Source organism: Chlorocebus sabaeus, chromosome 20 (assembly GCF_047675955.1).
Source record: "Chlorocebus sabaeus isolate Y175 chromosome 20, mChlSab1.0.hap1, whole genome shotgun sequence".
NCBI lineage: Eukaryota > Metazoa > Chordata > Mammalia > Primates > Cercopithecidae > Chlorocebus > Chlorocebus sabaeus.
In genome coordinates this window covers 134,270,430-134,392,325 of record NC_132923.1, presented here as the reverse complement: position 1 = coordinate 134,392,325, position 121,896 = coordinate 134,270,430, and the positions used below count along the sequence as shown (strand labels likewise).

General features: G+C 59.0%; 3 protein-coding genes across 11 annotated transcripts; 1 reads left to right on the top strand and 2 right to left on the bottom strand.

Annotated features, from left to right (window-relative positions):
* Positions 1-403: 403 nt before the first annotated feature.
* Positions 404-49,018, bottom strand: MORN1 (MORN repeat containing 1). 3 transcript variants are annotated; one of them, XM_073007924.1, is made up of 12 exons: positions 47,346-48,264; positions 47,157-47,228; positions 44,190-44,288; positions 43,067-43,177; positions 41,457-41,547; positions 40,636-40,723; positions 29,697-29,793; positions 27,719-27,829; positions 22,835-22,958; positions 21,617-21,783; positions 1,424-1,557; positions 404-1,256 (listed from the first exon to the last, which is right to left on the bottom strand). In XM_073007924.1, exons 1-12 carry the CDS (start codon positions 47,377-47,379, stop codon positions 1,173-1,175), a joined length of 1,212 nt encoding a protein of 403 aa, XP_072864025.1. In that variant the 5' UTR covers positions 47,380-48,264; the 3' UTR covers positions 404-1,172. The 3 variants fall into 3 exon arrangements, with proteins under 3 accessions (XP_072864025.1, XP_072864026.1, XP_072864024.1); XM_073007925.1 differs by lacking the exon at positions 47,346-48,264 and adding an exon at positions 48,796-49,018 and having other exon boundaries at positions 405-1,256; XM_073007923.1 differs by having other exon boundaries at positions 407-1,256; positions 47,157-48,264.
* A 111-nt stretch (positions 49,019-49,129) lies between these two features.
* On the top strand, positions 49,130-61,371 carry RER1 (retention in endoplasmic reticulum sorting receptor 1). Of its 6 annotated transcripts, none has more exons than XM_007980923.3 (7): positions 49,130-49,294; positions 53,142-53,229; positions 54,766-54,870; positions 57,196-57,295; positions 58,629-58,707; positions 59,826-59,961; positions 60,650-61,371. In XM_007980923.3, the coding sequence occupies exons 2-7, from the start codon at positions 53,149-53,151 to the stop codon at positions 60,737-60,739; spliced, it is 591 nt and encodes a 196-aa protein (XP_007979114.1). In that variant the 5' UTR covers positions 49,130-49,294; positions 53,142-53,148; the 3' UTR covers positions 60,740-61,371. The 6 variants fall into 6 exon arrangements, with proteins under 6 accessions (XP_007979114.1, XP_037841101.1, XP_037841097.1 ...); XM_037985169.2 differs by having other exon boundaries at positions 49,171-49,462; XM_037985168.2 differs by lacking the exon at positions 49,130-49,294 and adding an exon at positions 49,613-50,745.
* Positions 61,372-61,582: 211 nt separating this feature from the next.
* On the bottom strand, positions 61,583-70,411 carry PEX10 (peroxisomal biogenesis factor 10). 2 transcript variants are annotated; one of them, XM_007980924.3, is made up of 6 exons: positions 70,220-70,407; positions 68,207-68,287; positions 66,240-66,646; positions 64,554-64,729; positions 64,318-64,453; positions 61,583-63,371 (listed from the first exon to the last, which is right to left on the bottom strand). In XM_007980924.3, the coding sequence occupies exons 1-6, from the start codon at positions 70,329-70,331 to the stop codon at positions 63,303-63,305; spliced, it is 981 nt and encodes a 326-aa protein (XP_007979115.2). In that variant the 5' UTR covers positions 70,332-70,407; the 3' UTR covers positions 61,583-63,302. The 2 variants fall into 2 exon arrangements, with proteins under 2 accessions (XP_007979115.2, XP_007979116.2); XM_007980925.3 differs by lacking the exon at positions 64,554-64,729 and having other exon boundaries at positions 70,220-70,411.
* Between the last annotated feature and the right edge of the window lie 51,485 nt (positions 70,412-121,896).

Below are 121,896 nucleotides of genomic sequence, written 5' to 3'. Positions count from 1 at the left end.
GAATCCCAAACATCACAGCTTCCACCCAAGAAAACAAGAGCGAGTGCCTGGGCCGGGCGCGGTGGCTCACGCCTGTAATCCCAGCTCTTTGGGAGGCCGAGGCGGGTGGATCACGAGGTCAGGAGATTGAGACCATCCTGGCTAACACGGTGAAACCCCATCTCTACTAAAATTACAAAAAAAAAAAAAAAAAATTATCCGAGTGTGGTTGCAGGAGCCTGTAGTCCCCGCTACTTGAGAGGCTGAGGCAGGAGAATGGCGTGAACCGGGAGGAGGAGCTTGCAGTGAGCCAAGATCGCGCCACTGTACTCCAGCCTGGGCAGGTAACAGAGCAAGACTCCATCTCAAAAAAAAAAAAAAAAAAAAAAAAGAAACAGCGAGTGCCTGGCAGGCGGGTGGGAGCGGGATGGGTGCTGGTCACTCTGTGAGCAACCCAGCAGCTCCTCCACAGCCTGCGGGGCCAGGTGAGGGTTGGTGGGACAAGCCATTGTGTCCTCGGGCTCAGGCCAGGAGGGACGGGTCCCCAGGGCACATCAGCGGGGGCCTCCCCAGCCCAGCCCAGCCCAGTGCACAGCTGCCTCCAGTTTGTAGACAGAGTCCTGACCTGAGGAGGAAGCTGTTGCTGGGCCCCAAGCCCCAGTTTCCTCCCAGTAGAACCAGCCGGTTATGACCCTGCATGTGCTGTGCCCGTAGCACTGCCAGGCCCAGGATGGTGAGATGTGACAACTACAAACCCCCATGGTGTTCCCACTTGCACGTGCCACCATGTGCACCTGGTCCTGCTCCTGTCCTCCAGCTCACAGAATCCCCTTAGACCACTGGCCTGAACCCTGGCCACCAGCCGCCTTCCTCTGGGAGCCCCCAGGCTCCTCCTGCCTCTCTGCCTCTGCGTGCCCATAGTCTGGTCCACCCGGCTGTCTGGGGGTTGTAGTGATCGAAGCAGATGGACCGGCTCCAGCTCCGCCCACTTTGTACCAGCCCAGGCAAGTCACAGGGCAGCTGTCAGCCCCTCGAGACCCTGGTGGGGGGGTCCCTGAAGCGAGGCCCGTGTAGGCTCACTGCCTTCTCAGACCAGGTCCTTGGCTCCCCTGGGCCTTCCCCGTCCTCCTGGCCCAGCTGATGAGGAGGCCAGAGCTGACCCTCCAAATGCCTGCCAGTGGGGTGGGACACTCCTACCTGCTGCCTCCAGGCGGCTCCTGTGCAGTGGGTGGTGTCCCCCTGGGGTGCAAGCCGCCTCTGGATCTGCTGCTTGCCTTCTAGAAGGATTGGGCAGGAGGAGGGGAGAGGGAGAGGCTCAGAAGGGGGGCCCAGGAGCTCTGCTCGAAACCCCCCTGGCACACGTGGCCTGGGTGTTGAGGTGGTGGGTGGGCAGGGACCGTCTGAGTGATGTGGGGTGGCCTCTCCGCCCCCCATGGGCACCCACCTTGTGGAGGCTGTCCAGGAACAGGAAGGGGTGGTACCCGGGTGGGGGCGGCCCCAGTAGGACATCGGTGAACTCGGCACAGCCCTGATCCACTTGCTGACAGGCCCCGGGACAATGGGGCGTGTGTCCCCCAGCTGAGGAGACAGAATGAAGAAGGGCCCTGTGAGGGGTTCGGGACGGAGACAGAGGGAGCCCTGCATGGCTGTGCTGAAGTGTGGCTCTGGCCAGGGCAGCGGGCACAGACGTCAGCAGCGACGCCGTCTTGGTGGGGGCAGGTCAGGGGGCAGGGACTGTCCCTCCTGGGTGCTCCCTCTGGCCACCGACAGTGGAGGTGGGGGTCCTTCGTGTCCACGGCCCCGTGACGCCCCCATTCCCTTCTGAGTCCACCCCAGCACCTGGGAGCCCAGTGCTCTGTGACAGGAAGGCTCTCCCATCTGCAGCCCCCTGCCAGCCGAGGCACTCGCTTCCAGGGTAGGGCCGGGCCTCGGACCCTGGCCAGAGAGGCCGGTGCTCAGCAGCATAGCCACGTGCCCTCCTCTGAGTGTAGCATGAGGAAGACGGTTCTGCTCCAGCGATGCGTCGAGATGGGCCTGGCATTGGGCCCTGTTCTCCACCAGCATGGAGGGGAGAAACCGGGGGTGGCTGCCAGTCCCTCCAAGTGGCAGCAGACCCTAAGCCCTCAGGCACTGGAGGAGGCTGTGGGCGGGCTCAGCCTGTGCATCCCTCAGTGGGACCCCTGCAGCCCCTTGCCCATCCTAGCTTTCTTCAGCCCCTCTCCCAGGATCCCAGGGTGTGAGGTATGGGGGCTTCCCTTTGGCTCCGCCCACCAACAGATGGAGCTACAGCCCCCGGGGACTACCCTGCTGTGTCTTTTACAAGGACGGTCAGTGGCTGAGCCTGAAGCAGATAACTTCAGTGCAGCCCCTCCACACACACACACACATCGGAACCCACTCTCCCACCGGCAGCCGGGGCTCTCCTGACGTCCCTGCCCCGAGGGCCCTCCCCTTGCACACACCACTGGTAGGAGGTGCTAGCAGGAGGCCATGGGATGTGCTGAGGGCTGAAGGTCGGCTCCAGAGTCGGCTGGATGGGGGAGTTCTGAGAGGGAGGCAGGGGCTGGTGTGGTGGCTTTAGGGCCACAAACAAGTGTCCCCACCAGGCAGTGACACCGTCAAAAAACAGAAGAGACCCAGCTCCAGGGTGGATAGAAGGGTGGAGCCAGGACAGTGCCCTGGAGGGAAGGAGGAGTCGGGGGCTGCTGAGGGGTGCACAGGAGCCCAGGTCTGTTTGGGCTCAGTTTCATTTGTGGCCGGATCCCAGGAGGCAGAACCCTCACGTGGGGCCCTGGGGCAGCCGCCTCCGTGGGGCTCTGAGTGAGTGGAGGGCGCTGGATAGGACCTTGGGGATGGAGGCATTAACACCCCTTTCCCGGAGCCCAACTTCTGTAAGGAGCGACAGAGACACTGAGGAGAACCAGCCTCAGAAGTATCTCCAAATTACGGGTGGGAGAATTATCTCTCTCGGAGGCGTCTTAATTTAATCATTATGGTGCATTATAGAGAGAGAGTCCCCCCTCTGCAAGGACACTCTAACCGACATCCTTCTCCCGGCAGCTTTTGCTGGCCCGGCACTATTTACGTCCGGGGCGATGGCCGGGAGCTGCACTGCTGATGGCATGATTTCCATTTCTTAACGCACCGATGGTTTCCACATGGACTGCACTGGAGCTAACTTGGACTGCGTCTTTTATCGACACCCCCTGGGCAATAAAGACGCCAGCTCTGTATCCTGATCATGCCGACGCCCTCACCCTCGGCAAGGTGACTGCTCCAGAACGGGCCCGGATCCTGAGCCCCGAGTATGCGTGGTTCACATGGCGGCGGGGCTTCAGACCTCCACCTGCCACGTGCCATTTCCGAGGGCAAGGTGGGAGATTGGAAAATGTATTTTTAGAAGCCCAGCAGGCATTCCTGGTGTGTAAATAAACATCCATCCACTGGAGCCTGGAGGGTGTCTGCATCGCTGAGGCTGGGGGTTCCGGCCAAGCTGTTTGAAGAGCCTCCTTTGCCTGGTGATCACAATGGCTAGTGCCAGGCGCCTTCAGGCAGGTTCTCACAACATCCCCGCTCTCCTCAGAGTAAAGGCTCTGTCGTGACTGCCCCTGGCTGATAAGCAGCCAAGGCTCAGCCCGGTAAAGGGAGGCCTCCCTGCGCAGCACAAACAGAAACTAACGGCTTTCAGTTCAGCAGGAAGAAGACAGAGGACACCAGGGCCTGTAAAGCCGGGTTCCTTGAGCCCATGTGGGTTTGACATGGGGGGTTCCCTGGAGGTGCAGGCAGACCCCTGTGTGTGGTCCCTGTCTGAGAGTGAAGAGGAGGCCCTCTGGGTTGGCCAAGACGCTTTTGTTGCAAGCAAGAGAAACGAGAAATAGTGAAAAGCGGAAGGGGAGTGTTGTCCACAGCCTGGAGCTCGGAGGAACCTTCTAGATCCCAGCACATCTGGATCCAGGAGCCCACACTGTGTCTCTTTCTTCTGGGTGTCACCTCCCCCTCCCTCAGGCTCTGACCGCCACATGGCACAGGCCCATGGAGGGGGCCTTTCTGCTGTCACACTGGGGGGCTGCCTGGCCATGAGAGACAGAGGTCCACCTCTGCCATGAACTCCCCGAGTCGGGGCTGCAGGCTGCCCGCGGCGGCCCCCGGGTCCTGGCTGTGACCGCCTTCCCCGAGGTTGGCACCACACCCCCCAGGTGCTCAAGCTGAAAGTCTGGGGTCAGCCTCCAGTTGCCCCTGCCCCATATCCTATGCACCCACAATTACTGCAGCTGCAACAACAAGGCTGACATCAAGGCTGCCTTCAAAACGTATCTGTGCCCGGACCCCCAAGGCTGCCCACTGCCCTGCCACACCCCCGGCAGGCCCCAGCGTCTCCCACCAAGTCACTGGCACTGCCCTCAGCTGGAGCCCAACTCCTGGGTCCCCCTCGCTCTTCAGTCCATTGTTTACACGGGACCCTCACACGGAAGCCAGGTCAGTCCCTCCCCTGCCAAGGGTCCGGAGCTCAGCCCGGCCTGGCCCCTGCCTGATGCTGGGCCAGAAACGCCACACGAGCTTGCACATCCCCTAAAGAAAACGAGGGCACAGGAAGGCCCAGCCAAAGTGTCCTGCGGGGCTGCTCTCTGTGGAGCAAAGTTTGAAATCCACTCAGCTGCTCCTGTTCAGGGCACCCTCTGTGCAGAAGCAGGCACCCCTGCCGCACGGCTTCTCTGCGTTTGCTGAAGAGGCAGATTTTCCAAGGCTGCGCCTGGGCTCTGCTGCTGACGTCAGGGTGGCCCTGGCCTGAGCCCCTACTTGTCCCCCAGTGTCATTGGCTACAGATGGCCGCTGTCCCCACAGGCCCTGTTTCCTCCTGCCCCTGGGCCCCAGGGGACCTTGGAGGCTGCTGTCCCTGGGGCAGGCTGGCCTCTCTTCTGTTCAGACCCCTTTGGACGGTCACCTCGCTTGCCATGGACACAAGTACCACGTTCAGCCAGATGACCCCTCACCTGCCTCCTCAGGGGCCACACACCCAGCCCTGGCAGCCAGCAGCCCCTCATGCTGTGTACTGCGCCTCCCACACCCTGCAGACACCAGAGCAGAGCTGAGTCCCTCCTCCAGCTCAGCCTCCCCTTGGTGAGGGGCCTGCCCTCCCCCTGGTCACTGACTCCTCCCCTCACTCCATGACACCCCTCCGCCCACACAAGTCTCCCCAAACTTCTCAGATCCTCCTCGTGGGCACCTCCATGGCTGCAGTTCTGGGGTTTGGGCCATCATCTGTGGCTCAGAGGACTGCAGTGGGTCCCTAGGCCTCCAGCACCCCTGGTCCTGTCACCCACTGTTTGTCTCCAGCACATGGAGGACTCAAGGTAGCAGGTGGACCTTGTCACTCACCAGCTCCACATGGCCAGAGGCTTTTCCTGTAATGTGAGCACAGGCCATGATGTGAGCCACCACACAGGCCACGATGAGGGCCGCCACACAGGCCACCACACAGGCCATGATGTTGGGCTGCCACACAGGCCACCACACAGGCCACGATGAGGGCTGCCACACAGGACGCCACACAGGCTGCCATACAAGCCACCACATGATGCAGGTTGCCACATAGGCCATGGTGAGGGTGGCCACACAGGCTGCCACACAGGCCATGACGTGGGGCCACACAAGCTACCATACAAAGACCACGACCTGTGGCCACCACACAGGCCACCACATAGGCCATGGTGAGGGCTGCCACAGAGGCCCCATAGTGTAGACCATGATACCAGCCACGAGGCCATGACGCAGGCTGTCCTCCAGTCCTCTCTCTCCTCCTTGCCCGTCTCCACCTGGTCCCTCTGGCCCTGGCATTGCTGCTTGTCTGGTGCAGGCTGGCCTCGCCCTTCCGTCCCGGTCCCCACACTGCCTTGGTCTGGTGGCCCCTCCCGACGGAGCCTCTCCTAGCCCTGCTGTGTCCCGCCTGTTGCCTGCTGCCCAGCTTCCCCTTTGTGGATCTGTCCCCAGCAGAGCCCACTTCCCTGTCTTGTCCCCAGCGCTCCCCAACTGGTCCTGGGCACGCTGCTGACTGTGCAATGGCCAGGTGCCCGGCTGAGCCAACTTGCTAGTCACAGTGTAGCTGCCCCCCAACATCACCCCCTTCCTGGGCATCATCCTGCTTGTGCCCCCGTCTGCAAATTTGCTCCCATTAGGCCAAACCACTGAAAAGAAAAGGCTAAAAGGGACCGGGCGCGGTGGCTCACACCTGTAATCCCAGCATTTTGGGAGGCCAAAGTGGGCAGATCAGGAGGTCAGGAGATGGAGACCATCTGGCCAACATAGTGAAACCCCATCTCTACTAAAAATACAAAAATTAGCTGGGTGTGGTGGTGCATGCTTGTAGTTCCAGCTACTCGGGAGGCTGAGGCACGAGAATCGCTTGAACCCAAGAGGCAGAGGTTGCGGTGAGCTGAGATCGCGCCACTGCACTCCAGCCCGGCCACAGGGTGAGACTCCGTCTCAAAAAAAAAAAAAAGAAAAAAAGAAAGAAAGAAAAGGCTAAAAGTCTGATGGCGAGTGCCCCCCAAAGGCATTAAACTCAGAAAAGCTGAGGTGCAGAGACGCCTTCAGACAGCACAGTGCCCACTGTCAGTGGAGACCCTCTCTTCCCTGTCTGAGTGGCGCCCGCCAGCCTGAGTGGGCCTCACTCCAAGGCTCAGGGAGACAAATTCTGTGACAGACACATCAGCTCATCAAACTCTGGGCTCCACGGGCCCCAGAGGAACCACTCATGGAGGAGAGTGAGGGTCCCTGGCAGTGTCTGGGGTACTCCCTGACTCAAGGCCATGCTCATCACCTCCCGGCCAGGCCGACCCACTGAGGCAGGGCTCCCAGCAGGCGTGCCCATGCCCAGCTCTCAGGAGTGGCTTCCAAAGCCTTTATGCCAGTTTTAATTACATCAATTACGGCTTTATAAGCAAGATAAAGGTCACCGTACGACCTCGATGGGGCCTCAGGAACTGAGAGGCTGAGAGCCAGCCCGGGACGGGATCGGGCAGCTCGACCGCTCTGGAGGGGATGCCAATTCATTATCTTTTTACGGCGGACTCAATTAGACTCCCTAGTCACCTGTGTAGGGCACCAGGCAGCAAGCAGGGACACTGCCAGAATCAACAAGGCTGCTCGGGCCAGGCCAGCCCCAAGAACGACCGCAGCAGGCCCAGGACCTGGCCAGGGGGAGGGAAGGCCGAAGCAGAAATGTTGATTTCATTTAAGTGGATTCAAAAAATAAAACGTTATTGGCCCTAAGGGGACGAGAACAGTCTCATTCGGAGGTGACCAGACACAGGGCATTAGTCTTTAGGAGTCGGTCAGTCAGCTGAGAAGTGTGGCTCATTAGAGACGCAGGGCAGGGCCTGGAGAAGTCAGCAGGAATACGCGGGGGGACACGAGTCACACGGGGGCCTTTCAGACTCCCCTGCCATCCCCAGGCCTGGGCTTCGTCCTCACCTCCCTCACCCTCCTCACCTCCCACACCTCAGAATGGCTCCGCTGACCTGAGCCACCCAAGAGCCACGGGGAGGTGTAGGCTGGGCCACCACCATGCCTGGCCTCCCTCAGCAGAGCCAGCGTGGGCCCTGGCACTGTCACCGAGAAGGAACCCATGCTGGTCTTTCCTTTGCCCTTTTAAATATTTTTATTTTATCATAGAGATGGCCTCCCTATGCGGCCCAGGCTGGCCTTGAACTCCTGAGTTCAAGTGATCCTCCCGCCTCAGCCTCCCTAAGTGCTGGGATCACAGGTGTGGCTCTGCGCCAGCTCCTTGCCTTTCCTGAGGCATAGAAAATGTGCTTGATCCTAAGCCTCTGTCTCCAGTAGCCTCCATCCTTCCTGAATGTTCAGAAAATAAAGGATGCTCCGGAGCTCCCAGGGCCTGATCGGTCACGGCTGCTCCTGCGCATTTCGCCAGCCCGATGCTGATGTTGCTCCACTGCTGCCTTCAGACCCGCTTCTGGGACGTGCGGGCGCGTCTGCTGGCAAAGCTGCCAACACAGGACTGCTCGGGGCTCTCTCTGTGCCTGCCCATTCCTCGCCTCCAGGAGCCCCCCACAGAGCTGTCTGTGCAGCTGGCAGAGCCGCCGGGCCCTGGGGACGATGCTGCGGGGCACCAGCCCTGCTGGGGCCAAGTGGGTGCCGTTCCAGTCAGGCGGGAACGGGATCAGGCCCCTCATCTTGCTCCTGATCCTCTGGGGGTGCTGTGCTGAGCAGAAGTGGCCCCCTGAGGACTGAGACTCGGGCCTGGGGGCCTGGACAAGGTCCGGGGCTCCCGCGGCTGCTGTCCTCAGGGCTCTCTTCATCCCCATTGTGTTCTCAGGAGCTGTTCTGAAGCTTTCCTGGGGAGGACAGGCCAGGAGCCACCCTGCCACGGCTGTCCTGGGCCCTCAGATAGACAGAGGCCTCGCGGAGCCGTGGAAGCAGCTTCATAGGGTGGCAGGACGAGGCGCAACCGCAGAGGCCAGCTCTCCCGGGGACTGGCTGCCTCCCGAGGCTTCTAAACACTGTGGCGTCCACCTCTGGCTTGGGGTTTGGACTTCTTTTAGCAAAACGGTGTAGAATCCATGGCCCCCTATTCTTCTGGAAGAGAACGGAGGAAACCGTGGTCCCGTGTCTGGTGGGCGGGATTCCCGCAGGCCTCCCCTGCTACCAGCAGGCCCAGCTGTGTGGGTGACTGAGGTGGGGCTGGGGCCAGGGGCGGGGTGGGTGGGGATGGGCCAGCTTCCCTAGGACCCCCTTCCCAGCCATTGGCCTTCTTTCTTCTGGAGCAGGAGAGAAAGGAGTGTGGGAGGGCCTGGTCCAGACCCACCAGAATCAGGCCAGCAGAGAACGTGCGTCCCAGCAGTCACGGCTGAGGAGGACGTTCAGGGGCACTGCCCTCAGGAGGCCTTAGGGGCTCTTCTTGCCAGAGCAGCATCACCTGAGGGCTGGGCGGGGCCGGGCACGAGGGGCTGGTGGGCCTGGGAGGGATCTGCAGGGCAGGTTGAGACGTGGTTCTGAAGCCGGGCAGCTGCTCCCCAGAAGCTCCAGTGAGCACACTCGACAAGGCGGTGTGGCGAGCGGGCCCCGAGCGTCCCCCACAGGGCCACACTCTCACTGTGGGGGAGCAGGAAGGCCCAGTGAACAGCAGCATGTTGTGAGGCTGGGAAAGGCCTGGGGGGCAGGGTGTGGGGTGCAGGAGCCCTAAGGCCGACGCTGGTGAGGACGCCAGGGGTGGGGACTGCACAGACAGCAGTTCCTCTGGACAGGGATCCCGCATGGGCCGGGCTGTGCAGAGGACACGCTGGTCCCTGCTGGCCTCTCGGGGCAAGTGTGATGACCCTGGCCTGCTCCGGTCTCCGTCGCTGGGAGCCTTGTCCCTGCGCTGCACAGATGGGGCCCAGCCACCCCAGTGGGAAGGGAAAGGGGGAGCGCTGTGCCAACTTGCGGGCTGTACGAGCCACAACGGCCACCTGCAGAGCCTGGGGCAGGGCTGAAGCTGGCCACGGAGGTCCTGGGGGGCCACCTCCACCTTCCAGCAGCAAATGCCAAGTCCCCGAATGCAGAATTCTGCCAGAGGGAGCATCACCATCTCTCTGTTGGCACCAAATGAGAGGGACGAAGACAGTGTCAGCTGCCGGGAGGGATCTACGTGTCCTCACGCTCTGTACTCATGGGTGGCCACATGCACCCGCACCCTCGCACAGGCACAGGCGGTCCTCAGGCTGCCACACTCAGGGTCTGTCTCTGCCCCTGGCACCTCCAACCCATTCCTTCCACCAGGCCAGGGCCAGGCCTGCACACCCACCCCCTGCCACCTGCTGGGGTAGCAGCCACGCACTCCGCCGCTGCTCCCTGTTGGCAGCCGAGCATGGGCCAGCCTTGTTGGGGGACACAGGACAATTCGGGGCACTTGCCTTGCCTCTGTCCTCCTTGGAGAGCCTCAGGCTCACCCTACGTGACTCTGAACAACAAGGGCCAGGCTCTGCACCGGGAGACCCTTTGCCCTGCCAGCTGGACCCTCAGGCCGCTCAGAGGGCCAACCCCAGCACCTGCCCCTTGCCAGTGGACACAGGCTGCCAGCAGCATTGCGGTTGACCAGAGATGGAGATGAAGGCACCCTAGCCGGCAACACAGACCCTGTCCCAGGGTCTCCTCGAGGAACAGAAACTGTGCCGAGGGCCTAGGGCCAGGCTGCAGTGAGCAGCTCTGACCCCAGGTGCCCGGGTGCCCATGCCAGCCAAGCTCACACCAGCAAGCGCTCACAGGCCCCGCCAGGGGAGAGCAGGAGCACACACACAGCCGCGTGTATGAGGCCACACACACACGCACACACGGATGTTTCCTCTTATCTCTATGACACACACCCCGAGCTCACACGCCCCAAGCCCATGGGTTCTATCTTGTCTCCCCTTTTCCGTGTCTGCCAGAGATGCAGCCTCCATCTGTGATGAGACCTCAAAGCCACACGGGGAACCTTCCCTGAAAGGCCTGGCCTGGAAGCTTCAAAGATGCCAGGGCCCCGGCAGTCTGGGAAAGGCCCAGGAATGTTCTGAAGTTCGGGGAGGCTGAGGCGGGAGGATCAGCACCCCAAGCCAGCTAGCCCCACGGTCTCAGTGCGGGGGATGGGGCCACACAGGTGTCTTCCCCGCCGTGGCTGCCCGTGCGATGCTCCCGATGGCCTCAGGGTTAGATTCTGACTGCGGGGCAGGGGGTGGACTGCACGGCTGCTGCAGCCTCGAGGCTCCTGCTCGGCCCCCGCCGCCTCCGTCACTCCCTTGCTGCCCTGTGTTCCGAGTGCACTGGTATTTTCCATTTTGGGGTAAATATTTAATCAAACATTTACAGAAAAGTCACAGGTAGAGTACAAAGAATGTTTTCCCTGCCTGGGCCGTCTGAAAGTCCGTTTTTTTTTTTTTTTTTTTTTTCTGACGGAGTCACGCTCTGTGGCCCAGGCTGGAGTGCAGTGGCGTGATCTCGGCTCACTGCAAGCTCCGCCTCCCGGGTTCACGCCATTCTCCTGCCTCAGCCTCCTGAGTACCTGGGACTACAGGCACCCGCCACCACGCCCGGTTAAGTTTTGTGTTTTTAGTAGAGACGGCGTCTCACTGTGTTAGCCAGGATGGTCTCGATCTCCTGACCTCGTGATCTGCCCGCCTCGGCCTCCCAAAGTGCTGGGATTACATGTGTGAGCCACCGTGCCCGGCCTCGTTGCTGAATTTGTTCCTCACTCCACGTCCTTGAGTGCATTTTACAAACCAGGAAGTTTTTCACCTCACATAACCCAGCACAGTCGTTCTGGGGCAGGGCGCGCCTCAGGGTCAGACCCCAGCCCGGGCTTTCCCATGGCCCAGTGATGTCCCTCACAGGAAGAAGATCAGCCTGGGACCACACATTGCAGAGAGCTGTCATTGTGTCTTCAGTCTCCGTCGGTCCAGAACATTCCTGGGCCTTTCCCTGACTGCCATGGTCCTGGCGTCTTTGAAGCTTCCAGGCCAGGCCTTTCAGGGAAGGTTCCCCCGTGTGGCCTTGTCTGAGGTCTCATCACAGAGAGACCCGGGTTACGCATCGGTGGCAGGAGAGGCACGGACGCAACGCTGTGGTCTGCTCAGCCCACGCTGCCGGGTGGGGCAGGATTTTCACTGATCCAGTTCCAGTGGAGTCCACTGTGATGGCTCCGTGAGGGTGGTGGGGTGTCTGCATGGGAGCTGACTCCCCCTCCCTCTGCCCTCCGTGGGGGAAATTCCTCCATCCTGCCCCAGCCCGGATCTGCTGCTTCTCCAGGGAACCCCGGTTCTTTTCAGATGCGAACCTGGGTGCTGTGTCTGCTCCTGCCTGCTGGGGAGCCGCTGCCCATGGGCCCTGGCAGAGCCAGACAGTGAGTGCACACGCACGCACACCTCCCTCCACACACGCACCTGCGTAGGTATACACACGCACCCGCACGCACACACGCACCTGCGCAGACACGCACACACACACGTGCAGGCATGCACACACACGCACACATGCACCTGTGCAGGCACACACATGCTCATGGACACACAAACCTGTGCAGGCACACACACATGCACACACGCACCTGCGCAGACACACACGCTCACCTGTGCAGGCATACACACAGATACACACGCACGTGCACACACACACACGTGCAGGCACACACACACTTGCACACACACACGCGCACATGTACCTGTGCAGACACACACACATGCACCTGCACAGGCATACACACACCTGCGCAAGCACACATGCACACATGTAGGCACGCACACACATGCACATGCGCACCTGCGCAGACACGCACATGCACACACACACACTGGCGCAGGCATGCACACGCACGCACACACGCACCTGTGCAGACACGCACATGCACACACACACACTTGCGCAGGCATGCACACGCACGCACACACGCACCTGTGCAGACACGCACATGCACACACACACACTTGCGCAGGCATGCACACGCATGCACACACGCACCTGTGTAGGCACGCACACACATGCACACGCGCACCTGTGCAGGCACATACACATACGTGCACACACACACAGCCATGTGTACACAGACATGCACACGAATGCACAGGTTCACTTTCCTCTCTATGATGCAAACCCCCAGTTCACACCCCTGAATGCAAGCTGACGGGTTCCTTCTTGTCCCCACTTCTTTGTGTCTTGTAGGCCCTGCTGCACCCCTCAGCGCAGGGATACCCCATGGACGCTGCCTCCATCACCCCCTCAGGCCCCGTGCTTGGGGGCTTCCCTGCTCCATTGGGCCCAACACCCAGACACAGCTCTGAGACCCCAGTGGCCGCCTCACTTGGCAGGACTTGATGACTTTAGGACTGAATCGTTCCAGGCGGGAAGGGGAGGGAAGAACAGGAAGGAACCTGGGAGAAGAGAAAAGGACCTGTGGTGGAGGAGGGAACCTGAAAGCTTAAGCTTTTACCCAAAAGAGCAGCCACCTCCAAAGAGGCTGCTTAACCCCAAGGGAGGGGTGCTCCACCCGCCTGCCAGCCAAAGAGCCCCTCGGCTCCCACACGCCTGCCTGAAGGCAGAGAATTAACCTTGGCCCTCCAACATCCCCACTTAGTGTTAGGCAGACGCACACCCCGAAGTCTGAGTTCATTTCCATTTTCACCCACTGTTCTGGCATTGGAAGCAACACATCTTTTTATACTGTGTTTTTCTGGGGCAGTCCCTCTATATGATGTGATTCCTAGAAAAAGAATTTATAGCACAAACATTCCTTTAAAAATATGGCTCTTTCATGCCACTCTGCCATAATTAACCATAGACAATTAATATTTAAAGCTGTTATCACCCCACGAGGCAATGAAATTTCCTGAAATTCTCTGCTGCACATTCAGACACTTTTACTGGCAAGATTGAATTAGTGGCAGAGGGCACCTTGATTTTTAAAATCATCTTACAATAATGATTGATTCTTCATAGATCCCATCTGATGAATACTCAAAACCATTTGTCCAACACATGAAAAAGAGAAACCACTCAGATCTGTTGAAAATATTCACTGGGAGGGTTTTGTGCATTAAACCAAAAAAAAAAAAAAAAAAAAAAAAAAAAGAAGAAGAAAAGAAAAGCAACCTGACGTCCTCTCACTCCTGCAGCCTCTCTACGTTCCCAAATCCAATTCCCAGGGGATTGTTTGAGGCCCTGGGGCCCAGCCGGCCTGACCGTGTCCACCCGCCATGGGCAGCACCTGCACTCCAACTCAATGGCCCAAATTACGGGGCCCAGGCAGACACCCCACTGACAACAAGGGACACAAAAGGGTTCTGCGCTGCAAGCTGTGGGTGGGAATTACAAAAGGTTAAGAGACTAAATATAAAAATCCTTTGAATATAAAATCAATGTGCTTTGTTACTAAAATCTGGGTGCTGTAATTTAACCAAAATAGGGTTTAGAGTATCTGGCAATAATCCACGCCTTGGAAATCATCTTTTCTTCTCAACGAAATGCAAATCCTTATTTGAAAGTTAAAAACAACTAAACAACTGAAACATTTCATATCAACAAAATAATAAAATATTGTGATGTGCAATTATGTATCACTGACATTAGGCCTCCAGAAAGAGAAAGGATTTGCCCTCTTTGTCGACTTATTTCTATGCGTGAAAGGCAGGTTTCTGGAGGGTTTGTTCCCGGCTGCTGTCAGGTCTGGGAGGAAAGATGCCTGGGACCCCAAGTCCACGTCAGTCTGCTGGGGGCGAGTGTGAGCTCCCGGGAAGCCTGTCCCTGGGGTGGGCACGGCTGGGCTGAATTTCCAGCCTCCTCCACAGACAGTGGAGCAAGGCCTGTGCTCCCCACAACATGGGCATGAGGGGCGGGGCTGGAGGTGCTCCTGGGAGACCCCAGTGGCCTTGACCCAGCAGGAGGTGCCTTCCGGGGCCTTCTGTTTCCTTCAGTCCGGAGACCTCAGGGGTGGCACGGGGGTGACACAGGTGTGCTGGGCATCTGTGGCAGGTGTTTATCGGCTCCTTTCTGTTGCCCTGAGCTTCAGAACATGCTGAGACATTGGCAATTGCTTTAAAACGTGAGGCGGCTTGGCTTGGCTTGATTTCAGGTCTGACTCATGTCCGTGCTCTCTCAAAGCCCTCCTTCTCTCCCTCCTCTCCCCAGGGCAGCCCGACCTCTGTGCCCCAAAGCCCAAAGGCTGTGAAGTCTGGAGGTGGCTGAGAACATTCCAGTTTGTGTTTGTGGCAGGTGGAGCAGTGCAGGGAGGCAGCACATCCCACTGGTCAGGCTGGCCCAGCTCCCCATGCACGACCCCCGGGGCAGAGGCCACAGTGAGGCCTGTCGGGTGTCCTGCCAGGCAAAGTCCAGCTGGGACTGGCGGGGGTGCTGCTTGAGCACAGCTGCCCAGGGTGGCCGGGTCAGCGCCCGTCTCCCACGCTCCCCACACACTCACCCCTGGCACTGGGCTTTCACTGCAAAAGCGGCAGGCGTAGAGTCTGTGGAGATGGAGGGTGAGACTAAAGGCTGTTTCAGGGTCACGGCAGGGTACCCCACCCAATTCCTTACCAGAGAAGCTAGTGAGGGTCCCTGGGCTCCTCCTGCAGGGGTGACTAGAGACTCAGGTCCTTGCCTGCCAGCCCTCTCCAGGACTTTCAAGTCGGTTGATAAACCTGTAGGGACCCAGCAGGGGGCGTTCGTGACGAGCCATTTGGCAAAGGGCCATTCTCCCCTTCTCCTCCGGTAACAGAGTCTTTGCCAGCATGCTGCGCTTCTTGTCTCTGTGTGGCCTCGTCTGGCTGTGTGGCCTGGTGTGGCCAGGCCGTGTAACCAAGTTCTAAGCAATGGCAGTGAGGGTGGCGCCTCCAGGAAGCTTCTTTAGAAGGGGAGGGCCCTAACCCCGCTTTTCTTCACGTTCTGGTTGCTTCGCATTCGTTGGTATCATCTTTCTGAACTCTCACAATCACAGCGGTCAAATTCACACGCTTATCAAAAGCCGTAAAGGCGCCAGTGAAGACTCCGCCATCTTGTAGGATACATCTCATTCTGCGGTCCATGTGCGGCAGCATCTTGCTCCTCTGGCCCACGGTCATGATTGCCGTTCCACCACATCTGATGTCCACAGTTAAAACGTGGTGCTTCTGAACCTGGTATGAGGCCACTCACAGGCCTACCAATTGGGCTACCCCCTGCTTGAGGGATGCCAGAAGGCATGCCCCCTCCAGGAATGAGGCCCCCTCCACCAGGAATTAGAGGTCCACCTCCCCCATGAATGCATCCATCAAGACCCTAGCATATTGTTGATCCATCTCAGTCACTTTTTCCCCTGCAATGTGTCTTATGAAATTGTGTAGCGTGTTTGTGAGCTTTTTGTCCCCTCGTTCTGCAATAATAATAGCTAATAATAAATGCATAGAGCAATTAAAGAAAAAAGAAGGGGAGGGCCCTTCTCCTTGCCACTTATGCTCCCCCCTTTCGCTAGCTGGAATAGGGGTATAATGGCTAGAGCCTGTGCAGCCATCCAGGACCATAAGGTGGTGCAGAAAGATGACAGTGGCAGAACAGGTAACAGGAACTGGGGTCCCCAGTGGCTGGAGAGGGAGCTCACCTCTCCCTCTTGAGCTCTGATGTGAGTGAGAAGTCATCTTGGCTGGACTGAAGTCACCCTAGTGTTGTTTGCTAAAAGCAGCCATGTCTCATGCTAAGCACATGGCCTGCCGGGAGGAAGCCAAAGTGGCAGGGCCTTGGGGAAGCCTGTGCCACGCAGCAGGGGGTCAGCGGTGGGGAGCAACCCAAGGGGCCTGGCGAGAGCCATCCTGCTCTCTGGCTGTGGCCGGGCTTTGTTGCAGGTAGGTGTTTCTAGTGTGCGTAGTCTGTGACTGCGGGCAGAGGGCTGCCCAGACCTGGAGCTTCCGCCATGGATGCACGTGTCTCAGCCACTGGCTCAGGAGAGTCCTCGGAAGGGACTTCGGCAGGCAGGTACCCTGGAGATTTTCTGACCCAAGTTTCTTTCAGGCCTCATGTTGGATTATCTTCTGGCCTGAAGCTCTCTGGCCTGACGTCTCTGCTCTGCACATGAGTGGCCGTCCGCGTGGGAGATCCTGCTTGGTGGCTGGAGGGCGTGTCACGGTTGGTGCGGGGCGGGCACGTTTCCACAGGTGCCGTCTCTACAGCCACGGGGCAGGGGTCTCACTGGGCATCCTGCATCCCGTGGTCCCCAGCCCTCTCCCAGGTAAGCACAGAGACGGAAACTTGAGGCTGGGACCAGCACAGCTGCACGCGGCCCCTAGACGCACTGCAGGCCAGGCCAGAGGCTTCCACGGGGCCCACCCCTTGGCAAGGGTCTGGCCAGAGGGAAGGACGCCCGTCTGGGAGCCAAGCAAGCAGCGCTGTGACCGGGCCAGGGAAGAGTGTGAGCAAGGGACTTTGGTTTGTTTTTTTTTGAGAATGTGAAGTTCACGCTTACAAGGAAATGATTCCTGGTGTATTTTCCCTGGACACGCGGGACAGCCTCAGAACGGCACCTTTTGTTTTCTTTCAGGACAACGGCTAAAGCCGGCCCCTGGTCCCCATTGGCTGGTTGTGAGGGCTTCCTTGATTCTAGGGCCTCCCTGCGGCTGGGCCTGGGCCTGTCTGGAATTGGCCCCTCCTTCCAGGCCTGAGCAGGGGTTGCTGACTGAGGGAGGGGGCTCCGGGAGCTGCCCCAGACCTCGGGGTGACGCTGGTGGGCCCAGGTAGACAGAGCTGGGTTCCTGACACAGTGGGGCTGATACCTCCAGCCTCCCAGCCAGGACTACTCTCGTCTAAGCCATCATTATTTTAGTTTTCTCCTACTTGGGGATGAATGCTGTCCTGGCTGGAACTGAAACTTCGAAATGACTCCGTTTCCTCTGTAGGGCTCCTGGCCAGCGTCCCCAATCCCCTAGGGCCTGAGGGCTGTGGTGGGGGCCTGGTTGGGCTCCAGGTACTGAGTGGGGCCCTCTGCCCAGCACCCTGCTGTCCTGGGGCAGGGAGAACCCAGCATGTCCTAGGCTGCTGTGAAGGCCACATGTTGGGGGCAGACTTTCAACGGGAGATGGGAATTGGAAAGAAAAGTTTGTGTCAACTGCTGCATGGAATGAAGGGGTCTGGAAGCAGCAAGCCCGATCAATCAGTCCTAAATGGGATTATGGATTACATAAAGAAGGGAAGATAAAGACTAAAGAGGCTGGGATGGTGGCTCATGCCTGTGATCCCAGCACTTTGAGGGGCCAAGGCGAGCAGGTCACGTGAGGTCAGGAGTTCGAGACCATCCTGGCCAACATGGCAAAACCCCATCTCTACTAAAAGTACAAAAATTAGTTGGGTGTGGTGCTAGGGTGAGTCCTGCTGGGTCCTTGGCCCAGTCGCTGAGACAGGAGACAGACAAAGCAAGGACCCTGCCGACCGTGCCCCTGGGACACATGCCCAACCCGCCCCTTCCCGCGAGGGAGTTATCCAGTTTTAAGAAAGGAAAGTGAAAGCAGCCTGTGATCCCAGCACTTCGGGAGGCTGAGGCGGGAGGATCGCTTGGACTCAGGAGTTTGAGACCAGCCTGGGCAACATGGCGAGGCCCTGTCTCTACAAAAAAATACAAAATATTAGCCAGGCATGGCGGCTCATGCCTGTGGTCCCAGCTACTCTGGAGGCTGAGCTGGGAGGATCGCCTGAGCCTGGGAGGTGGAGGCTGCAGTGAGCTGAGATCACGCCATTGCACTCCAGCCTGGGTGACGGAAAGGAAGTAGGAGCCTACTGGAGTGCCCCTCCCTGACTCTGGCCTCCCCCTCCTCTTCTCAGCATGGACTTGACTGCACCAGACCCCAGGCCAGGCTCCTCCCCTCCAGGGTGCCCCTGCACAGGTCGGGGTGGAGGCCAGCATGTGTACTCAGTCATCCGTCCTCGGGGTGGACACTGCTGTTACCCTCCCTTTATAGATGAGGAAACTGAGGCACAGAGAGGTTTAGTTTCACATCGGTGTTAAAGGAGCAGCCCAGCCTCCCAGGGTTGGTCTTGGATGCACCCATGAGGCCTAGGCAGAGCTTAGCACCAAACTCCAAATGTCTGGGGTTCAAGCCCCAGCAGGTCTTACAAAAACAAAAGCATGTACCTCTAGGTTTCCCAAGGGACATTTCTTTTGGGCTGGATAATTTTTGGCTAGACACTCACATCATCGTCAAGCCAGAAATAGCCTGGGCCGGGCTGAGAGTTGGGGGAGGCCCCCAGGTAGGATCTCCCCAGTTGGGGGAGGCCCCCAGACCCAGGCAGTGGGGCTAGTGCAGGGGCCCGCACGGGGTAGGGTGCGATTCAGGCACAAGGCTGGTTTTAATCGAGACCTTGGCTCCAAAAATCTCTCCAAGTAGAAGGCGTGGTGCCCAGTAAGTATTTTTATACAGAAATATGAGAGCTATTCCACCTATGCGGCATAAAACTGCTTCTATAAACTGAGGTGAAGGCAGACAAGGGGGCGCGGGCTGGACCCCCCATGGCCCTGCTGGCCCGAGGCTTGGCCGCCTTGGCCTCCCGTGGAGGCGCCGGGCCCTGTTGTCCCACCTGGGATGCCCACATGCTCTTTTATATGAAGAATGATGCCGGGCTTGCTGCTCCGCTCACAGCCATTGTTTGATGGAGCCTCATCTGATCCTAGAAGAATGAGCTCCCTACAAGCAGACCCCCGAGGCTCTGAGGCTCTGGGGTTCTGGACACCAGCTGGGTGAGGTTTCCGGGGACAGGGGCACAGGCATGGAAGGTGGCCCTGGTGGTGGAGGCTCTTTCCAGGATGGCGAGGGCCATTTTGCTGCTGCTTCCTCCCACTTCAGCTGTGTGAGTCACGGATCCTCAGGGAGAACCTGGGGCCAAGTGACTGGCCAGGAGTGCTGGCTGCTGAGAGGGGCTGCTGCAGACAGTGACCAGGAGGGTCACAGGCCACACAGTGCCCGGGAGAGAGGGCGCAGGCACAGCCTGCCAACCACACCCCTCAGCCCTGTCTCGCTGCAGGAGAGCCTGGAGCTGAGCTGAGCTCACGAGGCAGTGTGGCTGGCTGCGCTGAGGTCTGGGGCACCCTTGGGACAGGCACACCTGGGCAGGAAGATGTGAGGGAGGCTTTGGGGCCTGCTAGGCTGGCTTAAGGGACAGGAAAGGGGGGTCCAGACCAAGGCTCACTGGACTCCGGCTTGGGAGGGGCTGGCCCTGCCTGCCCGCCCCAGGGGCCTGGATGGTCGGAGTTGGGGCTCCCCCGAGTGGGACAGCCGGGTCAGGGGACTGTGAGGACTCAGGGGCGGCAGGTGGGGCTCAGGTCTAGAGTGGAGAGGCCTCGGAATTTGGGGAGGCGGTGGTGGTGCCATCTGCGCAAATCCTGGAGACAGCCTCCAGGGGACTTGGGGCTTCGTGTGGTGGGCAGGGTCGGGTAGGGACATGGCAGAGACTGAGCTCGTGTCGGCCAAGGCAGGTGACAAGGGCTGGCATATGAGGCGCATTTGGGGATGATTCGGGGCATCTCATCAAACCTGGGACATTTACCTGCATGCGGAAGGTGATGGCGCACAGCCCACCCCCACTAAGTGGTGGATCTGGGCTCACCACAGCCTCTCAGATCTGCCCTGTGCTCCTCGACCCAGGAACCTGCGGCCTGTGTCCTCCCCAAGCAGCACCCCAGGCTCAGATTCCAGCTCTAGGGGCCGGGGACCTCAGCTGTCAGCTGGGCCCTCTTCAAAGGCCCCCAAACTCAAAGTGCCAGGCATTTGTACAGTGGGGACCCCCACGCCCGACCCCCGTTTACCGAGCCTTGGGGTGCGGGGCTGTGGCAAGAAGGACACGGTGGCTGGCAGCACCCCAGGGCCTCCCAACGCTGTCAAGACTGTTCCCTCACTCTGGCACTGAGACGCACACCGTGCTGCATGGGAGGGTTTGATGCGCACACGGTTCACTAAACGGGAGGGTCTGATGCGCACACTGCGCTGCACGGGAGGGTCTGACGTGCACACCGCGCTGCACGGGAGGGTCTGACGTGCACACCGCGCTGCACGGGAGGGTCTGACGCGCACACGGTTCACTGCACGGGAGGGTCTGACGCGCACATGGTTCACTGCACGGGAGGGTCTGACGCGCACACGGTTCACTGCACGGGAGGGTTTGACGTGCACACCGCGCTGCACGGGAGGGTTTGACGCACGCACCACGCTGCACGGGAGGGTGACGCGCACACCGCACTGCACGGGAGGGTGACAGGCACACCGCACTGCACGGGAGGGTGACGCGCACACCGCACTGCACGGGAGGGTGACGCGCACGCCGCACTGCACGGGAGGGTGACGCGCACGCCGCACTGCACGGGAGGGTGACGCGCACGCCGCACTGCACGGGAGGGTGACGCGCACGCCGCACTGCACGGGAGGGTGACGCGCACGCCGCACTGCACGGGAGGGTGACGCGCACGCTGCGCTGCACGGGAGGGTTTGGTGGGCACATCACGCTGCACAGGAGGGTGACAGGCACACTGCACTGCATGGGAGGGATTAAGCTTTGACTCAACTCCATGAGTAACTCTGGAATGATCCGTGTGAAGTCTAGGCCACACATTCTATGGAAGTGCCGTTCTCACTGGCCCCAGCCTGGGGGGCAGAGTTGGGGGCAGGGGGTTCTGTTGGAGCACCTAGGCCTCATCTCCATGAGGAAACATGAGGCCACCCGTGCAGAAGTGGAGCAGCAGGAAACCCAGAAATTGAGAGAGCAGTGGGCGCCGCGGCCCCTCAGAGCCATGGCCAGCGGCCACTGTGGGCGCTACCAGGTGGCAGGAGTGGCTGGGGCTGTGTCCAGGCTGGCCACTGGCCTCGAGGCCTGGGTGAGTCTGCTGCCCTCAGCCAGGGAGACCCAGAAACTCTGCCCTGAGGACCCTACGAGGCTGAGCCCCTGCCAGGCTCAGGGGAGACGAACAATCGGCTTGAGCCTCCGCAGCCCCCTGGGACTGCTTGTCTGGGGATGCGGCTGCCTGGCCCTTCCTCCTTTCACCTACGCGTGACGACTGACCCTGGGTGCAGCTTGCTCCTGCTCTGGCCTGGTTCTGGGTCCCCATGACCGCACATTCCCTTGACTGCTGGGCCTGGGCCCACCCACCCCCACCTGGTTTGTGAGCTCCACTTACCAAGCAGGCCACTGGGGGTGTCCTCCTGGCCACGGAGGGCACCCAAATCCAGCTCCAGGTCTCTCCTGGGCAGGGGTACGTCGGCTTCTGCACCTCTCTTGGCAGCTCTGGGCCCCGGCACCCCAGCTGTGGGGCTGGACACAGGATAAGGGATGCATTCGAACCCACTGCAAAGGAATGGGGGCAGCTTGGCTCTGCTCACCCCACACCAAGCTAGGGTGCAGGCAGACAGCGTGGTCCATGCCCTGGACCCTGGGACTTGCCTATACTGAGTCCAGGGAGTGCTAATCAGCCTCTCTGGGAGGTCTCCTGCTGGGATGGGATCAACAGCGGCCCAGAGAGAAAAATGGCCTAGCCAGATAGCAGGTCTCAGCTTGAAGGAAGAGCTGCCTGCCGCCCCCATTATTCTTTATGACAACTCCAGCAGCATCACCTCTTGGGCGCATTCTGACTTTCACAGTGGGTCCAAGTTTACCACAAATGTCAGACTGTCCTTAACTCTGGAGAAGGGCTGGTGGGAAAAGGGAGTGTCAGAGCTGCGGCAGTACACTCAGGTCTGGTCGCCTGGGGCACGGCTAAGTTCTGACTGTGAATGGGAAAATGCATGGACTGTCATGTGGCGCGGCTTGGAGTGAGGCCTCTTCCTGGAGTCCTGCAGCTCAGGCCTCTGTTTGCATGTGGGTTCGTGTGCACACTGGCCTGGTCCAGCGTGTTCCTGGGAGGCCTGGTGATGTGTGCATGTGGGTTCGTGTGCACACTGGCCTGGGCCAGCGTGTTCCTGGGAGGCCTGGTGATGTGTGCATGGGGAGTGGCACCCAACTAGGCCTGGCTGGTAAGGGCCGTTCCCCTCCTGGCTGCATCAAGAGAGGCCTGAGCATCTCTGCAGCCGACCCTCCTCCCAGGAGCACCCGAGGGCCGGAGTCCTGACGTCTCCCCTCCAGATATGTACCCAGGCCCAGAGGCTTCGGGGCCGATTGCTGGGGGAGACTGGGGGCTCTGACCAGGGGCTTGCGGTCTCAGAAGGCAAGAGGGACCACAGCAAAGGGTCAGATACTGAAATCAAAGGGAGCTGCTTCCTTAGAACAGACATCGAATATTTCATTTGTCATAACCAGGACTTAGCCCAGGTCTCCAGGGAAAAAAGGACAAGGAATTAATGTGATCTAAATGAACTCAAAACAAACTCAAAACTAACTCGTTGGTGTCACACGTACTCACAATGGGGTCTGGATGAGTGTCTCTTGGTTGTCTCTGTCCACTTTGAAAAAGCTGACCTCAGAATAGGCCGACAGCTGCACGTATCTGACGCCCGCTGAGATCTGCAGGACCCGGCCACTCTCGCCTTCCAGGAGAGAGGAGCAGGCAGTGAACACTCACAGGCAGCCAGGAGCAGGGTGCGCAGGCACAGGACTCACCAAGACGTGCCTGTGGGCAGGGGCCCAGGGCAGGCCTCTGGGACACTGTGTTTATAACTCGGTGGGGCCACATTTGCTGGCGGCCGTGGCCCTGGGGGGCTGAGTACCCTGGCTTGCCCTCCGTGGCCTCTTTGCTCCTCTCCCATGCCCTGCAGAAGGTTCCCGGCCCTGGGATCTCTGGTGCTGGCCACACTCACGCCAACACCCCTGTGCCCCTTGCCTCAGGTCCTGGATCCTGAATCTCCAGCTCTGGGCCTCGGGGACCCCTGGCTCCACCTCTGCCCGAGCCTGGGGGTGGCACACTATCAGAAGGCGTCTCCTTACCAACCAGCCTCAGGGGTTCACCTCAGGTACATCCAGGCCCTGGGCTGGTCAGGGGCATGGGGTGGCACTGGCACTCACAAGCTCCCGGGGCCTCCAACGTGGTTCTCATCCCCCTGGCGGATAGCAGGCCCTCCATGCCCATCTCCCACCCTGACCCAGGGGGATGGTCCCTCCACCAAGGTACCCAGCACAGGGCCTGGCACACAGCCGGTGCCCACCAAGTGTCTGCTGAGTCAGCTGCTTCATCCTGCACCCCATTGCTCCTGGGAACCTCAGGCTGCAGGTGGCCCCAGAGGACTGTGCCCAAGGAGTGGACACCATTGTCCCTCTGAGTTGCTGAGTGCAGATGCTCTGGGCCCTGCTGGGCAGGTGGAGGTGGCGGAGTTGGGTGTTCAGCCACACTCAGAAGACCCCACATGGGAGCTGGATAGCAGGGAGGAGTGGCTTGGGCACCGTGGGTGGAGGCAAGATGGCTGTGCCGGGGAGCAAAGAGGAAGAGGAAGGAGGCCAGGTGCGGTGGCTCACACCCGTAATTCCATCACTTTGGGAAGATCACCTGAGGTCAGGAGTTTGAGACCAGCCTGGCCAACATGGCGAAACCTGTCTCTACTAAAAATACAAAAATTAGTCAAGGGTGGTGGCAGACACCTGTAACCATCTCAGCTCCTTGGGAGGCTGAGGCAGGAGAATCACTTGAACCCAGGAGGCGGAGGCTGCAGTGAGCCGGGATCATGCCACTGCACTCCAGCCAGCGCGACAGAGAGAGACTTTGTCTCAAAAAAAAAAAAAAAAAAAAAAAAGAAAAGAAAAGAAAGAAAGAAAGAAAAAAAGAAACAAAAGAAGAGGAAGGAGACCAGTTCAGGGCCCCAGAGTGGATGCCAAGCTTTGGGATGGGTTCCCAGGTGGGAAGTGACTGGACTTCAGCGAACATGGGCTATTCGGACAAAGCAGGGTCCAGGCGGGCTCCCACTTGGGGTGGCGGTGGAGGGTCGCCTCAGAGCCTAGGGCTGTCCCCGATCATCACCAATGAAGTATCACAAAAAAAAAAAGCCGGGCGCGGTGGCTCATCCCTGTAATCCCAGCACTTTGGAAGGCCGAGGCGGGTGGATCACGAGGTCAGGAGGTTGAGACTATCCTGGCTAGCACGGTGAAACCCCGTCTCTACTAAAAAAAAATACAAAACAAAATTAACTGGGCGTGGTGGTGGGTGCCTGTTTTCCCAGCTAATGGGGAGGCTGAGGGAGAAGAATGGTGTGAACCCAGGCGGTGGAGCCTGCAGTGAGCCAAGATCGTGCCACTGCACTGCAGCCTAGACGACAGAGCAAGACTCAGTCTCAAAAAAACGCAGACAGACATTAGAAAGTACCGAGGAGGGTGTGGAGCCATTGGAACCCTTGTTCATTGCTGGAGGTAATGTAAAAACCTTACAGCTTTTCATGCTCAGACTGAAAAGGAAGAAGTAAAATTATATTTATTTATAGACAATATGATCATATATAGACAAAATCTTAAGGAATCCTCCAAAAAACTAGTACAACTAATAAATGAGTAAAGCAAGTCAAAGGAAATGAGGTCAATATGTAAAAATCAATTGTAGTCTAGCAACCTCTGAAATGAAGTTAAGAAAATTCTACTCATGACGGCATAAAAAGAATACAACAAATTTATCAGTGTTTAGAAATAATTAACAAAATACTTATAATTCAATATCTAATAAATAAAATATCATTATGTATTAATAGATTTCACAAAGAAGTGCAAGATGTGTGCTGAAAGTAACAAGACACTGGTGATAAAGTAGGAACTCTAACTAAATGGAGAGATGCTTCTGGGTTCATGAGCTGGAGGCCTCAGTGTTGGTAAGATTTCATCTGGCCATTCTCTCCAGAGGGGTTCAACGCACCCCCTCGACATTCCAGCAGCCTTCTTTTGTTGTTGTTGCAGAAGTTGGCAAGCTGATCTTAAAATTTTATATGGAAATGTAAAAGTCCCAGCAGAGTCAAGATCATTTTGAAAAGAAAAAACAAAACTGGAGGACTCTCCAACTGGAAAACGTGCTAAAAGCGACAAGAATCCAGAGAGTGTGGCTCTGGCACAGACTGAGGATAAATCAGGATAGACAGATCAATGGAGCAGACTGGGAGTCCAGGCATAAACCCTGACTCTTAGAGCTGACGGATTTTCAACCAAGGTGCCAAGGCAACTCGACGGCGAAAGCATAGTGTTTTCAACAAATTGTGCTGGGATGACGGAACAACCCCAGGAAGAAAAGATGAATTTAGAACTTTATCTTTTCCATAAAAATAACTCAAACTGGATCACAGGCCTAAATGTAAGAGCTAGAACTATAAGACTTCCAGAGGGATATGAGACAATCTTTGTGAAACTTGGGTTAGGCAAAGAATTCTTAAATACGGTACCACAACTATGATCCATAAAAGAAAAAATGGACAAATTGGACTTCACCAAAATTAAAGACTTGTGCTGTTCCAAAGATAGCATTAAGCAAATGAAAAGACAAGCCTTAGGTGGACAGAAAACATTTGCAAAGATGTGTCTGATAAAGGGCTTGTATGCAGAATCGGTAAAGAACTCTACGGCTCAAAAATAAGAAGACGACTTTTCAAAAATTTCTTCTTCTTTTTTCTCTCTCCCCGCTTTTTTTTCTGAGACAGGGTCTCCCTCCATCGCCCAGGCTGGAGTGTAGTGGTGCAGTCATGGGGCTCACTGTAGCCTCAACCTGCTGGGTTCAAGGGACCCTCCCAATTTAGGCCTTCCAAGTAGCTGGGACCACAGGCATACACTACTATGACCAGCTAATTAAACACAATTTTGGGGCCGGGCGCAGTGGCTCTTGCCTGTAATCCCAGCACTTTGGGAGGCCAAGGCGGGCGGATCACGAGGTCAGGAGATAGAGACCATCCTGGCTAACATGGTGAAACCTTGTCTCTATGAAAAATACAAAAAATTAGCTGGGCGAGGTGGCGGGCACCTGTAGTCCCAGCTACTCGGGAGGCTGAAGCAGGAGAATGGCGTGAACCCGGGAGGCGGAGCTTGCAGTGAGCCGAGATCGCGCCACTGCACTCCAGCCTGGGCGACAGGGCGAGACTCTGTCTCAAAAAAAAAAAAAAAAAGAAAGAAAGATCTCCTGGGCTCTAGTGATCCTTGCACCTCAGCCTCCCAAAGTGCTGGGATTTTAGGTGTGAGCCACTGTACTGTCTGACAGTCCAATTTTTAAAAAATGGGTACAATATTTGAATAGACATTTCTCCAAAGAAGATAAACAAATAGCCAATAAGCACAGTGAGAGCCACTCATAATCAACGGTTGTTAGGGAAATGCGAATCAAAATCACGAGGAGCTACCAATTCACACCGACAGGGCAGCTATTACACAAAGACACAATTCCAAGTGCTGGGAAGATGCGGAGAAATCTGAACCTTCATGCATTGCTGGCAGGACTGTAAAATGCTGCAGCCATTTTGGAAAAACAGTTTAGGAGTTTCTTCAAAAGTTCAGGCCAGGTGCGGGGGCTCACGCCTGTGATCCCAGCACTTTGGGAGGCTGAGGCGGGCTGATCACCTGAGGTCGGGAGTTCGAGACCAGCCTGACCAACATGGTGAAACCCCATCTCTACTCAAAATACAAAATTAGCGGGGCGTGGTGGCGCGCGCCTGCAATCTCAGCTACTCGGGAGGCAGAGGCAGGAGAATCGCTTGAACGCGGGAGGCGGAGGTTGTGGTGAGCTGAGATTGCACCATTGCACTCCAGCCTGGGCAAGAAGAGGGAAACTCCATCTCAAAAAAGAAAAAAAAGTTCAAACATAAATCTACCACATGATCCAGCAATTCCATCTGTAGGTACATACCCATGAGAAATGAAAACACATTCACACAGAAACTTGTATACAAATGTTCACAGCGGCACCATTCACTACAGCCCAAGGTGCAAACAACTGCGACACCCACCGGCAGACGAGTGGGGAAGCAGAAAGCAGAAAGAACGGAGACTGTTCCTCCTGAAAAGGAAGGACACACTGACATGCACGCACGCGTGCCCCCACCACACGCATACACAGTCAGACCTGTGCACACCTGTGCAAGGCATACACACACATGCACACACATACACGAGCACGCACATCACACAGTATGTGCACGCATGCTTGCACACACACCAATGGCTGCCCTGACTGGCAGGGGAGCTGGCACGCCTGCAACCTCTCTGCCAGGCTCTGGGCACGAAGTCACCTCTGTGCCTCAGGAGCCACATGCAACATCTTGTCCGCATCTTCACGGCTTAAGAACCTGCTGCCTGTTTCTCTTTCGGAAACATTAGGTCATCTCCCCCTGGAGATGCTTACTCTTGGCAATTTCCCCGTGGTCCTGCAGCAGCTGAACGTTCACCGAGAAGGGAGACCCTTGGGCCACTTCCATCACCTCCGGACCCAAGATCGCGATCCTCGTGGCTTGTTCTGGGAGAGGACAGAGTGTGACTTTAGTGGTGACTGGCATGGCCCCCCACCCACCCCATGGCTGAGTCAGCAGTGGGTGCCCCAGGAACCGACCCGAGCTTGGTGTGGCAGCTGGAACACAAGCACATGCTGGGGCCGACCCCCCACAAGCCACCTTGCAGAGCAGCGACCTGGGCAGTCGTCCGCACTCAGACCGTGCGGCTCGGCTCTGTTGCCCGGAGCACTGTGCAATCGAATCAAGTGGACCACAGGGACCACAGAGTACGCAAGAGACACAAGTGGGCGGTGTGGGGCTGTAGGATTTTCCTGCCCATGGAATGTTCCGGCATGTCTTCCCACTGGTTGGGATTCAGGCCCTGCACTTCCTGTGTCTGAGTCAGCACCCTGAGGTGCTGGACCCGGGGCTGGGGCGAGGCCTGGCAAGGGTGGGTCCACTGGCTGGCCAGTGCCTCCTGGCAGCCAGGGCCGCCCCTGCTCTACTGGGGCCTGTGGGGCATCGCTGTGGGCAGTGTTGCCACATCGTGTCCTGCTGCCCACCACCCCTGCCCCCACCCGCCATCCCTGACTCTCCCCTATGGACTGGCCTCCAGGAAAGCACAATGGAGGGGCTTTAAAAGCAGATGCTGGGAGAACGCCTGGAAGCTGAGGCTGCCTTGAAAGGCAGCACAGGTGACGCCTGGTACCCAGGGTGGCGGGTGCCCTGGACTTCATGGCAACGGTGGGGCTGGGGAAGGGCCTGAAGCTCTGGCCCCCGTGGGAGCTCTTGCTGTGTTCTGGGGGCAAAGCCAGAGCCCACCTTGGCTTGGAGGGAGACCCTCCTCAGGGTGAACCCAGGCTACGTCCTGCACCTCTTGCCCCGTTTTTCCCACTTAGGAATTTCAACAAGGACCAAGAGACTTTTGGGAGGAGGGGCTGGGATCTGGATTATTTCCCTTGAGGTGAGGTCACCAAGATGCTCCTGGAGGGCTCTGCTGAGGATCCAGGGGCCCCTCAGGGAGACTCCACCTGAGGCAGAAGCATCTGGGCTGGGACGCAGGCTCGGCCTCTGCTCCAGGATCCCCTGTAGGGTGCACTGTGTGTGTGCGGGTGCTGGGACCTGCCTCTCAGTGCTCTCCGGGCACCTGGCCACTTCTGCCTTCCCCAAGACCTCAGCCTCCACGAGGAGCCCAGGGCCAGCAGGTCTGTGCTGAGGGCAGCAGTTACTGTTACCTGTCAACCCTGTGACCTCTCCCAGGTAACAGGTCTTGGTCCTTCAAGGTCCTCCAAGCCGAAGAGGTATATGTGGGGCTGCCTGGGCTGAGACCTTGCAGGTATCCCCAGTGCAGAGCCCGAGTCGGTGCTAGCGGCACCTGCACCTGTCACGAACTTGGCCCCAAGGTTTGGATGAGTGTCATGTCCCTGGCCAGACTGACCCCTGGGGTGGTACCCTCATCCTGGAATCTATTGAGAGGCCACTCAGAGGCCACCAGGAACACCATGGTGAGAGGGAAGGTGGCTCAGGGAGGCACCCCCAGAGGAGGCCCAACTGGCTGGTCCTTCTGTGAGCCCGAGGCCACCCTGTGGTGACATCACAGTGCAGAGGGCTCAGGGAAATTGGACAGAAGCCACTTGGGGGACAGCGCAGCTGTGAGCAGGTCACCCCCAAACACTCAGGCCCCAAATCTGGGAGGCCCCACTTGCAGCAGGAGCACTTTTGACATCAGATTTAAACATGTTTTTCCTAAAAAGGGATGGGATTTTAGATTCCACTGCGCCCCACTCCTCCCCAGTGTGCTCTGGGTCAGTATCTCCCACGTGACTGCCCAGGGGCCAGGGACACACCCCACAGTGGACCTCACAGTGCCCACGGGAAGGCAGAGACACCTACCTGCTGGGTGGCCGTTGATCCACAACCCATAATAGGTGACCCCTGAGCAGTGGGCCATGCTGCCCAGTCCACTGAAGACGTCGCTGTGCCACTGTCCCTGCAGACAGAAGGGTGAGGCTCAGGCTGGTGGCTCCCAAGGGTCTTGTGTGGGTCCCCGCATGGCACTGCAGCTCCCTGGGGCTACAGCGGGACCCGAGGACCAAAGGTTGCTAGAAAACCACATCGTCTCGAGGGTCCTTGCAGCCTGTCCCTTGGTGGTGAGAAACTATATTTCATTAGAATGCGATCCAATTTGCTTTGCAAAATATACTCCCCTTTGAATTTTAACGATGCCAGGAGGTATGGGAACAATGGCACATTATATAAAATGCAAACAAAACCTCTAACGGGCACATTTCAGCACAAAAATCCTTTTAATACAAAGACACTGCGTCTGTGGCATGTATCATAAAGGAGGCCTGAACCTGCAAACTGGCCGACTGTGGCGCTGGGATTAAGGTGCCCTGCTTGTCCGTTACACTGCTCATTTGTATATGAAGAGGCCAATTAAAAAACACAGTTTGAAAAAACGTGCCCGTGCGCTTGGGAGAAACGCCTGTTCGCTGCACACCCCAACTCTGCCTCCTTCATAACAAGCCTGGTTTCCAAGTCATACAACAAAGCCTGGGAAAATCATGTGAAATAGCAGGGTGATTATTTTCATGGAAAATTTCAACGGTATTTCATTTGACTCTCAATTACTTCTATTAGAAGAAAAATTAACCAAAGGCACGTTTTGCTTCTGTTCACTCTTCGGCACGAGCCAAGCGGGCTCCTGCTTCCCTGCCTGGCCCTCCCTGGGTGCCTTTCCCAGGGGAACCCCGAGGCAGCCGCGGCAGGTCTGCAGGGCGCAGTGTGTGCCTTCCCAGGGCCTCTCCACGGATCCTGGGCCCTGGGATGCGTGGGAAGAGACAAGGAGGGCTGAGGGCCAGGGCTGAGGAGTGCAGCAGATCAGGGAGAAATGGATGGTGCCAGAGTTCTCTCCGGCCGCAGGGAGACAAGGCCTCTGCAGACAGCCCTGAAGGCCACTGGATTGCCCCAAAGGCCAGGGAGAGCCACGGTGCAGGAGGGGCTGGCAGGGGGCGGGGGGTGGTGTGGATCGCATTTGCAGAGTGGCTGAAGAGGAGCCTCTGGGTCCAGGCCATCAGCTGCGGGCAGGGCAGGGTAGGGGCCACTCACAGCGGCGGGCCAGGAGCACGGCTCACGCCTCCAGGCAGGGGGCTCCGATCCGATCCGAGACAACTAGCAGCCCACGTGGGTGCCCAGAGGCAGCAAAAAGGCAGCTCTCAGCTTCAGGAGAGGCTTAGCAGCCAGCTGGGGGTGCCAGGTGGGCAGAGGCCCGGCTGCTGTCTGGACAGGGCCCTTGCTCCTGAAGCTCGTGTCCCTCCAGCACCCAGACCCCAAGATCCCAGCCAGCACCCACCCAGCTGCATTCCTGCAATGTTCCAAGCTGAGCGCACCACTGACATCACCCCATTGGCCAGACAGTTGCCCTGAAGATCAGAGTCCGGTTCACTGTGCCACCTGGGCCCTGGGCAAGCACCACCCACACTGGCAACTACAGTGGATGGGAGTCCCAGAGCTGATCGCATGTGGGGTCAGGTGAGAGTGCTTCTGGGGCTCAGATACCAAGCACTGGCGCAGAGTCCACGGGCTGTCCTGACTCTGCTGCTGCACGGCGTGCCTGGAGGCCAAGGCCTGTCGGATGCCGTGGGCGCCCTGGCATGCACACAGCACCTCCCCTCAGCCTTGCCCCCTCAGCTCTCTGTCCTGTGACTTCAGGCGTTCCCAACAAACTGGGCGAGAGTCCACTGCATTTGATTGGCATTTCTTGAGGGTCCCTTCCTGGGACCATTGTCCTCTTTCTCTCATCTCATTCACGCTGGATGGGGAGAGGCGCAAGGTCAGCGCACAGCTGAGGGCTCTTCAGGGCGTCCAGGGCCCGTCACTGTCAGTAATGAGAATAGTGATGTCTGGTCTCTGCCCCGTTCCACCTGCTTGGCCTCTGGAAGGTGCCCTGGGCTTTCAGGAGGAGGAAGGTGGAGCTGCGGGGCAGGGCCAGCACCAGCTGCCATATAGTGTCCAGGGTGAGTACCCAGTGAGGCCATGGCTGGGCAGGGGAAGCCAGACACACTCAGGTCACGAGAAACGCAGAGGTGCAGAGCCCACCTTTGGGGTGAGTGACTTCAGCCATGGCTGGTCTGGGGCTGCAGCTCACATATGTGGCATGAGCCTGCCTGGCATCCCCCTCCCTGGGTGCTCAGCAATCAGGTCCGGGCTCAGCATCCTCAGTGTCCACCACTGGTGTCCGGGTGGGAGGGCTGAGCCAGGCAAGCTTTCATGTAGCACTTGGTCAGTCCAAGCACATCTGAGTGATCAGTGCAATGGATCCAATAGCACGGTCTTGTCTAATTCATGTTATCAATCACACCTTTGACAATTCGGTTTCTGTTGCATGCACCCCAAGCAGGAATGAGCAGGCGCTTATTAAATAGGGTGCAGGGGAGGCTCCTGATCCCCTTGCTGACGGCACACACTGGGGCATTGAAAGTTCTGGAGCAGCCACCTCCCGCCTGGGCCTCAGGGAGCACCCAGGCACAGCCCAGGGCAATGCCCAGCGTGAAGAGCTATGTGCAGGGCCTCAGTCACAGAGAGGCCAGAACAGAGGAATGGGCACACCGCCGCCTACTCTCCCTCCTCCTCCCTGCCAGGCCACTGCCTGGCACCCAGGTGAGCACAGGTGGATGGTGCAGGACACAGGAAGGTGGTGATGGTCACATGACCTTTGGGGAAGGGCTTCTTGGGGTCCAGGTCCACACCCAAAATAAAGAGGCAAACAGGCCGGGCGCGGTGGCTCAAGCCTGTAATCTCAGCACTTTGGGAGGCCGAGACGGGCGGATCACGAGGTCAGGAGATTGAGACCATCCTGGCTAACACGGTGAAACCCCATCTCTACTAAAAAAAAAAAAAAAATACAAAAAACTAGCCGGGCAAGGTGGCGGGCGCCTGTAGTCCCAGCTACTCGGGAAGCTGAGGCAGGAGAATGGCGTAAACCCGGGAGGCGGAGCTTGCAGTGAGCTGAGATCCAGCCACTGCACTCCAGCCTGGGCGACAGAACGAGGCTCCAACTCAAAAAAAAAAAAAAAAAAAAAAAAAAAAAAGAGGCAAACAGTGGTTCCAAAGTCAGGAAGCGGTCATGCAGGATGATGGTGACACACATACGTTCCCCCTCGGTCACAAAGGTGACCCCAGGACCATAAGGGTGTTTTCTGTGAGGGGCCCTCCTTTCCCTGCCCTGCTCTGCCAGGTGGCAGAGCACTCAGGAGGCCCCGGGCAGTGCTCAGCTCTCCCCAGCTCCCAGCACCACTTGGCCAAAGGCTCACACCTTCCTTGACAGTCGATGAGCTCTGATGGCTCGGCTGGAGCGGGGACTGATTTGGCGCTGACCCACTCCAAGCAGCCTGGGGTGGAAGAGGTTGTGAGCACTCTCCTTTCTCACTCTGGGAAGCACTTCTGGTCCATTCGTGCTGTTTTCTTACCGTGCTTTATTGGAAGCAACTCCCTCTGTTTTCAGTTCATAGTCAGGCGTCTACCCTCCCCTGGCACCACGAGGCACTTCCTGCCTCCGGTCCTCCTGGGGGATCCTGGGTCTGGTGCTCCTTGGGGTTCAACAGCCCCAGGAGGTGGGGCTGAAGAGCGGGGGCTCCAGCCTTCCCCAGTGTCGGCTTTCAGGGTGTTGTGGTCTGGAGAAAGTAACCCCCAACAATTGCCAAATCTTGGGCATGAAGCAGGCGGGGCCTTTGCTGAGGTTCACGGCCTGGTGCACCAGGTGGGGGCTCCCAGGACCAGCTGCCCAGCCCCCTCAGGCCATGTTATGAGTGAGGAGCCTGCCAGACCCTCCTGCCTGGGCCCCACGACTGCCCAGGGGCTGCTGTGCCTTGGTGGGATGGGTGGGGCTAGCTCCAGTTTCTGAGGACTGGTCATCTGTGTCACTTCCTGGTAACAGTGAGGACCGGGGTCCTGCGTTTGACCTCGCTGGTCCCATCGCAAGTGCCTGGGCTTCAAGGTATGAACTATGAGGAGTTCCAGAGGGGACAGGGGCTCTGCCCTAGTGTAACCCTGGTGTCCTGATAGCCGGCCCCCTCCTCTGCCCCAGGGTGGTGGGGGGTCCACATGAGGCAAGCCGGCCAGACTCCCCAAAGGCCATGTGTGCTCAAATGCCCCAAATTATTTACATGGTTCTCAGTGTTACATGCACGCCAGGATACCCCCACTGGCCCAGGCTTCCTGGACTGTGACCCCTGGGTCTGAGGGCAGTAGGCCCGAATGTGGAGGCTGCAGGCCCCATGGAGGCCCCGGGTGGGCATTCCCACACATGCCCAGCTGAGGAGAGGAGGCTGGGGGACTATGGCGGGCAAAGCTGCCCAGAAGGAGCCACGTGCTCCGTGCAGTGAGCAGGTGCTCGGCACCCAGCGGCGACTCTGGGAAAGCCGGCGTGTAAGACAGCCAACACTCACGGTGCAGCCGACGCAGCCAGGGACGCCTGGCGGCCCACGCTGCTGCCAACATGGGTAGGAGACGCTCTGATGTGCACACACAGGTGTGGCCTCCGATCTGTCTGCTCCGAGTTCTGGTCCGGCTCCCACCGAGGGTGTTCGGAGGATGTGTGGGGCCTGTCCAAGCCCTCGGGTCCTGGGAGGTTGAGGCAGTAAGCCGTAAACCAGGAGTGCAGGGGAAGGAGATGGCCGAGGCGTCGCAGGCTGGTGGGGGTGCTCGCGGCCCAGGACCTCTGTGGCTTGGGCCCGGCCTGAGCTGCGTGGCTCCTGTCCCTGTGGAAGAGAAGCCTCCTCTGCTTTGGGATCCGCTGTTCTTATTTTCCGTCAGAAGAAGCTGTAACACGTGTATTTTCAGGAATGTATTTTTTCTAGAATGCATTTTTTTAAAAAGGTTCTTCATAGAGCTGTGCATTAAGGAATACTGGCTGCAAGGCAAGAGACATGGTTTGCAGGAGACACACCTGCCATTGAGAGGGGAACAGGTCTCCTGGAGGGCTTCGCCAGCCTCAAGCTCATGGTGCCCTGGGTAGCAGCCGATGTCTCCTGGAGTTTCTCCTACTATAGATGGATCAGAGCTGACATAGGAGGTGCCAAGGGCATGCTCCGACGTGGGCAGAGGCGAAGGCCAGGAGAGAGAGAAGGACTCACCACTTTCTTGTCTTTTCAGAACATAAAATGATCTCTAAAACAAATAGCCGGCGCTGGTTGGGGTGTGGCTGGAGGGGCAGGGCAGTTCTCACAGGCAACTCCGTGTCCCAGAAGGGCCTGGTGTCTGCCTCGTGGCCTCGATTGATGGCTTATAAGCTCCCAGGGAAGAAACCGAAGGGCCCAAACTCCTGTGCACAAAGGCACTCCACAAAGCCTTGCAGCACCAACATGGTGAGGGGCAGGTGCTCCCGGATGGGGGCGGCTGGTGGCCAGGACTGGGGGAGAACACAGTCACCAAGAAGCGTCAAAGAGGGGGAGACCAGGTGCCCACTGCTGGCCACAGCTGACAGTGGGTGGGCTTGCGTCTCAATTGTGCTCATCGTTAAGAGGGCTAATACTCATTAGGGTAACCTTGACAATAAAACAACAGAAAATAACCAGTGTTGGTGAGGCTGTGGAGGAACTGGAACTGTGTGCACTGTGGGCGGGAAGGTAAAAGGGTGAGGCCGCTGTGGAGAACAGCATGGCGGTTCCTTAAAAATTAAAAACAGAATCACCATCCAATGCAGCAGTCTCACTTCTGGGGCTGCGGCCCACAGGGCCTCGAAGAGTTCTCTGTGCAGCCGTATTCACAGCAGCATCACCCACAGGACCCAGGAGGGGAAGCCTCCCTAGAGTCCACCCACAGAGGGGCAGAGAACCATGTCTGTCCACATCGGGGGAGCCCAGCTCAGCCTTAGGAAGGAAGGAGGGGCTGGCACAGGCTCCAGCATGGAGGCATCTGAGGACACCATGCTGGGTGAAACAAGCCTGGCATGAAAGGACACCACTCACAGGAGGCCCCGAGATCAGCGGGGTCTACAGACACAGTGGAACAGTGGCCGCCAGGGGTGGGAGCGTGGGGAGTTCGTGTTGGAAGGGGACGGAGGTTCGGGTGGGAAGGTGACAAAGTTCTGGAGGCGGATGTGGTTGTGGCTGCACAAAACGTACACGTGCCTCCTGCCACTCCACTGCATGCTTAAAAATGGCTATGGCCCAGTGCAGTGGCTCGTGCCTGAAATCCCAGCCCTCTGGGGGCCAAGGCAGAAGTGTTAGAGCCCAGGAGTTGGAGATGAGCCTGGGCGACACAGTGAGACCTCGCCTCCACAGAACAAAAAGTAGTTAAGATGCTACGTTTTATACTATATGGATTTTACCATGACAGAATGGTTGGTGTTTTGGTTTTTTATTTTTTTGAGACAGGGTCTTGCTCCATCGCCCAGGCTTGAGTGCAGTGGGCATGATCTCAGCTCACTACAACCTCTGCCTCCCAGGTTCAAGCCATCCTCCCTCCTCAGCCTCCTGAGTAGCGGGGGCCACAGGTGTGTGCCATCGTGCCCAGCCTAATTTCGTATTTTTAAAAACTTCTTTTGTAGAGACAGGGTCTCCCTGTGTTGCCCAGGCTGGTCTTGAACTCCTGGGCTCAAGCAATCCTCCCACCTTGGCCTCCCAAAGTGCTGAAAGTACAGGTGTGAGCCACCATGCCTAGCTGACAAAACGTTTTTTAAAGCAGGCTAAATATTTGACTAATGACACCACAAGGAACAGCTGTCCCCTCCCTCTGGACAGCCCTCAGGATATGCGGAGTGACTCCCATCTCTGGCGGCTGCTGCCTCTCCGGGTGGATGCCATTTGCTCTCCAGGATAAAGGTGGAGGAGAGGCACTGTGACCAGAGGGCCCAGCAGAGACACAGAGAACTGGGCAGCTGAGCCGAGAGCGCCTTGCTTCTCCTCATTAACCAGAGTCCAAGGGATAGACCTGGTAATGTTTTCTTGCACAAACAGCCATGTGAAGACCTCCTGCCTCTGAAGTGCAATCTGGCAGCCACGGCTGTGCTGTGTGGGAGGCGGCCCCGGCCCAGTCCTGACCTGAGGGCATGGGGGCCCAGCCTGTCCTCTTGGCCTCTGGCGCCCTTCTCTGTTTGTAGTGTCTACATCGGTCTGGGCAGGAGCAATGTCCGGAGAAGGCGCTGGAGGAGTGGGCAGCTCACTGGCCATGGTCTGCATGTGCCTGCAGGTGTCAGTGGTGTGGACAAGGCCAGGGGACTGCTGCCACTGGGGACAATGCCCAGGGCACCCCACAGGGCAGCGAGCACCGGCACACAGCAGTGTCCCCACGGGGCTCAGGCCACAGGCCTGCCTGGTGAGGGTGTGTGGGCCTTGGTCGGCAGGCGGTCCCAGGGCCTGCCCAGGTCTCCCAGTCCTCTGGGCCTGGACGGCAGAGGGAGTGGGAGGTCATATTATAGCCCCCGGGAATGTAGGTCACTTTAAGGGTTTTGCACCACGACTCTCCTAGAAATCCTCTGCAAAACCGTCTGCAGAATTCAAGGCTTTAGCGCCAAGGGGAAAAACCATCCCAAACAGAAAGGCCGGGAGGCGGCTCGGGGGCCTGGCTCTCAGGAGTACCCAGCCAGCCCCTGGGCCCAGCGGCCATCCCAGGCCATGCTTGCCCATCCAAACTATGGCCTGGGAATCAGCTCGGAGCTCCCGGGGAGGCCAGTGCGGTGCCGGGACAGGGCTGGGCCGCCCCCTGGTGGATGCGCTGAGCACCCTGCTGCCGTCAGCCCAGGAGGGAGGGCACCGTCCCTCGCCTGGTCCTCTCTCTCGGCCCAGGGTGCTGGTGACCAGCAAGCAGCGTGGACCCAAGCTGGCACCTGCGTGGCAGCCAGGGGACCTGTGGGACAGAAGAGCCTCTGGGGACAGGGCTGTGCTGGGAGTGGGGGTGGGGAGGACGAAGCTGTCCATGGTCCTCTGGAAGAACAGGAGCTGCTTCTTGCCCAGCCCAGGCTGGAGCGGACAGTGCTGTCTGGCAGCAGGCAGCACCTCTGTGTCCCTGGGCCATGAGACAGGCCCTGAGCAGGTCTTCCTGAATCTCGGGGAACGTGAGGGTTGGGTGAGTGGCCGGGGGCCCCCAGGGCCGCGCTGCCACTGCCTGGTAAGGGAGCCTGCTGTCCTGGCACCTCAGCTTCCTCACCTGTACCCTGCACGGACTGGTGGGGACCACGAGCCAACGCACCAAAAGGCTGACAGCAGCGCCTCGCATCCAGGCAGTGAAACCACACACCTGAGCCCAAGCTCCAGAGCTGTGCACCAGCGCCGGCCCCAGCTTTGCCCCAGCCCTGCAAGGCGAGGGAATCGTCATGGTGGCAGTGGGCTGGGGGCCCGGGTGTGCTGGGGTGGGAGGGGGTGGGGAGAAGAGAATTCTGCCCAGGGACTCCTTTGGCCGCACTCTCTCACAGCCGTTCTGGAGAGCGAAGACAAGGGAGTGGTGGCTGCCCCAGCACGCAGTGAAGTCTGGTCCTGCAGGATGGACACACGTCCCCGGGGGAGAAGAGGCAGAGCCGTGGCTTGGGTGCAGTATCTCCTGCATATGGCTCAGGTGAGAACCCACAGCACCAGCCCAGGCCAGCAGGGGCAGCAACGAGGCTGACATGGACTCCCATGTTCCAGCAAGGACACTGCCAATGGCCAACTGCCCTGAGCAGGGCTGGCAGTCCCTGGAGTGGGCATGGATGGCACTTTTACCCAAGCAGGATGCTCTGTTTCAGGAGCAGGGAGGGTGGACATGCATGCGGAGGGGAGCCACGCTGCACCTCCCACCTGACCACCCTTCCAGGGGCCCCACATCTGATCACCTCTGAGGCCCTGCTGCAGAGCGGACAGCTGTGCCAGTCAGGATGAGGCTCCCATCCCCAGCCCCATCTCCTCCATCACCATGTGGCCCCATGCCAATTGCCAACCCACCACCTCTCAGTTCCCAGCATCCCCCTTCCTTGCCCACTTGTCCCTGACGGGAAGTGGACCCTGTCAATGTTTCTCCTTTGCCAGCAAGTGCAATGCCAGGTTTTGTCAACAGAGAACAAGGCGGGACTACGGGAAGCCGTGTTTCTACTTTAACTCCTATGGCCGGGGCCAGTGGCCTGTGGAAAACCCCACAGTGTCTGGTCTCTGGCAAGCGTCTCCTGCACCTCAGTGGGAGTTTCCTGAGAAGCAGCTCTGGCCCCTGGCACCCTAGAAAACCTCTCTACCACCTGGGCTGGCAGCCACACCCTCTCTGTTGAGGTCTGAGTCTCAGGAGAGTGCTGGCTTCCTCCCAGTTCGAGGGACTGTTCACTCCAACCACTGCTCCAACTTTCACACGAGAATCTTGGCAAGGAAGGAATTCAACTGACATTGTAATTCTGCGACCCACACAATTAAATGTTGCGTTTCTCATCAAAGCAGCCCCAAGGTTCTAGGGAACGAGGGACTCCTCTCCACGGAGGGCAGTCCTGATTGGCTGTGACTTGTGCTGCATTGAGAGACCTGCACGTGTGGTTTCTTCCTGTTAGTGCTGCTGGACACTCAGGGGACCCCTCACAGCCCTTGCAGTCACGGTCATCCTCATGGCTGTGACAGCCTCACACAGCAGCACCTGGGCTCCTGAGGCCCTCGATTGGGCTGGTGTCTCACAGCCAGCATGGGGGATGGCTTGGTTAACTGTGAAGCTCCCCCAGGCTGTGGACCAGCGGCCTCCCCTTCCCACCAGCCAGGGGCTCAGGCCTGCACCCCAGCCCAAGCAACAACCATGCCACTCCTAGACTCCACTGCAGAGGCTCTGTCTCCGGGACCCCTCCTGACATTGCGATGCTGGTATTCCTTCTCTTGCCCTTTTTGGTAGCTAGCTGCCTCGTCCTTGTTAGTGACTCTTTCATTACATTTTCCCCACTGGAGTGATAGGTGTTGCTTCTACCTCCCGACTGCGTCCTGAACCAGGCCCCACTGTCCATTCAACGCTCAGACCGAAAGCTCAGGTGCCAACCTTGACTCTTCTCTTGCCTTTGCCCGCACACGCAGCCTGTCAACAAGCCTGGCGTCCTCTCCTCCAAACATCCTGAAATTTGCTCTCTGTACTCATGGGGCCGCTGCCTCATGCCCCTAAGAACAATCCTGGGCCCTGCCTTGTAGGGCCTGTCACAGACCAGAATGTACCACCTCAAAATCTGCCTCTTTGGCATCAGCACTATTTTGAGCTGATTATTTTGAGAAACTGCAGACACAGGAGAAGCTCTGAAAACAGAGTACAAGTTTCCCTTTTGTAAGAAAAATTTGCATCCGTAAAGGAAACTCCACTGGTAAGGGTCTGTCCTCTCCGCACCAGGAAGAGAAACGCCCCAGATCACCAAGGCGCAAAGGCTCCTGTAGGTGGAGAAGGCCCTGCCTTAGCTGCACCACAAGCCTTATCCCATGACTGGCCCCCAACACCCTTCTTCCTTTGGTTTGGCTGAAGATGGGATTTAAGTCAAAGGCGAGGGCCGCCTGTGAGCTTCCCTGCCTCTCCACGTACCTCCCGAGTACATACAAGGCACACGCCTGTGAGCTTCCCTGCCTCTCCACGTACCTCCCATGCACATACAAGGCACACGCCTGTGAGCTTCCCTGCCTCTCCACGTACCTCCCGAGTACATACAAGGCACACATATGAATACGCTCCTGTTTGTTTTTCTCTTTTCCCGACAGGGAACTGTGAGGGGAGAGGGAAACTTATCTTCCCACACGGGATAAGGGAATTGCAGTGCCTGGAACTTGGAGAAGCTGCCAGGGCGAGGCTCCCCACGCACCCCACCCCCGCGAGGCCCGCACCCTCTGGGCAGCAGGTGCTCTGCACCCCTGGGTACCTCGTAGGTGGAGCCATCGGCGCAGCGCAGCACCCCGTGTCCCTGACGCTGGTCCCGGACCCAGTCGCCATCGTACTTGTCACCGTTCCTGGGGGACACACGCACAGAGTCCACTCTCAGCAGGGGGAGCCAGGTGGTGGCAGTGACTCAGCCCGGCTCCTCCCACCGGGCTCCGCAGGCACCGCGGGACGGAGGCAAAAATAGGCCCGAGCAGATGGCCCCGAGAGCTCCTGCCTCGCCAGGGCCGGCTGGGGGCCGACAACAGGCGGCGGGGACACGTCCGCCCACCCCCACCCTAGATGGCAGGCCTGCTTGGGACACGCTTAGCCTCCGCCACTCAAAATGGGAAATGACACAGAGAGGCAACAGGAGGGGGCTGCAGTCTCCACAGCCAGTGAGGCTGAGACTCCGCCGTGGGAATTTCCACACGGGCTGAAGACACCTAGCACCTGGGAGGCGGGAGGCTCTGCTGGCCAGAGGGCACCCCCAGCCTCATTTAGACCTGGAGAAGCTCCTGTGGTGCCATCTTGCTGCCAGCCTGACCTTCTCAGGAGGTATTTTAATGGGAGGGGTGATGTTTTATCTACTAAACACACCATCGGTCAATTTCAGTCAATAAGGGGAAAATGACAGAATAACACCGAAACCACAGAATGTGGTCCGACAACTCGGCACTGGAGGGGTGGCAGGTGGACAGCAGGGGCCGGAACAGGCCCGGGGTGTCCTATGGCAGTCTGGTCTACACCCCCAGGCCACATGGCCTCACACCTGTCCTGTGTGTCTGTCATACGCCGGGCAGCACCCGTAAGACTCATACTCACTTAAAGAGCATCTGCCCACGGCCGTGCCTCTTGTTGTCATGGAAGGAGCCCTGGTACACTTGTCCGTCCTGGTCCACCAGAAACCCGTGTCCTGGAGAAGGGACCAAGAGACAGACTTGGCTTTGTGCCTCCTCCTGCATCTGAGAAAGGATCTGCCCCCCTGCTCCTCAGAGGGCAGGTAGGAGGAAAGTGGTAAGTCTAGGAGGCACGGGGCTCAGGGCCCCCCAGGAGCATGACAAACCCTCCAGGCCTGGCTACACAGGGCCTTGGCACGGCTCGGAGAGGCTCTGAATGGGAAGGGCAGATGTGCTTTGGGACAGGTCGGTCAGCCGACAGGGCAGCAAAAATGGCCCTGGGGTCCAGCGCTCAAAGGTGCTGCTGAGGGACCCTGCAGACTGCCATTGGAGGCTGCACAGGCTCTGTGTCCTGCTGGGGTGAGGACGGGTGCGGTTTGGGCCTGTTGTTTGTTTTTACAAGAAACTTCAAGTTCACAGTGAGGGAGGCAGGGCTTCACCTGAACAAGGAGAAACTCAAGAGGATGGGAGTTCAGTAAACTGTGGCATTTTCAGATTTTGGACAACTCAGAAATTTGAGAGTATTTCTGATTCTTTTTTGTTGTTGCTGTTGTTGCTTTGTTTTTGAGACGGAGTCCCGCTCTGTCGCCAGGCTGGAGTGCAGTGGCGTGATCTCAGCTTACTGCAACCTCTGCCTCCCAGGTTCAAGTGATTCTCCTGCCTCAGCCTCCCGAGTAGCTGGGATTACAGGCGTGTGCCACCATGCCCAGCCATTTTTGTATTTTTAGTAGAGATAGAGTTTCACCATTTTGCCCAGGCTGGTCTCAAACTCCTGACCTCAGGTGATCCGACTGCCTCAGCCTCCCAAAGTGCTGGGATTACAAGCATGAGCCACTATGCCTGGCCTCAGATTCTTAACATAAGAAAAACACTGGAAAAAGAAGCTCCATCTGTGGAGGAGAGTATCATGTGCTTGACTCCTGTCTCGGGTGCAGGTGGCCTTTTGGCTGTGGGACCGTGGACCGTGCTCTGCCTGGCTTGGCTGGGTAGAGGGACAGGGCACAGCCCCCTCCTAGCTTGAGTCTGGCCTCCTGACTTGCTTGGGCCAACAGAATGTGGAGGAAGTGGCCAAGCTGTCCAAGACTCCTGGGCAAGGAGCTGGGCTTCCCAGGCCTATGAGGATCTCAGGGACCCTCAGGCCTGGCGGAGTTGCTGTGACTATAGCCATTTAGTAACCCCACGAGACCAGACTAGAAGCCCCTCCCTGCAGGGCCCAGGCCAACCTACTGACTCCAGGATCAGGAGCAGTTAATAAAGCAGTGGCCGTTTTAACCCCGGAGCCACGGGCGTCTATTCCGCAGTAGCGGGTAACAGAGATGCACTAAGTGCCACAGGACCTGGTGGGCACACTGGTGTATGCAGGGCACAGGACACGGTCTGGGGGTGGGGAGAAGATAGCATGGGCCCCCTACCTTCTTTCCCACCCTCTGAAGTCAGATAGGCCCCATCAGAGGTTCCTGAACCCAAGTGGACGTAGGATCCCGTGCTCTGAAAGCACCCGCCCCTCACAGCACCCGGCTCCCGTGGACGCCAGACCTTCCCGCATGCCACGGGAGACCTCCCCTTCATAACATCCGCCGGCTTTGTACTCCATGACGCCGTATCCTTGAGGCTCTCCCAGAACAAACTGTCCAGAGAAGGTGTCCCCTGCGTGTGGACAAGAAGGAGGGGAGACAGGAGGTTCAGTTCAGGGCTGCGGCCCCAGTCAGCTCTCCTCTGTCCCTGACCCATGAGACGCAGGAACCACTCCAGAATGGATGTCCCCGCCTCCATTGTACTACTTAGTCTGGTTCATGAGGGAAAACATGGTAAGCAGGTCTGGTCTCCCCAGCAGCTGGGCACGCAGACAGCCCTAGGCAGACACTCTCTGCGGACATCTACCCAAGGGCAAAGGACCCTCTGGTAAGAGTTTGCAGGGTGAAGGGTGAGCTTTTTCCCTGGCTCTTTAAAAACTGAAAGCCAGCCAGGCATGGTGGCTCACGCCTGTAATCCCAGCACTTTGGGAGGCCAAGATGGGCGGATCATGAAGTCAGGAGATCGAGACCATCCTGGCTAACACGGTGAAACCCCGTCTCTACTAAAAACTACAAAAAACTAGCTGGGCGAGGTGGCAGGCGCCTGTAGTCCCAGCTACTCCGGAGGCTGAGGCAGGAGAATGGCGTGAACCCGGGAGGCGGAGCTTGTAGTGAGCTGAGATCCGGCCACTACACTCCAGCCTGGGCGACAGAGCGAGACTTGGTCTCAAAAAAAAAAAAAAACCTGAGAGAAAAGACCTCCGCTGAGAACCCACCGACCCCTCTGGCGTGAGGGTCTGAGGTTCCTGGAGACACAGCTCCCTGCAACGAGCACCGGAGTCCCCAGAGGAGGTTTCCCATCTAGGGATACAATGTGGCTGAAATAGCTTTAAAGAAAAAAGAAATAGTGTAACTCGGGATAGATAAATCTTTATTCCAGAAAAGCGTCTCCAGAAGCCTGAGTTGCTCTCAGTGGTGACCACAGAGCCTCAGTCAGGGCCCCAGGTCTTCCGGGCAGGCCAGGCTCCTCACAGCACAAAGGTTCCCGTCTACACGTCACGCCTTCTGCGTCTAGACTCGTGGGACCAACTGAGCCCAACGGGTTATGAGAAAGGAGTGAATGTGCCATCCCAGCTAGAGCTCACCTGACCAGGCCCAGTGCCGGCGGCCTTCTCCCGTGATCTCTCCATCCACAAACGCCCCTTCATAATAACTGCCATCTTTAAATAACAACTTCCCGTGACCTGGCAGGAGAAATCGCTGTGTAAAGTCAGACAGTGGTTGGGTTGACTGCAATGACCCTGTGCAGTGTGGGGCCTGTTTCTCAGAACAGAGAGCTTGCCTTCAAAACCTGTGTTTGGCTCCATCACTCATGCGATACATGTATTTAAAAATAAAAAATGCTCTCAAAATCATCTGCCGAAACATGCCTGAGCAACCTGCGCCTTCAGCCAGAACAAGCAGAGGAATCAAAGTGCAGGCGACCAGCCTGAGCAACGTGGAGAGACCCTGACTCTACACAAAATGTTAAAAATTAGCCAGGTATGGTGGTGCGTGTTTGTGGTTCCAGCCACTCAGGAGGCTGAGGTGGGAGGATCACTTGAGCCAGGAGGTTGAGGCTGCAGTGGGCCGTGATTGCACCACTGCACTCCAGCCTGGGTGACAGAGACCCCGCATCAAAAATAAACAAACAAATAAAAGTGCAGTTGAGACCTCATCTCTGAGCCTCCTGACGGGATACTCCCATCACCCTGCTTCTGTCAATGTGAGGACAGAGAGAGAGTCTGCAGAACACAGCGCCACAGAAGAGCACCTTTTAAAAGGGGGAACGTCCTGCCCAGGCCAGGCTCTGACAGCAGCCACAGACAGGAGCCTTCACGCCTGCCTGGTGGACAAGCATCTTTCCTATCAGACCCTACAGAAGAAGCATCTGCGTAGCAAAAACACTAAAAAAGAGTTAAACATTTTAAAAATATAAAAAATACTGATAGATACAAAAATAGCTCATATAGCAAAACGCCAGAAGACCAAGCTCCCATGAGAAAACTGGGCAGAGTGGCCGGGCGCCGTGGCTCACACCTGTAATCCCAGCACTCTGAGAGGCTGAGGTGGGCAGATCACTTGAGGTCAGGAGTTTGAGACCAGCCTGGCCAACATGGTGAAACCCTTTCTCTACTTAAAAAAAAAAATAGGCCGGGCGCGGTGGCTCAAGCCTGTAATCCTAGCACTTTGGGAGGCCGAGACGGGCGGATCACGAAGTCAGGAGATCGAGACCATCCTGGCTAACATGGTGAAACCCCGTCTCTACTAAAAAAAAAAAATACAAAAAACTAGCTGGGTGCCATGGCGGGCGCCTGTAGTCCCGGCTACTCGGGAGGCTGAGGCAGGAGAATCGCTTGAACCCGGGAGGCAGAGCTTGCAGTGAGCTGAGATCTGGCCACTGCACTCCGACCTGGGCGACAGAGTGAGACTCCGTCTCAATAAAAAAAAAAAAAAAAAAATACAAGTCGGCTGGGCGTGGTGGCTCACGCCTGTAATCCCAGCACTTTGGGAGGCTGAGATGGGTGGATCACAAGGTCAGGAGATAGAGACCATCCTGGCTAACACCATGAAACCCTGTCTCTACTGAAAATACAAAAAATTAGCTGGGCGAGGTGGCGGGCGCCTGTAGTCCCAACTACTTGGGAGGCTGAGGCAGAACAGTGTGAACCCGGGAGGTGGAGCTTGCAGTGAGCCGAGATCATGCCACTGCACTCCAGCCTGGGAGACAAGGTGAGACTCTGTCTCAAAAACAAAACAAAACAAAACAAAACAAAAATAATTTAGCCAGGTGTGGTAGCACGCACCTGTAATCCCAGCTACTTGGGAGGCTGAGGCAGGAGAACTGCTTAAACCCGGGAGACGGAGGTTGCAGGGAGCCGAAATCGAGCTACTACACTCTAGCTTGGGTGACAGAGCGAGACTGTCTCAAAAAAAAAAAAAAAAAAGAAAGACAGACAGAAAGAAAACTGGGCAGAGTGGCTGGGCGCAGTGGCTCACGTCTGTAATGCCATCACTTTGGGAGGTCAAGGTGGGCGGATCACCTGAGGTCAGGAGTTCGAGACCAGTCTGGCCAACATGGCAAAACTGAATCTCTACTAAAAACACAAAAATTAGCTGGGCGTGGTGGCAGGTGCCTGTAATCCCAGATACTCGGGAGGCTGAAGCAGGAGAATCGCTTAAACGTGGTAGCTGGAGGTTGCAGTGAACCGAGATGGCACCACTGCACTCCAGCCTGGGCAACAAGAGCAAAACTCTGTCTCAAAAAACAAAAACAAAAACAAAAAGAAAAGAAAACTGGCAGAGGGCAGATACAAAACTGTGTGAGAGGAGCACAGTGGTGGGAAGGTCCACACCATGGAAGGTTCATGGCATTTGCCTGGGGTTGAGGGGGTACAGGTGTTACTGACTTTATACTTGGTTTCTTTGTTTTTTGTTTTGTTTTGAGATGGAGTCTCACTCTGTGACCCAGGCTGGAGTGCAGTGGCGCAACCTCAGCTCTCTGCAACGTCTGCCTCCTGTGTTCAAGGGATTCTGCTGGCTCAGCCTGCCAAGTAGTTGGGATTAGAGGTGTGCATTACCATATGCAGCTAGCGTATTTTTAGTAGGGTCGGGGTTTCAGCATGCTGGTCAGGCTGTTCTGCAACTCCTGACCTCAAGTGATCCACCCATCTTGGCCTCCCAAAGTACTGGGATTACAGGTGTGAGCCACTGCGCTTGGCCTGACTTTACACTTTCTTCTATTACTTGGACTTACTACAAGAGTAGGTTCTCTTTATAATCAGAAATAAACCATAAAGCCAGTTTTCACTCTGGAAAAGACAAATTAACTCAACCTCTAGGGAGAATTTCTAAGTCGCAGCTTCCTTTGCTAAAGGTGGCCCTCCAGGGGGGTCTCCCAGGCCTCTGTTTCCCCTGTCCATCCGTTACCCCCAGCAGCCAGGGAAGCACCAGGGCACAGTGGGCGCGAAAGCTACAGGAAATGCCACTTGCCCACCCAGCCTCCCGGGGAGAAACCAGCTTCGTCAGCCGTGGGGTGGCAGCTGCAAGAAGCAACCACAGAGGCTTCTCACCGTGCTTCCTCCCTCCTTTCCATTCTCCTTCATATCGAAAGAAAGCATTTGGGTATACGTAGACACCATAACCTGAATATTGAGAAGACACACACAGGTGAGCACAGACACTGAGATGAGGGATGGTCTCCAGTGTTGAAGGAGGGAGTCCAGCTCCCTCGAGGACTTCAAGGGGTTGGTACACATCACCTTCAGCGGCCCAGAGGCGGCCTGTGGGGCTCATGAGCTCTCCTGTCGGCTGTTGGGCCGTCCATTTGCTCAATTGTTTATGTGACAAGGATTTGTTCAGCGGCCCAGAGGCGGCCTGTGGGGCTCATGAGCTCTCCTGTCGGCTGTTGGGCCGTCCATTTGCTCATTTGTTTATGTGACAAGGATGAGGACCTACTTGGTGCAGAGAAGACAGGCCCAATGAGAGGAAGGCTGGGTTGAAACAAGAGCAGGTCCTTGAGACAGCAGAGGTGCTCGGGAGGTGGTGAGGGACAGGTTGGGAGCCTTGTTGCGGGAGATGAGTGAGCCAGGGGAAGGCAGAGCCGGCAGCATCAGTGAGGCACACAGGGGAGGAGCAGACCCTCCCATCCCCTGCTGTGACCCTTCAGTGGTCTCCTATCCCTGGGGACAAAATCCACACTCAAACCTAAGGAGCGCCTGGCCGGCTTTAACTCTTCCCAGTTTCCCAGTTGTTGGGTGGGCCACCCGCCAACTCCCGCAGTTCCTGGAATGGGTAGGGCTCCCTCCCCACCGGCTCCTCCTCGGGCACATCTTGGGGGCAGGGTTTATGGGAAAATGTCGGGGAGGAGGGCAAGGGGTTACCACAGGCTACTGTATCTGCCCCAAATCTTCTAACTGAAGATACTAGTGTGAGCTCTGAGTTCATTCCAGACCCGTTTATTTGATTCTAGAAACAGTTCCTAACAAAAGCGGTTTTTTTTTGGTTTTTTTTTTTTTGAGACGGAGTCTTGCTCTGTCGTCCAGGCTGGGATGCAGTGGCGCGATCTCGGCTCACTGTAACCTCCGCTTCCTGGGTTCAAGCGATTCTCCTGCCTCAGCCTCCTGAGTAGCTGGAACTACAGGCGGCACCACGCTCGGCTAATTTTTGTATTTTTTTAGTAGAGACGGGGTTTCGCCATGTTGTCCAGACTGGTCTCGAACTCGACTTCAGGTGATCCGCCCGCCTCGGCCTCCCAAAGTGCTGGGAGTGACAGGCAAAATCTGCTTTTGAAACGCGTCCTAGCGTTTCTGGACAGCACCGGCCAGGAAGTCAGGAGGCTTCGAGCTGCTCCTGCGCCTGCCCTGGCCCCACATCCCGGGCTTCGGGATCCCCATGGCAACTCCAGGTCCGGCTGGCTGTGAGGCTGCGGCCGGAATCCGGTCTTCCCTGCTGGGAGCAAGCCGGGGGCGACCCCCTGCAGGGCTGGGCCTGCTTCGGCAGGAGGGCTCGGGGAAGGGTGCGAGCCGGGCCCGGGGAGGCGCACGGCGAGTCCTGTGGGAGTGGGGGACGCGGAGGCGGCCCCGGCTCCGCCGCGGCACCTGGACCTCCACTTTCCGAGGTGAGCATTTGGGGGTCGAGGGCGTAGAGCGATCGCACCCCGAACGGAGCCCAGGGCTGCCGGCGACCTGCCCCGTGGCCCGCAGTCGTTACCGTCCCGGGGCGGCCTCCTCGGCGGGTCCCGGCGCGGCCCACAGGAGCTCGGGGTGCCCTCGCCAACCGCCGCCATCTTGCCGCCGGGGGTTTCCTTAGCGACCAGCAACGCCCGCTTCCATTGGTCTTTGTCGCAAGGGGGTGTGGCCACAGGCCTAGTCCCTGAGCCCGCGCAATCTCTGGAGCGAAGCTAGTCGGACCCGGAGCCAGAGGACGCAGCTGCGCCTGTGCGCGTTTCCGCCGCCGTCGTGTCTTCCGCGGAGAGGCCCGCCCGCCAACGGCCTGCGCGTCTGCGCCGGAAGCGGAAATGGTTGGAGCCCTCGACCCCGCCCTCGCGCCATCTTGGGGGCCCTGGAGGCGGTGCCGCGGACGACGGAGCGGAAGTGCTCGCTGCAGCTTCCCGGAGCCAGAGCGCAGCCCCGGCGGCCGCCCCTGCCCCGCCGTCCTCCTTCCCGCGGCCGTGAGGGAGACCGCGGCTCGGCCGTAGCGGAGCTGCGAGGTGCCAGGAAGGGCTGCGTGGCGCGGGAACGGCCGGGCAGCGCCGCCTCCGCTCCTTCCGGGCTGTCAAGGCCGCGGGCGGGCGGGGCCGCGCTGAGGGCCGGGCGGGGAGGGACGTCGGGGCCTGGGTGGCTGCGGAGACCGTGTTCCCGACCCGCGGTCCTGAGGGGTAGGGGTCGCGCCTCGGGGCCGGGCCCGGGACAAGGGGCCGGGGGGTGCGGCGGAGGGGCCCGGAGGTGCAGGCCGAGCCCTGGGGCCTGCGAGGGGCAGGTGAGCGGGAGAGGGGCCGGGCGGGGGCTGCAACCCTCCCCACCCGGGCCTCGTCTCGTCCGCTTCCCCTGTTGTGCATTTGGGGGAAGCGGGAAGTCGCCGCCCCCACAGCGCTGCGAGTTGGGCTGGATTCGAGAGGGGATATGCCCTCTCCCCATCCTGCGTCCAGGTCAGCGCTTATCTATAGGATTTAGTGTTAAGCCCTGGGCTGAAGGCGTTACTGACGGGCTCAATGGAAACTAGTTACATCGGTTTTGATCGTATTCTAAATAGGCAATAAAATCTTAAATTCTCCAGGCTGACTTAGTACTGGTCTGTGGCCCCACTGATAAAGTTATCGTTCGTTTCTCTGCCAGGTGTCTTACAGCACAGAGGGCTGCTTTCAGCCTGAGTACCTTCAGTGGGCTTTCGCCCTTTTCCCTTTGTGAAGAGTAGAGGCTGGCCGTTGGTCCTGGAAACACTTTATTTTTAGTTGGGTTGACATTTCACAGGAAATGCAGTTATCCCGTAAGTGGATAAAGGGTTCTCGGTAATTCAGACTCGCTTGGCTTTTGCTGTATGCCCGAGGTGACGGCGGTTACAGTGTGTCAGAGCCAGGTGGAGATGTAAGATGGTCAGGCCCAGAGGAGGGAGGAGCCCAGGCTGGAATGTGGCCTTGGGAAGAAGGAAGAGACGGGGTCTGGGAGGGCATTTCAGAGGACTGAACAACACTAGAGGCGTGAAGCTTGGTGCATCGCTGCCAGGCCTTTCCTAGTCCTGGAGGAATTGGGGGTGGGGATGTGAAGAGAAAGGTGGTGGGAGCCAGACTGTCAGTGCTCCTGGACGCCAGGCGGAGGACTTCATCCCAGACTTCAGTGCTCCTGGACCCCAGGCGGAGGACTTCATCCTTACCACGCACATAGTGATGGACCACAGATGTGGATAAATGTGGCAGGCCCTAGAACAAGGCACATAGAGAGTTTTACACTTTCTGGCATGTCCTCATGGTTTCTGCTTGGACTGGTTTTCTCTCCCTTTGTTTTGTTTGTGACTAGACGTGAAGCAGTCACCTTCAGCAGGTAATTGATGAGCTGTCTGCTGTGTAATGGACTTCCAGGTGGTGGGGCCCAGCCCCGAACCAGACAAGGGACCCCTCCAGGAGCTTCATTCTAGCAGGAGAAAATTGAGAAATAAGCCAGAAAGGTATCAAGAAACAGTTGTACACAAAATAAAAGCAGGGTGATGTGATGTAAGGTACTGGGGGTCAGTGTGGGCGATAACAGAGGTCTCTGAAGAGGAGGTGGCCTTCAGACTGAGCAGAGAGGAGGGCTGCAGTGGGGGCAGCTGCTGTGAGGGCTGGCCTTGATCTGGGAACAGGGCTGGCACTGCCTTGCCTGGATCCAAGGGTGTTCCACGGGCTGCCCAGTGACGACTCGCAAGAGCCTCCTGGAGAAGGCACGAGAGGTGCTGTTGTCCCATTTCACAGACTGGAACCTGAGGCATCCTGGAATAGCCTGTCCTGGTCACACTGACAGAGAGTGGTAGAGCGAGGATCTGAAAGCAGGCCGTTGGAGTCCAAAGTTCACGTTCTTGCTCCTGCCACACTGCCTCAGGCTATTCCTGGTGATGCGTTCAGTCAGGGTGCCAGCTGACTGTGTGTTTGGTATACGTGTTGTGTGTGTCAGAGAAGCAGAATTGGCTGATGCGTTTTGAGTAGGTTTTTTACATGTTCAGCTGGAGAGAGAGACGTTCTGAACTTTGCCTAGAGAACACCGTTTGGTGGGAGAGCCGAGTATTTTCTCTCTGACATTACCCTCATCACCTGCAGTCAAGTAAAAGCGCTTTAATGGGAAACGGTGTGAGTAAAACGGGGAAGACTGTAAGGAGCTACAAGACGAAGAATGTGACGCGTGTCTTCAGATGCCTGGCTTTGGCCCAAACAGAGTGGCCTTTCCAGGTGGCGCATTCACATACGGAGTTCTCTCAGTGGAGAGCAAAAGTGCTCCTCCTGTGTGTCTTTGGTTTACATGGCTCTGTGAGACCAAAGGGCCCCTCAGTCTCCTCGAGCCGGCCTGGCACTCCGCAGGATCCAGGAATGGTGTCACGGAGCCACATTCTGCACAGACTTGGTGACGTGGAGGGAGCTGCCTGGATCATTTCCCCGCATCGGTTGTGATGGGAGAGCCGAGGCCCTTGAGGGCAGGATTGCATCTGGCCCCCTCTGCCTTCCACCCGCAGGGAAGGTTTCCCCAGCGCTCGCAGGGTGGGACTGGAGGACCGTTGGTTTCAGGAAGATTCGGGTTCCAGCTCCTGCCCACTGCGAACATGCTGATGGGCCAGGACAATGCTTTAGCCTTTGTGAGCCTCAGTTTTCTTACCTGTGCGTGAGAACAGTAAGACTGACCCCAAGGGTTGCCGAGGAACGATGTCTTTGCCTTCGTGTCTGGTGTTTCTTAGAGCCTCGTTTTACAGATGAGGAAACCGAGGCCGGCTGCTGCGTGCTCAGAGGGTTTGCTGAAGGCCTCACAGCCGCTTAGCACAGGCGGGACTTTAGGCCAAACTTGAGGCCGGAGTGTTTCTCCTCACTGCCCTGCCGAGGCAGCAGATGGGGGTGGTGGGGGAGGTGAAGGCGCCCCTGGCATCTTCTCTAGCTCAGGGGCCAGCAGGCATCTCATCTTCTAAAGTAGGAATGACAACCGGCAGGCGTTGGGTACTCAGCAGCGCTTTCCTGAAGAGCGGCGGGTCCTGATGCCGTCTCGTCCCGGGAGTGGGTGGTGGCGTGCTCGGCTGAGGAGCCAAGTGGCAGTCAGGCTTGGCTTGGCCTGTCCAGAAGCAGAGCTGTGGCGGGACCTTGGACACGTGGCTTCCACTGTTTGAGACTAGGTCCTTCTTGGTGAAATGTGGGTAATGATGCCCTTCACTTGGGCATCTGGGAATTAAGTGGGTGAACAATGTGACCTCTGGCACGTGGGTTCTCAGGTGAATTCCTCAGGGCATCACAGCAGTGTGTTGAAATAGGAGCAGATATGTTACCTCCACTTGCCAGATAAGAAACTGGGACGCAGATGGATGGACTGCCTGAGAGTTGTAGGTAACATTTTCCTGTTCGTGGGGTGGAGGACCTGGCCCTGAGAGGACAGGACCCTTCCTGCTCCTGCCAGACCAGAGACCCAGGACAGGGCGTGGAGCAGACAGGGTGCCTGGGTGGGGGAACTCTGAGGGATCCACAGAGGATGCGGTCCCTGGAGGGAGGACGTGCAGTGCCACATGCCATAGACCAGCCAGTGGACCCCATGGCACCAAGGCTGCTCCTGGGGCCAGTGGGGTGGACAGTGCCACCCACGCAGGTGACTGAGGTGCCGGAGTGGGAATGAAAACGCGGCCTGTGCTGGGCCCATGTGTCTAACGCCGCCCTTCCCCTCCACGGAAGCCTGTGCACCTGCTACTTTTTCCCGAACAGTTCATGATAAAAACACAAATGGTATGGACAGAATACTGAATGTTGAAGAAACCTACTTGACAGTGTTGGTGAAAATAGGGCCAAGATTTCACACCCTTGAATGCTTTTTATTGAAAAGTATTTTGTGTTTTTCTCCCAGTTACAGAATGTCTGAAGGGGACAGTGTGGGAGAGTCCGTCCATGGGAAACCTTCGGTGGTGTACAGATTTTTCACAAGACTTGGACAGGTTGGTGGGTTTTTAGTAGATGAGTGTAAATATTTGAAAAAGAAACTGGACTCCTAGCATTTTCCGGAAGGATCTGTGTGCTGCTGTTCCTGATGGAGAAGTTACTTTGCCTCAGGCTCAGACTTCCTGAAGACAGCGCTCTCTTCATCGTAAAGCACCACCTGTGGAGAGATCAGGCTCTGAGGCCACACGTGGTCTGTCACATGCGTTTTCTGGTTTTGTTTTCCTTTTACCAACCTTTAAAAGTACAAAACCCAGTCTCAGCACCCAGGCAGGACAGACGCGGCCGTGGCTGCCGTTCTACCCTTGCTGTCCCTCTCCTGGCCACCCATGTCCCTGGTGCTGGGAGCCCCACCTGCCCCGTGTCAGGTCGGAGGTTCTGCCCCTGAGGGCAGGAGGCTCTTGTGTGGGCTGCGTGTGCATTTGGTGAGTGAGGTGCCTAGAGCTGCCTTTGAACACTGGAGTCTCAGAAGCCTTAATCTCAGGAAAAGCTTGGGTCACCGGCAGTTCCAGGTGCTGAGGATCTGGGTCAAAAAAAAATTCATCACCTTAATTAAATCACATATGAAAAGCGATTGGCGATTAATGAAGTTGAGTGATGGGCATATGTGGGCTTCTATAATCTTTTTACTTTTGTGAATTTGGAAATTTCTCACAATTTGGAAATTAAGTTTCAAAATAAAAAACCATACATACATATATTTGTAAAAATAAGCATATAGCCGGGCACGGTGGCTCAAGCCTGTAATCTCAGCACTTTGGGAGGCCGAGATGGGCGGATCACGAGGTCAGGAGATTGAGACCATCCTGGCTAACACGGTGAAACCCCGTCTCTACTAAAAAAATACAAAAAACTAGCCGGGCGAGGTGGCGGGCGCCTGTAGTCCCAGCTACTCGGGAGGCTGAGGCAGGAGAATGGCGTAAACCTGGGAGGCGGAGCTTGCAGTGAGCTGAGATCCGGCCACCGCACTCCAGCCTGGGCGACAGAGCGAGACTCTGTCTCAAAAAAAAAAAAAAGTACATAAAACTAAGGGCTTCCTCGGTCATGTCCATAGCCGCCTGGATGCACACAGATGCCGCTGTGGCTGCTGGGACTCAGGCTGTGGCCAGTGGGCCTGGGAGTGGGGCAAGGCTGGCTGCTGGCTGCAGCAGATGGGGGAGCTGACTTGAGACGTGGCGATAAGGGCTGTGCTGTAGGGTGGGGACTTTGAGATGCACAGTCCTCTCTTTGGGGTGAGGCTGGGTCTTCCCCATAGTGATCCCTTTGGGCCAGCACCATGTCACAGTCTCCTAGGAGATTGTTTTGTAATAGTCTTGCTTAAGAGATGAACCTGCTTCAGGAATTATTGAAAATAAACTTTGGATTAATTATAGTCACTGCTTTGTGCTGATACATAGACAATCTCTTGCTGTTGTAAGTCCCTCTTAGCTTTTTTAAAAATTGAAAGCCAACGCTAGCAGAAGGTACATTTTGTGGCAGGGTCAGTGCAGAAGTTACAGGACTTGCTTCATGCTTTTGGACTCTTGTCTTTCTAGATTTATCAGTCCTGGCTAGACAAGTCCACACCCTACACGGCCGTGCGATGGGTCGTGACGCTGGGCCTGAGCTTTGTCTACATGATTCGAGTTTACCTGCTACAGGTAGGTGTGGGCTGAAGTGAGTTGGCCGTGTCCATGTTACCTGGACGTGGTGCTGGTGGGGATGCTGTTGATCCAGTTTGTATTGCAGGAAATGGTCTGTAGAAATCAGTTTTCAGCTAAACGCCAAATGTCAGAAAGATCTCAGTGACTGTCTTTAACAAACAGAGTTGTTTATGATTCACCCAGAGTTCCCTCACCAGGCTTCTCAGTGTACCCAGGCGGTCCTGAGCCCAGCCTGGCCCTGCCCTGGGCGTGTCCAGGCCGCTGTGTGTCTCTGACCCTGCTGCATGATGCTGAGGACAAAGTGGTGCTCTGTGGCTGCCCCATTCCTCGGGTGAAGAGTCCGTACCTTGGGTGTCATGAATGATTTGGCATCCAAAGGGTTTATTTAGCCTTTCCTAAGTTCTACCTTATATGAGGCCAAAGAGGACAGTGCAGGTTGAGACGCTGAGTCAAATAAGAGAGACAGTGACCAAAGGGGGTCTTGAGGGTTTCAAACCTTCACGTGTTTTGGGGCACCCCTAGGTCAGGCGATGTTGTCTCAGACTTCACCTTGGGTGCTCCTTTACTTGCTAGTAAACACGGGGTTTCTAGGAGCAAACCTGCAAGATGAGAATTCTTCGTAGATCTTTAGAGGAGGTTATTTAATCTTATGTGCAGAGCAGGGCAGATTGAAAGCCTTGTCAGGGCTATTTTCTCCTCTGGGGACTGTGGAAGATACTTCCTTGTTTACCACCTTAATTGATTTTTTTTTTTTTTAATTGGAACTCGGTCCATTGTCTGATGGAAAGAATGACCTAGAAATTTTGAATCGGGGCATCAGGCAGGAGCAGGGGGCGGGAAGAGTGCTGCACCCACAGGTCAGTTTTACTATGTTCTTTTTTTTTTTTTGAGATGGAGTCTTGCTCTGTTGCCCAGGCTGGAGTGCAGTGGCACGATCTCGGCTCACTGCAAGCTCTGCCTCCTGGGTTCATGCTATTCTCCTGCCTCAGCCTCCCAAGTAGCTGGGACTATAGGTGCCCACCACCACACCCAGCTAATTTCTTGTATTTTTAGTAGAGACGGGGTTTCACCATGTTAGCCAGGATGGTCTCGATCCACCTGTCTCGGCCTCCCAAAGTGCTGGGATTACAGGCTTGAGCCACTGCGCCCGGCAGTTTTACTGTGTTCTAAACGAAGCTCGTGCCTCATTTGATGTGCCTTCAGGCGTGGCCTTGCAGCACAAAGATAGATACACAGACATCCAGTTAACCCTCACATCTAGTGTTTAGCCCTAAGTCTGACTCGAAAAGTGTTTAGGCAGAAAGATTTCTTGTTTGTATGAGAAAGTTAAAGCGTTTATATTTATTTTTTTGAGACGGGGTCTCACTCTGTTACCCAGGCAGTGGTGTGATCTCGGCTCACTGCAATCTCCACTTCCCGGGGTCAAGCGATTCTCTTACCTCAGCTTCCTGAGCAGCTGGGATCACAGACATGTGCCACCACGCCTGGCTAATTTTTGTATTTTTAGTAGAGATGGGGTTTAACCATGTTGGCCAGGCTCGTCTTGAACTCCTGACCTCAGGTGATCCACCCACCTTGGCCTCCCAAAGTTCTGGGATTACAGGCATGAGCCACCACACCCGACTGAGACATTTAAGGCTTTTAAAATTGAGAATGCAGTTCTGGCTTCTAATGGGATATACTTGATCATTTTAAAACTGAGTTAGTTGCAAGTGTGCTGCACTCAGGCATCTTGGCAGAATTCTCCCACTCTGCGTCTCTTGAGGAAGGCTTGGCTTAAGCTCTCTTTTCTTGATTGCCCAGTTGTGGGTTTCTTCTGGCAAAGGTTTCACCCTTCTGGCAGAGTGTGTTTGGCAATGGGAATTGTCTGTTGGAGGAACATCGGCTAGCACACCTCCAGTCACAGTTGACATTCTGTCTTCTGTTTCTGATGAACCTGCTCCTGCTGGGGGCTCTGGGCCAGCATCGCTCAGATGCCCGGGCCACCTGAGCCTGTGGTGTAGCTTGAGCATGTGCTTCTTGAGAAAAGCCTCCTTTTCTGCTGCGCTCCTTATGGGGCGTCTGTGGCTTCGGGGAGTACATGTGTCTAACTGGACCCTTGAAGAGCTTTGCTCATTTGTCCCCTTAATTTCAGTATCCACAAAGTATAATTTGAGATAAGTTGTTACCATGGGATTTCACTGTATTTCATTGTCGTTGCTGTAAGTTTTGTGTGTTTTTAAGATGACTTCAAGTTGAGAGTGAACTGGAGTGCAAACATGAACTGACTCAGGCTGATGGACGGTCGGAGTGCACCACTGACTCTCTTTCCTTCTCTTTCAGGGTTGGTACATTGTGACCTATGCCTTGGGGATCTACCATCTAAATCTTTTCATAGCTTTTCTTTCTCCCAAAGTGGATCCTTCCTTAATGGAAGACTCAGGTAGGGTAGCGGCTGTGCACTGGGCTGTGTGGGCAGGTTGGGCTTTTCTTTTCTGATGGGATTGCCCAGTGTTCTCTAGAAACACCCGCGACTCGACTCTTGGGGTTGAAATGTACTTGTAACGTTGGGTGATCAGGATACGTTTGTAGAACGACTCTTCAAACCCTCCTGATAGCCACGAAGTGGGTGTTCATTCTGTTTTCCCACTTTGCAGATGAGGAAACTGAGGTGTACTGGGTTAGGTAACGTGTTCAAGGTCACATGGCACCATAGACAGTAGGGGTCTGAGGCGGATGGTCCGACTCCGGCGCCTGTCCCACCCCAGTCAACGGCCCCTTTCAGAATCCGTGGAGGCGGCCATGATGAGGTTACCTTTTCCCATAGCCAGAGGGTTCCACAGGCAGCTCATTGTGCACAGAGAGTGCCAGGACCCTGATGCCAACATCAGGTCGGGTCAGGCTTTGGGCGGCCTCCTCTGGTTTCTGAGGAGCTGTGAGCTGAAGTGTTCCTGGCGCTTCGTGCTCCATGCTTGGAAGACTCATGCTGCTCCTGGGCCTGCCTGGGCCAGGTAGGGGCCCTGAGTTCACGCCTGACTGGCCAGCCCCAGGGGAGGAACAAACAACTGCTTTCCAGGACATCGTGGCCACTGCGGGAAAACCCACATGCAGCTCCCTGCCAGGATCCTCCTCCTCCTGGGGGAACCTGCTGTCGGGGAGCAGGGTGTGCTCTCACTGTGTGGCCAGAAGCCTGTGAGTCTTCTGGGTAGGGTATGTGATGAGAAGATTGACGGGAACACAGCTCCTCTCATTTGTTGCTATTTGGAGGAGACTAGAAAATAACAAAGAGCCCCTTTCCTGTAGGCCTCAGTTTTCCCATCTGTAAATGGGGAGCAGCACCCGTCCGGGTGGGAGATGGGGTGAGAGCGGGCTTGGCACAGCTGCTGGTGGGACAGGCCTGGCACCCGGGTTCCACGGTCAGCGCATCCTCTGCCCCGCCCTGTTCTCTGCCGCTTGCTTTTTACGTTAATTTGCTTTTGTTTTCTTTCTGTGCCTATACGTGGCGTAGCTGACATGTTCTGGAGGTTTATATGTGGTTGAATAATTTGTGCATTGAAAGCGCATGGAAGTCTTTAAAAACATTCTGATAGCACTTTCTGAAAGCAGTGAACTGGATGTGTCACTTGACCACAGACCCCCGTTTTCTCTTTGGTTAAAGACACAAATCTCAGTTTAGATTTGTGAGGCCTGCTAGTCCGAAGCCTTGAGGGGAAATGGTAGAAATGTGATGGAAATGAAAAGAGGCGCCCCTCCCTGATGGTTGCTTTGCCTTGCAGATGACGGTCCTTCGCTACCCACCAAACAGAACGAGGAATTCCGCCCCTTCATTCGAAGGCTTCCAGAGTTTAAATTTTGGTGAGCTAATTCTTCACGGTATTTGAGAAGGAAAATTGGGCTCAAGGGTGGCTGAGACTGAGACTACACTGATTCTGGTTGAAGTTTTGTTCAAGTCACCCAAAGATGACTGCTGTGCTGGGCTGGGCACAGGCGGAATCACAGGGGCTCTCACTGGAAGGCCACTCAGTGCCTTGCCGCGTTCTCTTGTTTTCAAGTCAGCACCAGTGCCCCGGAGGCTGGCGGAAAGGAGGCTGACTCTGGGATGGAGTGTGCACTGGCTCCTGTGGTCGTGGCCTGGGGAGGGCAGGCCCTGCATCCAGTCTCCGACCTCCCTCCTTCCTCTCTCCCATCCCCAGCCCTGTGGCTCCCTGTGGCTGGCAGAGGAGGACTAACCTTCTCCTGGAGTCATTTTTGAGAGGGGTCTGAACCGAGGTGCCCGTGTCTGCACGGGTAGGCAGAGGTGGGTGGCGTAGCCGTCAGAGGGATGGGAGCTCTGTGGCTGCATCTGTTTGTCCTGTCCCTCATACCCCACCCTGGGGGCACAAGAGGAACCCAAGTCTGTTGGATCAGTAAAGTGAAGGAGCCTGCTGAGCTCGTGGGGCTCCACACCTTGACTTTGCAGCCCCAGATGGAGTCGGGGACAGAAAGATCAGGGGCCCTGGAAGCCACCAGAGGCTTGGACTAGGAAGGGAGAGCTGAGCCTCAAGGGCGATGGCATCTCTTGGCCATGTGCTGGGGCGGGAGGGAGCACTGGTGGCCATGCCACAGTGACAAGGTGAAGGCCCTGGATGGTCCACAAGACACAGCCTGGGTTTCTCTCCAGATCACAGGCCCAGCCAGCAGGCACGGGGCCCCCAGCCTCAGCACTAATGCTTTATACTTCGTGTAGTTTTAAGAAGAATTGTACGCTTCAAGGGAGTAAGAGAAGGAAGTCTCTGTGGTGAGGGCAGTACAGTACATTTCTGTGAGCTACTTGCAAAGGGTCGTGCTGCTGCTGTGCCCAGGGTAGACCCCTCCTTTCCACAGGGATGCTTCTGTTTGCGGGGACGGTCGGTGCAGCTGCAAGGCTGGAGGCGGCCGGCAGGTGCCCGGTGCTGGCTGCAGATGCTGCGCTAACCTTCTCTCCCCACTTGAAGGCACGCGGCTACCAAGGGCATCCTTGTGGCTATGGTCTGTACTTTCTTCGACGCTTTCAACGTCCCGGTGTTCTGGCCGATCCTGGTGATGTACTTCATCATGCTCTTCTGTATCACAATGAAGAGGCAAATCAAGGTAAAGCAGAGGCACTGCCGCCACGCCGGCCGCAGTCGCTGTTCTGTTACCTGCAGCATGGGGGAGCCGTGGTGGGCTGTGGCGGGTGGTGGCAGAGTCTGCCTAGTGTGAATGTGGAGCTCAGTGGCACTGTCTTGTGTGTGACGAGGACACTGCTCTGTTCCCAGCACAGCCAGCGAACTAAACGGAGAGCGCATCTGTCGGAGCGGGTGGGCTCTTGATGGAAGCTTTGTGGGAGCTGAACGGGAGAGCCCCAGCATGTGCAGTGTCCCAGTGGCTCCTCTTAGGGGGCCCAGTGCCCTGCGCCAGCCTGCCTAAGGAGGAGGGCATTAGGGGGAAATTAGCTGAGACTGCTGACTGACCCCTTGATGGCATGGCCTTGCTACTGCGGGCCTTACTCTGTGCCCGGGGTGTTGGCTGCAGAGGGCCCTGGGCCACCTCACAGCCCCCTTGCCCTTTCTCCATAGGAGGCTCAGGAAACACTGGGATTGATGGGGTTTCAAACCTAGGCCTCGTGGGCTATGGAAGGCCTTGCTGTGTTGACATGGGCGCAGGAAGCCACTGGGGCCCCGATTCCACTTGTCAGATGTATAGAAAAGATGGGGGCCTTTGGCCGCTCCCATGTGGGGACAGTGTGGCTGGCCAGAGAGCGCCTGTGCAGTGACTGAGTCTGTGTTTCTCTCCCCAGCACATGATTAAGTACCGGTACATCCCGTTCACACATGGGAAGAGGAGGTACAGAGGCAAGGAGGACGCCGGCAAGGCTTTTGCCAGCTAGAAGCGGGACTGAGGCTGCCTCCGTGTTGCAAGAACGGTTTTGAGCCATTGTTAACAATGCCTTTTTTCTTCACATAAAGTAGTTGATTATGAGGGAGTTGAATTTTCTTTTTAAAAAGGAGCTTCAATGATTTGTAACTGAAATATCAGGTTCTTGAAGAAACTGGCACTTAAACCAAATCGCATGGATTTCTTTTTCAGTGACGTCCAAGTGTTTCTCACGGATGGAATTCTAGTCAGCTGCAGGCGGGAAGCCAGGCGGGTGGAGCCCATGGGAGCAAGGGCGAGTGGCCGGTCCCCCCCGGTGCCAGGTGGGCAGGCAGGAGTGAGGCCTGCGAGGGAGGAATGGGCCGCTCCCCGCCAGCCGCCTTCCCCACCAGCCACAGGTGTGCCAGCCACTCCACAGAGCCCGAGTGATGATCTAGCCTGATTCCTGCGTGTCTGAAAGAACTTAACGTTTTAAAGGTGATTGTCAAGTAACTGTGGGGGTTCTAATGCCAGTTTCCTAATCCATCTCACTGGAGATGTTTAAAGTTGGCCTCTATCCTAATGACTCAAAACTTTGTTCTTAACTACCACGATTGCTTTTGAGGGCCCAGAATTATAAATATATATTATATTTTAATTGTTTGAGATTATTTTGACACATTTCTTTGATACGTAGAGAGTGTTTTGTTTTTAATTTAAATATGTCGTCATGCAACCCCCTGAGGGGCAGCGAAGCTGGCGGGGAGCAGACTGGCTTTGTGGGTTCGGCACTCGGCACCCCACTGTGGGGGGAGAGGCAGAACCCACTTGCATGTCAGCGTTTTTGATGTGATAAAATACTCAACATCTTACCAAGTGATTTTAACTCCACCTTTATTAAGGTCTTTATCTAAACACAACAGTCGCTGGACACAAGAAAGCCCAACTTTCGTTTGGCCTTTTTCCAAAAGGTGAACCCGTTTTCCAACAGCAGAACGTCGCAGCTGTGGCCCCAGACGAGACACAGACGCGAGGGAAGGCCGCTCCTGGGTCCTCACTCTGGGCGGCGTGTCCTGTCTTAGAATTTACACGGTGAAAGATGATTGTCTGGATTTTCTTGTGCCAGTATTTGCATATCCGACGTTGAGCTCCTCTCTTGAGGCCACGTTCAAGCTTGTGGGTCCCTGGCCCAGGACAGCAAGGGCTGCTCCCAGGGGGTGCTTCTGGTACTGTGTTGAGACACTTGGATTCTCAGACTCCAGACAGCAGTGTCTGTCACTTTCCATACTGTTTTCCTAATAAGCGCTCAGGCCTAAGATGTGACAGGAGGTCGCGTGCACTTGGCCCGAGCACAGTGTGAATCGAAGGACTGGGTGCTGACGGATGGAGCCACGGTGGCATCTGCCCACCCAGCTGCAGCCCCAGTGCCTCTCTTGGTGCTCCTCCCAGTTTAGAGGGTCACAGCCTCCCCACCCCAGCCCCTGGTAAGCTGACCTTGACTAACCCGGGAATACAGGGTCATCCTCATTCCTAAGTCAAACAGCAGGACATGGTCTGCGGGGGTCTTTGCTGGAAGCTGGTGCTGCTGGCCAGGCCTCGGCCTTGCCTACAGGTCAGTAGGGAAATGTGGCATACGCCCTCGAGGCATTTTAACACTGCGCTTTAGGAAATCTCAAGTTCCATCTTGTTATTAATGTGCCCACATTTTGGTGGAGTTAGTTTATTAAAGATGCCTACGGTGAAGTCTCTGGCACAGGTTAAATGCAATTTTGAGAACCTGGAAATGTCAAATGGAGGCAGGAAATAGGCTAGGGCCGAGCTGAGGGGCTGAGCACAGCAGTGATGCTGGGTTAGCAGGTCGCCTGCCCAGCGGGCCCCCAGGAGAGGGCTTGGGCGCCCCGGCAGCCCCCCAATCCCCAGGACCTGGCACGCGAGTGCGTTTGGGTCAGGAGGAGAGCTCTGTGTGCATGTCAGGCCCGAGATGCAGATTTCTATTTTCTGAAACTGGAAGCAGCCTTGATGTGTTTTGAAGGTGTGTGCCAAATGCTTCAGACGGAGGTGCTGACCTTGGTTGGTTTCTCTCTGCCCGGCTACTCTGGGGGAGAGCCTGACCGCCTCCGATGGGGGCCGTGGGGCTGCTGTTCTGACCACACTGGCTGAAGGAAACCGCCAGCCCCCCGTGCCCCATCCCAACTCAACATGCACTCATTCAGTCCATTGCCTTAACACAAGCCTGATGGAACCATTTTCTCACAATATAAATGAATAAAGTGTCTTCTGACCTATTTCTGAATTACTTCTCAACTGTATGGTTTGGGGAAGGGAGGGAAACCTAAAATCCTGTCCAAATAAGTGAAATTCCTGAAAAAGTAGCTGAGTCATACCAGGTTGGGGTTAGCGCCCCTCCCAGGGCTGAGAAAGCACAGTCAGGGACAGCTTTCTGTTCTCTCCCGGGGTGGCTGGGTTAGTATCTTACATGATAGAAAACCTGTGAGAATGTTCTAATTTCTGTGCAGGTAAGGTTCATCTTGAGACTAAATCTTGGCGTTCAGACTTCCGTAGAAGTCATTTGTGTCCAGGCCCACCTGGGCGCCGGCTCAGCGGTAGTGCCGAAGGTAGATGAGCTTCTGGGGAGGGAACTTCTCCCGGCAGAGGGGACACTCCGCCTGCAGAGAGGAGGAAGGGGTCACAGCAGCTGGGACCACTGGGCCATGCCCATCCCCATCGGCATCTCTTGTCCTGTCCACGTTCTCTGCCCATGACATGGAACATAAATGTTGTATTTCCTTTGACTAATGACCAACAAAGCCAGCCTTTTTTCAGAAGGCCGAGTCCCAGTGGGGGCCGGGGCAGGGCTGGGGGTGTGGGGCTCGGCTGGGAGGTTCCCTCCTGCTCTCGCAGCTGACACAGCCCAGGAAGCCCAGCTCCTGGGAAACGTGCCACTCTCACCCTGCCGGCATCTTCCGTGGGTGTGATTCAGTGTGCCAGGGTTTCCAAGTGTGGTGAGGAGCCCAGGAGGAAGGGCATGCTGGGGTGCATGGGGGAGGTGTGGGGCCTTTCAGGGTTGGCTGCTGCCCCAACCTGTGCTCAGCAAAGTCTCAGTACGTGTGAATTTGGAACTTTAACCCCCACAATGACCCCACATCTGACCTACCTGGGAGCCTTTAAAAAGACGCCCATCTCTACCCTCAACCTGAAGGGTGCTCAGAGCCAGACTCCCCACTTCTGCTGCAGCCAGGTGGGTTTTTTTTTTTTTTTTTTTGAGACGGAGTCTCGCTCTGTCGCCCAGGCTGGAGTGCAGTGGCCGGATCTCAGCTCACTGCAAGCTCTGCCTCCCGGGTTCACACCATTCTCCTGCCTCAGCCTCCCGAGTAGCTGGGACTACAGGCACCTGCCACCTCGCCCGGCTGGTTTTTTGTATTTTTTTAGTAGAGACGGGGTTTCACCGCTTTAGCCAGGATGGTCTCAATCTCCTGACCTCGTGATCCGCCCGCCTCGGCCTCCCAAAGTGCTGGGATTACAGGCTTGAGCCACCGCGCCCGGCCTTGCCAGGTGTGTCTTGCCAGTGCAGCCACTGAGCCATCTCAGGACCCCAGCAGGCTCCCACCTCACCTTGCTGCTGCACCACGCGGTGATGCACTCCCAGCAGAACAGGTGGCCGCAGGGCGTGGCTGTCGGGTGCCTGCGCTCCTCCAGGCACAGGGTGCACAGGGGGTTTCTGGAAACGGCTCTCTCCTCCAGGGAGCCCCTGGGGAAGGTGGGGCAGAGCGTCAAGGTGGGTGCACCTTACAGGTCCTTGTGAAGTGCAAAGGACACCCCCAGCCCCCATGTGTGGCCCCCGCGTGCACCTGCGGTGAGACAGGCCGCGGTGCAGCCTCCACTCCTTCCTGGCTCGCTGCCGCTGCCGGAAGCCATACAGCTGCAGCCCCACGGACAGCACCAGGTGTAGCAGCGAGATGACCCCCAGCAGCCTGTAGCTAACACGGGCCCTCAGGTCCTCTCCGGGCAGGCTGCGGACACGGAGCTGTAAGGCAGACAGTGTCACACCCATCAGGACCCTGAGGGGATCTGGCCTCAGTGCCTGCTGGGAGGGTCAGTCTGCACAGAGCGTGTTAGAACCAGGCCTCTCCCTGGCACTGGGAGCGCCCGGCAGAAACCATCAAGCCAGGGGCAGGTTCAGGGAGTCTGAACTGCTTCACAGCCTAGCATGATGGAGAGGCCTGAGCTCCAGACCGGCCTTGGCATTGTCAGCGCAGAGGGAGTCTTAGCGCTGGCAGAGGGGGTGAGGACATGGATGTCCAGGGACCACCTCTCAGAAAGGGATGGGGGGGAGCAGACATGTCGGGCTGTAGACGCTGCCCACCAGCTACCCTGCTGCAAGGCACATGGCCCTAGGGACCCTGCTCCCCTCCTCATGCTACTGGTGATGTGTGTAGCTACTGGCTGTGCCACTGAAGGACAGCTGGCTGCCCTCGGCTTCCCGTGTCCCTTTCCACTGGCTGGGAAATGGAGACAGCCAGATGGCCTCGGCCCAGGGCCGGGAACCACATACAGAGGTGGCAGGTCACACCACCAGCGTGGGCCCTGGGTGTCCAGCCACTTCCTGGCTGTCCTAGGAGAGGGAGCCTCCCAGCTGGTTTGAGCCCCGTTTCCAAGCCCCTGTCGCAGCAGTTCAGCAAATCCCTCACTAACATGGACGGGGCGAGGAACCGCGTCAAATACGCGGGAGGCTGGGTATGCTAAGAATGAAGACCTGACCACTGGCTCTGTGACGGGGAGATCACTGTGGCCTCCTGTTCAGGGTGTGTGGAGGTGGGGTCGCCTGGCAAGTGGGGGCTGAGGGGCCCAGGGCAGCTCTAGGGACGGAAGAAAGGGGGTTCCTCAGAGGGCTGTTCTAGAAGGAGCTCGTGCAGCAGTGGCTCTGGTGGGCCAGGGTCTAACGCTGTGGCAGATGGACATGGTGTCAGGACCATGGGGGAGGCTTCGTTGCTGAATCTGGAAGCAGGAGCGTCAGCTGGGGGTTAGGATGGGCAGAGGTGCCGACAGCTGTGGAGGGGAGAAGGTGGGAACGGCCATCTGATGGGGCAGACTGCTGGGCCAAGCACGGGCGAGGGGTGAGGGGCGGGGGCGGGGGCTACAGTACATGCTTCACACACTCTGGGAGAAGCTGCTTGTTCCTCACAGCAGTGACATGGGCAGTCATGGGCCAAGGTTCAGGGATCTGTGGTGAGGCGTGACCCAGGGCCCCCGGTCAGTATAAAGCTGAGTGCAGGGCCTGGTGTCCACGTGGGGCTGCAGCAGGAGCCCATTCTGCCCTCAGGGTCTGGACTTCCTTGGATCTTTCAGCCAAGTGTAACTAAACAAAACCTGCCTTTTTTCAAGCAGAGGATTTGGGTTCCTGCCTTGACACAGGTTCTGGGTGTGGAACCCTGTTGGCTGAAAGGCCTGGAGGGCCAGCTCTGTGCACACACCCAAGTCCAGTAGGGGTGACAAGGGTGGCCGAAGCGGCTGTGCCCTCAGCACCTGCTACTTACGTACGTGATCCCCGAGAGCCTCTTGGCCAGGTGGTAGAAGACACCGTGGATGTAAAACCAGGCAACATGTAGCCGCTGGAGGCAGGCGAGGCCCTGTCTGAGGACGAAGGCCGCCCGCAGCAGCGCCCTCCTCTGTTGCTCAGTCAGGGTGGCCGTGTGGCGACGCACCCAGCGCCGCACCCCTGAGCAGCCACGCCCGCCTGGCACCAGGCTCCCCTGCGAAGGCCGCCCACTGTCAGGATCCGCCTGCAACTCCTGCTCTAGGGGGAGCAGGACCTTGTCCAGCAGGTAGGGCAGGACGGCATGCAGCGTCACCAGCACGCCACGGCGCAGCCAGGAGGGCACACGTGTCTGTGACGGGTCCACCTGGACGATGCTGACGTACTCCTCCCCCAGGGTCTGGTAGCCTGCGAGGAAGAGGATGGGTATGTGGACTCTGAGACTGCTGCCTCGGGGACAGGCTCCCAGCCCCCCTGCCAGCCGACCCTCTGCTGGCTCCTGTCAACAGCGTCATCTTGTCGCCCTTGAGCCCACTGCCACCCCGTGCTGGCTGAGGCCAACATGACCTTCTGTTGCTAAGCCCACTGTGACCTCAGGCAGCACATGACAGGCCTGGCCAATGGCTGCCCTCAGCTCCTGGAGCCTTGCCTGGCCGGTGTCCGGTGTCCTTCCCTCTCCTGGCTTCTCCCTAGGAGTCTCTGCTCCTTCCCCTTTCTCCCTAGCTGTCCCCACCACCTCCCCCGGCCCAAGCACTCAGATCCAGTCCCATGGCTCTCCACCAACTGCACAGCTGGCACCACCCGATTTATGCCCAGCCTGGACCTGACTCTTGAGTGCCAGCCATCCAGTTCCGTCACCTACCTGATATCGCCATGTATCCTCAGATGAGCACCCCCAATTCCATCCCTGCCAAGACAGCTTCCAGTTCCCTCACCTGGAAAAGTCTGCTACCCCTTCCCATCTCTGTGGATGGCGACACCAGGCCTCCAGTTCCTGAGGTCAAGCCCAAGGGGCACCCTGCATGCACCTTCCCTGCGTGTTTCACCCCGTCACTGCCGCCCCTGCTCTGTACCACCACCATCCCATGGGGGACTGTCAGCCTCTGTAGTCTCCCTGAGCCCAACTTTGTCCCCTGAGGTCTGGTCTTAGCCAGTGGTTGGCCGCTCCCCTGCCCAAGTCCCTGCAATGCCCCAAGCCTTGCACAGGGAAAGCTGTGGGCTTAGAAAACCCATGAGCCCCCCGGGATCATCCCCACAAACGGCCAAGGATGTGTTCTTCTCAGGGCCTTTCCCAGCTGCTTGCTCTGCTGCTCTGGAAGATGCTCTTCCCCAAGACGTGGTCTTTATCTCTAAGAGCCCCTCAATTCCCAAGATGCCCTGTGACGCAGCCACATCTGTCTCCCACCCACCGAGCATGCTCTCCATGGCGGCAGGATGCCCAGGGGGAGCCCCTCATAGGGAACCAGGCTGGCGCTCAGCGGTCCTTGCTGCATGCTGAGCTGGGGTTGGGAGCCTGAGAGCCTCCGTCAACAACTCCCTCTCCAGAGTAGCGACCAGCCTGGGCCACAGGCCCGCCACTGCGCCGCCAGGGCACTGCCACACAAGCACTGCACGCTGTGACACAGCTCAGCACTGTTGCTCCACCAGGGCACTCCGACAGGGGCACTGCACCCTATGACAGCTCAGCACTGTGACTCACTTGTGCTACCAGGGCTGGCCACTGAGAAATGGGTCTCAATGGCACCTGGGTGGGTCCCCAGGGACACACAAAGCCTGGAAAAATGGGCTCCCTGCTGGGAGCTGACGCCTCGTCTCCCTTGGAGCAGCACCTCCTGCACTTCCCTGAGGCAGCCTCACCCGGGCCAGCTCCAGGAGCTTCTCACACTGCTGGGCAGCCCCCTGGCCACCATCCCCCGGACTTGGTGTGTGTGGCTGCCCTCAGTCCTGAGGACCAGTGGGGGCTTCTACCTGCAAGTGTGGTGAGGCCAAAGTAGGCCACATCTGAGAGCAGCTCAACCTCCTTCCTCCACTCCAGCCACTTCCTCGCACCTGAGAGGAGAAACAGTATTAGTCTGGGGCAGCTGGTGGGCATGCCCTGAGCATGAGGGACCACAGTCCTCCCCAAGTTGTCTAGGCCCAGATTCAGTCCCTTCCATGAAACCAACACTGTCTCCCTGGCCTCCCTCTCTGCTTCTGTCTCCAGAGGCACCACCTTGTCTCCACCTTGACCTGCCTTAGCGTGAGCTGCAGACAGTCTGCTAAGAACCTCCCACCTGCGCCCATCTCTCGCTCTGGGATTCCCCTGAGCAACCATTCTAGGGCCTATGAGGGCAACATGGAAAGACGGTCTGGGGTAGTAGGAGTACAGGCCAGAGGCCAACTGTCTAGCATCAAACAGCAGCTCTCCAACTTCCTGGCTGTGAGATCTTTCTGGAATCTCAATTTGCTCATCTATCAGAAGAGTCATAGTAAGTCCTACCTGTAGGGATGTTTGAAGATTCAATGAGTTAATATTTGTAAAACACCGGGAACAGTGTCTGGCACAGGGCTAAGTGCCCAGTGTATTGTAAAATAAATATGGACACACACAAAAAATTCTTGTCACTCTCCTGTTCAGAATCTGCCAATGGCTGCCCACCTGATACCCACGACCCTCCTGGCAGGGAGCCTGGCTGTCCTCTGATATTTACCCATGCTCTTCCTGTCCCACAGCACTATTCCTGCTGCCATGACACCCCTGCCACTGGGCTCTAGTGCCACTGCTCCATGAAACATTCTGCTGGGAGTTGATGCCTTTAACAACTGCCGGCCCCACCCCCAAAGACCTGATGGCGTTGCTTTTTTTTTTTTTTTGTTCTGTCCCCCAGGCTGGAGTGCAGTGGCATGATCTCGGCTCACTGCAACCTCCGCCTCCCGTGTTCAAGTGATTCTGTCTCAGCCTCCTGAGTAGCTGGAATCACAGGCACATGCCACCATGCCCAACTAATTTTTGTATTTTTAGTAGAGACAGGATTTCACCATGTTGCCCAGACTGGTCTCGAACTCCTGACCTCAAGTGATCTGTCTGCCTGGGCCTCCCAAAGTGCTGGGATTACAGGCCTAAGCCACCGCATCCGGCCTCTTTTTTTTTTTCTTCGTGTTTTAATCGGTGATGGGGTCTGGCCCCATCGCCCAGGTTGGAGTGCAGTGGCACAATCATGGCTCACTGCAGCCTCATCCCTTGGGCTCAGGCGATTCTCTTGCCTCAGCCTCCTGAGGAGCTGGAATTACAGACACCACTATCACACCCGGCTAATTTTCAGATTTTTTGTAGAGACGGAGTGTTGCCTTGTTGCCTAGGCTGGTCTCAAACTCCTGGGCTCAAGCGATCCTCCCGCCTCCACCTCCCAAACTGCTGGGATGACAGGCGCTGCTTCATTGAGTACACTGGCTTCTGTACTCAGCTCACGGCCTGGTGAGGCAGGTAGGGCCTGGCTGAGCCTACCCTGGGGTCAGAAGGGCGAGGGGCCTGGGCGGCTGGTCAGGCCTAGGAAAGGCCGGGGTCAGTGTGAACGGGACCGAGGTATGAGGCGTTCGCGCCGCGGGTGCGCCGACCCCTCTGCTCACAGGGGAGGAGCGGAGGGAGGCCTGAAGCGCTTGCCAAAGCCGCACACCTGGAGGGGACAGAGCCTTCCCCAGCCGCTGGCCACAGCTGGACCTGCCCTGACCTGGGGACGGGAAGGGCTGGGGCGGGAAATGGAGGCCCACGCAGGTCCCCCGCGGTGTCTGCGGCCTGTGCCTCTGGGGCCACCTGGCCAGGGAGGGCAGGAGGTGCCCCGCATATCCCTGAATGGCCGCAGGTCAGGCGAAGGAGACTGCCGGGTCCCAGCTTGTGGGACTGGCCCAGGCGACGGTGACCACACACGGTAGACACCCCGCCTCCATGAGGGGCAACGCCCCCTGGGCCGCTTGCGAGGACATCCGGCCGCGCCCGGCCCTCACCCGCCAGGCTGTGCAGGGCGCCGCCCGCCGCGCTCCGCAGCCCACTGCGGTAGTACTCGTCCTTCTGCGCCGCGCGGATCACCTCCGGGGGGCTGGCGGCGGCCGGGACCATGGCCGCGAGTTCAGGTGGTCCCGAGAAGCCACGCTAGCCACGCCCACAGCCACGCGGGCGAGACCTGATGACAGCGCGACGTGGCTCGGCGTACGGCGCAGACCTTCTGCGTCACGATGCGGGGGCGGGGCCGGACCGGGGCTGGAGGTGGAGCCAGGGCCAGGGCCTGGGCGGAAGCGGGGCTGGAGTCCGAACCAGCGCGGCGCGGGGCGGGGCAGCAGGGGGAGTCGGAGGCGCAGAGCGGGGCAGAGCGGGGCGGAGCGGGGCGGGGCCCAGGAGCCGGCGTGGGGGCGGGGCGCGCGGGCGACAGGCGCTGGCGAGGCCGCGGGATGGGCTAGCGCCGCGGGGTGCGGCGCCCCCAGGATCCTGCGTTGCCTCGGGCCCCCGCCGTGCTCCCTGCACGTCCACGGGCCGCCCTCCCACTGGGGACAGTGCTGCGGGGTGGAGACGCTGCGGGCCTATTTGCGGCTGGGGAGACGGAGGCCTGCGCTTGGCTCTCCGGGAAGCCGAGCTCCCAGCGCCCCCGCGGCTGTCCCGCCCTCTCTCCCTCTGAGCTGCGCGGGCTCTCAGCACCGGTTGGCTAGTTCCGGGGTGCCGGTGGGTTTGGGGGCCAGAGGGGCACGAGGCGAGACCCGGGACCTTCCAGGTACCGAGCAGCCGGCTTCCCCAGTAATCCCGCGCGAAAAGCACATGGCCGGCTTGGTGTGGACTCCCCACTGGTGCCCACGGGAGGCAGGGCCTGGCAGGTGGGGGGCAACCGGGAGGCCGCCGCGTGGTTCCAGGACGGGCGGAAGGTGGCACTCCACCCTCCACCCTGCCTGGCCTGAGCCCCGCTGGTGCTCTGGGGAACCACATCGCAGGCGCCCCGACCCCTCTGCTCACAGGGGAGGAGCAGAGGGAGGCCTGAAGCACAGAGCCTTCCCCAACCGCTGGCCACAGCTGGACCTGCCCTGAACTGGGGATGGGAAGGGCTGGGGCGGGAACTGGAGGCCCACGCAGGTCCCCCGCGGTGTCTGCGGCCTGTGCCTCTGGGGCCACCTGGCCAGGGAGGGCAGGAGGTGTCCCGCATATCTCTGAATGGCCGCAGGGCAGGCGAAGGAGAAGGCGCTGTCTTTTTGGCCCCAAAGGCAGCACTTGGCCCTGGAGAGTCCTGCAGGATTGCAGGAGGAAGGCAGGGTACCGACAAGGGGGCGTCTGTGTCCCGCTGACCTTAGTGGGGAGGGCGTGGGGTTCCTTGCCTCACCTACATCTACAGGGGCTCAGCTGTGGGATCATACCCAGACTGGCACAGCCCAGTCACAAAGCCAGAGCCCCACCCTGCAGGAATGGCCCCTCTTACAGGAAGGGGCATGGCCTGGGTGGCCCCGCAGGCCCTCTGGCTACTGAACCTCCCCCCACCTGCACCCCTTTGGCGTTCTTACCCCGCGGGTGCACACGTGTCTCCTGGACACAGAGGCTGCCCTCTGGTTGGGTTGGGCACCTTGAGCTGAACCCCTCATCCGTGGACCAGGCAGCCCGGCATCGCCCACATGGAACCGCTGAGGTGATCGTGTGTTCTGGTCAATGCTTAGATAACAGTTTGAGACGCAGCTCCCCTTCCTGGCCCAGAACTGCTCTGGCCCCTGGGTTCACAGCGCCAAGTCTGATTCTGAGGAGGAGGCTTTGGCTCCTTTGGATTCACGCTCCGTTCTAGGATGGACCCCTGACTGATGGCCTGCTCTGGGAGGCATTCCCCACCGCCGCCCAGACTCAGGACTGCTTTCCCCACTCTTCTCACCTGCACCCTGGGCGACAAATCCCAGCCTCACAGTGGGAGGGGCTTGGGCAGGACCCAAAACACTGTCCCAGTGTCTGCTGTTCCTGGGCAGGTGGGGTTTGGGGGTCCTCCAGGGTTCAAGCCTTGGCTCTAGGCCTTGGCTGCGTCTTGTAATGGTACCCGCGACCCTCAATTTCCTCACTCACTGGGGCTTCGAAGGCCTCTGGTACCCCGAGGGTCCTTCCTGAGGATGACATGAATTTGGGGGTCCTATCCTGGGATGGCCAGCAGGTGGCAGCGTCGGCCCGTCTGCTCTCCACCGGGCTCCCTTGTAGAGTTACACAGGATTAGGTGGGGAGTTTTGCCCCAAAGGCAATCGAATCTAGATCAGAACCGCCCGCCAAGTGGAGCGACCATCTGCCTGAAACCGAAACCGCGGAAGGAAGGAAGCGCCTGGAGGGGTCTCCATGTCCTGGCTGACCAGCCAACCAGGGAGCTCTGGCGGGTTCCAGGGTTCTGGGGTGGGGCATGGGGGGTCCTGCCAGGGGAGGGCCGTTTGCCGCTTGGTGCCCTTGTCTCCCTGTGGCAGCCCCCTCTTGAGCTCTCGGGACTTTTCACAAACCCTGTCCCTCTCTGCTTCGGGGATTGAGGGCAGGAAGGCAGAGGCTGGAGACTGGATTTTTTTTTTTTTTTTTTTTTTTTTTGAGATGGAGTCTTGCTCTGTCACCCAGGCTGGAGTGCAGTGGCGCGATCTCGGCTCACTGCAAGCTCCGCCTCTGGGGTTCATACCATTCTCGTGCCTTAGTCTCCCAAGTAGCTGAGACTACAGGCATCCACCACTACGCCTGCCTAATTTTTTGTATTTTTAGTAGAGACGGGGTTTCATCGTGTTAGCCAGGAGGGTCTCGGTCTCCTGACCTTGTGATCTGCCTGCCTCAGCCTCCCAAAGTGCTGGGATTACAGGCGTGAGCCACCGCACCCGGCCAAGGCTGTGGATTTTAGGGAGAGCAACCACAGGCGTTGGGCAGAAGTGGCCAACAGGGCCTGGCCCCCGTCTTCGGTTTCTTGACAGCCACGTGCCAGGCCCCAGCAGGGGATCACCACAGCCTTTAAACCGAGTGTTATTCCTATTGGTGGTGCTTTCTATCCTAGAGGAGCCTGTTCTTGAATCGATAAGCCCCGACATACCTCACCATCTCTTGCCACTCAGCCTATATACCGCCCAGCTTCGAAACCAGGCTACTGGGGACACTGCACAGGAGTGCTTCCTGGCTGGCCTCTGACCGAAGCCCACTGTGCCCTCCGCCAACCCTGCGGTTTACAGGGGGCTCTCACACCCGTTCCATCTGAGCTCCCCTGGGCTTCCATCTTCTGGTGTGTGGAATGGGACTGGGTAATAATCAACTGGTGTTTATTAAGAGCCGACTTCACTCTTGCCCAGTGCACACATCATCTGGTGTCTGGTCATGGTGCAGGTCTGGGTGGATGGGCCTGGGCTGAGGTCCAGTTCTGTGTTTCCAGCAAGCTCCCAGACCAAGCCTGCGCCGGAGCAGGGCTCTCAGCGTTGCCCGTCACACTCACCCACTTCCGCCCAGCAGCCGCAGGTGTGTCGTACCCTCCGACATCCTTCCTCTGGAGGCCCTGTGCTGCTCTGCTGAACCCAGTTCCAGTGCTCTGGGGAGCTCGGAGGCTGGGGAGGAGAGGGAGCTCGGGGCTCAGCCCCACCGTTCGTATCCCCATTTCCTCCCCAACACCCAGTGTGGTGGGCAGCCCAGCAGGTGATCTGGTGCATCAGCAGGTGCTGCCCCCTGTGCCCTCTGTGGTGGGGTATGGGCTGCACCAGAACGGGGGACTGCTGTGCCTGGGATGCTGCCTGGCACCCAGCAGCCACTCAGGACCCAGAGGAGGGCAGGGTGGGCCCAGGAGCTGGACGCAGCAGGTCGGGTTCCCTGGGTGGGCAGGTGCCTGGAGCGCAGAGCAGGGGTGGGCGCTGGTGCCGCTTGAGGGGAGTGCCTCCTGCCCAGGGTGGCAGTTCTGGCTTCAGGGGTGTGGCCGTGTCCCCTCCCTTCTCTTTAGCTATAAATCGGTTTGGGGATTGAGGAAGGGCCACCCACATACTGGCCCTGAGTACAGGTACAGGACCGTTAGGGTGCGGCCCTCGGGAAGCCCCTCTCAGCGCCAGCCACAAACCAGGAGAACAGGTTCGTCCTCCTGGCTAGAGGCCCTGGAGCCGCACTCCACCCGGCTGTGGCAGACCCAGGCCCTGGAGGTACCTGGAGAGTGTGAGCTAGGGAGGGTGGGCAGCGGGCAGCACTGGGCCCAGGGAGGGGAAGTGAGCCCTGGGTGGGCACAGTCAGGCAGAGGCCCCGGAGCCAAGATGGGGAGGGCAGGGCCCAGCAGGCAGAGGCAGGAAATGCTGGTGGATGACGGCCTCCTGGAGCCTCCGAGGGAAACAGTGCCTGGGCCGGGGTTTAGCAGGTGAGGTTAGGACAGGGGGCCAGAATGCAGAGGGTTGGTCTGGGCATGGGCTGGCCTGGGAAGTGATGTTGGGCAATTTTGGGGCTCGGGTAGGTGGTCGGGGGCTCTCCCTGTGTCCCTGTGCTGGCCGGGGACCAGCAGGAACGAATTCCTGGCAGAACTGTGGGTCTGACAGAGCAGAGCCAGCCTGGGGGGGCCTGGGGCTCTGGGGCCTGGGCTGCTCTTAGAACTTTGAGGGTGCTGGGACAGGAAATGAGAAATGGGGCAGTGTCTGTGGAGAGAGGGGCATGGGCCTGTGGCAGAGCTGAGAAACCGATGGCCAGAGAGGCCATGCCTGGTCCAAGGCAGGCACAGGGTGAATCCCAGGTCAGTCTGCCCACACCTGTGTCCCAGTCTACCTGTTGCTGGGCTTGGGGAGGGATGCTGGGCACCGTGACCTCGCTGACAGGAAAGGAAGGGTCCTGATGTGCAGCTCTCATCTGGGCTGAACTGGCTGATAGCTGGGGGCTGGGAACCAAGGGCCCCCAAAAGAGGAGGTCTGGGAAGACTTCCTGGAGGAAGAGACTTTGCACTGGTAAGAGTGAGGGAGGGCTGTGTCCATGTGAGAGGCATGGCCTTTTCCGGCATGTGGAGGCTGGGGGTGTTGGGTTGGGGGGCGCTAAGGGTGGGCCCTGGCCAGCCTCCCAACCTCCTCCGTGAGGCTGGAGGGAGGAGGGCTGGTGAATCTGGGACCACACAGGGTTGGGTGCCCAGGAGAGTGAGCCCAGGACCTATGGGCCTAGGCAAGGCCAGAGAGGACCCACAAGGGAGGCCCAAGCCGGAGTGGCATCCACTCTGGAAGCGGGCATCTGGATGGGCCGTGGAGAGTCCGGCCCTGTCTTGCAAGTAGCGCATAGCCTGGGCTGTGCTGGATATGGCCAGCCGGAGAGGGGCTGTATGCTGGCTGGAGGGCACCCTGGAGCCACCTCCTGAGGTGCCACCTTCCCCACACAGCCTCCCCTAAGGCAGAGTTGGGGCCAGGAGCCAGGCAGCCCTGGGAAGAGGGGACGGGCAGGGGCTGCAGCCTCTGTGCTGAGGTGTGACCTTGAGCAGCTCCTGGCCTTCCCTGGCCTCAGCTTCCTCACCTGTCAAGTGGGGGAATAGAGGCCCCTGCCTTCTGGGTTATGAGAGGACTCAGGATGGCATGTGTGTAGGGTGCCCTCTGGGGCCTGCCCCGGTCCTCCAGCTCAGGGCTTTGCAGGCATTTAGACTCTGGTGAGAAGAGGCTGGGCCCAGGGCATCCCTGTGTCCTGCCCCAAAACTCGAACACACAGGTGCTCAGGAACCTGCAGGAGCTGCGGAGCCACCGCAGTGAAGATGTGTGACTGGTGTAAGGCAGATACCCTCACGGCAGGTGCCCCCCGAGAATTCCAGGCAAAGCTCACGTTGCTGTGTCGTCAGCCCCATAGCTAGTTGGTTTCTGAATTTTGTTTTTCGGAAACTGCACAGAACTGATTCACACTGATGAGCAACTGCCGACAGTAACAGCGTCCAGCATTCCTCTGGGCACCTTCAGTTAGACAGAGAGGGAGAGAGGAGTGGGGATGTTTTAGTTTTCAAAGCTGGCTCCCAGGTCTGGATGCCAGGGTCAGGTATGGGGGCTCCTGCAGTGAGCTCTGGGTGTCTCAGTGGAGGGGCAGGGCTCTGGTCGTTCTGCCCCACTACGTGCTAGAAGGAGGGGCCCCGGGGTCATAGCTGGCACTGGGCCCCACCCACTGCCTCCCTGGGGTGCAGGGTCTCTCCTGGGGATGTGAGGCCGGTGAGGGAGGAAGGGGAGCAGGCAGGGGGCCCGGGGCTCTCCAACCCTACCACCCCACCACCCCGCTGGCTCTCCTTGCCCAGAGCTCAATGCAGGGATCCCCGTGCCTGACCCTGGCATCCACAAGCCGGGGGGCCAGCTTTGAGGAGGTGTCGCCAGCTCTGGTGGGGGTGGTGACGTGGGGCTCTGGAGACTTGGGGGCCATTCATCCTTCTTCCTGTGGGCTCTACCATATTTATCCTCGGGGGATTCATCTGAAGCTGTCTGTGGAAGCTGGACTGGGACCCTGAAGCCAGCCCTGGGCTGGGGCCAGTCAGGCACTTCCTGCCTCAGAACCACTGTACCTGCCACCCCCAGATGGCTCTTGCCAGCTCAAAGCTCAAGCACAGCAGGCTGGGTCCCCCCCTGACCCAGCCCCTTTGTGTCCTCCCCCCACTACCCCCTCCTGTGCTGCCCCCCCAGTAGTCCGGGTGCAGCTATGAGGGTGGGGGCGGGCACAGCGACCATAACCTGCCTCCCCACTCCCTCTATCTCTGGTTAATGGTCAGGAGCTCATCAGTGCTGAGTTAAGGACTCAGACAGGCCCCCACCCCAGCCCCTACCTCACATCCCTCTCAGCTGACTCCACCTCCTCCCCAAGACTTGGATCCCGAAGCAACCAGTGTCTGGGGGACATCCAGGCAGTGCCCACCTCTTGTCCCTCCTCCTGCTGCTCGATTCCACTTTCAGCTCCCCCTGTCCCATGATTTCAGGACAAAGCTCCCCAAGTGCAGGTCTGGAAGCTTCTAGCTCCTGCGAGAGGCAGGCGCGGGGCTGCCTGGGGCCCAGTGATGCTGGCGAGGGGAGGGGGTGGGATCCAGACAGGGGCGGGGCTGCAGATCTGCAGTGGGATGTGGGGCTGAACGGTTATGTCCCGGTGGGGGCTGCAGAAAGAGCCCTGAGTCCTGTGAGTCCTAGAGCTGGACCACAGGAAGGGCCTCAAGTCTGCCTGCCAGGCCCAGCTTCTCAGGACCCCAGGGCTGGGGTGCCCTCTTGCACCCCGCTTTACAGATGAGGAAACTGAGTCACAGAGAGGAAGAGTTTAAGGGCAGGCTTCAAGCTGACCTCTGGCCCAGAGACCCCCCATTTTGAAGAATCTCTTCCAGGCCTCAGGCCTGGAGGACTGTGGGAGCCGCTCCTCTCTCGACTGGAGAGTAGAGTGATTGCTCGGTGCATTCATTGCTTTTACCCCCATCAGTATCGCTTCCCCCTTGGGACTCCTGAGGAGCGCTGAGTGTGTATCTCTTGCTTTTTGTATTTTCCAGAATGCAGTGTGTTGTTCTGGTGCGAGTATTTTTTTTTTTTTTTTTTGAGATAGAGTCTCGCTCTGTCACCCAGACTGGGGTGCAGTGGCCGGATCTCAGCTCACTGCAAGCTCTGCCTCCCAGGCTTACGCCATTCTCCTGCCTCAGCCTCCCGAGTAGCTGGGACTACAGGCGCCCGCCACCTCACCCGGCTAGTTTTATGTATTTTTTTTTTTTTTTTTTGAGACGGTGTCTTGCTCTGTCACCCAGGCTGGAGTGCAGTGGCCGGATCTCAGCTCACTGCAAGCTCCGCCTCCCGGGTGCACGCCATTCTCCTGCCTCAGCCTCCCGAGTAGCTGGGAGGACAGGCGCCCGCCACCTCGCCCGGCTAGTTTTTTTTGTATTTTTTAGTAGAGACGGGGTTTCACCGTGTTAGCCAGGATGGTCTCGATCTCCTGACCTCGTGATCCGCCCATCTCGGCCTCCCAAAGTGCTGGGATTACAGGCTTGAGCCACCGCGCCCGGCCAGTTTTTTGTATTTTTTAGTAGAGACGGGGTTTCACCGTGTTAGCCAGGATAGTCTCGATCTCCTGACCTCTGGTGCGAGTATTTTAATCACTATTAGTGGGGTGCAAATGTTTTGGCCTCAGGACCCCTTCACACTTTTTTTTTTTTGAGACAGAGTCTCACTCTGTCGCCCAGGCTGGAGTGCAGTGGCGCGATCTCGGCTCACTGCAACCTCCACCTTCCAGGCTCACGCCATTCTCCTGCCTCAGCCTCCCTAGTAGCTGGGACTACAGGCGTCCGCCACCTCGCCCAGCTAGTTTTTTGTACTTTTTAGTAGAGAAGGGGTTTCACCGTGTTAGCCAGGATGGTCTTGGTCTCCTGACCTCGTGATCCACCCGTCTCGGCCTCCCAAAGTGCTGGGATTACAGGCTTGAGCCACTGCATCCGGCCCCAACACTCTTAGCAGCTGTTGAGAAGCCCAAGGAGCTTTGGTTTTGGGGTGCTGTCTCCAGTGTGTGCTGGAGCAGGCTTGCACCTGCTCACCAGAGCCCACGGTAGCATCTCCAGTAATCTCATCAGCTAGTTGTTGGACACAACCATTATTCAAATCAAATTAAACTAATTAAATTGTGTAAAACACAGAAATACTATAAAAAGCAAAGGAAATAAATACTCAAAATGTATAGCTTCCTAATTACTTCTAGCTTACTGTGATTCACACTGCTACCTGGGTGCAGTCTGTGTGTGTCTGTCTAGTGGAAATGCCGTACGATACTGTCCATCTCTTCCCCACTCTGTGCTCTGTGGCTCTCGTGGGATGTTTACACCACGGAAAACAGCAGAGAGAGCTGCTGTTAAACCTTGACCAGCACATCACTAGTTACATCATTTGGTATTTTCCATGATAGAAATTCAAAGTGATCATCTAAAAATATTTTTTTCATGAAGTCTTATTGAAAATACAACAGGCCAGGCATGGTGGTTCACACCTGTAATCCCAGCACTTTGGGAGGTCGAGGCAGGAGGATCACCTGAGGCCAGGAGTTTGAGACCAGCCTGGCCAACATGGTGAAACCCCGTCTGTACTAAAAATACAAAAATGAGCTGGGCGTGGTGGCACATGCCTGTAATCTCAGCCACTCAGGAAGCTGAGGCAGGAGAATTGCTTGAACCTGGGAAGCAGAGGCTGCAGTGAGCCGAGATCGCGCCACTGCACTCCAGCCTGGGTGACGAAGCAAGACGAAGTCTTCTTCAAAAAAAGAAGAAAAAAAGAGAAAAGGCTGGATACAGTGGCTCACGCCTGTAATCCCAGCACTTTGGAAGGCTGAGGCAGGAGGATCACCTGAGGCCAGGACTTTGAGACCATCCTGGCCAACATGGAAACCATGTCTCTACTAAAAATACAAAAATTAGCCGGGCGAGGTGGCAGGTGCCTGTAATCTTAGCTACTTGGGAAGCTGAGGCAGGAGAATGGCGTGAATCTGGGAGGCGGAGCTTGCAGTGAGCCGAGATCGTGCCACTGCACTCCAGCCTGGGCGACAGAGTGAGACTCCATCTCAAAAAACAAACAAACCAACCAAAAAAACCCATAAACTAATGACATGTTAACAGAAATAACATGTTAACATTTTATGAAAATGCTTTTCAAAACAAAAAAATCAGTGAGCAGAGGGACGTGGTTTTGGAGTTTTGCAGTCTCTTGAATGTTTGTATCTGCGTGGCATCTGTTGCAGTGAGTTTTGGTTGAAATCGGTGAAGAGATCTGACCTCACAGGGCCGAGCCACCTTTTCAGGTAATCATGGACACTCTTCTCTGATGGTGCACCTGGACTAGATGAATGACAGAGTTTCTATTTTTTTTTTTTTTTTTGAGACTGAGTCTCACTTTATTGTCCAGGCTGGAGTGCAGTGGCACAATCTCGGCTCACTGCAAGCTCCGCCTCCCGGGTTCATGCCATTCTCCTGCCTCAGCCTACCGAGTAGCTGGGACTACAGGCGCCCACCACCATGCCTGGCTAATTTATTTTTATTTTTTTATTTTTAGTAGAGATGGGGTTTCACCGTGTTAGCCAGGATGGTCTTGATCTCCTGATGTTGTGATCCACCCGCCTCGGCCTCCTGAAGTGCTGGGATTACAGGCGTGAGCCACCGCGCCCAGCCGATGAATGGTAGCGTTTCTTACAGGTTGTTGGGATAACAGAATCTGAAACTGTGCCAATGGACTTTTTGTATTGTTAACATTATCATCTGTGGGTCTGTTTTTACTTTGTGTTTTTTTGTTTTTGTTATGTTTTGAGACAGAGTCTTGCTCTGTTGCTCAGGCTGGAGTGCAGTGGCACCATCGTAGCTCATTGTAGCCTCAAATTCCTGGCCTCAAGTGATCCTCCCACCTTGGCCTCCTAAAGTGTTGGGGTTACAGGCATGAGCCACTGCACCTGGCCTTGTTTTTCACTTTGAGTGGGAATTTGCCTATGCATAATTTCGGAAGACCATGTTTTGGTATTAATAATTTGAAATATATTGGTTTACTGAGTTATGCAGATTTTTCAAATCTTGACATATTTTATTAAATATCACCCCAAAATCACATTACTATCACCCCAATCTCGTGATAAAAACCTTTAAATATTTGGAAGCTAATAGACTCACAGTGATGAATACAAGTTTTCCAAAATGCTGATTTTTACTTACACTTGAATTTTATTATTGACAACAGATCCTGCAATTTGCTGTTTTGTTTTGTGTTGTTTTGGAAAGGGTTTTATTTAGTTTTTTGTTTGTTTGTTTGTTGTTTGTTTGTTTTAGAGACAAGGTCTTGCTCTGTCCCCCAGGCTGAAAGGCAGTGGCACCATCACAGCTCAACGTAACCTTGAACTCCTGGGTTGAAACGGCCCTCCTGCTTCAGCTTCCTGAGTACCTGGGACCACAGGCACATTCCCCCACACCCAGCTATTTTTTTTAAAGAGATGGGATCTTGCTATGTTGTCCTGGTTGTTCTTGTTCTAAGGCCACTAGGTTGGTGTGCGCTCTGCACAGTAACCAATCAATACACGGAGACAGCAGGGTTTGCAGCAGAGAAAGTTTAATGATTGCAGGTGCCAAGCAAGGAGATGGGAGGAGACCCTCAGATCCACCTCCCCTGGAATTCTGGGCTGGGGCTTTAAAGGGGATCATGGAGGGTGAGGGGCTAGAGAAACTGGGGTCATTGACTGGTTGGGGTAAGAGGGATGAAATCAGGAGGTGGAAAATGCATTTGCTGGTGAGTCAGCTCCTGTGAGGTCCTTCCGACCAGCTGGCATCAGTAATTTTACTGTTACACAGGACCTGAAAAAGTATCTCAGATGAAAAACAACCTTGTACAATGTTTAAGTTGTTCTCTCTGCGGTAGTTAGGGGAACTGTGATCTTGGGACAGGGTCTGCATGATTCTGGGGCAGTAGGCAGCGACAGTTATGAGGACAGGTCAGAGAGCAAGCCCACCTTGTCGTGACGCTGCCTGCACCGCCAGCTTGGTTCATTTTCCATTCTCCCCCTCCCTTCTCCCCTGAGTAATTGTATAAAGTTTACAGAGATGATTTCAACCTCAAACCCTGTCTTCAAGAGGTGCTCCCACCCTGGCCGCCCAGCATGAGCCTCTGTGCCCGGCTTGTTTATTTTTAAATTTCATTTTTAAAGGTATATATTTGACAGATTATAGTTGTATATATTTATGAAGTAGATAGTGATGGTGTGATTTTTAAATACAATCATTTCAGTTTAAATCAAGCTAATTAACATAACCATCACCTCAGATATATATATATATATATTTATTCTTTTTTTTTTGAGGTGAAGTCTCGCTCTTTCGCCCAGGCTGGAGTGCAGTGGCCGGATCTCAGCTCACTGCAAGCTCCGCCCCCCGGGTTCACACCATTCTCCTGCCTCAGCCTCCCGAGTAGCTGGGACCACAGGCGCCCGCCACCTCGCCCGGCTAGTTTTTTGTATTTTTTAGTAGAGACGGGGTTTCACTGTGTTAGCCAGGATGGTCTCGATCTCCTGACCTCGTGATCCGCCCGTCTCGGCCTCCCGAAGTGCTGGGATGACAGGCGTGAGCCACCGCGCCCGGCCCACCTCAGATTTTTAACATCTTTTGTGGTGAGAACATTTGACATGTCGTCTTAGCAGTTTTGAAATGCACAAAACTCTGTTATTCATTATATTCACCACGCTGCACAATGGAACTAAAAAATCCCCCCAACCACAAAACATACCCTTCCTGTCTAACTGAGGCCTGGCACTCTTTGGCCATCATCTCCCCATTCCCCAAACCCTGGCCTCTAGGGACCAGCTTTCTACTCTGCTTCTATGAGCTCAGTTTTAGCTTCTACCTGTAAGTGAGAACGTGGTCTTTGTCTTCTGTGGTTTGGCTTATGTCACTTAGCGTGATGTTCTCCAGTTCCATCCATGTTGTTGAAAATGACAGAATTTCTTCTTTTATTTATTTATTTATTTTTTGAGATGGAGTCTTGCTCTGTTGCCCAGGCTGGAGTGCAGTGGTGTGGTCTCGGCTCACTGCAAGCTCCGCCTCCCGGGTTCACAGCGTTCTTCTGCCTCAGCCTCCTGAGTAGCTGGGACTACAGGCGTCGCCACCACGCCGGGCTAGTTTTTTGTATTTTTAGGAGAGACGGGGTTTCACCGTGTTAGCCAGGATGGTCTCATTCTCCTGACCTCACGATCTGCCCACCTTGGCCTCCCATAGTGCTGGGATTACAGGCATGAGCCACCATGCCTGGTCAGAATTTCTTCCTTTTTAAAGGCTGAGGCCGGGTGCAGTGGCTCACGGCTGTAATCCCAGCACTTTGGGAGGCCGAGGCAGGCAGATCACTTGAGGTCAGGAATTTGAGACCAGCCTGCCCAACATGGCAAAACCTTATCGGTACTAAAAATACACAAAATTAGGCTGAGTGCGGTGGTTCACGCCTGTAATCCCAGCACTTTGGGAGGCCAAGGCAGGCGGATCGTGAGGTCAGGAGATCCAGACTATCCTGGCTAACACAGTGAAACCCTGTCTCTACTAAAAATACAAAAAATTAGCCGGGTGTGGTGGTGGGCGCCTGTAGTGCCGGCTACTTGGGAAGCTGAGGCAGGAGAATGGCGTGAACCCGGGAAGCGGAGCTTGCAGTGAGCCGAGATTGTGCCACTGCCCTCCAGCCTGGGCGACAGAGCGAGACTCTGTCTCAAAACAAAAACAAAAAAAACCCCACAAAATTAGCTGTGCGTGGTGGTGGGCACCTGTAATCCCAGCTACTCAGGAGGCTGAGGCAGGAGAATCACTTGAACCCAGGAGGTGGAGGTTGCAGTGAGCTGAGATCACGCCACTGCACTCCAGCCTGGGTGACAGAGCGTGAGACTCCATCTCAAAAAAAAAAAAGAAAAAAGCCTGTAATCCCAGCACATTGGGAGGCCGAGACGGGTGGATCACGAGGTCAGGAGATCGAGACCATCCTGGCTAAAACGGCAAAACCCCGTCTCTACTAAAAATACAAAAAACTAGCCGGGTGAGTTGGCGGGCGCCTGTAATCCCAGCTACTCGGGAGGCTGAGGCAGGAGAATGGCGTGAACCTGGGAGGCGGAGCTTGCAGTGAGCTGAGATCCGGCCACTGCACTCCAGCCTGGGCGACAGAGCAAGACTCCGTCTCAAAAAAAAAAAAAAAAAAAAAAAAAAAAAAAAAGGCTGAATAGTATTTCACTGGGCACACGCACACATGCACATTTACACACACATACACACACATACACATATATACACACATATGTAACACACATATATAGACACATACACATATACACACATATGTACACATACACATATATAGACACATATACACACACATATATATACACACACATAATATACACACACACACACACCCCACACATTTTCTGTATCCACTCACCCACTGATGGACACTCAGGTTGATTCCGTAACTCGACTGTTGCGAACAGGGTGGCAATGAATATGGAAATGCAGGTGTCTCTTCAACACGTTGATTTCATTTCCTTTGGAAATATACGCAGGAGTGGGGTTGCTGGATCTGCTCTGTTGGTTTTTAGGTGGCAGCCTTTAGACAGGGTCTGGCTCTCTTGCCAAGGCTGGAGTACAGTGGCATGATATTAGCTGACTGCAATCTTTGCCTTCTGTGCTCAAGTGATTCTCCCGCCTCAGACCCCCAAGTAGCCTGGATTACAGGCACGCACCACCACGCCTGGCTAATTTTGGTGCTTTTTTTTTTTTTTTGTAGAAATGGAGTTTCACCATGTTACTCAGGCTGGTCTCAAACTCCTCAGTCGAGCAATCCACCTGCCTCAGCCTCCCAAAGTTCTGGGATGGCAGGAATGAGCCACTGCGCTGGGCCTGGCTTCATGCATTTTTGAGGAAACACCTGCACAGCACACAGCCGGCAGCACCGTAGTTTGTCAGTTGTCTTTCCAGGAAAATCCTGCTCCCCACTATATGGCAGGTCCACTGGCTAGTTCAGCTGGAGTCCCTGTCGCTCGAGAGCCTCCTCCCAGGAAAACGCCCTTTGCTGTGGCAGCTTTCTGTTCTCCCACCTCCCTGCATGGAACTGAGCTTCAGTACAGTCCATCATTTGTGCTGCTTCAACAGAGACCTTCTTAGGGAAACGGCCTCTTCTCTGCTTTAGTTCTGAGCATGCACTGGTGAAGGACACTGTATCTGAGCCGAGGCCCAGGGTGTCACCCATCAGAGCCTTTCACCATCTGTGCAGATGTCAGCGCAGGGAAGGGACACCTCCTTTATCTAAAAACAGCTTAGACCTTGCAGGATCCTGGAAGGTTTTGAGGAGCCCAGGGTTCCATGGGCCACACTCTGGTGTGTCTATGGCCTGGTGTTTGGCCAAGCACCCCGTTCTGATCATTACTTTCTCCACCCGCCACTAGGCTTTCTCTTCTTGCTTCTAACACTGAGTGGGGCTCCGGGGTGTCCCCCACCCCATGGGCTCCTAAAGTCCCTGATTCTGGGCAGCCAGGAGCATCCTCCTGAGTCCCCGTGGGGTCCTGGGGGCCTTTCCCTCTGGGTCAGAGTGGCTGAGTCCCCGGCCTACACACGCGAACTCGGCCCGATGCCCCCACGCTGACCTAGGGCTGGCCCTTCGTGGTCTTCCCTTCCTTGTCAAACACCGCTCCCTCCGTCTCCAGAGCGCTGGCGAGCCAGGCGGGCTCCGCTCCCTCCATGAAGCCGGCCCCTGTGCAGATGTGCAGGCTGGCATTCCTGCCCGCTGTGAGCATGGAGGGGCCTGGCCTCAGCCCCACACTTCCTGACACGGTTGTGGGGTCGGGCCTGCTGGGTGCTTTGTCTCCATGTGCGGCCAGGCCGGCAGGTGGGCATACCCAGGCGGGCTCCAGTAGCCCCACCAGCTTGGGGGCAGTGGCTGAGCTTGCTGGGGCCTGTGGATTCTCCAGGGCCTTAGCTCTGTGTTCCCTGCATCTGCTAAGTCCAGGGGTTGGAGCAGGGCCCCACAGAGGGGCCTCGGGCTGGAAGAGTGTGGAGGACTGTGGGCAGCCAGTGGCACCTGGCAGAGGCCCAGCCGTAGGCTCACTGGCACGGGCCTGGCCTGCCTCCTATGCCCAGGACATCTTGGCCAGGGGTCTCCATGCTTGGGACCCACACTCAGCCTGGAGACGGAAGTCAGGGTAGCAGGGATGTAGCAGGAGGTGGCCTCTGTGTGACAGCAGGTGCTGGTGGCGAGGGGCCCACCGGGTGGAGCACCGGGGGCATTGAGGAGCTGGGCAGTGGGCTGCAGTGGGGTGCCCTGGGGCCAGGAGGGCAGCTGGGCTGTCCCCTCACCCTCTGGGTCTCTCGTGGGGGCCTGGGGCAGCAGGTCTGGGAGGAGTCAGGTGCTGAGGGCAGCTGGACCCGCCCCAGTTCAGCCACCCCTGCTGGTGGTTTCTCCGGGATAGGGTCCTGCCCTCTCTGGGCCTCAATCTCTCTCTCCCGAGAGTGGACTCTGTCGTGGGCTGGGTGGCCAGCGGGGCCTCAGACCAGGAGGGAGAGGGTGCCCCTCTGAGACATCCCTCCTGGAGAGGCTGAGGCTCCCACTTCTACCTGCCCTCAGGGGGCTTCCTGAGCCAGGGGATGCCAGCCAAGGGTGTGGCACTCCACTTCCTGGGCACAGCCGCAGAAGGTGGGAGGGAGGATGGGAGGATATCAGAGGAGCAGGCCGGGGCTTGTGGGGGCCTCTAGTACCTCTGCTGGGAGCTTGTGATCCAAGGGACACAGGGGGAGGGGGCACCGCAGGTGTTGAAACGGAAGCGGCCGGTGAGCCCTCCAGAGGTGTGAGCCCTCCAGAAGTGGGAGCTGGCTTGGACTCGCTGGCCCTGAACAGGTACCTGGGTTCTGCCCGTGGGTGAGAGCAGCAGGCTGACAGGCTGGGAACTTAGGGCTGCAGGGCCTGCTGAGTGGGTGCCACTTCATCCTCCCAGGACTTCGAAGGCAGAGGTCCCTGCCTAGAGGATGATCTGCTGGTCTGTGTGTGGTCGTTGCACCCTGGGCACTTGGCCTGGAGCTGGGCCTGGGCCTGGGCTGTGCTTCCTGATTCAATGGGGACAGGGTCCAGGGACCTCTCCACCCTGTCCCCAGCATGACCCGGTCCAGCCTGTCCCCGAGTGATGTCAGTGAGAGTTGCCCATGGCAGCAGAGCCAGGGTCTAAGCAGAGGCTGAAGGCCTGGCACCGGCAATGTCCCCTTCTCAGGCCAGGGTCTGGGCTCCTAGGTATCGGCCAGCACCGCATGGCCAGGGTGGGGAGCAACAGGCCTCACTGGGGATGGCCCCATGACAAGACCAGCTGGTGCTCCTCTGACCTGTAGGCCCTTTCCAGGTCTCCAGGAGCTGCAGAGACCAGTGTGGCTGGAAGCAAGGGCGCCACTCTGGGGCCACGGTGGCTCTCAGGGCAGGACTGGGTGGGCAAGCATGAAGTGTGGCTGTCCTTCGCGGGAACTCTGGCTCGCCCAGTGCCGTGCTGTGGGGCCTACGCCAATGGCTGACCTCATGGTCCTCCGTGGCCTCGCCTAGGCTTGCGGCAGCCGACGTGGCGTTGTTGCCTAATTAGGTTGGACTGTGCCAGCCCCAGCGGAGCCCACGCCCGGCCCTCGCGCTGGCAGACGTGTCGGGGCACAGCTCCTGCACTCCCGCTGCCGCAGGAACTGCTCAGGAACCTGCTGGTCGCCGACTGGGACGGCGGCTGGATCAGCTCAAGCCTCCAGGGCCCTGCGGCTGAGGGACTGCTCATTCCAGCCGCCTCGGGGAACCTGGGCTGGGAGACCCCATGTCGGGGGGTGAGCCTGGAGCCAGGGCAGTGCGGTGAGGGGCGCTGGAGAGAGGGCTGGGCACCACCAGGCTTGGGCGAGGAGGGAGGCCTCTGGTCGAGAGCAAGCCGAGAGTCTTGGGGGCCCTGGGGTGGGTGGCCTGACGCTGTCTCCCTGCCATCTTCTGGGGCCAGGGCTGCCAGAGGCGCCGGGCCAGCCAAGTCCCGGTCTGTGCCGATTGGAGGGGGTGGGAGAGGCTGGAGGGCCGGGGCGGAGGTGTGCAGGGTGAGGGGACAGGTGGCCGAGGGGTCCTCCTTCCTGGGAATTGGGTATGAGGAGGGAGGCGAGGTCAAGGGTGGGCATCTACCTGCCAGGGCTGCTTCTGGGGCCCCGGGGAGACAGACATGTGACCAGAAGCCTGGCCCTCCAGCCCTGGCGGTTCTTCCCGCCTGGTAGAGCATGGCTCTGGGTGTCTGAGGGCCCAGGGCGCCTGATGTGCATCTGTGCTGGGCAGGCAGGGAAGAATCCAGGCCCAGCGGCTAAGGCCTCCCGCCTGGCCCCTGTTAATCCCTTCCCCAGGGAGGACACTCATCTCCCTGAGGAGCGGGCACCAAGGAAAAGGCGGCCAGAAAGGCTCTGAAAGGGGCTGGCCTGAGAGTGAGGAGTTGGCAGATGGTGTGGTGGAAAGGCAGGTTCTGGGCAGGGAGGCTGAGCAGAGGCCAGTGGGATGGAACCCCTGGGCCAGGACATGGAGGCTGCTTGGAGCCTGGGGCCCCTTCTGGGGGAGCAGTGAGAGTTAGGGGTCTGGAGCTCAGCCAAGCAGGGCTGCCCTTGGCAGATGTTACCAGGGAGACCAAAGGGGCCTTGATTCACTGCATGGGCTGAGTGGTGACTGAAAGAGCCTGAGACCCTGGCCCCAGGAGTGACACCAGTGAGACCATAGGGCTGGAGAAAGGAGAAAGGGCTGCCTGCCATGCCTGGGGCTCCTCTTTGGGTCCGTGGGGCTCCAGTGTGCCCTGAGGGCTAGCAAGTACCTCCTGCACGCAGCACAGCAGTAGGGGCTGGGGGGCCCGGGCTCAGAGACACCCCAGGCACCTCTTTTTTATTTTTTGAGATGGAGTCTCGCTGTCGCCCAGGCTGGAGTGCAGTGGTGCGATCTCGGCTCACTGCAAGCTCTGCCTCCCAGGTTCATGCCATTCTCCTGCCTCAGTCTCCCAAGTAGCAGGGACTACAGGCGCCCGCCACCATGCCCAGCTAATTTTTTTTTTGTATTTTTAGTAGAGACGGGGTTTCACCATGTTAGCCAGGATGGTCTCGATCTTCTGACCTCGTGATCTGCCCGCCTCAGCCTCCCACAGTGCTGGGATTACAGGCGTGAGCCACCGTGCCTGGCCCCCAGGCACCTCTTGCTTTGCAGATGTGCTCCTGGGAGACTGGCTGGTTTCTGTAAAGTGACTCCCATTTTGCCTTTGAATTTCATCAAGCTGTGGGGAAAGTGTCAGCACAGAGAAACAGCTGGAGCATCGAGGAAGCTGTGGCCTCAGGTCCCTGGTCCTCTGGCTTCCTCTGTGACTCCCCCAGAGACTTGAGGTTTCAGGGAGGGGTCCTGTGGCTCTCCTCCCCTGCCCTTTGGTCCTTCCCACCTGACTGTTAAGACGCAGCTACCCAGCCTCACTGCCCTGGCCTACACCCGCTCTGGTGGCCTATTTACCTATATGGTGCAGTGAAGCTGGGCTGCAATGCAGAGCCTGCCAGCAGGGGTCGCTGGGCACACACTGTGCTCCCTCCCTCTAGTTATGCACCTGCCTGGACAGACCTTACCCGCTGACTCCCTCTGGCCTTCTTGCTCTCTCTAGGTGTGTGATGAGCTGCTGGCCCAGGCTACACCTTGACAAGGGACACCGAGGGCCCTGGGAGTGGAGGGACTTCAGAGAGGCCTCCTCCTGCCTCCTGTGGACGGTTGGCCCCAGCTGGTGATCCCAGCCAGTCCCAGCTTTCAACTGCTGTCCCCACTGACAGTCCTCAGTCCCTCCATGATGGCTCCCCCGACAGCCGGCCCCCTTCCTGGCCCAGCTTTTCCGCCTGAGGACCCAGGTCCGGATCTGGAGAGCAGGTGGCTTTTCTTGAGCGCCAACATTCTGCCTGTGGGTGAGTGAGGCCCTGGCTGCCCACACCAAGCCAGAGAACATTGTTCTTTTCCTGCTGAATGCGTCTCTGTTTCCTGGAGCCCAGGGACAATATGATTCAGGGTTCAGTTCAGTGACCGTGATGTTCCGTGATGTCACCTGGGGAGAACGGGGGCTCTGCTAGCACCCCAGGACAGGTGGGGTCACCACGTGCAGAGAAGCCTGGCGTGCAATTCAAGAGCTCTCAGTGTGTGTTCCTTTGTGTGGGCAGAGAGGGGGTGGGTTCATTCTTGGGGGACGCCCTCTGCCCACCTGCTGCACTGCGGGGTCTGGGAGAGGTGCCCCTGCAGCTCACGATGCTTCCTTCTTGGTGGTGGTGTCACTGTCAGAAGGGCGAAGGTCTCCCGATGTGGCAGATAGCTCTGGGGTCTAGTGTGGAGACTTTGGGGCGTGGAGCTGGTCCCCTGAGCTCCTGAGCTTCTGCTGGGGTGCCCTGGAGCAGCAGGCCTGCGGCTGGCTGCCCTGCGTGTGCGTGTGTTTGTGTGTGCACACCAGTACCTGCCACTTCTGCTCCCCCCAGGGGCCCTTGCTGCTCTCTGGGCAGCTGCTCCCAGTCAAGAACCGTGGCAGTGGTGAGCGCTTGTGTGTGTGCATGTATCTGCCTGCACTCGTGAGGGTCTGCACCTGTGCCTACGTGGTGTGTGCCCAAGTGCGTGTGTGTGTGTGCTCATGCTCCGTGCATGCCTGTGCCTCACAAAGGTGGCTCCGGCTTGTTAATCTCACATTCTCCAGATGTGCCCAGACAGGTCTCCACCATCTGAGGGTGGAACTGCGCCTGTGTAGCTGCACACAGCCCCTGCCGGGCTTGGGGCCCTGGCTTTCAGCAGCTGTCTGGAGTGGACTACCAGGGAAAGGGGAGACTGGATGGGGGGAGGGGAGCAAGCTGCGCCCCTCCCTCCAGAGCTTCCAGAGTCCCTGAGAGCTTCCAACTCTGGCAGGGCCTGGAGCGGGGAGGAGCTTGGAGAGGGAGGAGCTTGGAGGGGGGAGGAGCCAGCAGTCCTGTGTGCAGAAACAGTGTCGGGTCCTGGGGCAACAGTTCCCAGGACAGGGGACTCCTGCAGCATCCCCTCCTGCTGCTGGCCCTGCCCCTCATCACAGTCCCTGACTCTGTCCCTACCATTTGTCACTGTCCCCACCCCATACCTGGTTGGTGGATGCTGAGGGAGGGCAGTCTTGTGCTGGGTGTGCTGGGTGCTGGCCTGGGGGTCTTTCTGGGAGGCTCCTTGGTTGAGCCTGAATCGTGTCCCATCCCCTTGAGTCGGTGCCTGCCCCCACTGATGCCAGCTCAGTTACCTGTGCACATTAGGGTGGTGGTTGGCAAGGTGCCCCAGGTGGTGTGGGCCTCCAGCCTGCTCCAGGACAGGCTCAGCCCTGGCCTATTGGGTTTCGGGGTCCCAGGTAGGGAGACTTGCATGGAACCTCAAGCATTTACCAGGCGTCAGCTTTGTGCTACCTCCTCTGGGACTCACGGCCATGGCCACCCACAGTGAGGCCAGGCCCGACTCTGCAGATGAGGCAGTGAGGACCCCAGGATGCTGGGGCTGGTGCCTGACTGGCGACTCTCTCATCTTCCTGGCTCACACCCTCAGCCCTGAAGCTGTGGGCAGTGATGGGGACGGGGTCGACTCTGCTTGGGAGTGCAGCTTGAGGGTAAAGAACTGAGCACTCTGGCTGGAACTGGGGCAGGTGGACAGCAGAGGGCCCAGGTTGGGGGCCGCGGGACAGCACTGGGGCCAGCTCCGTGTGCTGCTGGCCCCTCATGGCTGACGGCACCCCCATCCCCTGTGCAATTTGCCTTACCCCAGTTCTCGTGTATCCGTGGTAACGGGCTTTCATTTAGAGCAGCTTGATCCAGCTCCCAGGGCTAACGGGTGGGGAAGAATGCAAATAACTGCTGGGCACGTGGCCGGGCCCATGGCGCAGCCTGGAGTGTGCACCCGGCTCCCACACTCAGCGCCCTGGGCCTGGGAGCCCCTGCTGGGCATGTTGAGGGTCTGAGCTGCCTGGACAGTGCACCCTCCAGGCTCTGGGAGCCCCCACTCCTGATCCCTGAGGCTCTCAGTGCCTGGAGCCAGATGCCAGAGGTGGAGGGTCAGAGCCCGCTGTGCAGGCTTGCATGAATGGACACCGCTGCCCTCCCACAGCAGGAAGGGTCCCCAGCTGCCCCCTCTAGAGGGGCTGTCACAGGAGCTGCCCCTGGGAGGTGCCTGGAGGTCTTTCCTGTCGGTCAGGTGGGGAGGGGTCTGTGGCAGTGCCCCTTCTCTTCCCAATGCACACACGGGCTGGGTGGAAGAACCTGGGGGCCCTCCTACCTGTGACCCACCAGTGCCCATGGCTGGGCTTCAAGTGCCTGCCCTTGCCCCATCCTGTCCCTGAGGTTGGGGCCGTGTTTCCCTCTAGGAGGATCGGGCAGCTTATTTAACTCAGAGGTGAGAGCCTTCTTCGGGCTGCTCCCTAATACTGAGCCAGTGAGGATAAAGGGGGGTCCTCCTTCCACTGTTCCCCTCCCAGCTCAGCTCCCGGCCCCTGCTGTGTACATGCTGAGGTGTCCGGGGAGGACCAGCGTGCTGTGGTGTGGGTGGTGGTGCTGGGAGCAGAGGCAGGCAGGTTTTGTAGGGCTGACCGCATGTGCACCTGGCCTCTGAGGGCTGGTGGGCCCTCCCTGGCATCTCCATGTGGATGAGACTGGCAGCATGACCCTACTTGGCCGGGGGCTGCTGAGGCCTATCGGGTTGGTGTGATCCTGTCCCCTGGAGTGCTCCTGCGGGAGGCTGTGGCCCTTGGGGCTCAGGGCTGCTGGAGTATGTGTCCCCCCATTCTCACTGAGCTGGAGCTGGAGCGGCTCAGCCTCGGCGCCTTGAGGCTGGCACAGGTGGGAACAGTGTGTCCGCACAATAGGAGCCTCCCCGGGGGCTTTCCGACTTCAAAGTGCACTCAGATCTGCGTGTTCCCTCTGGCTCTACGCCGGCTCTTATGTTGGCGGCTCTTGTATGTTTCTTTTTTCCGTGATCATGAAAGCAAGACTCACTCAGAGGAGATACTTTGGAAAATACAGAAAAGGACAAGGGAGAAAATCAGACCGGGCATTGCTGTCCGCCTCTCCCCGCTTCTTTGTGCCTTTGTGTGCCTGGGTTAGGCAGAGCCCCTGCCTGCTCCCCAACCCCCTCAGAGCCACTGACTCCCTCCCCAGACGCGCCCACGCCGGGGCCCTGGATGATGCTGGCTGCTTGGTCCCTTCGAACCTTTGACTTTTCCTCTGGAGCCTGGCTTTGAGTGTCCGCCTCGCGCTCCGAGGGTGCAACAGTGCGGTCTCCCCCAGGCACCCAGGAAACTCGATGCGCTGCTGTCACCAACGTTGCAGGAGGTTCCTGCGCAGGCATCACGCGTCCGGCTTCATGGCGGGTCTCCCTGGGTAGCGTTTGATGTATGTGCACCGAGTTCTTTGAAGCTCCCACCTTCGGCTTCTTACTGAGCAACAAGAGAGGTGGCTGGGTGTGCCAGGGGCTGGTGGGGGCTTCGCCTGGGCGCCTGTGCAGGGGGCACTGCGCCTTCCCTGGATCAGTCCCTGCCTGAAGTCGGGTCAGAGGCTTTTCTAGAAGGAGGCAGGACACACGGACTCACCTTCAGAGCCGTCTACGACCTGGGGAAGTGGCCCCGGCTCCTTGTGCAGTGGCAGCGTGGGGCCCTTCCTCTCCCAGGCACCGCTGGAGGCTCTGGCAGGTGCAGTGGCTGCGTGGGGCCCCTCCTCTCCTGGGCACCCATGGGGGCTCTGGCAGGGGCGTATTTCCCCCATGCACAGGTTCCTTATCTGTCTCCACAGCTGTATCCAGAATGCAGTCTGGTTGTGGAAAGCAAAATTAAACTCTGCCTCTGTAGACAGAGCAGCTGCTGCCAGGTCCAGGCAGCACAAACTCCGTCACTGGCCTCGGGGGCCTTGACTTTTCTTTGAGTTGTGGAAGCCTGGACACTGGGCCGTGGGACCCTCCAGTCCTGGGAGGGCCAAGTGTGGCAAGGGCCTGGCTTCCAGCAACCCCCTTTTCCCCAGCTGGTAGAGGAGCCCCAGGCTGCCCGGGCTGCCAGCCGCACAAGAGGTGGGGAGAGTCTGTTGTGTCTCCACTCCCTGGTGCCAGTGCACTAATGATGTGCTTCACCTGGAAACCGAGGCTCCCTGTGGAAACCACCTCCGAGCAGAATCAGCTGTGGGTTGGGTATGTCCTCGGGCGCCCATGCTGTGCCCAGGCTGTCCGGGAGACCTGAGCCCACACGGGAAGGCAGGCCCCTAGAAGTGTGTCCTCGTGGCCCATGGCTGGCTTCACAGGGGGGATTTGTTCTGAGAAGTTCATGGCCTGCAAGCCTCAGCAGGCAGCAGGCCAGGCAGAACACCGGGGCGCAGGGACCTGGCTTTGCCAGCAGCAGGACGCAGGTACACTGACCTGGACGGTCCTGCCCGGGCTGCAGAGAAGTGGGCAGTCCAGGAGCTCTGCTGGGAGGACGGGTGGAGCTCACCAGGATGAGGGAGAGCATGTGGAAGATGGTCCCGGGGGTGAGGACCTTTCTTCCAGGAACCCCTGTCTCCTGGGGACAGTGAACAGGCCAGAGGCCAGGCAGGGGCTGTGGGTGGGGGCCTGGGTGCTGCCTCTTGCAGGGAGGGCACCTGGGCCCGGGGTGTTTCCTTAGAGAGGACAGGGCAGTGAGGCTCATGCCCAGGGTCCCTGGGCTCCGGGCTGATGGTGCTCTCACACCTCCCTGGGTGGTCAGAGGGCTCCAGCAAATCTGTTTTAGCTTCTGAATGGCTAGAGGCTGGAGGCATGTGTTAGTGAGGTGGGGATAGCAGGGCTGGGGGCCTCTCTTTGCAGGGACTGGGGAAGGGGCCGGGGGCCTCAATGGGGTGGGAATAGTTGGATAGGACAGAGGTGGGAATAGTTGCTGGCCAGCAGGGCCCGAGTGCAGTGTGACACGGCTCTCAGAGCCCACAGCGCGCCTGGCCAGCTGTAATCTCCAGGAGGGGAGACTGGGTTTTCAGGGTCCTTTGCTGGCTGTGGAATACAGCTGGAGTGGAGAAGATGATGAACTGTGGGCAGCTGGGGTACAGAGCCCCTGCGACGGGAGGCTGGCTCAGCTCAGCCTGGAGTGAGTAGCCCCACACCTGCGGGGCTCAACTGGGGACACCTGCTCTGCCCAGTGTAGGGCTGAATTTGCTGCTAAGACTTCGGCTTTCATCATCTCTCTCCCTCTGGCCGGGAAAAGAGTGAGGGCCTCTCCTCCCTCCTCCCTTCCTCTCTCCTCCCTCCTCCCTCTTCCCTTCCTCCTCCCCTGCTCCCTCCTCCCTTCTCTCTTCCTCCCTCCTCCCTTCCTCCCTCCTCCCTTCCTCCCTCCTCCCTCTTCCCTTCCTCCTTCCTCCCGCTTCTCTCGTCCCATCCTCCTCTCTTCCCTCCTCCCATCCTCCCTTCCTCCCCTTCCTCCTCTTCCCTCCTCCCGTCCTCCTTCGTTCCTCCCTCCTCCCTCCTTCCCTCCTCCCTTCCTCCCTCCTCCTTTCCTACTTCCTTCCTCCTCCCTTCTCCCCTCCTCCCTCCTCCTCCCTTCCTCCTTCCTCCCTCCTCTGTTCCTCCCTCCAAGGTCAGTGGCAGCTCCCCAGCGTTGAGCTGTCACCTGTGGCTCTGTCTCCTGGGAGGCCTGGAGAGGCAGGGGTAGGTGGCTATGCAGGCTGTGCTGGCAGGCATGGCCCGAGGGCTAGGCTAGTCCCTTCTCCTAGTGCCCTGAAAATTGGCACTGAGTGGGACATGCAGCCTTGTCCCGGGCACAGTGGCTCCTGGAGTCTCGTGAAGCAGGCAGGGCTGGTCTTCCCAGGCCAGGGTGGGTAGCGACCTGCAGGCAGGGGAGGGTGTGGGCAGCATGGCCCATCTGTTTAGAGCGTCCCAAGAGACCACCCAGCTGAGGCCTCGTGGGGAGCTCTGGTGCCAGGGTGCACCTTGGGTGGGAGCAAGCATGGGGACCTGAGGTCCTGCTGGGGCCCCTCCCTGGGGCTTTGCTCCCAAGACCCTCCCACAGTCCCCAGCCCAGACGGGGCCGCCGGGCCTCTTGCCTTCCGTGGGGCAGGGCAGCCCCCATGGGTCAGGTGCTCAGTGTTGCACCGGGCCCAGCGGGCAGATGAGGGAGCAGCAAGGCCAGGGCAGGTCCCTGGAGGTCTTGGCTGGAAGGCAGAGGGCTTGGGCTATGGCCCGGGGTTGCTCTGCCAATTTCAGCGCTTTGGTGGGCTGCAAGCCCCTCCTCTCTGAGCGCAGACTCCTGTTCCAGAGCCCCCCACATTCTCTAGGGTTGGTCCATGCAGTGCTCAGCCCCTACTCCTGCCCAGGATGGACAGACCTCCCCTGGCCGGCTGGACGGCTCTGCCCAAATCTCAGACTCATCATCCCTGAAAACTCAACCTCAGACCCGGACTCCAGGCCTCCCTGCTGGACAAATAGCACCCACCGCAAATGGGGGGTCCAGATCCTGGGAACACACTCCCACTCACCATCCAACTCACCCCGGGGGTTGCTCTCCTGTCTCATGTCCCCCTCTTTGCTCCACCCCTGCAGCCCCCACCCCTTCAGAACCATCTCAAGTCACACCTGGCTAAGCAGGGGCCATAGCCAGATCGCCTGCTCCCTGCCTCTCCCTCTGGGGACAGGCAACACACACATGCACACGCACACACATTTGTGCAGACATGCACATACGCGTGTGCACACCACACACATATGTGCACACATATATGTATACCCACGCCCCCCACACACACATAGGGAAACACATGTGCATGTACACACAGCACATGTTCACACGCACCCAAACCACACACACACACACAATACACGCACCCACGCACATGGCCATCCATCTCAGTGGTCTTCCGGAGCTCGCCTGTCACCGTCTCCTCTGGCCTCGAAGGCCTTCCACAGTCTGGCCCCTGCCTGCCTCTACCACCCCACCCCCACTGAGCGGCCACCAAGGTCCCTCCAGACCCGCCTGGCACCTGCTGCCTCAGCGTTAGTAAAGCTCTAGGCGACTTGGTTGGGTGCTGGCTTTGCAGGTCCCTGGCCTGAGGCCTCCCCCAGGGCAGGGTCACACTGCACTCCTGGCCACCTGGCTCAGAGCCTGGGGACGCTCAGAGCGTGCCTGTCAGCCACCGTGGAAATGAGCAAGCGCGGAGATGAACGGCACTCAGCAGACGGCATGTGCTGGCGCCCGGCCCCGTGCAGGCGACAGTTGGTTTATAAGGAAGCGCGCAGTGGGCCCGGCTGGCGTGGGGTAAGAAGAAAAGGCAGGGCCCAGTGTCCCTGGGTCCCACCGGTCTCTGCCCCCTGGTCTCTGTCCAGGAGGCAGTCCCTCCTGTGCCATCTCCCATCCCCCTGCCATGTCCCCTCCAACTCACCCCCAGCAGGGGTGTGCACACGTGGCCCTGGGCTCCGTCAGAGAGGGCAGCGTGAGGGCTCTGGGTGTGGGTGCCCACAGGAAGGGGAGGGGGCCTGTGCTTCTCCACATCGTCCTCGTTGATTGCCCAGGAGGGGGCACCCCGGCCACCGTGGCTGGTGCAGGTGAAGGCCCCGTCTTGCCCCCTCCTCCCAACACCTGCTCCCCACAGCCTGGAGGTCTATTTTCTTCCAGATTGGCTTGAATCATTCCGGCTGGGAGCACCCCCTGTCACGCTGTCTGCCCACCAGTCTGCCACCCTGTGTGCCAGAAGGGCCTCTGGTCCCATGGATACCTTCCCTGCAGACCTGGGGGCCTCCGGGAGCGCAGCGTGTGCAGGGGTATCCTGGGCAGTTCATGGCAGCATTGAGTGTTTTGCCCGTCTCCGCTGGCGTGGGCTGCCCTGCCCAGGGATCTGGGCGAGCCGATGGAGCCTGGCTCTGGCCACCTGGGTGGCTCCGAGTAGAAGTGGCTTTGACTGTGCGCTCCCAGCCCTGACCCAGCTCCCAGGTCCCTGTCTTGCTAGACCTGGATGGAATTATCTTCCTTGCCAATGAGAGAGGCTGTTTCAAGGCAGGATACCAAGTCTCTGGGGACCCTGGGCAGGTGCCTTTCTCTCTTTGTGCCTCAGTTTCCCCCTCAGAGAAAAACATGTGCCAGGCCTCAATGATTCCTAAGGGCAGGCAGTGCCCATAAAGACCTTTGGCCCCCAGAAGGTGTCCTCACCCTTCTTGTTGGCACCAGCCCATGCAGCAAAGTGCCTGGGGGTCTCAGGGCAGGAGGCTCAGCCCTTCCCTGTCAGGGCCTGGGCATGCCCTGTGGGCTCCCACCCACCCCAGTGCTGACCAGACCTGGTCCCTGACCCCAGGGCTGCCCCCGGCTCTGGGCCTTGTTCATGGGAAGCCGAGCCAGGGTCAGCTGATCCGATCCCACTCGTTCGTTGTCTTGAGTTCTGATTGAGAACCGGATGTCTTGAGACCAGATGCTGGTGGAAAATGAAACATATACTTTCTAAATTTAGCCGCTGGGGATTGCATGTTTACCTAATTAGGCCCATTGATTGGGTTTCGTGCACTTGCTCTCTCTGCAGTGCTCAGCTGTGCCTCTCCGGCCTGTCTGTCCTCCGTGGTGACCTCAGGCTGCAGTAAGGCCTCTGAGACCTCCCGCCCAGGTCTCTGGCCCGGAGCCATCTGTTCACCTGGAGCTGATACTGCTGCCCGCGGGGGAGAGTCCCGGGGTCTGTGGGGAGAGGCCGTCAGAGTCAGGCTGGATTCTTTCGACTGAGGAAAGGCATTGCCTCAGAGACACCAGGCCTGGCCGGAGTGTTCGAGGGCAGTGGGCACGCAGCTCCCTGCCTGCAGGGGCCTCACGATCTTAATGTGAAGGGAAGACTCAAAATCAGGGCAAGGTCGTCGGGACACTGTGGGGGACAAGGCAACCAGGGAGGCTTCCCAGAGGAGGTGCCCTGTTCCTGACCTTGGAAACCAGGCAGGCGTGAGCAGGGGGCCTGTGGAGCAGGAGGAGTCAGGCCTGGGGGAGTGTCTGTGAGGGAAGGTAAACAGGATAGAGAAGGCAGCTGCAGCCTGTCCACAGGGCCCTGGGTGCCAGGCTGAGTGGGCTGATGTAGCCTGTGGTCCAGCCGCAGGGGTGGGTGTATTGGAATGAGGCCTGCAGGCCAGATGGGGTCTGTGGGTATGGTCCAGGAAGTGGCCCATCTGGGAGCGCCTGGGAAGGAAGACTGGCTGGGAGGGCTGGAGCTGGGGAGGCTCTCGGGTAGGGGGCAGGCGGTGTGCCCTGGCTGCTGGCGTTGGCCCCAGGAGCACCCAGCATGAAGGTGGGTGCCTCCACACAGCCTGCCGTGAGCAGGCGGCCTCTCTCCACGTCTGTCACTGGCCCTGCCCAACCTGCCCAGGGATCTTGTGTGCTCCGACCAGGGATTCTTGGAGCCTCTGGCTCAGGATGGAGATTTCTTTCATGGTTTCCAATTTGCATTTCAGTTTTGGCTTCGTGCAGGAGGCCAGGCTTCTGTCTCATTAATGTTGGTTTCATCTCTCTGCCTCTGTCCCTGGGTCCCTAGTGCTTGGCCACATCCCCCTGGGGACCGAAGGCTGTGGGTCTTTCCTCCTGGGGTCTCATCTGAGGCCACTGAGCTCCACAACTGCTGAGATCTGGCTGTGCCCGGGTGGTCCTGCCCCCAGGAAACTGCCCATGCTGTCCGGGAAAGGGGGTGCAGATGGGCATGGTTCAGAGGGCACTGCCCGCTCCAGGTGCCCAGGAAGTGGAGGGGGTGGGTTCCCATCCTGACTGCACCCAGCTCCCGGGCGTCTCTAAGCCAGGCAGTGAAGAGGGTGCTCGGGCTTTAGTCTGAGACAAGCCCTTAGAGGGCTGGGAATGGGAAAAGTGTAGGAGACAGCCCCGCTGCCAGCCCCTGCTGCCCGGCCCCTGCTGTGAATGAAGCCTCAGAAGCCAAGAGGCGCTGGCACCACAGGTGTGGTCCCAGAGCAACTCCCAGCTCCACGCAGGCATCCCATCCGGCCTGGGCTTGGCTTCTGCCAGCTCCTGGGCCTGCGCTGGGAGGGGCTGAGCGTGGGGGCATGAGGGTGGGCAGGAGCCTGGGCACGTTCATTCACAGCACAGAGCTCTGTGGGTACTCATTCATTCACCCACACCTCATTTATTCCTCCTGCACGTTTCTGAGCGTCGACTGGCACGTCCATCCTCCACTCATCTGCTGAGTCCACTCTCACTTTGGGATCCCAGACCAGCTGGTGCTTTCACGGCGGGGTTTCCTCCTGGGGAGGAGAGGGAGGAGCAGCAGCTCTGCCCTGGCCTGGGCATTGGGTCCCTGGTGTAGGGGTGAGCAGAGAAGCTGCGGGAGCCAGCACCCCGGGAGAGGAAGCCAGGGTGGAGTCTGGGAGTCCTGTGTGCCGGTGTGGCCAGGGGAGCCTGGAACTAGCCTTTCCTTCGAGAGGAAGCTCTGGAGCTGCAGCAGGGTTCGCCGGGGGAGGAGTGGCTCTCTTCACCTTCCATCCACAGCCCCCATTAAGGCAGCCAGACCTCAGGGCGCAGGGTTCTGTCAGCCCCTCACAGTAGTGATGGAAGCTTCACTGCAGGCTCATGGCCCTGGGCAGAGGCTGCTGGAGGCTGCCCAGCCTCAGCCAGATGAAACATCCGGGAACACATACCCGGCACAGAATCTCCAGGGCTGTGTGGAGATGGCACTGCCTGGTGCTCCTGGAAAGCAGAAAGCCTCGGGAGCGGAGCTGGCCCTGCAGGCAGCAGGACACAGTCTCTCCGTGGTGAGCTTTGCACCAGGAGGAATCCTGACCACGCCCAGGTTCTGGGGCACAGCCAAGCAATAGACTGCTTGGGGGAGTCAGAAACCACCTGGGCTGCAGCAATCGGGAAAGAACCATAGACACCAGCAAGTCTATTCCTGGGGACTGAGGCCTGGAGGGGAGACTGAGGCCCCTCGTGAATCTGTGGGGAACCATGACGTGCACCTGTGTCTTCCGTCTCCTCTTCAGTCACTATGCCAGGGCCAGATGGTGGGCAGGGTCTGCTTTGGAGAGCAAAATAGAAACTCTGGCAACACGGGTCCCGAGTGACATGCTCCCACGCACCCCTACCCCACCCCTGGCCTCCTCCCTGGTTCCCAGCTTGGTGCCCATCTTGGGCCTCATCTTAAGACTCAGCCTTTCCTGTCCCTGGCAGGCGGAGCTGGCGGGCCCAGGGATGTGTGCGTCCTTAGTGGCCTGTGCCCCTTTTTCAGCTCTGGCGAGGACCCCTTCCCGGTCTGAACCACTCATATCAGACCCAGAGAACAAAGTCCAGGGACCCTTGGGTGTAGAAGCAGCATGGTGTGGGTGCACAGGGCTGCCCTAGGGTGAACGCTGTGGCTTCCCTCTAAGGCCAGAGGCTGGCCTTGTGGGTAAACTGGGGGGCTCTGAGCGCAGGAGCCCTTCTTATTCCAGAGTCTGCCAAGTTCTGCCTCTCTGCTCTGTGGCCAAGGCAGGCCTGGGGGAGCTGAGGCCTCTCTGGACACAGGTGAGAGCTGGGCAGTCTCTCTTGACTTGTCTCCCCCCTCCTCCTCTATGGCTACCTACAGCAGAGCCGGGAAAGGAGGAAGTGCCGGGAAGCAGAGAAACCTGGTGGGCAGGGAGGGTCCTCAGGGTCTAGGTCCTGTCTGTGTGGCAACTTTGGGCCTCCAGGGTCTGGAACAGTGGAAGGGGTGGCTGGTGTGGGGCTAGGGACCTGACCAGGGGAAGGGTCTTCCTGGTTGTCCCCGGGGGCACAGGACATAGCACCAAGCTCCCTCCCACCAGAGGTGGGTGGATGGCCGCCCGATGGGAGCTAAGGGTGCCCTGCCACCCTCTTGGGGCTGGGCTGTACCCCCTCCTCAGCAGTTCTAGGCACTTCTGCAAGGGTCTGCACGTGCCCCTGACATCTTAGTTGGGGGAGGGGTGGCCCAAGCCCCAGTCCTCGAACGCCAGGGTGATGGGGTGGGGGGTGGGGAGTAATGTCGCCGAGGCCCCTGTCTTGGCTTCTCCCAGCGCCTGGGCAAACGCCCAGCCTGGAGATGGGAAGCGCTCTCGGTCCCGCCCCCTTCCCGGTCCGCCGGCTGGGGTCACGGGGAGCCGGAGGGAGGCGGAGGGGGAGGTGGGGGAAGCCGAAGGCCGAGGGAGCATCTTTGCGGAGAAAGTACTTTGGCTGCGGCGGGCGCGGGGCGGGCCGGCTGGCCCCGCCGTGCGCCCAGCGCCCCACCTGTTCTGCGCGCCGCGCTCTCCCGGTTGCGCCTGATCTGTCCCCCGCCCAGTGCCTGTGGCGGAGCCCGCGCCCCCGGCCCCCTCCCGGCGCGGGGCGGGCAGGGGGTGTGGTGCGGGCGGCACGAGTGACAGCGAGCTCCTCGCGCGGCGCCTCCACGGGGCGCAGTGTCACCGCGCACAGCCCGCCGCGGGCCGCCCGAGTCGGCGGGGCGATGCCGCGGGAGCCCGCACCCCAGCCCGAGTCAGAGCCCGGCCGCTGACTGCGCCCCCCGGCCCGCAGCCCCCGCCCCCGCCGCCCTCGCTGCCCTCGCTGCCGCCGCCACGGAGACAATGGACGCGGGAGCCGCCCCGCAGAAGCACAGTAGGTGCCACTCCTGCCGCTGGGCCGCCGCCAACCGGGATGCGCGGGTGGACGCGCGGGGGCGCCGCAGCCCTGGTGCGGGTCCGAGCCGAGCTGCCTGGGCTTCAGACCCGGGAGCGGAGGCTCGGATCGCGGTGGCACGGGCACGGGTGCGGGTGCGGGACTGTGGGCGGACGGGCGGAGCCGTCTTGAGCTCTCCGGGCGGCCTGAGGTGACGGGTGAGGGATCTGGGGGCCGCCCCTCTAAAAACTTTCCTCCCCGGGCTTCCGCGGAGGTCGCACTGGGGTTGTGACCATGCTGAGAATGATCCGTGCTGAGCCCCGGCCGGACACCTCTGACCCCTGCCGGATGGTGCCGCAGGGCACCCTGTGTCGGTCCGGGAGGTGCTGCGTGGATTGCCGCATGGGCACATCTGCCTGGGCTGCAGGTGCGCGTCTAGGGGGAGCCGGCCTCTCCCTGCACTAGCAGGTGGGGTGCAGCAGGCACTGCCCAGGCAGGCGGGAGCTCAGGAGGCCCTGGAGCGGCCCTGCGGGGTGGTCTGTAGGACACGGGAGGGGGAAGTGTCTGAGTGTCCACTGCTGAGGGGCCTCCTGGACTCTGGACCTGCGGCAGAGAGCTACAGGGTGTTCTTTAGGGGAGATGGGTTCTGCTGGAGCGGGTGGAGGAAGATGCCAAGGAGATAGGCGGCTTCCCCTCCCCTCCACTCCCCGCCTCCCACACTGTCTGGTGACACTGGAGGCAGCCAAGGTGGCCACTGATCCCCACTGTGACCCCTGAGACCACTGGGACTGCCCTTCCCCCATGGCCTTCTCCCTCCATGAGAATGGACCTGATCCACATCCTCTTCCTCCCCTGACACTTTGGTCTGGTGAGGTGGGGTCACGGTGCCCAACACCCCTGTCTTGGGGAGCCCATGGTGTCTGCCGGCCTGGGTGTCTGATCCCAGAGACTCCTTCAGCGAGGTGCAGCCTCAGAGAGGATTCAGGCACCATGGGAGGCCAGGGAGGGGCAAGTCAGAGGGAGAGGCCACTGTCCTACCTCCTGCTTGGTTGGTGGGGACACAGCCAGCCTGTTGGTCTCCCCTAGGACCCTGGGCTGATGGGAAAAGTGGGCTCTAAATTGGCCCCCACAACGTTCCCTCTGCACTTAAGCCAGAGCCACATTCTCTGCACCGCCCTAGGGGAGGGTCTGGGGTCTGGAAAGGATGAGGGAGGCAGGTGTGCACTGGACGAGGGGGTGCCTGTGGCTGTGCTGAGGGTCCCCACAGGCCCCTTCCCGGAGGCTGACCACCTGATGGCCCTGCCCTCTGGGAGGTGAGAGCTGAGCTTTCAGCCTCGTCTGGATGAGGCAGGGAGGGAGACTGGCGCCTGCTTGGCATGTCCCCAGGGAACCCAGGGCAGTGAGAGAAGAAGCTGGAACCGGCCTGGACAGTGGCCGGGGAACTGGTGGGAGTGTCAGCTGGACAGTGTGTGGAAGACACGGGGCTAGGGGCTCAGTCTGGTGGTCTTGGCCTCAGATCCCTGAGCCTGAGGCTGGGGTCAGGCCTGATGTCCAGCCTCTGGCAGAGCTGGCTGTGAGTGGGAAACAGCTGGGGGCATGGGGGAGGGTGGGGACAGGTTGGCAGCAGCCCCTCCTGTGGGTGACCAGGTAGGGACCCCGCCCAGGGTGGGGAGCAGAGGAGCTGGTGGGCAGGAGAGACCCCCTACAGACCCTTCTAGGTGGTGGTGGGGGCCCGGCAGCCCAGTTCCCGAGGCCCTCACTCCCACTGCCGGAGTTCAGGTTACATAATCCGCACCGCACACACGGATTGCCGGAAGCCGCAGCAGCCAGGTCTGACAATACGAGTTGTAATTGGATTTTAATTTTTAATGTCCACAACACATGAAGAGCTTCGGACCAATTTGCATATCTTCTGTTACTCTGTCCTATTAGTGCGCCTAATAGGACCACTTCATTAGCTGCTAACTGTCGCACCCACAGTGCCGTCTGTCCGGGAACGGAGGGAACCTGGCCCGAGCCCCATGCCAGAGCCCCACGAGCTGCCGGCCACCTGCTCCAGTGATGGGCACGCTGACGGGAGGGGGGCTGAGGACCAGCCCAGTGGGTCCCTCCCGCTGCCTGGCCGGCCTTCCCACCCCCGTCCTGCTTCCCTGTCTGCCTCAGACCTAGCCTGGGTGCTGCCCCTGGCTGCCAGGAAGGGGTGGCCACTGGGGGCTTGGACATCAGTGCACCCACTGAAGGCCCAGCTTCCCCGCTGCTGCCCGCTCTGGGGCTGTCACAGGCCCAGCAGGGACTCTTATCTCCAAGGGCCCCTGGGCACAAGGGGCCCTGGATTCTGGGGTCCCACTGCCACTCGCCCCCCTATTCACAACTTGTAGCTCAGCCCTGCCTGCGATTTGGTGGATTTAGGCTGGAGTTAGGACCCTGCAGCCAGGTCTCTTGGGGCTGGGGGTGGGGTGGCCCTTGACAGACTGGGGCCCTAGGCAGAAGCAGGAGCTGTGTGCCTCGAGCCCCTCCCTCCCCCCAGCTGCAGGGGTCCCAGGAGGCGGGGCAGCTCCACTCCGACCGCCCTCCGGATTATTCTTAGGTCTGTTGTGTAACAGGCGCACATTGGAGGCAGAGGGAGGAAGGGCTCCTGGAGACATCTCCGGCAGCAGCAGCTAGCCAGCCGGGAGAACAGCTTTTGTCCTTTCCACTCGCCCAGCACAAAGGGACAAAGGAGGCTGCCTCAGCTGCCCAGCCCAGTCGAGAGCTGGCTAGTCTGGGCCCATGCAGAGGGGTCGGGCCGGCAGGGAGGTCAGAGCTGGCAGAGGAGTCAGGGCCTGCAGAGGGGTCAGAGCCAGCAGGAATTCGGGCGTCCCTTCACTGCCTTATACTCCCCAGGGCTGGGCCGAGTCTGGGCTGGGGCTCCTTCCTCCTCCTGCTCCTGCAGCCCCATGTGTGTGCGTGCACACCTGTGTACCCGTGCACCAGCACCTCTCTGGGGCCAGCTGCAGGGCAGCACAGTGGCCTGGCGGAGGTGGAGGTGGCGGAGGGTACCCACCCCAGCCTCAGAGCTGCCCTCAGGACTCCTCTTCCTGCCTTCCCCTCCCACCCCCTTATGTGCTCCCAGCAGCCTTTGGGTGTGGATTCCGGGGTCTCCACCCCCGCAGATGGGAGCAGGCTCCTCACACCTGCCTTCTGAGCTCCCAGTGCAGATCAGACCCTGTGGATGAGGCTCCAGGAGGAGCCAGGCTTGATGGCAGAAACCAGGGACCCTGGGGGGTTCCAGGGCTAGGGTGGCTGCAAGGTGGGGCCCCAAGTCTGTGTGGGGAGGCCCATTTGCTCACCTCAACTGCATCCTCCAGGACTACTCTGCCGTCAGCTCCTTCTCCCCGATCGCTGGACCTGTGTTCCACACACACCTGCACATGGTCACTCCCAAGATGGTGGAAGGGGCTCAGCTGGAAGGGGCTCAGCCAGGCTTCTCAGGGCTCCCGGTCCCCCTCCCCCAGGTTCTGCTGTGCTCACAGGGTGCCCTCCCACTGGGGAGCAAGGCGGACATGCATAGTGGGTGGAGATTCCAGAGACAGCCGGCCATGTTGGGGGCCTGCAGCTCCAGGGAGGGGCTGCTGACCTGGGGCTCCATTGTGACCCTTGGCTGTGACTGAGCTGCTGGCCCTGGAGAGACTGGAAGGCAGGAAGGGCTTGGGGGGTGGGGGCAAGTTGCTGAAATGTCCCCAGCTTGGTCCCTCGGGCCCAGGGAGACGTCTGACCGGAGCTTCAGCCGTGGTAACCTGACCTCACTCCTCCTTGACGTGACCTGGTCTGCCCACTTCAAGGCAGCTGCTCTGAGTCTGGGGTCTTTCCCACTGGGGACCAGCTGACCGGGAACCGAGGAATACAGAGGATGTATTCCCCGAGGATGAACGTGCCCCACAGCAAGGCCCGAGGTCTTTCCGTCTCTCCCTGGCTGCGGGACCTCGGCAGGGCATGTCCCTCCTTCCCCTGCAGCACCAGGACAGCCAGTGAGATCTTTGAGACCAGGCTGTGGCACAGTGCCTGTGGGCGGAAAGCATGGTGCCCCTGGCTGCTGTGGTCCTTTTTCCCTGGTGGTGGCCCCCGGGCAGCCAAACCCAGGCAAAGGTGACTCCTTGTCAGCAAGGCTTTGCTGACAGCTGGGCTGCCCTCACCCTCCTGCAGCGCCGGGTGCCCCGGGTGTCTGGCGCACCATGACTTGGCGGGGTGTTTCCTGCGGCTGCTGGGGCCGGCTGCCGTGCACTGTCCAGTGAAAACGACACACGCTCATTCTCTCGAAGTCCTGGAGGCCAGAAGTCTGAGGTCAGGGTGCAGGTGGGGCCGCGCTCCCCTGCAGGCTCCCAGGGAGGACCTTCCTGGCCTCCTCCAGCTTCTGGTGCCTCTGGCATCCCTTGGGTTGTGGCCGCCTCCTGCTTCTGCCTGTCGTCCCTCGCCCTTCTCTCTGTCTTCTCTTGCACCTCGAGTCTTCTGCTTTCTCCTGTAAGGATTTAGGGCCTGCCTGGGTCATTCAGGACGATCTCCTCGGTGCAGGGCCCTTCACTGAAGCACGTCCTCAGAGATCTTTTTTCCAAATAAGGCCAAATTCACAGGTTCTGGGATGTGGGTGTGTTTTTTGTCGGGGGTGGTTGCCCTTCAGCCTCCTACTGTGGCCATGTGCTCCACCCCAGCACCCCCACCCGAGGCAGGCCCTGGACCTCACGCTGCTGGGGTCCCACAGGTCCGCTAGCCCAGCCTCCTGGCTCCCCACCATCCCGGTCTCTCTCTGGGTGGGGCCCTGGCTCCACAGGTGACCAAGAGAGGTGCTGGAGGCCTGGACGGGCCTCACTGCATTCTCAGGGAGCAGCTGCTCCTGTTTCCCACCACTCCTCACATTGCTGCTGCCCCACAAGGCAGCTGGGGCCTCCAGAAGGCTCGTTTCGTCAAACCATTGCACGTGGCTCCTTTGCGGGTGTTGGGAAAGGGCCGTGGTCTTGGGCCCTGGAGCACATCCCAGGATCAGTGGCTCTGTAGGCTCCAGGGCCCACCAGCTGCTCTGAGGAGGCTCAGACGGGGCTGGGAGTCCTGGTCGGAGCTGTAGCAGCTTCACGTCCCCCTGGACAGAGGAAAATGCAGATTCACCACCCCCACCCCCTGCCGACCAGAGGTTGGAGCTATTTCAGTAGAAAAGGATGTTTTAAACTGGGGTGTCTGGCCAGCCACGGTGGCTCACGCCTGTATTCCCAGCACTTTGGGAGGTTGAGGCAGGTGGATCACCTGAGATCAGGAGTTCGAGACCAGCCTGGGCAACATGGTGAAACCCTGTCTCTACTAAAAATACAAAAATGTATCTGTGTGTGGTGGCAGGCACCTGCAATCCCAGCTACTTGGGAGGCTGAGGCAGGAGAATTGCTTGAACCCGGGAGGTGGCAGAGGTTGCAGTAAGCCAAGATGGTGCCACTGCACTCCAGCCCGAGTGACAGAGTGAGACTCCGTCTCAACATAAATAAATACACAAACAAACCAGGGTGTCAAGGCCCACACTCGAGGGAGTGGTGTCAGGTGAGGTGGGGGTCCAGGTCTGCAGCAGCCTCTGCCTGGCCTGGCTGGGGCAGCTCTGCCCGGGTGGTGTCACTAGGGTGGAGGACGTGGCTCCGGAGCTGGGCAGACGTGGATCCCAAATCTGCAGCTGTGTGGCCTTGGGCAGTGGGACTCAGCGCTGAGCTGGGCCAGCAGTAGTGTGTTGTGGACAGAACTTCGAGGCTGCTTGTAAGCTCTGCCTAGCCACCTCTGAGGGACAGTGGCTGCCCCATTCTGGGCCCCTCCTGCCCTTGCTCCCTGACGCTCCCTGGAACTCATCCATTCTCTGGAGAACCAGCAGCCCTCAGAACTGAGCTGTAGCTGTGGCTGCAGCCATCTTTGATGCATAAGTGGAAGGCCGGCCTCGGACTGGGCTGCCGCCGCCAAGCTCAACCCTGGGAAGTGGGTGAATGAGGCTGTTTCTCTGCACACAGCATCTCCCTGGCTCCCCTGGGGTCTCCTGAGTCACCTCAAGGAGCCCCGGCTCCTCCCAGCTGGGCCCGTCCCCTGAGGCTTGTCCAGGAACAGGCGCCCTGGGCAGAGGTGGCTTCACGCGTCGCTGCCAGCCATTCCCTCCCTCCTTGGGGGCCTCCAGCACAGGCGGCCGGTCCTCTGGGATCCTCTTTAGCTCACCAGGACGTGCCCCGCTTTTCAGAGCCTCTGCTCCCCGAGACTTGCACATGAAGTGAAGATGGGCCAGGCCTTCTGGGATGTTTCCCAGCAGCCTTCAGAACACAGTTGGGTGTTACCAAGTGCCCCCAACTCGGCCTGCCTCCCTATTCAGCCTGCCCCCTACATTGCCTGCCCCCCACTCCCTGCCTGCGTCCCACTCCCCGCCTGCCCCCCACTCTCTGTCTGTCCCCCGACTCCCCGCCTGCCCCCCGACTCCCTGCCTGCCCCCCACTCTCCGTCTGTCCCCCGACTCCCTGCCTGCCCCCCACTCTCCATCTGTCCCCCGACTCCCTGCCTGCCCCCCACTCTCCGCCTGCCCCCCGACTCCCTGCCTGCCCCCCACTCTCCGTCTGTCCCCCGACTCCCTGCCTGCCCTCCACTCCCCACCTGCCCCCCAACTCCCCGCCTGCCCCCCACTCTCCATCTGTCCCCCGACTCCCCGCCTGCCCCCCAACTCCCCACCTGCCCCCCACTCCCTGCCTGCCCCCCAACTCCCTGCCTGCTGACTGTTGCATCCCAGGCTCCAGACCCTTGTACCAGGCGCATTTAAGGCCAAGTATGCGGGCCCCAGCCTGGGCTCAAATCCCCACCCGTCCTCCCACCAGTTCATGGACTATGGATCTTGGGGAGATACCTGTGTCTCTGGGCCTCAGTTGCCTCATCTGTGAAAAGGGGGTGACAGTGGTTGTGAGGGTGAGCAGGTGACTTGTAGAGAAGGAGGGACAGCCCGTCAGGGGGACCCCTGCCCATGCTAGGGACGTCAGCTCCCAGGACACGGCCCTGGCCCTGGTGCTGCCTCAGGGGGGCTGTTGCTTGGCCACCTAGCACACGCTGTCTGGAAACAGGACTCAAGGTGCAATTTGGGACAGAGCCCGGGGTCCAGTCCAGCAGCTGGGCCGGGTGCACTCCAGGAGGGAGGCCTGTTGCTGGTGTCCACGTCAGCAAGGTGCCAGGTGCCGCTCCACTCCCCAGGGCCCTCTCCGTCCCAGCCAAGGCAGGCAGTGGTGGGCCTGCCTCGCGTCCTGATTGTGGGGTCTGGGGCCAGAGACGTGTGTGCCTCCCCAGCCCCTCACGATCATACGCAGTTGAGTCTCCGAGGGACGCCACCAGCAGTGACAGGCAGAGATTGTTGTGGAGAATGTGGCTGATGGAGGTGCGCTTCTGGGCTGTACAGATCAGTGCCAGCTCTCTGGGCTGATCAGTGCTGCCTGGCTAACCCCTGTAGCCCCAGTGGGGCCACCACCACATACCCCCACTTCTGGAGGAAGCCCCTCTACTCCAGCCACAGGAACTGGCTCCAAGGGCCACTGTGAGGCCAGAGAGCCGCCACCCACCCACACGTCCTCTCACCGTGGAGGGGGCAGCCGTGTGGGCGTCTGTGCCATGGGTGGGCTGGGGGCTCTCGGGGGCTCTGATCCCTCAGAGGGTCAGCCGCCATTGGCAGCAGGGAGCCCTTCCCCCAGACCGCAGCCCCGGTAACAGGGGCAGGACAGGCCAATGGGACCCCTCCCTGGGGGCTGGGCAGCATCACAGGGGCCTGGGTGAGTTGGCCCCACTGGCCTGGGACCCTAACATGCTCTCGGCCCCAGCCCTGCCCCCACTGCATCTGGGCTGCTGGGGGATGGTGGGTGGTGGTGGGGGACTGTGATTCAGGCTGAGCTGTCACGGACGCCTGTCATCGGCACGCTGGTGCGGAAGTGTCTGTTCACACAGAAAACACGTTCTGAGCCCCGGGATCTTTGTCATCCTTCAGAAATGCCAATCCTGTGAAGTGAGGTCTGCTCCGCTGCAGGCCTGTCGGAGGAGGCTGAGCAGAGGCTTCCGTCTGGGTCCTGAGCCTCGGCAGTGCACGGGAAGGCCCCCCCTCCCTCCGGCCCGAGGCTCCCTTGCTGGGTAGGGGCAGCGGGCAGCCCCCACTGCACTGCTAAGCCTGGACCTGCCGTGGGTGCCGTGTGCAGCCAGGTGTGCGGAAGGACGGTGGAGGCTGAGTGCAGCCGGGCCGCACGACCCAGGACGGTGGAGCTGCAGGGAGCAATCCGGAGGTTCTCCAGGAGCCGCTGAGGCCTGGGTCCCCCTGCCGCCTGCTATGCCCCAGCCCTGCCTGGCGGGTAGCAGCCCCGCGGAAGTATTTCATCTCGGCCCAAAGGCAACAGCTGCCGTCCTGGAGTGAGCCCCATGGAGGGGGGCCTCTGTGGTGGGGACAGGAGCCCTTGATCCTGCCTCCTCCTCTCCCTCCTGCCCTGGCCCTTCCTGCCTCAGCCCCTCTGGCCTTTGGGAGCGGCCACCGTGAGCAGCAGGAGGTGAGGCTGGGACTGGGGTGGGTCCACCTCCCTCCAGCAGCCCCCTCGCAGGCATGAGGGGGGCAAATGCATCATTCACCCGACCCCAAGCCGCCCCAGAGAGCAGCAGATGGGCCCAGGGAGGGGCTTAAATAATCCCCAGACCCCGGGGACTGGGGATGCCGGCCTAGGGCTCCCCAACCAGAGACTGGGCATGAACCTCCCCTCTGGGATGCCTGGCCACCCGGTCAGACTTGGTCCTGGGAGGGCCTGGAGCCTGGCCAGTCACTGTCCTCAGCTGACTGCCCCTGGGCCTGGCCCTGAGTGCGGCAAGTACACAATCAGGGCCGCGCCTTTGCTGCCTGGAGCTCAGCAGAGCCTAGAGGAGGACAACCTGGAGGACAGCCTGGAGGAAGGGATGCCTGCTGGCACCTGGTCCTGGCTTCTCAGGAGGGAAGTCCCGGCTCACCCCACCCCTTCCCATGGATCCATTCCCGGTGGGGGCGTCCCCTCAGTGCTCTGAGAGCTGGGACTCTTCACCACCTCCACCCAGGCCTGGGCTGCCCGTCCCCCACTGTGGCACAAGCCTCCTGCCTGTCCCCTGATCTTCCAGTGGGGCAGCTGGGACAATTTGCCAAAACGCAAGTCCGCCCCCTGACAGCACCAGTGCCCCCATTGTGCTTGGGATGTGGCCTGCGGGCGCCATGCTCCCTGGGGTCCTTCCCCGTGTGGTGCTACTTGGGAGGTGAAGACCCCTGAGGTGTATGTTTCCGGTCCGCCCTGTTATCGCCCATTGCAAAGATGAGGACATTGAGGCTGGGTATGGCAGGCGGTGCAGGGGAGGCCCTTGTACTATCTGGAGGGCTCACTGGGAGCATCTGTGCACACCACAGGCCCTCCCCAGCCTGGAAGAGGGGGCTGCTGGCCCCGGTACGTTGATGGTGATCTGGGCTGAGACACGGGGCTCACAGGACCTCATTCACATGTTCCGGGGCCAGCGTCCTCACGGGGCCCTGTGGCCTTTGCCCTCCATGCTGCCCAGGGCCACCCGCTCTGGCAGGGGCAGGACCCTCCACCACCCCTTCCTTCCACCCCAGTGGGGCAGAGCTCCCAGTGGAGAAAAGTGCACCCCAGTGCCTGCTGTCCGCTGCCTCTTTCTGGGGTCCTTGTTCCTGTGTGTAGCCCCTGGACATCCTCTCCTCACTCCAGCAGATGCCAGTCCTGGGTCTAACCCGGTGCCTGTCCCCGTCTCCCGGTCAGGAGGGCTGCTATGGCTTCCGGGGTCCCCAGGATTTCGGGCAATGGTGGTGGGGGCTGCTGGAGAGGCCTGGCCTGTGTCTCCCGAGTCGGGTAGGGGAAAGAGGGCAGGCCCCAGACAGTGTGGGGGAGCCTCTGAGAGCTGAGGCTTGCTAGTAGTGGGTTCTGGGGGTGCTGCAAGCCAGCCCCGCCCCCAGTCTGTCACCCACCTATAGGTGCCCACTGTAGGCAGAGCCGTGAGGGCCACCTGGCTTCTCCAGCAGTCCGGGCTGGTGCTCGGCCTCTCTGGGGCATGTCCTGGCTTGCCTGGCTGAGCTCCTAGGGCAGGCACTGCCTGTTCCCTTCTTGCCCTGCAGCATTGAAGGTGGCCCGGGCCTGGGCTCTCCAGTTCCCCGCTGGCCAGCCCCCCGCCCACCATGCCTGACTCACCCTGACATGTGGGGATCCCCAGGCAGCCCCGAGACAGGGTCTTAGGGCCGCCTCTGCAGGACCCTTGGAAGCGCAGGCACTTGCTCAGGGAGGGGTCGATGGTGTGGTATGGCAGGAGGTGGCATCACGTGACAGGCTTGATGTGACACGATGTGGCATGGCCCCCTCTGGGAGGATGGTCTGTGGAGGCTCAAGGCCACGGACCTTCTACTCCCCAGGGGCTGAACCAGCAATGCCCTGAGTGGATCGTGTCCTTTTACTGGGAAGGGGTGGCCTGACGGCGGACCCCAGGCCTTCCTGTCTGGGACGCTGCAGGGCCTCTGGACCCCCCTCCCAGGTGAGGCCTCCGAGTGGGGAAGGGCCAGGACATGAGCCCCAGTGGCTTCCCCAGGGCCCCCCAGGGTCTGGAATAAACCGGGAATGGGGCTTCCCTGAGAGCAGCTCTGGCTCGGCCCCTTGGTGTCACGGCCCTTGCAGGGCTGTTGGGACAGGACGTGTTTCCGAAGGTCTGTGCACTACATCCTTGGCCAGGTCTGGGGCTCTGTGGCAGCTTGGGTGGGACAGAGCAGGTGGCTCACAGCTCAGGAGCCCCTTGGAGTTCTCTCACTGTCACCAGCGGAGTGTGTGTCACCCCCAGAAACCTGTTGTCCAGGCTGCGGCCTCCCTGTCTGGAGGCAGCCGGGCCTCGGCACCCCCGTGCGGCCTGAGCACGCACGCCCAGCTACGTCCTGACCCCCACCTGCTCCAGGAGGCTCTGCTCCTCCCTGCAGCCTCCACAGGCTGGACCCCCATGATGCTGAGCCCCCAGTGGGGCCAGGACCTGGCTCTCCCCTAACCCTTGAGACCATGCTCTTTTCTGAGATAGGAACCCAGTTGACCCGTCTGCAGGCTTAGCCCGGGCATGGGACCCTTGGCTGTGGGAGCTGGGACGGGCGGGCACCTGGAACTGGACATTGGCTGTGTGATGGCCAGTCTAGGCTGGGCGCTGCCCAGGGGCTCAGCAGGTCCCTGTTCCCTGGCCTGGCCTGAGCGCCAAGGTGTCAGGGCAGGAGGACCCTCGGCCCTGCCAGGCCCCCTCTGAATCCCTTGGTGCGGGTCCCCACGTTTGACGGTTCACCTGCTGTTCCCAGGGCCTGTGCTAGGTTGTGAGACACCCCCAGGGAGAGCATGTAGGGGCACCGGGTCCCCAGAGAAGGGCCTGCGGGGGCGTAGGGAGGCTGGCAGCCCGCCTTCCTGCAGGTGGAGTTAGACTCAGTGAGTGTGAAGGACGCTCTGTGGCCACCATAGCTGGAGCAGTTGCCTGTGGGGGTGCCAACACTTGTTCCCTGGGGTCCTGGGGGTCAGGTGGGGGCAGGAGCAGTCAGAACCTTCAGAGGAGTGGCCCCAGGGCCTTTGTGCAAATGGAGGTGGGAAGCTCCCAGGGGGCAAAGCGCACCTGCTGCAGGTGTGCGAGGGCCCAGCTCAGGGAGTATGGCCCCCAGGAGCCCCTCAGCCCCTCCACCCCACTGCAGGGCCTCCCTCCACAGCCGTGCCCCCGTCTTCACCCTCCATACCTGTTGAGCCACGCCGTGGGTGGAGGCGAGCGTCCCGCGGGCGGGCTGTGTGCGTGTGCGTGCTGTGTGCTCGTGTGTTTGAGTGTATTTTTAAAGCGACTTTGCAGCTGTGTTTGACTCCATTGCATTCTCTGGTAGGAGCTCGGCAAGAGGCGCGTTGTGGGTTATTTTGGGCTTGGCAATACTGGAATTATTAGATTCCATGTTTGTAAGGAAACGGCGTCGCCTGAGGCAGCATTGGCTGTGGGCGGGGGTGTTGATGCCATGTGGGACGTGGAGCCCTGAGGGAAGGCCTAGCGTGTCCCTTGGGCCTGTCACGGGGTCATCAGGGTCACCAAGTCGCCAGCACCTGGTCACCCGGCGGGTAGTTTCCCCTCGGCCTTTGTCAGATTTAGGCCTCCCTTGGCTTCCGAGTGCAGCCCCCACAGTTCGTCCCCTGGGCATTGGCTCCCACCTGACCTGTGGCCGCTGAGCCCTGCAGGGTATTGTATTGGAGGGGCTGCAGCTCAGCTTGGGAGGCGGGGCGGCGCTGGGGGGTGGGTGGCGCTCTAGCCACGCACTTTGGCACTTGTCAAAAAGACTTAAATTGCCCCTTGCTCTCAGCTGTGCCTTAAAAAGCTGCGGGTGGTGACTCAGTTGTCACCATCACAGTCACCGCTGCCGCTGCTTCTGGGGACACCTGAGGTCACTGGGGTGGTTCATCCTGTGCAACCCCCGCCCAGCAGACCTGTTGACCCCTTGGGGTTGGGGGAATGGGGGAGGTGCTGGAGCTGGTGAGACTCGGCCTCTGTCGGCTTCCTGTCATGGCTGTAACTTGAGGGAGCCTCCCTCCCTGGGGCTCAGTTTCCCCCTCTGAAGCCAGGGAGCTGGGCCTTCTTCTGGCCTTGATTTGTCCGGGGGTCTTGGTGGGAAGAGCCCACCCTTCCTGAGAGCAGGGGCCCACTTGGTAGGACCCTTTTCTGCCCCTTCTAGGTCCAGCGGAGGGGCCCGTGCTGGGTCTGCGGAGAGCAGGTCTCACAACCACGGGGGGCTCCCAGGTGGGAAGGGACCCCAGGTTCACAGCATGACTCCAACACTGTGAGGGGTGATCCGCACCTCCCCTAGGCCTTGGGCAGGTCCTCTCTGTCCAGCCAGGGCCCCCGCCTGTTGTCTCCATTTTCTAAGGGGCAAAAGTCACCTACCTCCAGAACCCCCTGGGGCTCCAGTCTTCAGGCGCCTGGTGTGGCGGTGGTGGCTTTGGGTCCTGCCCTAGTGGTCATCTCACACTGGCCAGCCCTTGTACAGGATGGTCTGGGGTGGGGGGGACCCAGGGCTCTTTCAGGTGGGCTGAGATGTGAACTGACCGGCTGGTAGCTCCGACCATCAGCAAGGACAGGAATGAGACCTGGGCCTGCCTGGCCACGCTGGGCTAGCCTGTCCTCCACTCAGTGGGGACCCCTCCTCCCCTCCCCGCTGGGCTTCAGGGGACTTTCCAGCCATGGCTGGAACCTGTGAGTGGCCAGGAGCTGGGGGCCCCATGCTCCCAGCAGCCTTGTGGCTGTGATCTCAAGGGGCTGAGTGCCCTCTGCCTCAGTTTCCTGCCACTGCAGCTTCTCGCCAGGGTTCCCAAGTCGCCTGCTCCCCAGTGTCTCCTGGCCTCCTTCCCAGGACGCTCCTTGGGTTCTAGATCTGCTGAGATGGGGGCTGTGTGTGGCAGGACAGGGCTGCACCTACCCTGGGGGAGTGGCTCAGCCGCTGGATGGCCTCCCGCCTCTGAGGGGCCCAAGAGCGACCTGCAGGCAGTCAGGGAGGACTCCCTGAAGGAAGCGGTTTCCTCAGTGTCTGACCACAGGGCAGTCACAAGTTCCCCAAAGGTGAAGGGTGGCTCACCCCGAGTCCTGGCTGCATCCTGGTACCCACGGCCTGGCACAGAACATGAACCATCCCGATCCCAGGAGGCGCGTGCTGGGGGCGGCTCCCAGCCCTTGGATGATCTTTCCTCGTGCCTAATAGGCAGCCTGCCTTCTTTTCTGTTTTTGACCTGAAAAAAAATAAAAAGAAAAAGAACATTTGCCTGCATAGCCCTGATGGCCACCCAGCCCACGCTATCCACCGGGCAGGTGGTGGGGGGCGCAGAGAGCGAGGAGTGGGCCTCAGGCACCAAGGGGGCCACACAGGCACGGGGCTGGTGGGCGCTGGGCTCCCTGGTGCATCCCTGCACCAGGCAGGCGGGGTGGACCCAGTGGGACCAGCAAGGTCGGTGTGACCCCCACTTCCTGGGCCTGGGGAGAAGCTGGGCTCCATCTGTGCCCCCGGAGTGGCCAGTGGCTGGTTGGCCAGGGGGAGATGCCGGAGGAGTCTCTGGCTCTGCCCTCAGGGAAGCTCCCGCCCAGACCGCGCCCATACAGGCAGCCCACCCCCGATACAGGCAGCCCCCCAAAGAGCCATCTGCACAGGGACGGTCTCGAGGTCACGTTTCATTCCTACATCAGCCTCCTGTACTCCCAATTCTCACTGGCTTTTAATCTGCACTTAGGCAACTGTGGTAAAAAGTGACTACATCTGGGACGTCCCTGTGCACTGTGATGTGTGCTTGACCATCTCTGCAGATGGGGGCCCGAGGGGTCACACCGACCTTGTTGGTCCCACTGGGTCCACCCCGCCTGCCAGTTCCTGTGAAAGCAAGAAGGCCACTCGGGCCAGCCTGATGCCCATTCCCCAGCCACTCAGCATGTCCAGGTCAGGCCAGGCCAGTGCCCACGGGGGCCTGTCCAGCCCAGCCTCCAGCCCTTCCTGCGTCATGGGTCCCGGCTGACGGCCCCTGCTGAAGGTGCTCCGCCTCCTGCTAGCACCCTGCTCCAGGGTCTCTGCCGTCTGCTCCAAGGGGTCTTCACAGCAGCCTGGGCCACCCCGGTCTTGCAGCAGGGCTGCTCCTGGGCACTCTCGAGCCACTGCCTCATGGTGACCTGGCTGCCTCATTGCAGACTCAGCCCTGAGCCCTGCTCCCTGGGGCCGGGTTGTCACCATCTGGAGGTGGGGCTCAGGAGGGGCTTTGGTGATGCCAGGAGGTCAGTGGGTTCTTGCCACCCATCAGGAGCCTCACTGGGGCTAAAACCATGCACCCTCAGCCTCTACCCAGGGCCTCCTGTTGGCCCTGCGTGGGACATAGTGACAAATGCCACGCTGGTGACAGGTCCTCTCTGGCTTGTTTATTTTGTCTTGTTGGGGACGCATGTGCCCCCTTGCAGGCTTTCCAGTGGTCTTCCTTTCCAGTGGTCTTCCTTTCCAGTGGTCTTCCTTTCCAGGGGTCTTCCTTGCCAGTGGTATTCCTTTCTGGTTGTCTTCCTTTCTGGTGGTCTTCCTTTCCAGTGGTCTTCCTTGCCAGTGTTTTTCCTTTCCGGTGGTCTTCCTTTCCAGTGGTCTTCCTTTCCAGTGGTCTTCCTTGCCAGTGTTTTTCCTTTCCGGTGGTCTTCCTTTCCAGTGGTCTTCCTTTCCGGTGGTCTTCCTTTCCAGTGGTCTTCCTTGCCGGTGGTCTTCCTTGCCGGTGGTCTTCCTTTCCGGTGGTCTTCCTTGCCAGTGTTTTTCCTTTCCAGTGGTCTTCCTTGCCGGTGGTCTTCCTTGCCGGTGGTCTTCCTTTCCGGTGGTCTTCCTTGCCGGTGGTCTTCCTTTCCAGTGGTCTTCCTTTCCAGGGGTCTTCCTTGTCAGTGTTTTTCCTTTCCGGTGGTCTTCCTTTCCAGTGGTCTTCCTTGCCGGTGGTCTTCCTTGCCGGTGGTCTTCCTTTCTGGTGGTCTTCCTTGCCAGTGTTTTTCCTTTCCGGTGGTCTTCCTTTCCGGTGGTCTTCCTTGCCGGTGGTCTTCCTTTCCAGTGGTCTTCCTTTCCAGTGGTCTTCCTTGTCAGTGTTTTTCCTTTCCGGTGGTCTTCCTTTCCAGTGGTCTTCCTTGCCGGTGGTCTTCCTTGCCGGTGGTCTTCCTTGCCGGTGGTCTTCCTTGCCAGTCCTTGGGCCGACACTGAGCCAGCACTCATCCGAATGCAGTGCTGGTACCTGGGGAATATGCTCCTGAGTCATTCACACAAGGGACAGGACGGCTGTGGAAGGCCCGGGGCAGGCAGCGTTTGGAGGCCAGTTTCCGCTCAGCGCCTCATGGTGGGGCTGTTTTCCTGGGCACAGTGCGGGGCAGGTCCAGACGGCCAGGGGAGGGTCCATCGGCCCCTCGCCACTCTGCTGGCTCCCTCTAGCCTGTTTGGATCCAAGCAAGCACCCTGAGCTGGGACTTGGGCCAAGCGCTTTTCTGCTCCGGCAGTGAGTGGGCCCAGCTGGCGCCGTCCACCCCTACCCAGGCTGCTTCTGCCCTCCGCTTCCTCGCCTTGCTGCTCTAGCCTGGCCTGAGGGAGGGGCCTGTGCCCCCATGGGACTGGCCCTTCATGCCCCTAGGGGCCCTGCTGTCCAGGAAATCAGCCCGTTCTCTCCAGGTCTTTTCTAAGGCCATGCTGCCCTGGGGTCCCAGGCCAGGTTCCCCCAAGAGCTAGGACCACTGACCACTGCTCTGTGTCTCCCAGACCAGAAGCCCTCTGGGTGCAGGGCCTACCTCTGGTTTCCTTACTTCCTCCCCAGTTCTAAGCCATGCCCAGTACACAGTAGGTGCTTAATAAACCCTGGCTGATGGCTAGGGGTACGGAACAGGTGGGCTGGAGACAGGCAAGGAAGGACACAGGGGGTGGCCAGTCTTGGCCCTGGGGCAGGGACCATGTGGGCTCCCTCTGGCCTGAGAACCGAATCTGAGGATTGGGATCGTGGGAGCCAAAGGCAGGGGCTTAGTGGCAGAAAAGGGACACTGCTTCTTTTTCAAGGATATTCATATTTTTAATGATGCGAGCAGCTGGGAGGCCTGGGGCAGCACCCAGGTGTAAGCTGGGCTGCTCTGGCCTGATGACCCTGGTGGAGGCTGGTGAGGCTGAAGGGGCGTCTGGTCCTGGGGATGGGGACTGGCCTGCCTCTGGGGCCAAGGCTGTGGGGGCCTTTGAGCAGCAGCCCAGGGGCTGATGGCGCTGACTCAAGCTCAGGTTTCACAGTGACTGGCTGTGTGGCCTTAGCAGGTCTCACAGCTTCTCTGAGCCTTCGACCCCTCAGTGCAGGGGTGACACTCCCCACCTGCAGGGCAGCAGCCGCCGGTTTGCCTTTTTTCTCTCTGCCCTTCCTTCAGCAGGCCCTTGAGGCTGGGGGCCAGCCTGGTGGGGCAGGGGTTCAGAAGTCTGCCCAGTGCTCCTCTCTGGGGCTGGATCTCACACCCCCACATGGGGAGGGTCTGGGTGGGGCCAGGTGGCCAGCAGCTCCTGACAGACCCGGCTGAGGGTGTGTGTCCTGGGACGTGGCTGCATTGATGGTCATGCGGCAGTGTTCGTCCTGGAATCCTGCTCACTGGACTCCGTGCCAGGCTGGCCAAGGCTCTGCATGGCTGCTGCACGCGGGCACAAAATCTAGGTCAGGTTGGTGCAGGGGGGTAGGGCTGGGCAGCCAGGGCAGTGCCTGCTCCCTCAAGGTCCAGTAGGGCTCTACAGCCCGGGGCTGGACACCTGACCCACCAACCTTGGCCAGGTCCCTTCTGGCGGTGCCTGAACTCCCTGGCAAGGCTGTCCTGTGGCAGGGAGGAGGGAGGCATGTGGGCACCTGCTGTGACTGTGGATGCTGCTAGCAGGGCGGGCTGAGCTCGGTCCATGTGAGACCCAGCCCCTGGGCACCGGGAGGCCAGGATGTGTGGGCCCTGCTGAGATGATTCAGGCCAGAGCCTTGCCGGAGCTCCGGTCCCTGAGGCTGCCCCAGCTTTCACTCCCTGCTGCGTGACCCAGCCTCAGGGCCTTGGGGCCTCGGCTCCCCTCCTGCCTGCTATAGGGAACACTGTGGGGACAGTGACACCCACTGGACACCCCATCCCCATGCCTCCCGCCTCTGTGCACCTCAAATCCAGCTGTTTCTTGCTCTCTCTTCTTTGTTTCTTCTGTGCCTCTGCCTTGGCATTAACAGTGTTCCCTTTGAACCTGTTTGCCAACTCCACCAGGCTTGGGGGGACCAGGTCAGGGCTGGGCCCTTTGTTTGGGGAATGGCACTGTGGAAGGTGGGCAGGGCAACTGGGGATGTCAGACTCATCCCCACCCAGGGCCTCTGCATCTGGCCCTCCCTGGCCATCCACCCGGGACGCCCTGTCCTGCCAGCTTGTGTTTGCTTGAGTCCCACTTTCTTGGGGCTGCCTCCTCTGGAGCCCCCTCTCTGGAACTCTGCCTGCACTGGCTGTGCCACTTGGCAGCCCCTCCGCCTGACACCCCCCTGCCTGACACCCCCATGACACTCCCTCTGCCTGACACCCCCTCTGCCTGACACCCCCTCCACCTGACACCCCCTCTGCCTGACACCCCCTGCCTGACACCCCCTATGACACTTCCTCTGCCTGACACTCCCTCCGCCTGACACCCCATGACACTCCCTCCGCCTGACACTCCCTCCGCCTGACACTCCCTCCGCCTGACACCCCATGACACTCCCTCCGCCTGACACTCCCTCCACCTGACACTCCCTCTGCCTGACACTCCCTCCGCCTGACACCCCCTCCGCCTGACACCCCCTCTGCCTGACACCCCCTGCCTGACACCCCCTATGACACTCCCTCCGCCTGACACTCCCTCCGCCTGACACCCCATGACACTCCCTCCGCCTGACACTCCCTCCACCTGACACTCCCTCTGCCTGACACCCCCTCCGCCTGACACCCCTCCGCCTGACACCCCCTCCGCCTGACACCCCCTCTGCCTGACACCCCCTGCCTGACACCCCCATGACACTCCCTCCACCTGACACTCCCTCCGCCTGACACCCCATGACACTCCCTCCGCCTGACACTCCCTCTGCCTCACACCCCCTCTGCCTGACACCCCCTCCGCCTCACACCCCCTCTGCCTGACACCCCCTATGACACTCCCTCTGCCTGACACCCCCTCCACCTGACACCCCCTCTGCCTGACACCCCCTCTGCCTCACACCCCCCTGCCTGACACTCCCTCCGCCTGACACCCCCTCTGCCTGACACCCCCTATGACACTCCCTCTGCCTGACACCCCCTCCACCTGACACCCCCTCTGCCTGACACCCCCTCTGCCTCACACCCCCCTGCCTGACACTCCCTCCTCCTGACACCCCCTCCGCCTGATACCCCCTCTGCCTCACACCCCCCTGCCTGACACTCCCTCCGCCTGACACCCCCTCTGCCTGACACCCCCTATGACACTCCCTCCGCCTGACACTCCCTCCGCCTGACACCCCCTCTGCCTGGCACCCCCTCCACCTGGCACCCCCTCCGCCTGACACCCCCTCCGCCTGACACTCCCTCCGCCTGACACTCCCTCCGCCTGACAACCCCTCTGCCTCATGTGTGGTCTTGTCCCCATGGCCTGCTGTCAGGTGGTCGTCCCAAGGCATCTTGGTCCATCTGGGGCAACTGTGGTCAGTTTGGGTGGCGTGTGGTCAGTCTGGCCAGGTCCTCACTGGTCTGTCTTCCTTCTCAGCCAGAGGCTACGGGCTCCTCTGTGACCTTAGAGTCCCAGAACCAAGCTCTGGGTTGTGGGCACCGCTGGGCACCGCTGGGGTGGTTCCACGTGGGGCCCTGGGGGCTGAGGCAATAGGGGGATCTTTGTGTTGGGGACACACCAGGGCCTTAGAGGGGCATCCCTTGCCTTACCCTGTGCTCCCACCCCCCAGCCACTGGCCAGGACAGGAGGTTACTCAGCCCGTCCTGGTGCCAAGATGTGTGTCGGGGTGGTGGGGCTGAGTCTGGCCCTTCAAGGCCCCCACAGTGGGCTTAGTTTCCTAACCGAAGCCGTAATAGCCACAGAACTCTTAAACCAGGCGAGAAAGCAACACGGAATTCGCTTTGATGTTGAATAATT

Excerpts from the sequence above, each read along its gene's own strand:
- PEX10 (XM_007980924.3), bottom strand. The coding sequence starts at position 70,331 with ATGGTCCCGGCCGCCGCCAGCCCCCCGGAGGTGATCCGCGCGGCGCAG. Across the intron at positions 68,288-70,219 it reads CGCCCTGCACAGCCTGGCGG|GTGCGAGGAAGTGGCTGGAG; the intron begins GTGAGGGCCGGG and ends TTCTCCTCTCAG. Across the intron at positions 64,454-64,553 it reads CGCGGCCTGTCTCACCGCAG|GGGCTCCCTGGAGGAGAGAG; the intron begins GTGCACGCGGGG and ends CACCTTCCCCAG.
- MORN1 (XM_073007923.1), bottom strand. The coding sequence starts at position 47,379 with ATGAGCCCCACAGGCCGCCTCTGGGCCGCTGAAGGTGATGTGTACCAA. Across the intron at positions 43,178-44,189 it reads CCGGCACTGGGCCTGGTCAG|GGGACACCTTCTCTGGACAG; the intron begins GTGAGCTCTAGC and ends GTCCACACGCAG. Across the intron at positions 40,724-41,456 it reads CGTGGGCAGATGCTCTTTAA|GAACGGTGACAAGTACGATG; the intron begins GTGAGTATGAGT and ends TGTGTCCCCCAG.
- RER1 (XM_037985168.2), top strand. The coding sequence starts at position 50,648 with ATGGACTTCCAGGTGGTGGGGCCCAGCCCCGAACCAGACAAGGGACCC. Across the intron at positions 54,871-57,195 it reads TTCGAGTTTACCTGCTACAG|GGTTGGTACATTGTGACCTA; the intron begins GTAGGTGTGGGC and ends CTTCTCTTTCAG. Across the intron at positions 59,962-60,649 it reads CAATGAAGAGGCAAATCAAG|CACATGATTAAGTACCGGTA; the intron begins GTAAAGCAGAGG and ends TTCTCTCCCCAG.